Source organism: Talpa occidentalis, unplaced genomic scaffold, assembly GCF_014898055.3.
Source record: "Talpa occidentalis isolate TD23 unplaced genomic scaffold, MPIMG_talOcc4v2.1 talOcc4.3, whole genome shotgun sequence".
Taxonomy (NCBI): domain Eukaryota; kingdom Metazoa; phylum Chordata; class Mammalia; order Eulipotyphla; family Talpidae; genus Talpa; species Talpa occidentalis.
Window position 1 is genome coordinate 2,790,703 of NW_023603184.1, and position 113,505 is coordinate 2,904,207.

General features: G+C 34.7%; 14 protein-coding genes, 1 long non-coding RNA gene and 1 pseudogene across 16 annotated transcripts; 13 read left to right on the forward strand and 3 right to left on the reverse strand.

The window, feature by feature from the left end:
- Positions 1 to 3,963: 3,963 nt before the first annotated feature.
- On the reverse strand, positions 3,964 to 5,314 carry LOC119254429 (olfactory receptor 10AG1-like). The gene is made up of 2 exons (XM_037521527.2): positions 5,284 to 5,314; positions 3,964 to 4,898 (listed from the first exon to the last, which is right to left on the reverse strand). Exons 1-2 carry the CDS (start codon positions 5,300 to 5,302, stop codon positions 3,964 to 3,966), a joined length of 954 nt encoding a protein of 317 aa, XP_037377424.2. The 5' UTR covers positions 5,303 to 5,314.
- A 5,372-nt stretch (positions 5,315 to 10,686) lies between these two features.
- On the reverse strand, positions 10,687 to 11,637 carry LOC119254430 (olfactory receptor 10AG1-like). Its single transcript, XM_037521528.1, has one exon. It carries the CDS (start codon positions 11,626 to 11,628, stop codon positions 10,687 to 10,689), a length of 942 nt encoding a protein of 313 aa, XP_037377425.1. The 5' UTR covers positions 11,629 to 11,637.
- A 7,306-nt stretch (positions 11,638 to 18,943) lies between these two features.
- Positions 18,944 to 19,889, forward strand: LOC119254431 (olfactory receptor 10AG1-like). The gene is given in 2 exon segments (XM_037521530.1): positions 18,944 to 19,116; positions 19,118 to 19,889. Coding segments are annotated over 2 exon segments (945 nt in total).
- A 7,025-nt stretch (positions 19,890 to 26,914) lies between these two features.
- LOC119254432 (olfactory receptor 10AG1-like) lies at positions 26,915 to 27,877 on the forward strand. Its single transcript, XM_037521531.1, has one exon. It carries the CDS (start codon positions 26,918 to 26,920, stop codon positions 27,875 to 27,877), a length of 960 nt encoding a protein of 319 aa, XP_037377428.1. The 5' UTR covers positions 26,915 to 26,917.
- Positions 27,878 to 33,813: 5,936 nt separating this feature from the next.
- Positions 33,814 to 34,776, forward strand: LOC119254433 (olfactory receptor 10AG1-like). Its single transcript, XM_037521532.1, has one exon. The coding sequence runs from the start codon at positions 33,817 to 33,819 to the stop codon at positions 34,774 to 34,776; it is 960 nt and encodes a 319-aa protein (XP_037377429.1). The 5' UTR covers positions 33,814 to 33,816.
- Positions 34,777 to 40,278: 5,502 nt separating this feature from the next.
- Positions 40,279 to 41,217, forward strand: LOC119254434 (olfactory receptor 10AG1-like). Its single transcript, XM_037521533.1, has one exon. It carries the CDS (start codon positions 40,279 to 40,281, stop codon positions 41,215 to 41,217), a length of 939 nt encoding a protein of 312 aa, XP_037377430.1.
- A 13,104-nt stretch (positions 41,218 to 54,321) lies between these two features.
- Positions 54,322 to 55,257, forward strand: LOC119254435 (olfactory receptor 5W2-like). Its single transcript, XM_037521534.1, has one exon. The coding sequence runs from the start codon at positions 54,325 to 54,327 to the stop codon at positions 55,255 to 55,257; it is 933 nt and encodes a 310-aa protein (XP_037377431.1). The 5' UTR covers positions 54,322 to 54,324.
- A 5,364-nt stretch (positions 55,258 to 60,621) lies between these two features.
- Positions 60,622 to 61,466, forward strand: LOC119254269 (olfactory receptor 10AG1-like; the record flags this gene model as incomplete). The annotated part of the gene is given in 2 exon segments (XM_037521385.1): positions 60,622 to 61,255; positions 61,258 to 61,466. Coding segments are annotated over 2 exon segments (843 nt in total), but the record flags the coding sequence as incomplete, so codon positions are not given.
- Positions 61,467 to 62,447: 981 nt separating this feature from the next.
- LOC129146573 (uncharacterized) lies at positions 62,448 to 91,909 on the reverse strand. 2 transcript variants are annotated; one of them, XR_008553448.1, is made up of 3 exons: positions 91,706 to 91,909; positions 64,289 to 64,491; positions 62,448 to 62,527 (listed from the first exon to the last, which is right to left on the reverse strand). It is a non-coding gene; the product is annotated as an uncharacterized LOC129146573 (long non-coding RNA). The 2 variants fall into 2 exon arrangements; XR_008553447.1 differs by lacking the exon at positions 62,448 to 62,527 and adding an exon at positions 63,327 to 63,503.
- Positions 67,681 to 68,643, forward strand: LOC119254436 (olfactory receptor 10AG1-like). Its single transcript, XM_037521535.1, has one exon. The coding sequence runs from the start codon at positions 67,684 to 67,686 to the stop codon at positions 68,641 to 68,643; it is 960 nt and encodes a 319-aa protein (XP_037377432.1). The 5' UTR covers positions 67,681 to 67,683.
- Positions 74,351 to 75,289, forward strand: LOC119254437 (olfactory receptor 10AG1-like). Its single transcript, XM_037521536.1, has one exon. The coding sequence runs from the start codon at positions 74,351 to 74,353 to the stop codon at positions 75,287 to 75,289; it is 939 nt and encodes a 312-aa protein (XP_037377433.1).
- Positions 86,384 to 88,305, forward strand: LOC119254439 (olfactory receptor 5W2-like). The gene is made up of 2 exons (XM_037521537.2): positions 86,384 to 86,414; positions 87,347 to 88,305. Exon 2 carries the CDS (start codon positions 87,363 to 87,365, stop codon positions 88,293 to 88,295), a length of 933 nt encoding a protein of 310 aa, XP_037377434.1. The 5' UTR covers positions 86,384 to 86,414; positions 87,347 to 87,362; the 3' UTR covers positions 88,296 to 88,305.
- A 3,936-nt stretch (positions 91,910 to 95,845) lies between the features above and the next one.
- LOC119254440 (olfactory receptor 5W2-like) lies at positions 95,846 to 96,775 on the forward strand. Its single transcript, XM_037521538.2, has one exon. The coding sequence runs from the start codon at positions 95,846 to 95,848 to the stop codon at positions 96,773 to 96,775; it is 930 nt and encodes a 309-aa protein (XP_037377435.1).
- Positions 96,776 to 102,331: 5,556 nt separating this feature from the next.
- Positions 102,332 to 103,261, forward strand: LOC119254441 (olfactory receptor 5W2-like). Its single transcript, XM_037521539.1, has one exon. It carries the CDS (start codon positions 102,332 to 102,334, stop codon positions 103,259 to 103,261), a length of 930 nt encoding a protein of 309 aa, XP_037377436.1.
- A 5,535-nt stretch (positions 103,262 to 108,796) lies between these two features.
- Positions 108,797 to 109,726, forward strand: LOC119254442 (olfactory receptor 5W2-like). Its single transcript, XM_037521541.1, has one exon. The coding sequence runs from the start codon at positions 108,797 to 108,799 to the stop codon at positions 109,724 to 109,726; it is 930 nt and encodes a 309-aa protein (XP_037377438.1).
- A 2,175-nt stretch (positions 109,727 to 111,901) lies between these two features.
- On the forward strand, positions 111,902 to 112,773 carry LOC119254270 (olfactory receptor 5W2-like; annotated as a pseudogene).
- Positions 112,774 to 113,505: the final 732 nt, after the last annotated feature.

Sequence of the window (113,505 nt, forward strand, 5' to 3'; positions counted from 1 at the left end):
AGGAGGGAACGCCCTCAGGATTTGCCTTTTTAAAAGATATAGAGGGTGACAAGAGAAAGAAATAAGAAATAAGAACAAAGAAAACACTAAAGTTCTGCTGCTTCTAAATCCTGGATGCTGCTATATTTTGTCATAGGAATGCTGTCTTTTTTTTTTTTAAGATTTATTTATTTATTTATTTATACAAGCACTGGGTCAGAAGCACGGGAGGGTGAGAGCATTCACCAGAGCCAGAGTGGGGAACAGAACAGACAGACTGACGAAATACACTGCTGAGGGGAGCAGCAGGCGCAGCAGAAGAGGTCTGCGCGCCATGTGGGATCCTTGCCGTTGGCCGGGATCTAACCTGCTGCAGAGGCTGCGGGCAGCCTTGCAGCCCAGCACTCAACTGTTGTGCCACCAGGGGAAGCCCAGGAATGTAGTCTTATAAATCATTTTGGCACACCAATAACAGTAATTATTAAGTATGATTTATACTTCTATCAGAATCAATGTTTATATATAATGCAATCATTGGATTTAATTTAAAAAAACAAAAGAGAAAGTTCTGGGAATATTTTTAAATGTATTTTCTCAGTGATTATGGTAGTGAGGGGAAATTAGGGAAAACTGTAAAGTTTTTATTTTATGTTATTTATAGCAAAAATATGTTATAAAAACAGATATAATACACATAGCCTGCATACCACATAAACACAAAATATTGATAAAGTTCAATAAAAAATGATAATTTTCATTTTAGATTTTTTGGAATAAAATATTCTATTATTTTCTCTTTATTGCAATAAAACTGTATTGTTTAATCAATAAAATGCAACAAGTCTGCATTTAATATGTATAGGAAAATAAGTAAGATTCTTTGCTTGTGGTATTGCTCTAACTGTATTTGTATTATTAGCCTTATTATTTTTCAATATTCATGCTTGTGTAATAACATCTATGTATATGCAGGCAACAAAACTCTCAGGAACCATGTGTAACTGATAATTAAGGTTTAAAAAATGTGCAAAGGTTTTTTCTGTTCTTATGCTTTAGTGCAGAGGTAAAAAAGTTCTACTCATGTATGTGGACTAGAATAGGAAAAACTGCAAAAATTAATGACAAAAAAAAAAATCCCAGGAAAATTTCCAAGCAGTAATTGGATACCTTCTGAAGCTATTATGTGTGGAATGCAGTAAGACAGACGTTAAGAAGATTTTCATTTTCACAGTGCCTCTGTCATAATATAGAAAAATTGCTTAGAAAAAATAACTAATAAGGGAACATTTTGAATATTAATAATTATTATAGGTGAACTAATCTACTTCTGTTTCTAGAAGGGCAGATAAGTGTTATGTTCTTAGAGAATGTTAATGATATTTTTGTCCAGAAAATGTAATTTCTATACTCCTAAAATTCTGTGAACATTACCAGAAATTATGCAATAAAACTGACAATTGAAAAACAAAAATATAGTAGCAAATTTCAGTGATAACACCAAAAAATTTATTTGTACCTCTAAATTTTTTGTAGCTTTAATTTTTAAATATAATGAAAATGTACCGTTAATATTTAACATATGTGCTTTTTTAATTCTGTGTGTTTTCTAATGAAAATAATCCTGATAAATTATATTATTATATTGCATTATTCTTAGAGCAATTCATTAACACAGTTAAGAAATGATTTTTCTTCTTTAAACACACATAGGTACTGGGTGTGGGTGTGTGTGTGTGTGTGTGTGTGTGTGTGTGTGTGTGTGTGTGTGTGTGTGTGTGTCTGTGCGCATGCGCAGCGCAATTCAGGGAAAGAAGATTGCTTTCCTTTACTGAAGTCAGCTGTTAAGAGATGGGAGAGATAAGTAGTGTATATGGAATTTTTACACAGCTTGAGTTGGGGAAGGAAAAATGAATATATCTACGGTTTTAACCTTAATTTGCAGTTTTGAATATTTGGCTGTACAAAAATTATAGAGCACATAATTCATCTTTTGTGTTTAAAGCAGATAAACAGAAGCTAGATAGAAAACATGATAGATAGGTAGGTACAAAGGTATATGATGACAGATGGTAAATAGTGTGCGTGTGCCAACATACTCATTGATTCTAACTTCTATCTAAATGGTTTTATGCAGCTATTGTATTTATCATCATAAAGGCTGTGATATATGTATACATATATATGTGATATTTCTTTGGGGTTCATTATTTTATGACAACCAAGCCTTTGATCTAACAGTGGGTAACTATATAACGAATAGGTTGCACCATCCATTTGTTTCCCATATTAAAAGTACATAGAAACAATAGAAATCTGGTACATATCCTAATTCTAAAATAAGGACAAGGGATCTTTGTACTTTTCTTTTTTAACTCGAATCACATTTAGACTTGTAAGTAAACTAAGATTACTAATTTGACAAACATATTTCTTTCAGTGTGATAAAAAAATATATATTAGATGATGATGGAGAAAACTGAAATTATGTGATTAACTAAAATATTTCTAGACTGAATCTCTGAAAGTCAATTCAGTAGAAACAAGATAAACTAAAAAATGGAAGTGGGCCTCCCTGGTGGCGCAAGTGGTTGAGTGCCGCACTGTGAAGCTGACCACAGCTTCTGCAGTGCAGGTTTGATCCCGGCCGGCTGGCGAGAATACCACATGGCGGGGCAGACCTCTGCTGTCATGCCTGCTGCTCCCCTCAGCAGTGTATTTCGTCAGTCTGCCTGTTCTGTTCCCCGCTCTGTCTCTGGTGAATACTCTCACCCTTCCACACATCTGGTCTGTACCCTGGATCTTGCATAAATAAATAAATAAATCTTAAAAAAAGAAGAAATTAACATGATATGGAGATATAAATAATTATGTTCCATGTCTATAGACAATAATAAGCCCCAGAAGTCTAAGAACACAAATCCTATGTTTTCATGAGTATCTTGAGACACCAACACGTTTTAACTCTACTCAGAATTTTCAGGAGCGACAGAAAGCTGGAACCTGCTGTAGAAGGATTTGGGTAGACATTGTTTAAATGAAAATAATTTTTGTGAGTTAAAATGTAGCCTTCATTCTTTGGAAAAGTAAATTCATCAAATGTCTTCTCCAGCATTCTTGAATTTTCCAACAAAGCTCCTTGCATCCAAGATTATGATTATATGTTCATAAAATTGCTGTGAGTGACATAGTTACATTAAATGTTATTATTATTTTATAGACAGAATCAATCAACAAAGAACTATTGAGTTATCAAGAATGATTAAGTTAGAGTAAATTAGAAACTTAAAGTAAATAAGAAATGAAAATCATTAATCCAGATTTCTGAATTAATGATGTTTTCATTTTACCATGATATGCTTATCAAAGAAGAGAAATAAATCACTCAATAAATATTGTAATTATGTTCAACACCATCATCATCACTGTGATACAAGTAAGACACATAGCAACTGATTCAAATAAATAATGCAACATTAAATTTTTAGTCTAGAAGACCAAATTAGCAGTTAACAGAGGGGAGAGGAAAGTGGAAGAGTTAGTATATAAGGTCAAAGGGAGCAATTGTGGTGTGGTGAAGGGTAGAATTGTATCTTGAGTGGTGAACTTAGTGTAGCACATAAAGATGTAGATTTATAATGATGCACATCTCAAACTTACATAATCCTATAATGTGTTGCTCCACCAATAAAAATTATATTTTAAAGAAAAATAGAAAAGAAATGAGGCAGATGTCATTTATAAGCATACAAGCATACAAAAGAAAGATGATATAAGACATCATGTTATCTGCTGGAAGATTAAAATGTAAGCCCTTAAAAATTGACTTTCACACTTATGAACCAAATGTTAATATAAAAATGAAAGCGTTTTTGGAGAGAAATAATTAATGTGAATGATCATACTAACAGTAACTTCAGTAGAGTGAAATGGAGATATTTCTGTGATAGAGGCAAATAAATGTGCAAAATCTGATCTTTACAATCATCACACTGTTTTCTTGAGCAGTAATTTTTTCACAGCTGCAATCACATCCTTGTTTCTCAGACTATATATCATGGGGTTGAATATTGGAGTCACAACAGTGTATAAAAGAGAGAGCATTTTGTCACTTCCTGCAGAATGATTGGATTTGGGCTTTAAGTATGTGATAGTAACAGAGCCAAAGAACAAAACCACAACTATGACATGGGAAGAACAGGTAGAGAAAGCCTTGGACCGACCTGTAGCTGAGGGCAACTTGAAGATGGTGGAAATGATTTTGACATAAGAGCCAAGTATCAGCAGAAAAGGAATCATGACAAATAATACAGCAGCTATAAAGACACACAGCTCATTAATTGATGTGTCCCCACAGGCCACATTGAACATTGGGGGTATGTCACAGAAGAAGTGGTTGATTTGGTTAGAATTACAGAAAGGCAGAGAGAACACCTGACTTATTTGTCCTATCTGGACTGGAATGCCAATGAGCCAGGCACCAAGGGACAACCGGATGCATTTCTTGTGGTTCATGACCAGAGGGTAGTGCAGAGGGTTACAAATGGCCACATAGCGGTCATAAGCCATCACAACCAGCAGGAAGCACTCAGTGGCTCCCAGCATATGTAAGAAGTATATTTGGGTGGCACACTCCAGCTTAGAAATGCTTCTGTCCTGAGTCCAGAGGTTCTTCAGAATCCTTGGGACAGTGACTGACACAAAGCAGATTTCCAAAAAGGAAAAATTTGCCAGAAAAAAATACATGGGTTTTTGTAGTGCAGTGTCGAGCCTGCTTACTATGATGATGAGGCTATTTCCAATTAAGATAATCATGTAAATGAGGAAGAACAGGGCAAACAGTAACCCTTGGAGATTTGGAAAGTCAGAAAATCCCAGGAGTACAAACTGCATCACCAGCACGGTGGAGACATTGTCTTCTGCTTTCATCTCTTCCTATTTCATCTGTCAGAATGATTTAATCAGAAATACGGTTTAGTTCAGTTTTCTTAACTGTTTTTCTCTTGTGTATAAACTGAGGATGACATGCTGTCCAAGTTTCCCAATTCCCTATGAAAACAACTATAATCTCCAGATGCCCTAAAAGTGTGGTGATGTTTACTTTTCATTATTATTAAATGTGTCTATAAGAAAACAAAGTCTCATTAGTATTTTTTTTTCTGGTACGTGCTCTATTTCTTTGTTCTACTTATAAGTCACTGACTGAATTTTTGCTGTTTATCTGAACATTCAAAAATGCAAAATCTGAGTTTATATTCCATTGCAAAAATGACTTCATCCATTTAGCTGACAGTTTATTTGTTCAACTCTTTATTCTGTTTTCCATTATTATAATTAAAAAATAATTTCATTCCACAAGTAATTGTTTTGTATCACCTAAAATAGTTTCAGGAACAAACAGTTAATCTCCAAAAGTGATGATTTTTCCGTGATATTTCTAAAGTTTTGTTTCACTTTGACACACTTAATATGAAGGCTAGTTTAATAAAAAAAGAAAATTAATAAGTTGGGCATTAAATATTGATATTATGGGATGTTATTTAATCTGTAAAACTATGTGTCTCAATCAATGTAAGGTCTTTAAGATTTGCAGTCATGATTTTCATTCAGATTTTGCAATTGGGTGAAAAGATAGAGATCCTGCCCAAGAACACACAACAGGTAAGTGGCAAGTTCATGTAGCATTTACATCCCAGAAAGCAATTTACCTAGAATGTGCGGTATTCACATACCTATCATGTGAGAGATACATCATCAAAAACGGGTCTCTGAGATTTTCCAGAATTTCTGACATCCTTGGTAATTTTTACTCTTCTGCAGACCTCATTCATTCAGGCTTTTCCTTACACACACCTTTTTCATTCAGGCTTTTCCTTACACACACACACATGTGTTTGTTTTTAAACACATGAGTGTCTTGGTATTAAATTTCAAGTGAGTCAGATGGTGCTTCTCTGGATAGCTCACAAAACATAAGCATGGGTTCTTACCAAAATGATGAGAGCTCCTCTCCTTTCCTTCTGGTTTATATCACACATACCTTTTCTTCCTCTCTCTTTCTCATTTCCATCCCCCTCTCTCTCTCACACACACACACAAATTATACTATATCCACTTACTGTAACAGTGTTTCAGTGTGTCAGTATATGCTATGTTTCCCCAACATTATGTGTTAACTAATTTGAAGTCTGAGGAAGATGAATTATTGCAAAGAAGAGAAACGCCTATAATCCTCTTACAAAGGTGTTTAATGCAGACAGTGTTCAAGAATTCATCTACAAAAATGTAGACACAACTGGTACAAAATCAACAGTGCATGTATAACTTGGGTATCCCAAGGATATTTTGTGACAAGAAAAGGGAGAGTTAGAAATCACTTCTATTTTCCCTAACTATAATATTTCATACTATATATTGAAGCCCTAATGACATTTAAAACTTCTCCTACATAATTATATAATTCTCCCATTGAAAATTTGATTGTAGGGGATGTAAAAATGCTATATCTGAGTCTCCATGGTAGTTAGAATCTAGTGACTCATAGGAGACATTATTAAGAGAAGATTTCATGTGTGTGAGACTATATAAGCATGCCTTATACCGATACACCATCTGCAAATCTTTAATAATGCTTTTTCACCTTTTTAATTCAATGCAGAGTCAAATACTTGGTCAATGACTAAAATTATTTGTAGAATGAAATGGAATAACCTAAATCATGTACCCACATTTGAAGAACTAACCATTGTCCACAGACAATCCCAAGATCTTTTTTCTCTTTGTTGGATCCATGGTTTTGTAAGCTCTTCTCTCATTCTTCCAACCCCTCTCTACATCCTTCCCTACAGTTTAAGTGGAGTAGCACATTTGAAGAGCAAACTGAAACTAAGATGGCAAAAAGATTAACATGAAAAAGTAGCACACAACTTTCAATCAAGACCATAGTATTCTATAGCAACAGAAATACTTTTCTTTTGGCTTCACTTTTTGTCAAATGGAATACCAATTATCAATATTTAAATTATTTCTCAATACAAACCCAATTTGCAAAAGATATTTTATAAGTACTCAATTCTATCCAGATTGTACTTATCATATGAACACAATCTCACTAAGGAAAAAAAGTTCCCCAAAATCTTGTAACAGAGCAGTCAGTTTCTCTAATTTCTGGAAACACTTAGTTCCTCTATTTGTACAAACCACAAAGAAAATTTACTATGTGATTCAGTTCATTATAGAAACTTTTTATTTATTCTAAAAATTCTTGTTTTTGTTACTGATTTTGCTACTGAAATAATAATTTTATTTGAATGGAAATCAATTATACAATCTACCATTGCAATGTATTTCTTCAGAGCAAGTTTATAAAATAGAACTGAAAACTGGATATCAAATCCACACATTGGTGAATGCAATTCAGAAGACTTTTTCCTCTAAAAGGGTACAGAGACAAATTTGAAAACAAGTCAATAAATCTTTAGTATTTTCAGATAGATTTATCATAGCTCTTACATCTTGACAAAGAGGATTCTGTATGATAACAGTAAGATGCAACTATTTCAGCAAATTCTATCACTATCTTACTCCTTAGTTACATACAAATAGATTTTTATAGGATATAAAACCCTAGTTTAATTCATGTAATATGCTTAAATGCATACTTAATACATGGTTTCAGCATATAAATGCCAACACTTTAGGTCATGATGATGATATTATGATAGTAATCTCTGATATATTGAACCATTGTATTACAAGATACTTCTGTATTTTCTTCTTCCATGTTATAGTAACAAGAATTTGAAAAGCATAGAAACTACCTGAATTAGTGTTCTGAAATTAATACCCACAAAAAAATTGAGATCAAAGGATTCCTTTTCACATTTTCTGCAAATGAGTGTTCTTCACTGAAGCTACAAAATTCAGAAATTCAGATATATGTAATTTTGGTATTAGGGATAAATAACACATTCTTACCTATTAGGATTGAAGTTAATTATACAGTTTACCTTTACGATTGAATTAAAAGACAGAGAAAGATGAGAAGGCAGTCCCTTTTTTTGAAGGTCATGTAAATTAATGTGTAACAGGTTAAACACCTTCTAAAATAAGTTGATTATCACAATGAATAGAGCTCTTTAAATAGGATGTAGCCTGTACTCTGGGGATCAGCTCCTATCCCATGTTACCTTCTATTTGAATTAAACCTGCCACTCAAGGAGTTTGATACAATCAAAAAATAATTTGCCATATTACTCTTATGCTAAATTCTCAAGTTTTTTTGTTTTTGCAATATTTTAAGAAATCTAAGCATTGAGAAATCATAAATTTATAAATATATATTACTTACTAATAAATTAAGATGTTCCAAAAAATATGCTGAGATATAGTATCTTAAATAAGAGAAGCTCATCTCTCTGTTAAAAAATTCATAAGTAATTAGTCTAAATCTCTTGGGTAGTTATATCATTTTCAACATGAGTCTTCAATTTCTACATCCATATTAGCCAGGTAGACCTCATCATTCCAAGACTCCAGAAATGCGGGAAAGAGGGCAAAAGGGAAATACTATTTACTCATTTCGTTTTAGGTGGATAAACTGGAAACATTATGCAAAATTTCCAAGCACAATCTGTCATATCAAATTTAGTTACAAAAGCACTGAACTAGAAGAGTTTGATTGCATTCCTAGCTGTAATGCCATGTGACCTCCTGACACTTGCTAATTACCCTCAACTGTCAAAACCTAAAATTCTTGATAGTTACTGGTTGGAGTTCCTAGTCAAGGATGTTCTCAAGTTTATTATGACTCCTCTCAATACAATGATTACAAAATAGAGTCAGTTTTTGTAAAATAGACCTCAAACACACATACATATATACTCACAAAATACTATGGAGGAGAATATTACCTCTAAGAAAATCAGGAATAGATTTTTACCTGCATAAAAATGAATGAATAAAGAAATGGTAAAGCAGATCTTAGAAGCATGCACTGAAATATATCATCTTGTAGAGTTTTATATTTACTCATCAATTTTGAGCTTTTTATTTTGTTTTAATCCTAGTAAATCAAATATATGTGTGGCATAATCTCATTTTATTTTAATTTGATTTATGATAATGAACATCTTTCATATGATTATTTGGTATCTGTATATCCCCTTTAATTCCTTTCTTCAATCTCCTATACTTTTCAGTGTACAAGTCTTTCATGACCTTGGTTTGATTTATTCCCAAGTATTTTTTTTTCTTTTTACGTTGTCATAAATGGTATGGTTTTCATGATCTCTTTCTAGTTCATTGTTTGTATGTAGAAATGCAACAGATTTGTGCATTTTGATTTATAATTTAAAGCATTACTGTATTCACTTATTACTTCTAAATGTTCTTTTGTAGGATGTTAAGGATGTAAATGGTTTGATAAAGTAAAATATCAGTATAGAACAGGAGCCGACAGTGTCTTAAGCACATTGACAAAATTATAAATAAAACAACAGAGTGGCGGACTTGCCAAAAGAATCGCTAACAAAACTTTTCAGATGCACAAGTAAACTATTCATGTAAATTATTAATTTAAGAATCTGGAATTGCAAGGAAGATGGTTTTGTGGACAGATAGAAACTTTCCTTGGTAATGCCAGTTCAAAGGATTAATGATATAAAGCACTCTAGTAAGAACTAAAGACATGAAAGATTATGTACATCAGTGTAAATGAAAATGTATGCACTTTGGGTAATCCTGAAGATAGCTTCTAATATTTCCTTCTCTTCTAAGTTCACAGATATTTTCTTTTCTTTTCTTTTTCTTTAATTTTATACTTTACTATTTTTTTAAGTAACATTGCATTATAACATTACAATAAGTTTCAGGTGTTTCTTGTTGAGACTCAACATATCTGTGTGCTAAATCCACTCTCACCATAGATACTTTCTGTAAAAAATATGAGCTTCCACAAAAATATAGCTGTCTGAAGTACAGTTATTAAAAAATAAAATAATTGGAATAAAATTAATTTTGTACCATATTTTTTCAGTAGAATATAGAGATATTGGCAAATCATTCTGTTTGAATGGTTTCATTGAAATAGGTAGAAGTGTTCTATATATTAGAAAGAGAAATAAATTTATATAAGCTTTCATTTGGTATTATAACGTGTTATTTTATGTTGATATACAGCATATTGAATTCATGTTTTCAGTGTTTAAGGATGCTCTAAACCCTCTAAATTTTGGCAGGGTCTCTGATAGGTGATAGAAATAATCACTTCTTTACTTACTCATTTCATCATTTATTCAGCTAATATTCATAATCAAACTGCCATTGTGATGTCTCTGTGCTGTGGTAAATGCTACACATTTCTATTGCAAAGTTTTAAAAATTGTCCAGGAAAATAATCTCTTATACATTCACTATATTTGAGTTAAATGTCTTAACAGATTTACTTGTTTTCAGTTTCGGTGGGACTCTGCAGTACATTATTATTGTAGTTTTGTAGCAAGATTACTGTTTTGCAAAGAATATTGAAGTCAGATTAAATGATTGCAATGAATATCCAAGAAGGGTAAATATTAAGGTAACATACAAGTATCTGAAAGTACATTACAAAACAGAAGGGATTAACTTCTTAAAGGTGGAATGCAGAAATTTTAAATGATTATGGGATAAATGTCTGGCAAGCAGTTAAGCCTTACACTTAAACTTATCACACTATTTTTTAAGGAAAGCTTTTCTCAGTGCTGCAATCACATCCTTGTTCCGAAGGCTGTATATCAAGGGATTAAACATTGGTGTCACTACAGTGTAGAAAAGAGAGAGCAGTTTGTCAGTTCCTCCAGAATGACTGGATTTGGGCTTGAAGTAGGTGATGCAACCAGATCCAAAGAATAAAACCACAACTATGAGATGGGAAGAACAGGTGGAGAAGGCTTTGGCCCGTCCACCGGCTGTTGGCAACCTCAGGATGGTAGAAATGATTTTGCCATAAGAGATGAGGATCAGCGTGAAAGGGATGGCAACAAACACAGTTGATGCTGCAAAGAGGGCTTTCTCAGCCACTGAGGTGTCCCCACAGGCCAGCTTGATCAAGGGGGGGATGTCACAGAAGAAGTGGTTGATTTGGATATCACAGAAATGCAGAGAAAATATCAGGCTTGTTTGTCCTATCTGGAGTGGGATTCCCGTGACCCAGGCACCAATAGCCAACTGGACACACGTTTTGTGGTTCATGACCAGAGGGTAGTGCAGAGGGTTACAAATGGCCACGTAGCGGTCATACGACATCACGGCCAGCAGGAAACACTCAGAGGCTCCCAAAGTAATGAAGAAACAATTTTGGGTGGCACATCCCAGTCTAGAAATGGTTCTATCCTGAGTCCAAAGGTTCTTCAAAATCCTAGGGACAGTGACAGACACAAAGCAGATTTCCAATGAGGAAAAATTTGCCAAGAAAAAATACATGGGTTTCTGCAGTGCAGTGTCAAACCTGGTTACTATGATGATGAGGCTATTTCCAATTAAGATGATCATGTAAACAATGAAGAACAGGGCAAATAGTAACCCTTGGACATTTGGAAGGTCAGAAAATCCCAAGAGTACAAACTGAGTCACCATGGAAACATTGTCTTCTGCTTTGATCACGTTATATTTCATCTGTATGTATGATTTAATCAGAAGAACACATTAGTTCATTTTCTTGGATTTGTTTTCTTATTTTAAAACTATGAATGGAATCCCTTCCAAATTTCCAGTTCCTTATAATAAAATACCTATTTCTGGTGACTTGCATATGTCATTATCATTAAAAGTATCTTTAAAAGAAATATCCCTTCATCTATCTTTTCTGCTCCATGATTATATTTCTTTCTTTCTTAACATTATGTGGTTATAACTTTGCTATACATGTGGATACTCAAAAATGCAAAATATGAATTTTGCTCAATTGCACCAATGTTCCAGTCTTGTCATTGACATGTTTTCCTCAATTCTCAATCCATTTTCTTTTATTAGCGATTCAAAATTAAATTTATTACAAAGGCTATAATTTATAAATCATCTAAAATAATTTTAGAGATGCAAATAGTTGATTTTTTAATTGACCAACTTCAAGTGGCATTCTTTTTTTTAAAGATTTATTTTTATACAAGAACTGGGGTACAGGCCAGAGGCGCAGGAGGGTGAAAGGATTTGCCAGAGAATGAGCGGGGAGCAGAACAGACAGATGGACCAGAATATACTGCTGAGGGAGCAGCAGGTGAGAAAGGAGAGGTCTTCTGTGCTATTTGGGTATCTCCCTGACCCTCCAGGAATTGAACCCATACTGTGGAGGCTGCAGACAGCTTTACATCGTAACTGCTTTTATTCTGATTTTGCAGTAGAGAGTAAAAGAAAATTCTATAAATTGGACTTCCTGTGTAAGAATATGCAACACTGAGAAGCAGGTTCATTTCACATTTATGTTCAAGAAGTATTTCTAACTAGATTTTGTGTCCCTCACACATTTCTTATGTGACAGTAGTAAAAACTCATCTTTGAGATTTTCCTACATTATTCATGTCATCACTAATTGCTACTATTCTGCAAAATTCATAATTCCATTCAGTTCTCTCTCTCTCTCTCTCACTCTGTGTGTGTGTGTGTGTGTGTCTGTGCGTTTTCATGTATGGTTATATGTTGGTGTGTGACTATCCAACTTTCCTGCTAAGTTACAAATGATTCAAATTGATTGTTGATTTGGAATACTACCCATAAGGAAGCACATATTCCTACCCAAAATGCACATCTTCCCTCCACCTCCCTCCCTGTGTAGATCAAGGGGTCTTTGTGTGTATGTGTTCATGTGTGTTTGTATGTCTATATGTAGGAATTACACTACTTTCAATCTTGCAGAAATAGCCACTACCTCATCATGCACTAGACCACACCCATATTATCTGTTAAATAATGTGAAAACCAATAGAGATTAATTCACTGCAAAGAAGATACACGGGTACCTAAATTCTAAGGGTGTTAAATTTGGGCAGTGGTCAAGATTTCAGTTACCAAAATGTAGATACAAATGGAGCAGGATCAAAAATTCATAAACACTTGGGGGTCTTGAGGATTTTCTGTGACTAAGGAAAGAATTATAGAATAATTTCTTTTGCCATCTACAACATTCCAACTACATATCAAGTTACTAGCATTATTTCAAATTTGTCCCATAATTAAACAATTTTCCTAATAAAAATTTGACTCCAGGGAATATAAAAATGCCATAACAGATTCACTAAGCTGGTCTGGAAATGATGATGATAGCTTACATTATTAAGGTGATTGTGTATGTATAGGACTGTAAAAACAGGCCAGTTTTGCATTATACCATCCTAAACATCTTTAAATACACTTTATTTATTTAATTCAATGTAGTGTCTAATATTTAGATAGTGATTAAAATTGTTGAATGAGCTGCTGCATTTTTCTAGATCTTCCTAAACCTTCTGCCCACATTTGAGGCGTTAACCTTTGCCCTCAGAAACTGCCATCCTCTGTATTCTCTTTATAAGATTACCACTCCGCACATGGCATTCTCTCATTCTTCCTTCCTTCGGTAAATCATTCCCTTCTTTTCAAGTGGAGAAGTACATTTGATGGACAAATTGCTACAACAGTGCCAGAAAACAGTAGAAAAATAATCCCAGCGACATAATTTGCTAAGAATATGCCTACATCTACTGAAATCATTTTTAACCCCACATTTTATTTGTAAAATGGCACACCCTTTTCATAAATGTGAAAAAGGATGCTTAATTTTAACCATTTGGAAAATAAGAAGCTTATAATTACTAAACCATTTATCCACAAGGCAAAATATCACTCCAAGAAAAATCTTATTCAAATTTTTCAGTATAGCTAAAGGTTTTTCTGACTTATGGAAACTATAGATGCATCTATTCATAAAACTTTAAAACAATAAAACACTGCATAAAATTTAGCTAAATGTAGCCACAGATGTTGTTAGTCAAATATTTCTTGTTTATTTCTCTGGTCTTTGGGTAGAAATACTGACTTTCTCTGATATGGAGAGTGTGTACTAATTAAATCAACTTTATTTATTCAGTGTTATAATGTTCGTATTCAGAAAAATTCTATTAAATCAAGCTGAAGATAAAAATAAAAATTAAAAATTGATGATGCAATTCAGATGGCTTTTCCCACCAAACCACTAAAGACAAAATGAAAAAAAAAAAAAAAAGAAAACTGTAATCTCTTTAGCTTTTTCAGATTTATTTAACTTGTAATTTAACCCTGAACAAGGTATCCTTTTATTACTAGGGGTATAAACTAGTAGAATAAAACCATTTCAATAAGGCCTATTACTATCTGCCTGATTTGTTATATATGAAATTTTTATGAGATATTATGTCTAAATTGAATACAAACAAAATACTAAGTACATACAAAATACTAAATACATACTTAACAGGTAGTAATCACTTAATAGATGGTCATATCTAAGATGGAAATAGTGATTATTCTGATGATGATGATGATGATGATGATGGCAATCATCTTTCATTTATTTGTCCATTATATTACAAATAACTTTGCTTTTTCTCAAAATATGTTTTGTATTTATGATGAAAGGTATAAATGCTACCTGAATCAATGCATTTGACTTTAAATATCAACTATAGCTGCAAAACAATTCTTTTCAATATCATGTAAACAACTGTTCTTTGATCTAAAATATACTAATATACGCAAAAATAAATCTGGTTTGGATAAAATTTACCTTTAAATATGGAATGCTTACCTTTATAATTGTGTTAAAAGATACAGAATGATAAAGAAATGCTGTTTTTATCCAAAGGCAGGTACTTTACTTTCTTTAATACAGAGGTTAACCATCTAACATATGCTCTAATGTCATTAGAAATCGCACTCTTTGGTGCTGTTTAAGTTAGGAAATATTCTTTACCCTTGGGATCAGCTTTTTATCTATGCCACTTTCTAATTGAACAGAACCATCCTTCCTGCCTCTCAAGGAGTTTGGGAGAACAACCAGAAACATCTGTTCTTCAAATTGGAAATGTGTGAGGAATAACTAAAGAATCCCCAAAACTCCAGAGAGGAAAAATAAAGTAACCTAACTAGCAAATGCACTTAAGACTTGACTCTGTTTTACCAAAGGAGAGATACAGAAGCCAAATAGTCACTAAAAAATAATCACTATCGGACCTCCCTGGTGGTGTAGAAGTTGAGCGCTGGGTTGTGAAGCTGCCTGCAGCCTCTGCAGCACCGGTTAGATCCCCAGCCTCCAGGCGAGGGTCCCAGATGCGCGCAGACCTCTCCTGCCGCCCACTGCTCCCCTCAGCAATGTACATTGTCAGTCTGCCCGCTCTGCTCTCCGCTCTGGCTCTGGTGAATTCTCTCACCCTCCTGCACTTCTGACTATACCCAGTGCTTGTATAAATAAATAAATAAATCTGTAGAAACAACAACAACAAAAAATAACTGCAAAATAATAATAATAATAATCACCATCATTACTCAGTATTAGAATTAAAACCAATGAGAATATGCTATAATAATGGTGACTTCAATTAAAACAAAATCACAAAATGACACAAATTTAAATAGGTAAATAAATATGTAACCCTTAAGTAGTGACAGTTTGAATGCATGGAAATGCTGTTTCTTAAATCTCTTCATTAATCTATATATAAGTACAAGCCTCTTCTTATTTCTATTAGTTAGACCTAATATTAGGCTTCATAGTATTTTGTGAGTGTGTGTGTATTGTGTTTTTGCAGAGGTTTATACTAAAAAGACCTAAATAACCTGAAGTCACCCTTTGTTGTTAACTTGAAGCAGTAACTCCCTGAAACTATGTTTTTACAATTGAGGACAATTTCAGCGGTACATCCTCAGGCCATTGAGCAAATGCTTATGTTACTTAGCGAACAGGGTTTTTTTTTTTTTTTTTTTTTTTTTTTTTTTTTTAAGAGTGTAGCAGAGTCTTTTTTTTTTTTCTTTAAGATTTATTTATTTATACAAGAACTGGGTACAGTCAGGAGCGCAGGTGGGTGAGAGAATTCACCAGAGCCAGAGGGGGGGCAGAGCAGGCAGAAGGACCGAAGTACACTGCTGAGGGGAGCAGCAGGTGGCAGGAGAGGTCTGAGCACCATGTGGGCCCCTCCTCTGGTGGCTGGGGGGCAGCCGCTGGGGTGGGGGGGGTGGGATCGAACCGGTGCTGCGGAGGCTGCAGGCAGCTTCCCAACCCAGTGCTCAACTGCTGCGCCACGGGGGAGGCCCCAAGGGTTTGTTTTTACAGAACATCTGTTTGAAGGTGGTTAGCCTCTATTTTAATAAAATCAATTTACCTGCCTTTAAAAAAAAAAAAAAAAACACTTCTTTATCAGTGAGAAAACATTTCCAGTGGCTTGTGCAGCAGGGTGAAGTTGAGACTAAATTTGATATGCGGGATTGTGCCTGTAACTGCTGTGTGCTGTTCTCAGCACTTACAATTGAAAGGGAGTAAGTGAGTGCCCCTTTTGGTTCCTTTCCTCCTTGTCCATACAGGAGCTGGCACAGCCTACATTCTAATGTAGATGTAGAGATGGAAGACTCATGTTGAACATAGCATAACTGCCCCAATAGTCTGGAACTTCTGAATTTTTAAAAAAGGAAACAGAACTCACTAATTTAAGACATTATTAATTTACATCTCTTTCAGAACACCTTAGCTTCTATCAGAATTAATGACTATAAATTTCTGATTCTTAATGCTCACATTTCTTGTCGATGACAAAATAGTACTATTGGTTGACAATCTAAAGGATGGTAAGGTGAGACAATTTTCAGTTGTGTTAAAGTCCTTGAGTAGCAGGCAAAAGGTTTATTTAAAATAGAATGTGACATGGGAGAGGAGTTGATCCCCAGGGTAGAGGATATTTGTTATTTAAAGAGCAGGATTTGTTATGGTTATGACAATAGAACCTATGTTAGAAGATTTTTAACCTCTGTTTAAAAAAAATTAAATTATCCAGCATCTAATCAAAATGCTCTTTCTCATTCTGTGTCTTTAACTCAATGATAGAGGTAAGCATTATACTTAACCTCAATCCAGGCAAGTTAGCATGATTATTTTTATTAATAACAAATTACTTTTCACCTATCTGTTTTTGCTTAGCAAAAGCAAAGAACGGTCATTTTCAAAAATATCTGTATTTCTATTAAAAGTCCCCTTAAATTTGTTATCTTTTTCAATTTGAAAAACTTTAGTTATTGTATAATTATGGGACATAGTTTAAATATTTTTAACATGTAGAATGAAATGAAACATCATAGATAGTAAAAGAAATTATTATTTAATTTTCTTATTGTCAGTCACAGAAAATGCACAGAATGGCCATTAGTTACACAGATCACATAGGTCCTGCCCAAGTTGTGTCTACAGTCTAAAGCTAAAGTGAGTCATTTGTACTGTCTTTCAATTAGTTAAGCTAAGATGGAAGTTTCCTAGCACACACTGAAAAAAAAAAAATAAGTTATGTGCTACTTCACCTGGAATGATTGACGCTTTAAAAAATTGACCCTGAAAGTTGCCGTCACATCTGAGGCATCCAGAAGGGGAAGGTGAGACAGAACAATAAGGGAGGTGGGGGAGGAAACAAATTTGGTCAATCTATGGGTAGGCGAGCACAACGTATTTTGCTGGAGACTGGATGCTTTGGTTCTGGAAAAACCATGGTGACCTCACCCGGGTGGAGAAATGCTATCCTGAGAAAAACAAAAAAACAAAAAAACATTGATGTTAGCTAACGGTAAGTCATTAATAAAAATATGCATATAAAAATTAAAAAAGTAATATTTCTAGAAAGAGACACACACACACACACACAAAGACAGAGAAAGGCAGAGACAGATTCAAAGCAATTTTTAATCTTCAGGAAGAAGGAGGAGAGAGTTGGTTTACATTTTGGGGAGGAACCAGAACTTCCATATTGGGTATTACGGAAAAAAAGAAGCAAATAATTTGACTCACTTTCATTTATTTAAGAAAGACTGACCATCAAACAGCAACATACTCATGTACATGAACACACACGCGTGCAGCACACATGCAAAAATTAACTGGAATATATGAGGTCTACAGAATGGGGTCAACAGGTACCAGTGTAGTAGCTTCAGGAGATTTCAGAGCTGAGTGGTTGGGGATGTCTCACATTACAGGGAAAGTGTGTGAGACTGCATGTGTGAGAAATGCTTTCTTCAAGATACATGTTGATGAACTCGCCTTTTATCTTTTCAGTTTTCATTGCACAAGAATATGATTTAAGATTTTTTTTTCTCCCCACAGCAAAATCTGAATAAATATTATGGCTGCTGGCTTCATGGACCTTACATTGAAATGTACAGTTTTAAGAACTAATTAAAATATTTACTGTTTATGAGTGAATTTTTATAAAGAAAAAGTCTGTGGATATTCAAAGAAGCACAAGAAGTTCATCACTTTTAAAATGAAGTGCATTCTAAAAAAATATTTTATATGATTTGCAAATTTTATTACACATGTAATAAAATTTTATTTTTACATGTGTAATAAAATTAGATTTAAATTGATAATTATAAAAGCAGATTGAAAGGAGAACTTAAAAACATGTGAACTAGAGGAGTATTAGTATGATAAACTAATGGTTAATAAATTTGAAAGCAATGGAATATCATCCTGTGTCCATTAACATATCTTTCTTCAAAAACAAAGAAATAAGATGACCATAAGCAAGAAAATGAATGAGGGAATTTTTTCTTATATGTCTATTTAATAATAATGAAAAATTAATTTCACATCTTTTGGACACCTATCATGATTTTCTTTGTTAACAGGAAATTGTGTGCCATGCTATCCTTAACTTATTATACATTAGGACACAAATCAAAAGATTGACAATTAACTTGAAATCACTATTATGCCATTTTACAGATGCCCTTTGACAAGATGAAAGTGGAAGGCAATGTTTCCTCTGTGACACAATTTGTACTCCTGGGATTTTCTGACCTTCCAAAACTGCAAGGATTATTATTTGGGCTGTTTGCCATCACTTACATGATTATCTTACTTGGAAATAGTCTCATCATCACAGTAACCATGACTGACTGCACTGCAGAAACCCACGTATTTCTTCCTGGCAAACTTTTCCTCATTGGAAATCTGTTATGTGTCAGTCATCCTTCCTAGGATTCTGAAGAACCTGTGGACTCAGGATAGAACCATTTCTAGACTGGGATGTGCCACTCAATTGTTCTTCCTTATTTTTGGAGCCACTGAGTGCTTCCTGCTGGCCGTGATGGCCTATGACCGCTTCGTGGCCATTTGTAACCCTTTGCACTATCCTGTGGTCATGAACCACAAGATGTGTGTCCAGTTGGCGATTAGTACCTGGGTCATTGGAATCCCAGTCCAGATAGGACAAACATGGCAGATTTTCTCTTTGCATTTCTGTAATTCCAACCAAATCAACCACTTCTTTTGTGACCTCCCCCCATTGATCAAGGTAGCCTGTGGGGACACTTCACTTAATGAGCTGTGTGTCTACTTAGTTTCTCTGCTGTTTGCCACAATCCCCTTTCTACTGATAGTTGGTTCTTATGTCAAAATCATTTCTACCATTCTAAAATTACCCTCAGCTACTAGTCGATTCAAAGCCTTCTCCACCTGTTCTTCCCATATCTTAGTTGTGGTTTTATTCTTTGGATCTGCTTCCATCACCCATTTAAGGCCCAAATCCAGCCACTCTGCAGGAACTGACAAACTGCTCTCTCTTTTCTACACCGTAGTGACTCCAATGTTTAATCCCCTGATATACAGTCTTCGGAACAAGGATGTGATTGCAGCACTGAAAAAATTGTTTTTTAAAAAAGTGGTGTGATCAGTTTAAGAATAAATATTTTCTGGTTGCCACAGCTACCAAATAAATATAAATTTAGACATCCACACTTCAGTTGGTTAGTTGATATACTTACAGACACTTTTTGTATTACTCTAAAATATACTTTGTTTAGGTATACTATTTGAAAATACATCTCTCATCAGTGTTCAATACCTAAAGAATAAACTTCCAAATGAATAAATTAGTAATATGCATGGTCTATTCAATGTAACAACCAAAACCATAATTGAATCTATTAAGAATGTTCTTGATAAAATGAAATTATAGAAAATTATTTATGTAAGCAACTTCAGAAAACTTTATATTAGAGCTTCCTAATATTATTGTTTTAATTCTATTTCATAAGGGTTGGACAAAATTATTTCTTTGATTATTTTTATTGAGGTCACAATGGTTTACAATACCATATATGATTGAGAGGCAGGGGATCATACCTCCTCACATGTGTTTACCACCACATGACAAAGAGCAAAGCATCCATAGTTCTCCACCATCATTTATTGTGTCCCTCCCCTCCCCATATTATAATCTCATTCACAGTTAAAGTTCCATGGTTTGTTTTTGTCTAACCCTTTATTTTGTTTTGCTATATTCCTCAAATAGTGAATACCATGTGGTATTTCTTTCTTCTTCTGACTTAGCATAACACCCTGCAGTTCCATCCATTTTGTTGTAATATTTTCATAGTCTCTGTAGCCTGTATTTGCCAGGTGCATAAGAATGTCTACCACAAACAAAATCAACCTCTGGGGAAAAACAAACTCATTTACAATCTAACTGAAATTATTTTTAAGTAAGCAAGTTGATCTTGCAGTTCCCAGGGGAACTGCAATGACTTTCTTCTTTGACAGTTAGTTAAATATATATTCTTTAATTCATGTACACATTAAGTTTAAATTACAGACAAAGTAAAAATATACGTTTGGTGCAAGTCTGTGAAACTGACTAATTCATACAGTTGCATAATCACAGACATAATGAAGAGACAGGACCTTCCCAGCCTTCTCACCTGTTGAGTCTTTATCTGTTACCACTCCCATCAACCCCATCACCAGGCAACCAGGCTGTGCACATGCACGTTGCCCTTTTCCAGAATGTTATATACATGGAATAGGATTCTAAATGCTTTTGCCTCTGCTTGCATTTTCACTGAGCAGGAAGTATTTGGCATTGACCATGATGTGGTACGAACGTACCTTCTTTTCATTCCTGCTGCTGAGAAGTGAACAATCTTTGTGTCTGAGTGTTTGTTCATCCTCTGTCTGCCTGAACTCATTAGAGTTATTTCCAGTGTTTCACTACTATACACATAAACTCCTGAAAACGTGCATATAGATTTTTGTGTAAATACAAATTTTCATTTCTGTATGATAATTGCCAGGCACAGGACAGCTGGATAAATGTGGATGGCAAGTTATAATTTACTTCACAAAGAACTGCCAGCTCCTTCTCCAGAGTGATCTCCCATTTTGCATACCTACCACAAGTCTGTAAGTTTTAGAGTTTGAAGACTTATCAGTGGCTGGCTGCGGTTTTCATCTTTTGCGTTTGTTTTTTTTTTTTGCAGTCTACCAGTAGTTGTTGAGAGGTCGGTATGTATTTCTTTTTCTTTTTTTTAAAGATTCATTTATTTATGCATACAAGAGCTGAGGTACATGCCAGAAATATGGCGGTGGCGGAGAGAGGATTCACCAGAGACAGAGTGGGGAACAGAACACGCAGACTGACGAGATACACTGCTGAGGGGAGCAGCAAGTGAGACAGGAGAGGTCTGCTGCGCCACGTGGGTTGCTCCCTGGCCTGCTGGGGATCGAACTCGTGCTGCAGAGGCTGCGGATTGCTTCATAGTGTTGTGCTTAACCTCTTGCACCACCAGGGAGGCCCCAGATATGTATTTTTTTTTTCATTACTCATATCTTAAGCACTACTGATGGAGCAAATTTCCTGACTAATTTACCATATCTATATTTTCTTTGATGTAATGTCTGTTTCAATATTTCACCACATTTTTTTAAAGATTTATTTGTTTATTTATTTATACAAGAACCGGGGTACAGGCCAGATGCACAAGAGGGTGAGAACATTCAGCAGAGACAGAGCGGGGAACAGAACAGGCAGACTGATGAAATACACTGCTGAGGGGAGCAGTGGGCGAGACAGGAGAGGTCTACTGTGCCATGTGGGAACGTCGCCGGCCAGCCGGGATTGAACCGGCTCTGCAGAAGGCTGCTGACAGCTTCACAGCACTGTGCTCAACCACCTGAGCTACCAGGGGAGGCCCTATTTCACCACATTTTAATGGGTGTTCTTAATATTATACATTGGGCATATACACATGTATATATGTATATCTACCCACACACTTTGTTAATTGTGTGATGTGCATATTGTTTATTGTGTTCTATGTTTTATCATTTCAACATTTAATCATGTACTTTACACAGCAAAAAAATTGAGCAAGTTTGGGCATTTAATTTTTACAAAACTAATAAGCTTATATAGGGGAGATTGTCTATAACATATGACACTGGAGCAGTTGAACATCTATTGAAACACCTAAATCTAAAATGCATGCTATAGAAAAATGAATCAAAGTGGACCACAGATTTAAATAGTTATAATATATGATTGCAAGGAGAAAGCCTATGAGAAAATTGTGATCTGAAGTTAGGTATAATATTTAAGTATACTACCATAAGGACACTTCATAAAATTAATATTGAAAAGTTTGATGTCATCAAAATTAAAATACTTTTGCTAGTGATTAACATTGATCATTGAAATAAAATACAGACAATGGGGGAAATATTGGCAGTTCACACATCCCAAAAAATGAATATAATTAGAATAGATTCAGAACTCCATAAAATCTAAAGTCAGAAGTGATAACATAACTAACAAATGTAAAAAACTTGACTAGCTATTTTACCAAATGGGATGTAAGAAGCTAAATAATTATTGAAAAGTATTCAGCATATAACAATATAAAAATGCATGTAAATTTTAAATGAGATTATGCTTCACATGTATTTTAGTGATCAGTATTAAAGTAAAATAAAAGTCCAAACGTGTTAATAAGTACAAAGTCCTTGAATGGTGGTGGTAGGTCTCACTGCATTCATGATGCTATAAAATACATCTTTCCACATCTTTCAACATCAATCCTTATTTGATTGCCATTCAAGTCCTGATTCTTCCTGTGTGTTGTTTGTGTGTGTGTGGGTTATGTGTTCATGTACATTTTTTGTAGGAATTTGAGTGAAAAGTATTCTATTATTCACAAGGACTACACTTGGAGGAGTCAAAATTCACCTCAGGATATCCAGGTATGGGACCCAAATACAGAAACTACTTGGAATATTAATATTTCACTGGAGGCTCATTCAGAGTAGAAATATGGAATCCTGGCTGGGCAATTCAGTGGGAAAAAAATTTCCAGTGCCTTGTGCAGCAGGGTGCAGCTGAGACTAAATTTGATGTGAAAGATTGTGCCTGTAACTGCTGTATGCTGTTCTCAGCTCTTGCATTTGAGAGGGAATACGTGAGAATTCTATTTAGTCCCCCTTCCTCCCTGTCCATACAGGAGCTGGCACAGCCTACATTCTCATGTGGATGTAGAGATGGAAGACTCATAGAAGATGGCACAACTGGGCCTCCTTGGTGGCGCAGGTGATTGAGCGCAGCGCTGTGAAGCTTTCTGCAGCCTCTTCAGTGCCGGTTCAATCCCTGCCTGCCTCGGAGCAACCCACATGGCGAGCAGACCTCTCCTGTTTCTCCTGCTGCTCCCCTCAGCAGTGTGTTTCTTCAGTCTGCTTGTTCTGGTCCCCACTCTGTCTCTGGTGAATCCTCTCACCCTCCTGTGCATCTGGCTTCTACCCCAGCTCATGTATAAATTAAAAAAAAAACAACAAATAAATAAAAATAAAAAATGGCACAACTACTCCAATATTTCTAGTCTACTTCTGAATTATAAATGACAAATCAGATTTCACTAGTTTAAGACACTATTCATTTAGAACTCATTCAGAACCCCTTAGTTTCTATTAGAATTAATGTGACTATGAATTTTTGATTCTTCATGCTGACATTTCTTAATGATGACAAGAAAGTACTATTGTTCATAATTTAAGTGTGGTGAGATAGATTTAGGTTGTGTTAAAGTCCTTGAGTGGCAGGCAAAAAGGTTTAGTTCAATTAGAAAGTGACCTGGGATAGGAGCTGATCCCCAGGGTGGAGGATATTTGTTATTTAAAGAGCAGGGTTTTGCTATGACAATAGAACCTATGTTAGAAGTTTTTTAGCCTCTGTTTAAATAAAAGTAAATTGTCCAGACTTAGAACAAACCACTCTTTCTCATATTGTGTCTTTTAACTCAATAATACAGGTAAGCATTATACTAAACCTCAATCCAAGCAGGTAAGAATGTTTATTTTTGTCAATAACAAATTACTTTTCACATATCTGTCTTTGCTTAGCATCAACAAAGAATAGTCATTTTCATAAATAGCTGTTTTTAAAAGGATCTTAAATTTTGTGGTAGTTTTTCAATTTCAAAAACTTTTTTCTTTGTAATTTTCTTACTTCCCTTACTTTCAAAGATATAAATGTTAAGTACCTTACAATAATGAATGAATCGATAAAGTTTTAGTCATTTTTTCACCTTTTTTGGATAATGAGTGTACTTTATTGAAATGGCTTTGCTTCCTGCTAGCGTGAAAGGGATTCCTTGTTAAGAATTAAGTTCCATATATATGAATCTAAAAATTCTTATGTGATCATGGCATGATTCTATTTTTATATTTACAGATTTATCATATAGGAGGTAAGTCCTCTGAACTACATCTACCAATTTTTGGTATCTTTAATTTAATTTAATAATGTTACTCTGTATAAAACACTATATTGCAAACACTGGGATAATAGTATAATTGATATCACAGTCTTCACACTAGATGTGATTACTACTTTAGAGGGAAGACCAGAGCAATAAACAGGAAATATCTGAATCAAAACACAAGCCACTACCTTTACCTGAATCATATAGTAGTTTTCTTTCAGAGTTCTATAAATATAATTTATATAATATATACATTTAATAAATCAAAAACATCATAAATAAAAAGCAATGGTGGTCTTGCAGGATTTGAGGAAGCTTACATGGTGAGATTTTGTTTAGAAGATTAACATACTTTGAATAGGCTTTAAAAATAATATTTCTCACCTTCCAAATGGCTTTGCTTTTTTCATTCCTTTGAATGTTCAGAAAAATATTTGTCCATTTTACAAATACATTGTTGAGTCAGAAAAAAAATTCATTAGAACACTACATATTTGACATCACTAAGCCTGCTATTGCTGCTTTCCTTTGTAATTTCTGTTTTGTTTTAGCTTCAAGGTGGTTTTCAAAAGTATAGCCTACTTAAAAAGTAGGGAAAATGGAGAAAGGGGATGGAAAAATAAGTGGAGACCTTTCATAAAGAGCATGAAAGGGGCCCTGCCTGCTGCCACTAGGGGTTAAGTCTCAGCACTATGAAGCTATCGGCAGCCACTGCAGCAAGTTTGATCCCTGGCCAGGGAGCAGCAGACTTGTGGTGCAGTAGACCTCTCCTGCCTTGCCTAATGCTCCCCACAGCAGTGTATTTCAGTAGGTCTGCCTATTCTGCTCCCCACTCTGTCCCTGGTGTATTCTTTCACTCTCCACCCCTTTGGCCTACACCCCAGCTCTTATATGCATAAATAAATAAAATAAACCTTTAAAAGACAGAGCTTAAGAGGATAAAGAAATTGACAGTTTCTGAGGACAATGGAAGAATGAGTGGAGACCTTATATAGGAGCATGAAAAGAAAAAAAAAAAAAAGAACAAAGAAATTGACAGTTTCTGAGGACAGGCTAGTTTATAAACAATGGGTACATGTGGAGGTCACTCTAGCAGGTGCAGTGACTCATTCAGAAAAAAAAAAAGTTGTCTAAATATCAGTCTCTACGTTGAATTAAGTAAGAGAGGAGGGATGGTTTACATTTTGGGTAGAATTGAGCTTCCACAGTGGGGAATATTGCAAAGAAAGAAATAATATGACTCACTTTCATTGTTTCAAGAAAGATTGGCCATCACACAGGACATACTGTGTGAATGAACACACAGAGCACATGTTCAAACAATGACTGGAATAAATGAGGTCTGCAGAATGGGGTCAACAGGTGCAGATGTGGGTAACTCCAGACATTATCAGAGCTCAGTAGTCATGAATGTCTCTTTTCATAGTGCGTGAGGCTGCACATGCTAGTTTGAAATGCTCTCCTGAACATAATTGCTGATGAATCTGCCTCTTTGCCTTGAGATTTGGTTGAACAGGAAGATTATTTTAGGCCTTTCTTCCACACAGCAAACTGAAAAAAAAATATGATTTCTGATTTCATGAGCCATACAGCTTTAAGTATGAAAAAAAAAATCCATAATATATAGCGTTCATTAATCAATCTTTAGTATAGTCTATGCAGAATTTGAAGATAATCAAGACTGTAAAAACCAGTTATCACTTTTAAAATTAATTATATGAATTTCTAAAAATAATTTTAGATGATTATATAATGACATGTAATAAAATTGGGATTGAATTCATAATAATCAAAACAGATTGGGAGATGAGGAAAAATTATGCCAACCCAAAGAATGGAAATGATCTTTAGTATTATAAAGCAATGATATATAAATGTTGAAAGTTTGGAATGTTACCACTGAACTTAAATTCATTAAAAATTTTGAGGTTTCAGATTAATAACAAAATTACATTAACATATTTCATCTTCATAAAGAGCAATATGATGACCCATAGCAAAAAAAAATAAGATGATATACTCTCCTTGTATTAACATTTAACAATAATTAAAAATACACCTCACCTCTTTGTACAGGTGTTTTTTATAGGAAATACATGCTATGCTATCCTTACTGGTTATATAAGAGAACAAATCCACATAAAGTAACCTATGTGTACTTCTTATTATTATGCCATTCCTACAGATGTCCTATGACAAGATGAAATCAGAAGACAATGTTTCCTCTGTGACACAATTTGTACTCGTGGGATTTTATGACCTTCCAAAACTGCAAGGGTTACTATTTGGGGTATTTGCCATGATTTACATAATTATTTTAATTGGAAATAGCCTCATCATAATAGTAACCAGGATTGATTCTGCACTGCAGACACCCATGTATTTTTTCCTGGCAAACTTTTCCTCATTGGAAATCTGTTATGTGTCAGTCACCCTTCCTAGGATTCTGAAGAACCTGTGGACTCAGGACAGAAGCCTGTCTAAGGTGGAGTGTGCCACCCAAATGTGCTTCTTCCTTATGCTGGGGACCACTGAGTGCTTCCTGCTGGCCGTGATGTCTTATGACCGCTACGTGGCCATTTGTAACCCTCTGCACTACCCTCTGGTGATGAACCACAAGATGTGTGTCCAGTTGGCTGTTGGTGCCTGGGTCACTGGAATCCCAATCCAGATAGGACAAACAAGCCTGATATTCTCTCTGCATTTCTGTAGTTCCAACCAAATCAACCACTTCTTCTGTGACATCCCCCCAGTCATCAAAGTGGCCTGTGGGGACACTTCTCTGCATGAGATCTATGTTTATGTAGCAACTTTGGTGATTGTTGCCATGCCCTTCACGTTGATACTTTTCTCTTATGGCAAAATCATCTCCACGATTCTGAAGCTGCCAACAGCCAGTGGACGGGCCAAAGCCTTCTCCACCTGTTCTTCCCATCTCATAGTTGTAGTTTTATTCTTTGGGTCTGCTTCCATCACATACTTCAGGCCCAAATCCAATCATTCTGCATTAACTGACAAGCTGCTCTCTCTTTTCTACACAATAGTGACTCCCATGTTTAATCCCTTGATATACAGCCTTCGGAACAAGGATGTGATTGCAGCACTGAAAAAATTGTTCCTTAAAAAGTAGTGTGGTGTTTTTTCTACTTGCCAAACAGTTATAGAAACATCACACTCTGCACACTACCCTTTATGAAGTTAATCACTTCAGTTTATGATGTACTTTCAGACACTTTTAAATGTTAGTCTATTTACTATGCTTTGACACCAGATAAATTAATCTATTTTCAATGACTCAATCTACAGAATATCCTCCTTTATGAATAAAATAGTATACATCACATAGTTCATATAAAAAGTAAACACAATAAAAATAGAATTCAATCTGGTAAAATTTTTGAAAAATATAAAGAAGAATGAAAGATTATTTACCTATATATTTGGAATATCTTCATGATTTTTTTAACAAGTTTGGATTCTTTCACACAGGTTCTAACCAAGAGCAGTTTAATAGGAATGTTCGTTGAGTGAGTAATTGACTGTATGAATGCATAAATGAATGTTGCTATGACCTATGACAAATTTCTAGCAAAACCTAGAGATTTCTGAAAAATCTAGACTTTAGAGCATCAATAAACAATAGAACATATTTATTTAACATACTATGTATCATATGGACTATCTCTAATCAGTTTACCCAGTTTTCACCCTAGTAACATTCTGACAAAGCACATGATATACAGAGAGCAACTACCCAAGTCAGCCAGTTCACTCTGCGTGTATTTCTATGTTCTATGTAGAAATTCCAGCTCCAACGTAATTTTCATGGAATCGTTTCATCTTTTCTCAATGATACTCTAAATGGTTGATCATGTACTGATTCATGGTTTAAAAAATTCATCACCTGTGAGTTTTAAACAAAAGAAAATATTGAAAATTATTTTCAGAATTACCTTCAATACACATAATCTTAAAAAAGTGTAATTAAACTAGTCGTTCATGCATTTAGCCCTTTCTAAAGGGTTTAGCATTATTAAACTGATAAATATCAGTTCAAATATAACTATCAGTTCAAATATAACTATCATAGAACCACTGCCTCCCTCCCAACTTCAGATTCTTGAATCAGCAACTCATATAAGAGATTGTTTCATCTATTTCTGAAATCTGCTGTTAGCAGTTGTTTTGAAATACTAATATCCTTGGTGTTAGTTAAAATTATACCAATGCAGGTTATCTTATTGCTGTCCTATACATAGCTATGTTTTACTTCACAAACACAATAAACCCTCCAAACCCTCCACCATCTAACATTACATATTATGTGATAATTACTTATACATTTTATTCATGGGAGTATATGTGTGTATATGCCCCTCTTTTCAACTTTTATGTTCTATGAACTTAATACATGCTCTCTGATGAAGAACTTGATGACCATGATGATGATGGTGGTGGGCACTATGATAGGAAGAGTTATACAAGGCAAGAGATTTGATTTGTAAGAGCAGGAACAAGGAAGTAATACTAGACAAAAATCAAATTGGTTTTACATGTTGCTTTCTTTGTGGAGGATGGCAGGCATTTGTCAGCCACATTACTTAATATCTGATTGAATGATTTACGACTAACTTTCTGAGAGAGCCAAATATGAGATTCAGCTTGATAACATTGAGCTTAATAGAAGCAACTCCATTTTGTACCTTTTTTGGAATCTTATTCCTTATGTTTTGCAATTAGTGAATGGTAAAAATACACCATTTCCTCTGAGGCCCCAGGATTCTTGTAAGATTCAGATATCACTCCAGCATGAAAAAGCATTGGAAAAGTTTAAAGCAACAAAACCTGAAGCTTTGTCCATTTTAGACTTTGTTGCATTTGATATCTAAATTCATAGAGAAAATATAGTACTGTTATTCAGAGGTGGGACTTTCTACAGTATTCACTATCTAAGCAAGAGAACTGACTTCCTTGCATAAAAGTATTATTTTCTTTTCACTATTGCAATATGTTTAGATTTTTAAAACTGTGCTCCTCAAATCTTTCCTCTTCTAAACAGGAAATATGTAGTCTTAAATCTTTGCAATATCCAGAGAAAATATTAACTAAAATTTATGTCATTATGAACTTATGCTAATTAAATGTCAAATTATGTCTACATTTATACCTTTACCAGAAGTCTAAGATCTTTGTATTTTCTTGATTTATTTCTCTCTCTACCCTTTGTCTTTCGAATGTGTTCATTCATGAGGCAGCCTCTGCATTTACCCTCTGGACCTATCTATCATGATAAGTATTTTATCTATCATGGTAAGTATTTCTCATGTATTTTACATGAGAAAATACAAGCAACTATGCAAATCTACATTACTTCAAAAAAAAAAAATGCAGGATGAACTTTGAAGTAGAGTTCCCAGTGGACAAAATATGTTTTTTAAATTGGATGAAAGGAAGGAACACATACAGACTTATAGTAATGACTTTGTTCATTGACAGTATTTTAAAATGTATACTTGAATTCATACACTAAAAGTTTAAAATTGCAGAGAAAGTAAAATACACTCTTCTGGTGCAAGTCTCTGGAATTTGACCTATCAATACAGTCATATAACTACAAATACAGTGAAGAAACAGTAGGTTCCCAGCCTTCTCCAGAATTCTCATCTGTTGTGTCTTTATTGTTGACAACTCCCATAAACCCATCAGCAGATAACCAGGCTTTGCACATGCACTTTGCCCTTTTCCAGAATGTTATCTCTTTGGGGTATGATTCCAAAGACTTTGGCTCTGGTTGGCTTTTCACTGGGCAGGAAGTATTGGGAATTGTCCAAGTTGTGAGGTGCCAATACTTTCTCTCACTCTTGTTCCTGAGAAGTGAACAATCACCATGTCTGAGAGTTTGTGCACCCACTCCCTGCATGAAGGGCATTAGAGTTGTTTCCAGTGTTTCTCTACTATACACATAAACTTCCTGAATTTTCGTTTATAGGTATTTTTGTAAATACAAGTTTTCATTTCTGTAAAATGGAAAAACACCAGGCTCAGGACAGCTGGATAAATGTGAATGGCAAGTTTATAATGTACTTCACAAAGAACTGCCAGCTCCTTCTCCAGAGTGGTATCCCATTTAGTGTTCCATCCCCATGCCTGTGTGTTCTAAGTTACTTCAAGACTTCCCACTTGAGGATTATCAGTGGCTGGCAATGGTTTTATCTTTTTATGTTTGTTTTTGTTTTTATTTTATTAGTCTAATAGTTAGTTGTTGATACTTAGCTACATATATGGTTTTACTATTCATTCCCTAAACACAATTGGTGGAGCAACTTTCCTGACATAATTTACCATTAATTTATCACTGCTTTTGCTATGTTTGAAGCAGCCTGGGGAGGACTGACCCAAGGCAGTGTTTGGCTAGCAGGGACAGGGAAGCTGTGGTCCAAGTGAATGCCCCTGGAGCCCTGGGGGTTCAGGTACTCAAACCCAACAAGCACAAGCGGGGGGGGGATGCCCAAAGGTGGTGGCTTTTTATATTGACATTTCTAATGTTAAAAAAAAGTACTATTAGTTCATAATTTCATGGTAAGATCATACTGCTTTGGGTTGTGTTCAAGACCTTGAGTGGCAGGAAAGAAGGTTTTGTTCAATTAGAAAGTGACCTGGGAAAGGAGCTGATCCCCAGAGTAATGTATAATTGTTATTTAAAGAGCAGGATTTTCTATGACAATTGGACCTATATACAAGTTTGTCATCTCTGTTTAAATAAAAGTAAACTGTCCAGCCTCAAAGCAAACCTCTTTTTCTCATTTTCTATCTTTAACTCAGTAACAAAGGTAAGCATTATACTTAACCTCTATCTAATTAGGTAATTGTCAGGTAATAATTGAATTATTTTTGTCAATATGAAATTTATTTCATACAAATACTTAATTCTATGTTTATAGAACCAGCAACAAGTGTCATTTACAGAAATATCTGTAATGGGCAAGTGTATGTTTCTTTTATAAGACTCCTTAACATTGTTGCTTTTTTTAATCTCAAAAACACTTAAGTCTTTGTAATTTTCTGACTCTCATTACCATTTCAAAGACGAAAATGCATAGTACCTTGTAGTAAAATCAATCAGTCAATCAATAAAGATTATAGTCCTTCTTGGTGAGATTTCCTTCAGAAGAAAACCACATACTTTGGATAGGATTTGAAAAGAATAACATTTTTCACTTTTCAAATGAATTTGCATTGAGAATTCTATTGACTTCATAAAACAGTTGTTCCATTTTACAAATAAATAGTTGAGTCATGAAAAATGTCTTTGGATTAGAACACTACATATTCTTGATGTTAGTTCTATATATTGTTGCTCCCTCATACTTTCATTTGGACCTCAGTTTCACTTTGTATTTCAAATGTATATCCTACTTCAAGAGTAGGGGAAATGGAGAAAGGGGATGGGAGAAGAGTAAAAACTTTTCACAAAGATCATAAAGAGAATAAAGAAATATAGGTTTTGGGGGACAGTAATTAGCATATTAAAGGCAGATGTATGGAGCACTTAAGTCTGAATGATGTAGTGATACATTCAGCAAAAAACTTTAATCATTATCCAAAATCAATCTCTAGATTGAATTAAGCAGGTGAATAAAACATGATTAAACATGTGTAAAATGGTGCAGTTAAAAATAAAAAAAGTCATGGCTATATTGTCTTTTATACTTAAAATCATATTTTAGTAATCTTGACTTAATCACTAGTTTCTGATAGTTCTGGAGACTCAGAGCATTTTTATAGTTCCTACAATCAAGTTTCTATTACAAGAATTCTGTAATTATGAGGCATCTTTTAAGTATCTGTAGTATTTTAATATGTAGACTGAAATGTTATAGATGTTAAAATTAATTATTATTTAATCGTCCTATTGTCATTCACAGAAAATGTTCAGGAAGAAAATAATAAATTTCTTAGAAATGAGAGTGGGAAAGAGAGAGAGAAGAGAGAGAGTGAGAGAGTTGAGAGAGAGTTGTAATTTTTTAATTGACACCAGGCTGGAAGAGGATGGATAGTCTAACTTTTGGGTAGGAGCCAGAGCTTCCATATAGCAAAGAAAGAAATAAAGTGACTCACTTTTCATTGTTTCAAGAAAGATTGGCCATCATACAGGACATACTGTGTGGATGAGCACACACAGCACATGTGCAAACAATGACTGGAATAAATGAGGTCTGCAGAATGGGGTCAACAGGTGCGGATGTGTGTAACTCCAGACATTATCAAAGCTGAGTGGTTGTGGATGTCTCTTTTCATGGTGCATGAGAATGCATGTATTAGAAATGCTTTCCTGAACATAAATATTGATGAACTTGCCTCTTTGCTTTTGAGTTTTGATGAAACAGAAAGATTGTTTTATAGTTTCGTTTATCTCCAAAGCAAACTCTGAATAAATGCTATGACTGCTGGTTTCATGGAACTTTTATTGAAAAGTACAGTTTTAAGGGTTATATAAACCACCATAATATTTAATGATCATTAAATATTTTTATAATAAAACAGCCTATGCAGAATGTCAAAGATAAACAAGACTTTGGAAATGTCACAGGAAAAGCGACACTTTCAAAATTAACTATGTATTTCTAAATATCATTTGAGATGATATACAAATTAATGGAATGTTTAATAAAATTTGTTTTGAATTGATATTAATAGACCAATTGAGAGGTTAAGAAAACTATGTCAACTAGAAGGATGCAAATATTTTAGTATTTTAAACCACTGGTAAATAATTTTAAAAGATGGAATATTACAGTTGGACTTAAATTCACTAAAAATGTTTTGAGTGTTTAGATGAATAGCAAAACAAAGAAATATGATGACCCATAGCGGGGAAAAAAAAAACACTAAGGGGACTTATTTCCTAATTTTGCATTTAATAATAATTAAAAATACACTTCACCATACTTTTTAGGTACCTGTCTGCTATAGGTTTAGTGTTTATATGAAATTGATGTTATGTTATCCTTAGCTGTTACATAAAAGAACAAATCTACAGAAAGTAACCTATTTGTACTTATTATTACTATGCCATTTCTACAGATGTCCTACGACAAGATGAAATCAGAGGACAATGTTTCCTCTGTGACACAATTTGTACTCATGGGATTTTCTGACCTTCCAAACCTCCAAGGGTTACTATTTGGGGTGTTTGCCATCATTTATATGATTATCTTAATAGGAAATAGCCTCATCATTATAGTAACCAGGATTGATTCTGCATTGCAGAAACCCATGTATTTTTTCCTAGCAAACTTTTCCTCATTGGAAATCTGTTATGTGTCAGTCACCCTTCCTAGGATTCTGAAGAACCTGTGGACTCAGGAAAGAAGCATTTCTAGGCTGGAATGTGCCACTCAAATGTATTTTTTCCTTACACTGGGTACTACTGAGTGTTTCCTGCTGGCCGTGATGTCCTATGACCGCTATGTGGCCATTTGTAACCCTCTGCACTACCCTCTGGTCATGAACCACAAGATGTGTGTTCAGTTGGCTATTGGCACCTGGCTCACTGGAATCCCGATCCAGATAGGACAAACAAGCCTGATATTCTCTCTGCATTTCTGTAATTCTAACCAAATTAACCACTTCTTCTGTGACATTCCCCCCATTCTCAAGCTGGCCTGCGGGGACACTTTTGTAAATGAGATATCCATCTATGTAGCAACTTTGGTGATTATTGCAGTCCCATTTATGCTGATACTTGCCTCTTACAGCAAAATCATTTCCACGATTCTGAAGCTGCCAACAGCCAGCGGAAGGGCCAAAGCATTTTCCACCTGCTCTTCGCATCTCATAGTTGTGGTTTTATTCTTTGGATCTGCTACTATAACTTACTTAAGGCCAAAGTCCAATCACTCTGCTGGGACTGACAAACTGCTCTCACTTTTCTATACCATTGTGACTCCCATGTTTAATCCCTTGATATACAGCCTTCGGAACAAGGATGTAATCGCAGCACTGAGAAAATTATTCTCTAAAAAATAATGCAATGAGTTTAATTGTAAATGTAGTGTCTGTTTTGCCAGTTTTCAGCAAAACATCACACTCCCCACATTTCCTTTTAAGTTCATCATGTCAACTTGTGTTGTTCTTTCAGACACTTCTAAATAGCAACCTACATTTACTGTTCAAGGATCTATACAAGGCAAATTGATCTATCTTCAATGTTCCATATCCATAGAATAGATTGTTTCTGTAAAAAAAATATGCATGAGAGAGTCCATATAAAAACTAAAAACCAAATGAATTCAATCTGCTAAAAATTTTGACTAAAATGTATAAATGGATATAAGATATTTACATAAATGTTTTAAAAATATTTGCTGTATTATTTGGTAGCATTTTGGGATTCTGCCACAAACAATAACCAAGAGCAGTTTAACATGAATGTTTGTTGAGTGAGTAATTCACTGTGTGAATGAATAAATAAATGTTGCTATGACCTATAACAGATCGCTGCCCTGGCAAAATCTAGGGATTTTGAGGATAAATAAACAATGTGGCATATTTGTTTAACATGCAATGCATCTGTGTGAATTTCACTCATCATAACAGCAGCTTACCTTCACCCAGTTTTCTTCTTGATAAGTTTCTAGTTAAGCACATGTTATATAGAGAGCATGCACTGAAAATTTACTATGCATGCATTTCTCTGCTCTCTGTAGAAATCTGGGTCCAAAGTAATGTGCTTTAAATTATTTCTTCTTATTTATCATTTATATTTCATTTTAGGTAATAATTTATATTCATATTATTGAATAAGTTTTTATTAAATACTTTGATAATTTAAATTAAATTATAAGTATAATTGAATTTTAATTTATTGCATTTATAAATCTTTCTTCTCATTTACAAACAGTTACTCCCATACCAATTCATAGCTAAAAATATCCCAACACCTGTGAGTTTTCAAGAGAAGGAAATATTGGAACTTATTTTCAGAATTACACTAAAATCCACGTTACTAAAAAAAGAGCAATATAACAAATCTTAATGCCTTTAACGCTCTCTAAAGTGTTTGGCATCATTAAATGTTTGAACTGATATTATCATTAATGACTGCCCCCTCCCAACTCCAGATTCTTGAATCAGCAGGTCATATTAAGAGATTGTTTACGATATCTAACTGGGACTTTCTACAGTATTAACTATCTGAGCAAGAAAACCTACTTGCTTCCACATTAGTATTATTTTCTTTGCACTGTTGTTATATGCTTAGATATTTTAAAATGTGCTACATAAATCTTTCCTCACCTAAACAGGGAGTATGTAGACTTAATTTTTGGTAATATTCAAAGAAAATATCAATTAATGATTATGTCATTATGAACTTGTGGTCAATTAAAAATCAAGTTATGTCTTTGTACTTTTACAAAAAGCTTGAGGTCTTTGTATTTTCTCCTTTTATTTCTTTCTCTCCCCTTTGTCTTCCTGATGTGCTCATCCACTTGTGGCAGCCTTTTGAAATTATCCTCTGGATTTATCATTTATTTGACACACATAACCATGATTGGAGAGTAACTTATGATATAGTTATTCTGAATGGAGAGTAACTTATGATATAGTTTATAAAAAGTCATCTGATCCTCTATAAAATTCTTTGACTATCCATGATTTGACTCTGCTAAGTTCTGAGTAATGACCAAGACATTATTCTCATGTAGTTTCCCTTTTTTCAAATGAAATTTAAAGTATGCCTCTGTTCTTAGGAGAGCTTTTCTACAGAGTATAAGGATGTATCTATTTAAAGAGCACCATTTGTTATCATAGTGTCACATATTCTAGTAATTAAAACAAAATAAATCACAAAATTTTATGACTAAAACTCATTGAATGAATGTGTACCCTTAAATAGTCTAGGTTTTCAGTCATGGGCATAACCCTTTTAAACTCTACATTTCTATCTCTGTAATCATTACTCTTTATGTAGTTATCAATCTTTCCCCTCTGCCCTTAGTAAGACCTAATAATAGCCTCATTAGTATTTCATGAATGTGTGGTTTTTTTTTGTTTGTTTATAGGGGGTTTCAAGGAAATGATTCTAGTATTTCATAATCATGATATACATAGAACTGCTAAGATAATAAATAACAAATATGTGGTTTTTCAGCCACATGATATGTGGGAATTTATTTAAATTGTGCAAAGAAAGGATACATAGAGGCGATAATTTGATACTGGGTATACAATAGACCAGCACAGATTTACCAACCTTAACTTCTATCCCACATTTATCTATTCCCTAACTGTAGTTTGGGGATTTGAAATAGTCCATATATCACCATAACCTTCCTGCTAAGTGTGAGCAGATGACTCAATTCTTGCTAGTGAGGTGACCGCACAGCCAACTAAGGCCGTGCCTTTTATTTTCACCTCCTTTCATTCCTGGAAGTTTGCAGAAGTCATAGCTATGAAATCAAAGAGGAGGGAGGGGGAGAGATGGGAGGGGAGGTCAGGGGAGGGGAGGAGAGGCTAGGAACCCTCTGCTGCCATCATTTCAAAAGTCCCAGACTATCAACACTGTAACTTCAGAAATACTCCTGTGTGAACTATATACATGCATAGTTTGCTGTATGTGCTTGAATAGAGTTCTAAGGGAGAAAATATCACCATGTCTTGCTGACAATATTTGGTGCTGATTGATTTCTTGTTAGTATCTTTCAATTGGTGCAGAAATCTTTTTGAGCTAGGAAATGATTCACAAGGCCTTGGAAAGACCCACAACAGTTTATTAGAAATAAGCTTCATGTTCTGTAGATGTGATTATTAGTGGTAAGATTTTCCACAGCAGTTATTTCATCATTTAAAAGCTATGTGTGCACACACTTTTACATTTAAAAAATATTTATCTTTCCATCCACTTTGTTGATGTTTCTATGTAAGTTTGATATTAGAAAGCAGTATTCATTCTTCAGTTTGAAGAGTTCCCTTGTAAAATGGCTAACAGATAATATGACCCCACAGATAATATGACCCCCCCTTGCCATTATTTGAAATAGTTTCCCAAAAAACAAATGTTCAAATATTTATGATTATGAACACTTATATCAGTACGGATGTGTGACTCTACTTCAATATTTTTTTCAAATACTCAAAAAAATCATGATAATGTTACCATATTTCATAAGTGAAAGAAAGTCTACTAAATATTTAAACACCTAAGCCTAAAAAGTCATGGCTTATAAAAAGGAATAACATTGGGTAATAAATTTATGTGCAGAATATCAAATGACAGAATTATCAGGAAAAAAAGAGGAAAATATTTGTGACCTGAAATTAAGCAACACATTTTATATGTGTTACCAAGTTTGCAATACATAGTAATATCTATAAATGGGACTGCATCAAAATTAATTTTTTTTTCTTTTAGATTAACATTATTTATAGATTTTAAATAAAAGCCAAAGTGGAAAATACTTTCAAATTGTATATCCAATAAAGTGAATATATAGAGAATTTGCTAAGCACACGCAAAACTTAAATACACAAAACTCAATCATAAGAAAAGAAACGATCTAACAAATATACATATAACCTAAATAAATATTTTAACAGTGGAGATACAGACCTGACTGAAAGATGCTTACCATCATTAGTCATTATCAAAATACAAATTAAAATTAAAATAAGATTGTCTATTACTTTTATACATGCTTCTGTTCATTCCTGAAACTAATTCAGAAAAATAAATTGCCCTTCACTTCAAAAATTAATAATCAACAACAAAATATGATTCAAACTGCTAATACTATTGAATTGTTTGAGAGATAAATCAAAGTTTCTATGAAAAAAGGACATAGTAAAAGCCAAGTGACATATAATTTTCATTATTTAAAACACATTTAAAATAAATAGGAAATCCTTCCATTTCTGGTTAAGAAAAAAACACTGGGTAATAACAAGCCAGTCTTCACTACAACATTATAATATTTGGATAAATTATAAAAACATATTTTTGAAGTGTCATAAAGTTTAACAGAAATAAGAATAGATGGCAATATCAAAATTAAGTTTCACTAAGTGAGAGAGATAACAATGAGAGCTTTCTAGGAAAAATAAAATATAACAAGTCAGAGAGTGCCACAGAGATGATTTTAGAAATGTCATGAGAAATTTACACGTGTCAGGTAGAAAAGATCCCTGGGGCCTTGGTAACTATTATATTTAAAGAGCACTTTATGTTCAGAGAGGTCACTTGATATCCTTGATAAAACAAGTGGTTTCACCTACAGTAATTTAAATATTTAAGTTCTTATACTGAGAAAAAAATTAACATCATATCAAATAAGAAAGGTAAATATGAAATATTTTATATTAATACTAAACTTTAACTTATATGACTTCTAAATTAAAATTATTGTTTAATATATAGTTGCAAATGTGTGATTTTTATACATTTTCTGGTTCCATTAAATATAATTTACAGTGAATTAATGTTAATGATGCTATTAAATTGCCTTGAAATACTGCAAACTACAATAATTGAAGCACTTCTCAAGGTATAGATAATAAGTCATAGGAAATCTTCATTCTGAGACAGGGAATTGTAATAAATTAGAGTTATATTTGTGTGTTTAGCTTGACATTGTAATAGAGTTCTGAAGTAAAGCAATCCATGAAATAAATTTATCCTTTGAGATTCTAATTAACATTAATGTTAAGGAAAATATTGTAAGTGAAAGTGAATGACTTTGTAAAATAATAAAAGAAAGTTTTAAGTTGAATATTCTTTTCTGAATTTCAAGGGCTAGTTTACTAATTTATATCAAATGTACAAATATAGCTGAAGCTTAGGTAACTTCCCATATCAGCTAAATTAGAATATTGTTATACATTCCCTTCATCATTTGGGCTTATTGAGGGAATATAGGCTTGGATTTAAAATAAAGCTACTAGAACATTATTTTGCATTATTAAAAAGAACTGAAGCATTTACAGAAAAGAAAATTGCATAAATAATTTTTTTAGAGTAGACAGAATAAATCTCTGCCTTTCTTCTTTGTTATCCTCTTGAGGAAAACCCCAATCTTACATTTTACATATTTTATGTTATACACTTATGATTCGTCACTAAAATATGGGGTGCATAACTAGAAATATATATAATTTTATATATGAATATATATATTATATAATTCATGAATGTGTCATCCATAAAACTGATACAAAAAGATTGGAATTTTATTATTTTGTATATTTATTCTTTTCTTCCTTTTAAAAGTGGGATTTCATTCCAAAAGTGTGTACTGCTTCACTTATTTCCAAATCAAATGTTCAACCTTGTATTAGGTGTACAAGCACAGTGTACAGTGATAGTTGAATCTAAACTGAAAACAAAATGAAAATGATATAAATAGTAGCAATCTTAAAGTGAAAGAAATTGCAATGATGCTAAAAGCCAATCACATGTCCTGAATCAATATAGGGAAGAGACGCTGATCCATGAAGGCAAAGTGAAAATCACACACTAAATTTCTCCTTCTGCAGATGAAAGAAGAAAAACCTCCTGAAGAAAATCTAACTAGATTGATGGAATTTGTTCTCTTGGACTTTGTGGAGGTTCCCCATCTCCAGTGGTTTTTATTTACATTGTTCTTAGCCATATATATTATTATCTTGTTGGGCAATAGTACCATATTTCTGATAACAAAAGTGGACCCTACTCTCCAGACCCCCATGTATATTTTCCTTGGTAATTTTTCTTTCTTGGAAATCTGCTATGTATCAGCTACACTCCCCAGAATGCTTACAAATCTCTGGAGCCAGAGGAGAACGATTTCTTTTGTTGCCTGTGCTACACAAATGTGTTGTGTTCTTGTACTGGGGGCCACCGAATGCTTCCTGCTGGCCGTGATGGCCTATGACCGCTACGTGGCCATCTGTAATCCTCTGCACTACCCTCTGGTCATGAACCACAAGTTCTGTGTCCAGCTGGTGGCCGGCTCCTGGGTCAGTGGGATTCCAGTCCAAATAGGACAGACTTACCAGATTTTCTCTCTACCTTTTTGTAATTCTAACCGCGTCAACCACTTCTTCTGTGACATCCCCCCAATACTCAAACTGGCCTGTGGGGACACCCTTGTGAATCAGATGATGGTTTACATAGTTGCTGTATTGTTTGTCACAGTTCCATTTCTGCTGATCCTTGTCTCTTATGGCAAAATTGTCTCCACCATCCTGAAATTGCCATCAGCCACAAGTCGGGCCAAAGCCTTCTCCACCTGTTCTTCACATCTCATAGTTGTGGTTTTATTCTTTGGATCTGCTACTATAACTTACTTAAGGCCAAAGTCCAATCACTCTGCTGGAACTGACAAACTGCTCTCACTTTTCTACACCATACTGACTCCCATGTTCAATCCCTTGATATACAGTCTCAGGAATAAGGATGTCATAATGGCACTGAGAAAACTGCTATATAAATAATTTATTTCAATAAAATATTATAGGAATTGAATTCATATATATTTGCAAAAAAAAATTTAAACAAAATTATCTCAAACTCAACACATTGGTCTAAACAGTGGTAATTATTTGCAATTAAAAATCAGTTGTAACCTCGAAAGACATTTTTATATCCAGTTACACAAGTTGTGAGTGTGTCAACATATAGCAAATTGTTCTATCTAAAATTGTATACTATCTTAGTGAAATGTCTCCACTTAATAAATTTTGATAAATATTGATGCAATGCACTTAATCATAATGTAAACTCTATTTTATCACTTATTTGAAAGTATAGTATTCCTTTCTATAGAACTGTATAGTCATTTTTAAATCAGGTTGTAATAAATATTAACTAAAACTTTATATATGTTCTAGTAATGATTCTCCCTAAAAAATTATTTCTTAGAATATTAGCATCTTTGGGGACTGTTGTTTTTTAAGTAATGTTGGAACAATACTACCTGTGAATATTAAATATTATTTATGAGTATATCAGATTAAATATTTCTATAAATTTCAACTCATTAACTTGATAAATAATAATTATAATGCATGCATAATTAAGAAAGGAGTAGTAAAATTCATGGGAATATTCACAAGTATTTTTTTAAATACATTTTCAAGAATGATAGAATGGATAGGAAAGGAGATAAATTTTATAAAAATAAGCATCACCTACTAAAACAAGGATTTCACACATATACCTAGTACACCATATTAACACATATATTAGAACTGATTGATACATATATTATCATCAATATTATTTGTAGAAATCTCCAAGGAAGTCATTCTATTAATTTGTTTTACTGAAATCTTACATGTTAGTACATACTTATTATGTTATGGAATATTATATATAATATGGAAAGAAGACAGTTTATCTCTGTATTCATTGTAGATAAAGGAATTCAGAACACTTGCATGTGCTATTTCTATATTCTGTAATTTAAAAAATGTCATGTTTATCTAATGAATCCATCATAAGCAGCAACCAGTCTCTGTAAGCCATGTCCTTTCTCCAAGATCATGGTTTAACCTTGAATTAAAATTTTGTGCTTGGAAGTAAAGAGCCAGGTTAAGTGTTAAAAACCTTGTAAATAATAAACCTACAAAAAAGATTCAGCCTGACTGAGAACAAAGTAAAGAGGGAATCAATCGGATTCTAAGATAAGACAGCTATAGGCAGCTATAAAAATGCAATGGAAATGATTTTAGATGTGGAAAGAATAAAACAAAGAAAAACATGTTAACAGCAAATTCCAGGAAAATTCTGAATGAATTGGAGAAATCCTCTCCCTTTCACTGTCCATTGTGCTTAAATAGAAAAAAAAAAGGGAAAGAGAAAAGATAGATAAAATAGACATATTAGTTATTTTAAACTAATTGTCTTTACAGAAAAGGGCAAAGAAAAACTGGTTTTGGGACACTGTGATTTTTTGGTTCTTGTTTCCATATACACTAAATGAAGTTCCTTCTACACACTAAAAAGGGTGAATGGAAACATTATTTTCTTACTAAATTAGACATCTTAGAAATGAAATCTAAATAGTCAAAACACTTGGTGGTCACCAGGCGAAAAAAAGTTGTTGCCATCACCTGTGTGAAAACATACTGAACGTGTGCAACTAGTACAAAAAGTTTGGAAAATGTGAACATCTTTTAAACAACATAAACTTGGTTTCTGTTATGATTTAAACTGCTTTTTTACAGGGGTAAGAATTATTTTTTCCTTTAGAAATAGAAAAAGGACACATATACATAGATACCCTACTTGTGTGTGTGTGTGCATCTTTGTGTGTGTGAGTGTGCACTTGTGAACTTCAGAGGGGAATATTGCTTTCCATTTCTGAAGTCAATTGATAGGGAGGGAGTGATCACCTGCTTGATTTAGGAATAGTGAGAACCGAATATATTTTCAATATGAATATACAATCATAGCTATAGATTCCTTGTTGGAAAAGTATGTATAGGGTTAATGATAGATAATATTGTCTCCTCTTTCTTTTTTAAAAGTATATACATGAACACTCTTATATACATATGATATAATAAATGATATGCAGGTAATATATAAACACATATGTAATATATAAACATAAATAATTTAGTATATGTTATATAAACATGATTATAGACATATGTGTGTAAAGACATAATGTTCAATAAATGTACATAAGCAGATATGTGCTAATCACACACACAAATATGTATGTGCATATATGCACATATATAGCTGTTACTTGGAGGAGTAGTGTGTTAATGTGTATCTTATGCTGATAAAGTGGCCCTTTAATTGTAACAGTAAAACATTCAATAAATGAGATAATCAGTAAGAGAATATATATGAAAATAGAATAACTGATTTGGAAGGTAGAGGGAGGGTGATGATGTGGACTACAGGTAGAGTTGGGGAAGTGTAGATTCTGTAAACCATGAACAAAGTTTGTAGCAATATGTTGTTAAATGTTCAAAGAGGAGGATTGTTGATGTGCTGTGATAAGATATTTTCTTTTTTGGAATTTATATTTTTCCCCCACTCTCCTCTCAATGCCCCCATAGACTCTTTTTCATCTTTGCCAATCATTTACAAAACTATATAATTTGGGGAGTATAGTTTCACAGGTTTTTCAGAGTCTAAGAGTCATTTTTGTTGTGTTTTGCCAGTTTGTTTCCTTTAGATTTTTATATTCCACAAGTGAAACCATCTTTAACTTTTTGACTTATTTCACTTAACGTAATCATCTCAAGTTCCATCCACATTGTCAAAAAAGACAGGAGTTTTATCTTTTTTTATTTTTAATTTTTTTCCCTTATTTATGCATACAAAATCTGAGGTGTAGGCCAGAGGTGCAGAGGGTGAGAGGATTCACCAGAGACAGAGTGGGGAGCAGAACAGGTGTATCTACTGAAATACACTGCTGAGGGGAGTAGCAGGTGAGACAGGAGAGGTCACTGCTCCATGTGTTCAAAAATTATGAAGAACCCCTACAACCCAACAACAGATAAAATCAAATAACCCATTCTAAAATGGCAGGAAAGCTAGATAGACACTTGCCCAAAGAAAACATGTTGATGTCCAGCAGGCAGTGAAAAATGTTCATTGTAACTTATCAGGAAAATATAATTGAAAACCACAATAACACCTTAACTCAGACCTGTGAGAATGGCTTGTATCAAAAAGATCAGATAAAACAGGTTTTGGTAAGGGATTTGAAAAGAATGAATCCTTATACATTGTTGGTGAGTGTAGACTGGTCCTGTCTCTATGGAAAATAGTACAGAGGTTTCTTAAACAGCAATTCTACTGCTAGATGTCTATCTAAACAAACAGTTTTTTTTTTTTTAAGATTTTATTAATTTATATTTGTGTAGAATAACTGAAGTGTAGGCCAGAGATGCAGGGAGTGAGAGGATTCACCAGAGGCAGAGTGGGGGAGTACATTTTACTGAAATACACTACTGAGGGGAGCAGCAGGGAAGCCCCGAGAGGTCTGTTGTACCATATGTGGGTCAGCTCCCTGGCCCGGGTTCAAATTCAGGCTGCTGGGGTAGCCACTGCAGTGATAGCACTGAGACTTAAACCCTGGGTCACTAGGGAGTCCCCACCAAAGAGTTAAAAAGAAAACAATAAATGAAAAAAACTATATGCACTCCAATTTTCATTATAGCACTATTTATGTGGCCAAGATAAGGAAACAATCAAAGTGGCACCACTGGATGACTGTAAAGAAGGTGTGGTACATATCCATGTGGAATACTACTCAGGTATGAAAAACATGAAGTCTTGCCAATCACAGCCACACAGACAGAACTGGAGGGGATTGTTCCATCTGAAATAAGTCAGAAAGACAAAGATAAATACCAGATAATTTCAATTACATGTGTAATACAGAGGCACAAAACAAAGGAATAGATAAAACCAAACTAAAACAAGCCCTTGGAATCTGCAGAACTGAGGTTACCAGAGGGAAAGCAGTGGGGCCAATGCCTCCAAGAACACTACAAATTAGGGGAGTCTTCAGACGCAGACTCTCACTCATTGGACAATTATAGAATTGTCTCTGCTGCCCTCTAGTGTTTGAGAGGTGTAAGAACTCTGTAGGTTCTGAGGCTGTAAGAAAACAGTTTGACTTTTCTTCATTACCAAACAGTCTCAATATCAAAGAGTGCTAGCTGGGAAAACATAACTTCTTAAGGCTGGTTCAAAATATCACCTATCATTTGTTGGAAGTGCCACACATTTCCAGTTTTGACCTCTTCTGGGCAGTTCATAGGAGATAGCCAATCAGTTGCCTACAAAACCCTGTGTGATTTTCTGATGTCAAATGATATAAAATCAGGTGAAGCAAAGCAATATAACCTGCAGTGTCTTCTTGATAAACTCAGATCTGAAACAAATAGCCACTCTCATACTGGCTATATACCTGCTGATCTGATGCCAAAGATTTAAATTTCAATTTATCAATATATGTCTAGCAATGGTGTTTTTCTAGAACAATGAATACAATGAACTTACTCTTTTAACAGTTCTCTTCATCCCACCTTGACCTCTCTCTCTGCTCAATACCATGCCAAGGGCATTTAGAATCATCACAAAGAATGGTGCAAAGGCCCAGGATTTAGGCAGAGATTGCAAATGCTTTTCTACAAAGTTACGCCATGATTACATGAGAAAATGGTTACTTTTTGCAGTAATCATAGGGGCTTGGACCTCTGCTCACAGGTACTAATGGCTCACTCAGTTACCATTAGGTTTTCACTCTCCACTCTCAAGATGGAAGAAAAGATAACCAACATGTTCATCCTTTAGTGGGTGAATTCTAAATAATTGGATTTTTAAATATAATTTGCTTTGAAAACATATTTGGAAAATCACTTTTATGTAGCAAATTTTAAAATAGTTCTCAAATTATTTCCTTATTATCACAGTAAATTGCTTTAAATATTAAATTTCTGGTCTAGTCATAATATGATAAAATGCCTAACCTCTACATTTGCTTAGAGTTAACTTGCATTTCACTGACCTTTTCATTAAACTGTACCAAATCACAAACTAATTTAAATATTATGACATGGAAGAAACATCAATTTTCAGTATTTGTAATAATAGGTAACTTTTTTGATCTTCCAAGATTATTATTTTGAAATAATTTAAATATCAATAGTTACATATTTATATATACATATATATGTATTTATGTGTGTGTGTGTGTATATAGTATAAAAAGGGTCCTTTGTAGGAGTCCAAGTGGCATTACAAGCAACTCAAATATTAGTCATAGTAAAAACTGCTTTTCTAGTAACACAAATAGAATTTCTATTATAAGTACCATTGTGTTGATTTGCATTTCCCTGATTATAAGGGATGCTGAACATTTTTTCATATGCCTTCTGGCCATTTACATTTCCTCTTTGGAGAAATGTCTTTTAAGTTCTTCTGCCCATTTCTTGACTGATTATTTATTTTGTTTTTGTTGAGCCTCCTAAGTTCTTTGTGTATCTTTGTGATCAGTCCCTTATCAGTTGAATGGAGTGCAAAGATTTTCCCCCAATCAGTGGGGTGTCTCTCTGTTTGGTTAATGTCTCTTTAGCTGTACAGAAGCTTACCACCTTACACCAGTAAGAATGGCACATATAAAAAAAAAAAAAAAAAAAAAAAACAAGCAACAACAAATGTTGGTGAGGATACAGTGAAAAAGGAACTCTCCTACATTGCTGGTGGGAGTGCAAACTGGTCCAACCACTATGGAAGCTGTCTGGAGGTTCCTCAGTCTACTGAAAATGGAGCTACCATATGATCCAGCAATTCCACTACTAGGGATCTACCCAAAGGACAGAAAAACAGTGATTCAAAAGAACACCTGTACACCTATGTTTATTGCAGCACTATTTACAATAGGTAAAACCTGGAAACAACCCAAATTCCCAAAAATAGATGACTGGATCTAGAATATGTGGTATATATACACAATGGAATATTATTCTGCAATCTAAAAAGATAAACTCATGCCATTCATAGCAACATAGATGGAGCTAGAAGGAATTAACCTTGGTGAAATAAGCCCAAAAGACAAAGAAAAATATCATATGGTTTCACTTATAACAGGGATATAGGGGAACCAAATGAGACATCAATGTAAAAAATAATAATAACAGTACAAAACACAACAAAGCAAAAACAGACAATTATAAATCAGATACATACTGCAGGCTAGGAGGAGGGAGAGGGATCAGAGGGAGGGAGGGAGGAGCACAAGGGAATATAGTGATGGTGTAAAGTGCCTTGGGGAAGGAAATTCTTTTTTTGGTGAGGGGGAAGGAAATTCTATGGGGACTCAACCTGAGGGGGTAGGGGGAAGCAAATATTGTTTAAAAATTAAATATATATATATATGTATTGTGAAAGGTTAATGTAAAATTTAAAAAAATAAAATAAATAAATACCAATGTGTTTTGAGGGAAAAAAAGATCCATAATGGCAATAATCTGCTAATTATTCCCAAAGTGTCCTTTGGAAATGATCATGCCTGGAATCCCTCAATTATTAGGTCCCTAATGACATGAAATTACATGTAAACTCTAAGATTCTACTAGAAATTATTCATCCAGTTAATTGTTATGCAGGAACTGTCTTTAATGGTGAAAAGATAGCTTTTTTTGTGTGTGTATTTGAGAGCAAGAACTACTAATTTGTATCTAAATAGAGGAGAAACCACTTTTATTCGCTAGCATTGAACTCCTAGAACAATCTTTTTTGCCACTCTTTCCTATATATTATAGTTTCTACAGGAATCTAAAATTCTTTTTTGCTTAAATAAGAGTATTCTGTTGCCATAGAGATGTGAACTCAAGCCACAGCTAGCTACCCAATAATTTGGATGAATTTATTTTCTATCCTAAAATTGTTTTGCTATATATATTTGGGAAGAATTTTAGTAAATGATAACATTTTGGTTGGATCATTTTGTTCATTCCCCTATAAAGTAAGAACCCAAGATTCAGTGTCTCCTACTTTTACCCTAGATAGGTTCAGTGTTTCCAGGTTGCCACAAATCACGTCGCCATCTCATATTGATTATTTTGACCGAAAGATACATAAAAAGCAGCCAGTACAAAAGGACACTGTAACCCTCTTTTGTCCTAGAAGGCAGAGATGAACCACCATGTGACATCAAGTGCCCTCTCAGTAACAGAGGGTAGGAGGTATCCTTATTACCAGAGATAAGAAATTTAAAGTCCCCCAAACTATGGAAATAGACATATTTATTTCTTGATGAATCTGCAACCCCAAACTGTTTTCTTTTCTATTCTTCTTTGTCTAAGAAGGATAGAAAATCGAAAAGTCTGGTCATTTCTCTAGGTCCCCTATCTAGGGACCCTTTCTGTGTGTGAAATTAATTTTTTGTCTCTTGTTGATCTCTCAATGTTATTAATAGGTCGGCCAAAGCAGCTAGATGGGTGAAAAGAGAAAGGTGCCCTCCTATCTCTCTGTTTTTGAATGGAAACATGTTCAATGGGAAGTTCTCAGGAACATATGTCCTGTTTTCCCTTCAGCATTTCTTTGTCCCACACTGTCTCTCCTATCATCACTCTTTTGTATTCTAACCACCCTCAGGGTCACTCTTAAGAACTTTGGCTTCACCCACACCTGAATTTGAACTATGCCCGTTACCTACTAGCTGACTAACTTGGGATATTAGTCTAAGTCTCAGTGTCCTTATCCACATTATGGAATTAAGCTGAACAAAGATTAATTGAATCATATTGGGCTAGTATCTTGACAGAAGTCATGGCATTAATGTAAACTTTCCTGCCAAAAATATACTCACAGCTAATGTTTACTGACCTTTGTTTTCAGTTTATTATCATTTTTATTTTATATTTTAAAAATAGCTATCATATGTTTGATCACACTACATCATCTATATTGTCAAGAATACAGCTTACTACCCTGTTAAATCCTATACAAAGAGGACAAATTGTTCTGTAATTATCATTTTAAGGCATACCCGTATAAGAAGTATATATTTTGAATTGTATATATATAAATTATATATAATATATATAATATAAATACATATAATATATAATATATAATATATATATCATCAGTCTATTCATAATTCATCTTTTCCTTTAACTGGACCAACTATTTTCCTGTATTTGAAGAACAAAACTGAAAGCAAAATCAGATATGATCCCTGCACGCAATTATTGATGGAAGAAACAGTCATTAATCAAACAAATAAAATAAGCTAACAACTATGAAATCTGAAGTGGCTAAATTCTGAAATATGTTTCTCAGCATTTACGTTTGAAAAGGTGTTTGGTTTTGTTTTTTTAATCCAATCATATGTTTGTTGAAACAATAAAACAAACTTGTTATTTTATCTAATTGTTTTTCTCTTTCCATTAATATATCATTGTAGGAGGTTAGAAATCTCATGGAAAGAAGACAACACAGAACACAGAATACATATAAGAAAACTGCACTTTGTTGGAAGAAGTCACATTCCCTCAGTGTATGTATATACAGGCTCTGTTTCCAAATAGTGAGTGGCAGTTTAAGCAAGTTCTTTAATTTTTCTATGCCAGTGCTACCTTGCCTATAAAATGGAATGACTATAGTACATATAACATCAATTGTTAGATATTAACTGAGATGCTGAGAATAGTGCCTGCACTATTTAAGTACCTGGTAGTTATCCCAATGGTTGTGTATTGTACAATAAGTTGGTGAAAGACAGGAATGTTGAAAAAGCAATGCACAATCAAATATATTTTAAGTACAGTTTAATAATGTGTTGGTATCTTTCTATATCCAACCTATTCCAAGATGATTTGGAAACTGTTTCTTAGTAGCAGCTTGTGGAAAAAAAAATTTTTCTCTGTCTGTGTCTATATTTTATCTTTATTAACCAAAGTACTACTGAAAGTCATTCTCTGCATCATCAAATTGGCTGCCTAATATATAGCAGAGCACCTGTGTTTCAATGGGGAGATCAAACACATGACTTGGCAAAACACCACACATAAAACCTGCATTTGAAGATGAAATTGGAGGACATATATTATTTCAAAATATATTTCAGTCATTAATATTTTTTGCTCTACATTATTTATTGTATTGTTTATTTTCATCCAATGATAATAAATATTTACAACCTTTGACTTGGAAATTTCAAAATTTCAAAATTTGGTTAGATCCATGCACTCCTTGTTGTCAATATCCACAAGACACAAACCAAGTCACTGTCAGTTTTAAATTCCCCTAAGAAACTTGACTTTAGCTTTCTTACTAGTGATGTTTCTCTTGAGAACTTCCATTATGTCATGTGGTAAGAAGACATCTCAGTCACTTGTGGCTACATGAGCACACCAACATACTGCAATATTAACTTCAGTTTCCAGTTTACTTAGCCAACTTTTCCTTGGCTAAGGATAAAGACAAGCAGACAGAGAAATATCAGATGCACCATTTCTCAGCATAGCTTTTCATATCCCAGCCCTTAACATGAATCTACTGTCTTTTGATAACACAAAAAACCGTATCACCAAAATTATATCACACATGAGATATAATGAGCAAAGAATATAATGAGCAAAGAGCATATTTACAAATAAATGCACATCAAAACAATAGGAAAAGACACTCAGAACTTGTGCAGTCTTCCTTTCCATTGCTGGTCACATGATCACAGGTGATCTACTAAATATATGATTTCCTTTTCCCACAGTATATTCCATATTCCCTTTAATTTCAACAAACATTTCATCTGTTTTGTTTGCTTTTCTTTTAAATGACTCAAACCTTTATTCCTGAATTATATGTTATGTAGTTTTTCTGTATGATTAGTAGAGGCATCATTAGTAGTTCTTTGTATTTGGGACTGTTATAATTTCCTATTTATTTTTTAATAATGGATATGAGAGCTTTAAATGGTACCTCAGCTGCTCTCCTGCATTCCAGAATATTCCCTACTACTTTCACTGCATAGGAGCAATGAAAACTTCCCTTTACACTCAAGAAAAATCATTCCAGCCAGTAAGAGCCCTTAGAACTCTAAGTTTCATATTCCAAATTCTTTTATGAGAAGGTTTTAACACTTTAAGTCAATCGATAAGTTTGTTTGTATATGATATATATTTTTTTAAAACTTTTGCTGTGCATATACTTAGCAAAGCTAATGCATAAGGCAATTCTTGAACAGCACACCTACAGAGAATTACAGACAATCAAGCATTCAGGTCACTGGGAAAGCAGGATTACCAGGAACTTTGGAGGCAGTCAAATTATACTGGATACCACAATTGTAGATCGAGGCTCAAGAAGTCTGAAAATACCATTGTGATTGCTTAGGAAATAGTTCAGGAAATATAAAAATGAAACTTTCCTCAACTTACATAACACCTATAGCATAATCATATCCTGAGTTTATTTTTAGAAAGCCAGTATACTTCTACCTTGTAAATATGTAATATCCATTCAAACATGTGTTAATGAGTCATATTTACACATATATAAGCATATGTGAAAAAATGTTCAAACATAGTGTAGTTCGATTCTTTGTTCATCACCATCCAATTTTCATCATCCGAGCTATGCAGCAATAAGTATTTAGAGGGCCTCCCCGGTGGTGCAGCGGTTGAGCGCTGGGTTGCGAAGCTGCCCGCAGCCTCTGCAGCGCTGGTTTGATACCCGGCTGCTCCCCGGCCACCGGAGGAGGGTTCCACACCAGCTGCTCCCCTCAGCAGTGTATTTTGTCAGTCTGCCTGCTCTGTTCCCTGCTCTGGCTCTGGTGAATTCTCTCACCCTCCCACGCTTCTGACTGTACCCAGTGCTTGTATAAATAAATAAATAAATAAATATTTAGAAAGCAATTACTTTGCAATTCCTTGTGTAATGATTTCAGAAAATGTAAATATTGATCATATTCTTGAAGGCTTAAATCTAATAGCAAAATTCCTATATGAATAAATACAATTCAATAGAGAGGGTGTACTAAGGGTAGAGATTGTGATAGAGTCACAAAGTCAATTAAATGTATGTGAATTACATGTGTTGAGGATGGGAGGAAGAAAATGTTTGGTAGCGTTAATAGCAGATGGCATTAACAGAATATGTATATTCTGTTATTATTATTTATAGAACTGATAGTAGCCAAAATGTACAGAAAAATCAAATGCTCATCAACTGATGAATACATTAACATAAGATATATCTGAAATGAAATACTATTCAGTCATAAAGTGATATGAACTTCTGACACTTGCAACAAATGGATGAACCTTGAAAATGTTATGCTGAGCAAAGGAAGCTTGATCAAAATAAAAACAGATAAAAGAGGATTCTGTTCATATGAGAAGCCTAGAATAGGCCAACACATAATATCATACATGTATATGAATTATATTACAAAAAATGATAATATACTATAGAAAATTAGTTAGCAATATTCATAAATATGGCCATGAAGGAGAATATTTTACATTGGGAGAAACAAAATGAACAATAGAAAGGATCTGGAAAGGATTAAGTGGGGTTCTGTTTGAATTTCACCATCTAATTAGCAGTTTTCTTCATAACATATAAGAGTTAGCTGGTATATTGAAGCATTAAAACTCAGTCCTTTCTAAAATTGCTGCAGTATTCACTGGGGAATACCTGAACCAGAAATGTAATTAATGCATGTTTGTATAACACCAAAGCCCAAGGCCAGTAGCTTCAGAGATTTAAGTCCCAAATGCCACTTGATAAAATAAAATGCTACCTGCCTGTTGTGCTTCTACTCAGGACCTGCTCATCTCAGGTAAGTTCTGATGTTTCCAAATTTAAAAAATAAATGGGGAAGGGGAACTTACCTTTTGAACAAAATGATATATTAGTAAATGAATAATTTTGTGCTTGCTTACACAATTGAATGCATCCTGAAATTTGACAGTCACGTTATTTTTTTCTTAGTACTAAAAGAATGTAATGGAAATGATTAGTATCCACAAAATAACATTTTAATTATTTGATATTAATATTTATTTACTGAAAGGCCTTTATTCCTTCTATCAGGAGGCAGTACATGCATGAATGTAAGGTGTTGCTTGCTTTGTTTAATTTCACGAGTAACTGAAGCATCACATGTCAAGTAACAACATGTGGAAGTAATCTCATCTGAACCATATGCCATGTAACTTGTAGAAGCGAATAGATCATCCACATTCCAACTAGAATATGTCATGTACACACACATGCCTACAAACAAGTGACACACACGTACCTATAGATAAATTGAAGCATATATATTCAGAAACATTTATTGTTCCAAATACTATTTCCATTTTTAAGAAAAAAGTCTATTCAAAATCCAAGTGATGCAAATGTATATATGTTGTCTACTATTTCCACTTATTTTTTGCATTTTTCTTGGGTCAAGAGACCCCCCATTTTTATATAGGTATACACTTGCAATAGGTAATAGGAAAAAACTGGAGAAACACACTTTTTTTTTTTTAATACAGGCATGTTTCATTTATTTATTTGTTTGTTTTTGTTTATACATGCACTGGGTACAGTCAGAAGTGCGGGAGGGTGAGAGAATTCACCAGAGCCAGAGCGGGGAGCAGAGCAGGCAGAAGGACCGAAGTACACTGCTGAGGGGAGCAGCGGGCGGCAGGAGAGGTCTGCGCGCCATGTGGGACCCTCCTCTGGTGGCAGGGGAGGAGCCAGGGATCGAACCAGCACCGCAGACGCTGCGGGCAGCTTCTCAACCCAGTGCTCAACCGCTGTGCCACCGGGGAGGCCCGAGAAACACAATTTTTAATGAATGACTTCAAGATTTAAAAGAAAGTTCCTCAACTTAATTCACCCTGTCCCAGATATATATTATTGTAATATAGCTTGAAGCATGGACTCTTTTAAAAAGGTACAACTGGGTTATTTTCTGCGTACAAAAAAGGCATCTGAAAAAGAATATAGCGTTCATCTTAAAGTTTTTTTTCTGGTGAATGTGAATGTCCACAAAAGTTAAACATGCATTTATTATCTTTTCTTAATGATTTTCTCAAAAATTTAGACAAGAACAAAGAAGAATGGAGAAAGAAAATTGCTCTACCAACATGGAATTCATTTTCTTGGGAATTACTAATAATCCTGAAAAAAAAGTGACATTTTTCACCATATTTCTAGTCATTTATCTCATTACTCTTGTGGCAAATCTTGGAATGATCTTTCTAATTAAAATGGATGACCAACTGCACACACCAATGTACTTTTTCCTCAGCCACCTTGCTTTCTGTGACCTCTGCTATTCCACAGCTGTTGGACCCAAGATGCTGGTGGACATCTTTGCCAAGAACAAGTCAATCCCGTTTTTTGGCTGTGCTCTGCAATTCTTTGTTTTCTGTATCTTTGCAGATGCTGAGTGTCTACTGCTGGCAGTGATGGCCTTTGATCGGTACCAGGCCATCAGCAACCCCTTGCTCTACACAGTCAACATGTCCAGCAGGGTGTGTTACCTGCTGGTTGCTGGGGTATACACAGTGGGAGTGGCAGACGCTCTGACACACACGACCTTAACCTTCCGCTTATGTTTCTGTGGGTCACATGAGGTTAACCACTTCTTCTGTGATGTCCCTCCTCTCCTATTGCTATCTTGTTCAGATACACAGGTCAATGAGTTAGTAATATTCACCGTTTTTGGCTTCATTGAACTGAGTACGATTTCAGGAGTTCTTGTCTCTTATTGTTATATTTTCCTATCGGTCTTGAAAATCCGCTCTGCTGAGGGCAGGTTCAAAGCTTTCTCCACCTGCACCTCCCACCTGACGGCCGTGGCCATCTTCCAGGGCACCATGCTCTTCATGTACTTCCGGCCGAGTTCTGCCTATTCCCTGGACCAGGACAAAATGGCCTCGTTGTTTTACACCCTTGTGATCCCCATGCTGAACCCCCTGATTTACAGTCTACGGAACAAGGACGTGAAAGATGCCCTGGTAAAACTGAAAACTAAAACATGTTTGTAAAAATTTAATTATCCACTCATAAACGCATATTGCGACTGTAATTTTAAAGTTACATCGCACGATGTAAGGGAAACAAAGTTGTCTGAAACACCGTAATTTTATGATGTAAGTGTTTGTTTTAAAATCCAATACAATCATTTTGCAGTATCCAAAGATCTGATAACAATCTGAAAACATTACGTGTTTATAAATTGTGCCACTCTGAGCTAACCTTTCTAAATTAGATAAATGGTTATTGTCCATTTTCTCCATTCAACCATTAACTTCTCGCACAAAATTTATTGTGCTTTTACTGGATGAACTGTGTGCTTTTAAGTTCTTTTTATTCAATAGCATATCTAGTTTTTGTTATTAATTGATTTTATAATCTAATGGAAGTAGCCAGCATTAATTTGTAAGCAACTCATTCATGTAAAGCCTCAAAATCACTAAGAAATATATATCCAAATATTTTATCCAAAAAAAATGTTAAGTCTAGTATAAAAGAGAGATTTTGTTGGATGGAGATATTGCTTTTCAGATCTAAAAAGGATGCAAGTTGGAAGAAAAAAAGATGGAATGTAGAAAATGGTACAGTTAGAGAGTTAGAGAGTCTTGAGGCAAATGAGAAATCCACACCCTTTACAAGAAAAGAGTAACGATTGTCAGGATGGACCTTGAGGTCATTATACTAAAAGAAAGAAGACAAACAGTTAAAGACAGATACTTTGGATCTTATTTACATGTGGAAACTAAAAAAGTTGAACTCATGGAAGCAGAAAGTAGAGTGGTCTTACCACAGGATGCAATGGGAGAAGTGGGGTGATGTTTGTCAAAGCTTACAAACATCCTGCCATGAGATGACCATGGGATCAAACATATACATGGAGACTACAATTATCAATAACGTACTGTACACTTCAAATTAGCTGACATTAGATCTGAAGAGTTCTCAACATAACAAATAGTAACTGTGTGAAATGATTTTTATTATTAACTTTACGGTGGTCATTATTTTATAAATTATACATTTATCAAAGCATGCATTACATACCATAAGCATACCTAATGCTATTTATATTTTTAATCTCAATACCTACAAAAGAATAACATTTTAAAAATTAATAAGGATAAAAACTAAGCTCCTACTCCTTGCCCAGAAGGCAAAATTGGGAGGCTTGGATAGATAAGGGGAACCCTAACGTTGCCATGGAACCAGATCATAAGACTGGCCACCTTGACCAGAAAAAAACCAGCCCAGCCTAAGGAATGCAGATATACTACTGCCAGGACACATTCTGTGTCAAAGTCAACACCCAAGACCAGATAGCCCAGCACTAACTGATGAAAACTGGTGTCCCCCATGAGAAAGCCCACAAAAAAAGTGAAGAGAACCTCAAAATCTTCTTTTTTGCTTTGCAGATATCGCCTGTCTTAGCCCTAATGGCTTTGCAAGGTATTTAAATAAATCCACCTTTACTTTTCTCCACTCTGTCTCTACTGAATTCTTTTACCCCTTTGCCACTGGCCAGTTTCCCAATTTTCCCCACAACAATAACTCATTTGATTGTGCTCTAAAGGGCAATGGTAAGAACCTTGGCAAAGTACATCATTTTGCTGTAATTACTGATGATCAGCTACTCAATCAACTTTCCAAGGACATTTCCTAAATTATTTTCTTTCCTCAGCTTTGCTTAAAAATCCCTTTTAATAGTTCACAATCATTTCAGCATTATTTTGTAAATTACTTTGTCCAGCAGGATATTGTGAGCATTCTTAGCTCAGGAATGCTCACAATCCTATTGTGTGGGCTTCAGCCCACATGTCTGTTATCTCAGCACTGAATGGTGTCAGGGACACTAAATGTGAAACAGTCATGTGCATAATAAAATTAAAATGCTAGTTAATATTCTTGTATGTCAACAGGGCTTCTGACATGGAAGCTGATGATTTTCAGGTTGTCTTTAAAAGGCAAAGAAGTGACACGCAGAATTTCTTCTAATTTGTATTGGTTAAATCAGTTAAAAGACAACAACAGTCAAAGGGAAGAAATATAGACATCATGTCTTTAAGGAAAATGTTACAACTGGGCCTCCATGGTGGTGTAAGTTGGTTGAGCACAGCATTGTGAAACTGTCTGCAGCCTCTGCAGAGCAGGTTCTATCCCAGCCAGCAGGGAAGATACCCACATGGCATGGCAGACGCTTCTGTCTCGCCCACTGCTCCCCTCAGCAGTGTATTTCTGTCAGTCTGCTGTTCTGCTCCTCACTCTGTCTCTAGTGAATACTCTCACCCTCCCCCACTACTGGCCTGTTCCCTGGTTCTTGTATGCATGAATAAATACATCTTTAAAAAAAAAAAAGAAAGTATACAATCAATACATGGTGGGGGAGAGCCTATATTTCAAATACACAAACAACAATGTAAAGTTACCACAAAGAAAAAAAATCTGTCCAAGGCATCATCAGTCAACATAGGTCAAATTCGATCTCTGAAATTACTCAATCATTACAAAATTTTAAACACAGTTAAGCAGATTCATGAGGCTGTGTGTAATCTATTTTTTTTTGTATGCACATAGTTAGAAAGCCACTGAGAAAGTAGAATACTTGAGCAATACACATATAGAAAAGAAAGCGAGAGCATTTCAATTGATGAGATGAGAGAGACTATCTCTGGTAGCTTGATAGTGTCCCTGTCACATTAGAGTTCAGGGTGGAAGCTCAAGGCTCAAGTTGTATGGAAAACTCCATTGTTCTCTCTTGTGGAGTGGTTGCATAGGATATGAAATTCAAAATTTCCAACAATTCTCAAATTATTAAACAACTAATGATAGTATCACACTATATTTATTCTTAGAAAAATAGTAGAATTGTTTTCATACTCTTAAAAGATTGTATTCAAACTCATCATGATACTTATCAGCATTTTGTAGTTCAGTAGGTCTTTGTGTATGTAAAATTGTATAAACTTACCTCTTACAACGCACTTGTTTAATTGGACATAATGTTATTTCTTGCTTGAACGTAATCATAAATCACATCTATGTTAGAAAGAGTTAAGTGTATCTATATTGTGCAGGATTATTAATTTACTAAGAACATTGACTTTACCTTGATAGTGCATTTTATTTATATTGTATTATAATCTTTAAAATCTGTTTCATTGTTTATCCTTTGAAAATCCTTGTGAAAAATTTCAAGAAATGTAAGACACATGATTTATTTCTAAGTTAAAATGTAGTAGAGAGATTTCATTATGAATAAAATAATCATAATTCATGAAATGTTGCATTTGTATAAACAATGTTAGAGAAAGATATAATCAATGGACAGTAAATGATGTTGGGCAAAGGAATAAAACAATGGTTGTTAAATAAAATTACCTTTGTAGTTTCCATTGACATGAATGCTCGATCATCATTACTCATAATAACCAAATGTGGAAAAAATCCAAATATTGGTTAACTGCTGAATGGATAACAAAATGTGTTAATTCAAAATATGGAAAATTATTCCAGCATAAAAAAGGGAAATTCTGCGAATATTAAAAAGTAGACGAACTTTGAAAACTTTGTGTTAAGTGAAATAGCCAGCAAAATTCCCTCTCATATATTTAATTCCTTTTAGGTGAATTATACTATGGGCAATAAAGTATAATCCCAATATGGACCTCTGGCTGCCAAGGAAAGGAATGGCTAACACATATGAGTTATTTATTAGGGCAATGAAAAGTTTTGTGGATTGGAATAGTGGTGTTTGCACAACCTTGTGAACATAAAAAAAATGCAAAGAAGTACACATTTTGAAAGGATGAGTTTTAAAGTTTATAAAAATCATAGCTCAATGAAAATGGTACCAATGAAGAACAGTGATATTCATAATAAGCTGGGAAAGGAAATGTTTTAAAAAATAGAGGAAACATAATGAACATTAAAGAGGAGATTGGATGACTAAGTACAGGGTATTTTTTTTTTTTTGGATTTCATGGGATTTCAGTTTGACTGGACATTGAGCATGTCCAATTATTTGTAAATATGAAGTTTAGCATAAAAAAAAATCTAGTTTTCTTCCTGTCAGGTCAATGTGCTGCCAATAGTGAAGACATAAGGCTCAGTTTTGCTAAGGTGTTACTTTATTCACAGGGGAGAATATACAACAGGAAATATGATTAATACATGTTGACATACCCTGAAGCCTGAGGGTAGAATTGTCAGAGATTTAATTCCCAGATGCTCCCTGGTAAAATAAAATACCTCCCACTTATTTTCAGCTACCACAACAGAACAGAAAGCCCTGCTTGCTTCAGGTAGGTCTATGAGTCTCTAAACTTAAGGAATATTGGGGAAAATTTTTACATTTCAGAAAAAAAATAAGGAATTATTCAATGAATGAGTGTATGTTTTCATGCTCAATTTAATATCTTCAGCAACCTGATAATCAAAAATGTATACTTTTTCTCAGAATTGGGAGAGTCTAAAATTATTAGTATCCATAAAATGACAGTTTAAATTAGTTTAAATGAGTTTTATAGGGTAACTTTAACTGTCTTTATCAGAGAGGCATTACACACACACAGACACACACACACAAAATCAAGTTTATCTTAAATTTCAAAAATGATTTAGGTTACTACAGTTTGAAAAGCAAAATAGAAAAGTCAAATCTAAATGATCACATGTCATTTTGTATTAATAAAAAAAAATCCATCACTGATATTCTCATATTTCTACAGAGACACAGACACTGACAACCATGTGCATGCACTGATCCATAGGATGGTTTGCTTGACCCTAATGCAATTTTGATTTTTTAATGTGAAAGCTCATTTGCATTCTAAAAAGATAAAAAGGGTAATGCTAAATTCTGTTTTCTGTGTATCTTTTTAACACTTTTCTTTGAGTTGTCAAGTGATCACCCATTGGCCCCATACTGTTCCGGTCTGATTAAAACAATAATGTATTTGTAGAAAAATCATCAATAAAATTTACTTTTTGTCTCAACAAATAATAAAGATATATATTAGGAAAAAATCAATAATGTAAAAATTTTCATTATTATTAGACAATGGTATGCTTCTGTCTCTATAACTAATTCATAGTTTTTAATTCAAGCAGTTTTTGATGAATATAGCAATTAACATTTTTGGTCCAGGTGAGTATTTCCAAGCATAGAAATGTTTTGTCCTATTCCATAAACCTGGTCTTTCTATCATCAGTGTTTCATTTATGTTATTTAAAACATAGAATGAAATCAATTCTTTATGGGCACATCAATAGATAAAGAAGTAAAGGAGAAAATTATTTTAAACCATATGTGCAATCGCATATATCATCAATTACATGTACATAGAGAGAGAAGTTTCCACTGCCTGCAAGGGTAACTATTTGGGGTATTTGCCATGATTTACATAATTATCTTAATTGGAAATAGCCTCATCATAATATTAACCAGGATTGATTCTGCACTGCAGACACCCATGTATTTTTTCCTGGGAAACTTTTCCTTATTGGATATCTGTTATGTGTCAGTCACCCTTCCTAGGATTCTGAAGAACCTGTGGACTCAGGACAGAAGCCTGTCTAAGGTGGAGTGTGCCTCCCAAATGTGCTTCTTCCTTATGTTGGGGACCACTGAGTGCTTCCTGCTGGCTGTGATGTCCTACGACCGCTACGTGGCCATTTGTAACCCTCTGCACTACCCTCTAGTGATGAACCACAAGATGTGTGTCCAGTTGGCTGTTGGTGCCTGGGTCACTGGAATCCCAATCCAGATAGGACAAACAAGCCTGATATTCTCTCCGCATTTCTGTTGTTCCAACCAACTCAAACACTTCTTCTGTGACATCCTCCCAGTCAACAAGGTGGCCTGCGGGGACACTTCTCTGCATGAGATCTATGTTTATATAGCAACTTTGGTGATATTTGCCATGCCCTTCACTTTGATACTTTTCTCTTATGGCAAAATCATCTCCACGATTCTGAAGCTGCCAACAGCCAGTGGACGGGCCAAAGCCTTCTTCAGTGTTCTTCCCATCTCATAGTTGTGGTTTTATTCTTTGGGTCTGCTTCCATCACCTACTTCAGGCCCAAATCTAATCATTCTGCATTAACTGACAAACTACTCTCTCTTTTCTACCCAATAGTGATGCCCATGATTAATCCCTTGATATACAGCCTTCGGAACAAGGATGTGATTGCAGCACTGAAAAAATTGTTCCTTAAAAAGTAGTGTGGTGTTTTTTCTACTTGCCAAACAGTTATCATAGAAACATCACACTCTGCATACTACCCTTTATGAAGTTAATCACTTCAGCTTATGATGTACTTTCAGACACTTTTAAATGTTAGTCTATATACTATGCTTTGACACCAGATAAATGAGTCTATTTTCAATGACTCAACCTACAGAATATCCTCCTTTATGAATAAAATAGTATACATCACATAGTTCATATAAAAAGCAAACATAATAAAAACTGAATTCAATCTGGTAAAAATTTTGAAAAATATACAGAAGAATGAAAGATTATTTACCTATATATTTGGAATATCTTCATGATTTTTTTAACACATTTGGATTCTTTCACACAGGTTCTGACCAAGAACTGTTTAATAGGAATGTTAGTTGAGTGAGTAATTGACTGTATGACTGCATAAATGAATGTTGCTATGACCTATGACAGATTCCTAGCAAAACCTAGAGATTTCTGAAAAATCTAGAGACTTTAGAGCATCAATAAACAATAGAACACATTTATTTAACATGCTATGTATCATATGGACTATCTCTAATCAGTTTACCCAGTTTTCACCCTAGTAACATTCTGACAAAGCACATGATATACAGAGAGCAACTACCCAAGTCAGCCAGTTCACTCTGCGTGTATTTCTATGTTCTATGTAGAAATTCCAGCTCCAATGTAATTTTCATGGAATAATTTCATCTTTTCTCAATGACACTCTAAATGGTTGATCATGTACTAATTCATGGTTAAAAAAATCCATCGCCTGTGAGTTTTTTTTTTTTTTAAAGATTTTTAAATTTATTTATACAAGCACTGGGTACAGTCAGAAGCACGGGAGGGTGAGAGAATTCACCAGAGCCAGAGCGGGGAACAGAACATGCAGACTGACGAAAGACACTGCTGAGGGGAGCAGCAGGCGCAGCAGGAGAGGTCTGCGCGCCATGTGGGACCCTCCCGGAGGCCGGGGATAGAACTGGCACTGCAGAAGCTACAGGCAGCTTCGTAGCTCAGCGCTCAACCACTGTGCCACCAGGGGAGGCCCCGCCTGTGAGTTTTAAACGAAAGAAAATATTGAAAATTATTTTCAGAATTACCTTCAATCCACATAATCTTAAAAAAGTGTAATTAAACTAGTCTTTCATGCATTTAGCCCTTTCTAAAGGGTTTAGCATTATTAAACATTTGAACTGATAAATATTGCTCAAATATAACTGTAACTATCACAGAAACACTGCCTCCCGCCCAACTACAGATTCTTGAATCAGCAACTCATATAAGAGATTGCTTCATCTAATTCTAAAATCTGCTGTTAGCAGTTGTTTTGAAATTCTAATATCCTGGGTGTCAGTTATAATTATACCAATGCAGGTTATCTTATTACTGTCCTATACATAGCTATGTTTTACTTCACAAACACAATAAACCCTCCAAACCCTCCACCATCTAACATTACATATTATGTGATAATTACTTATAAATTTTATTCATGGGAGTATATATGTGTATATGCCCCTCTTTTCAACTTTTATGTTCTATGAACTTAATACATGCTCTCTGATGAAGATCTTGATGACCATGATGATGATGGTGGTGGTCACTATGATTTGAAGGGTTATACAAGGCAAGAGATTTGATTTGTAAGAGCAGGAACAAGGAAGTAATACTAGACAAAAATCAAATTGGTTTTACATGTTGCTTTCTTTGTGGAGGATGGAAGGCATTTGTCAGCCACATTACTTAATATCTGATTGAATGATTTATGACTGACTTTCTGAGAGAGCCAAATATGAGATTCAGCTTGATAACATTGGGCTTAATAGAAGCAACTCCATTTCGTACCTGTTTTGGAATCTTATTCTTTATGTTTTGCAATTAGTGAATGGTAAAAATACACCATTTCCTCTGAGGCCCCAGGATTCTTGTAAGATTCAGATATCACTCCAGCATGAAAAAGCATTGGAAAAGTTTAAAGCAACAAAACCTGAAGCTTTGTCCATTTTAGACTTTGTTGCATTTGATATCTAAAATGCATAGAGAAAATATAGTACTGTTATTCAGAGACGGGACTTTCTACAGTTTTCACTATCTAAGCAAGAGAACTGACTTCCTTGCATGAAAGTATTATTTTCTTTTCACTATTGCAATATGTTTAGATTTTTAAAACTGTGCTCCTCAAAACTTTCCTCATCTAAACAGGGAATTATGTAGTCTTAAATCTTTGCAATATCCAGAGAAAATATTAACTAAAATTTATGTCATTATGAACTTATGCCAATTAAATGTCAAATTATGTCTACATTTATACCTTTACCAGAAGTCTAAGATCTTTGTAGTTTCTTGATTTATTTCTCTCTCTACCCTTTGTCTTTCTAATATGTTCATTCATCATGAGGCAGCCTCTGAATTTACCCTCTGGACCTATCTATCATGATAAGTATTTTATCTATCATGGTAAGTATTTCTCATGTATTTTACATAAGAAAATACAAGCAACTATGCAAATCTACACTACCACAAAGAAAAAAAAAATGCAGGATGAACTTTGAAGTAGAGTTCCCATTGGACAAAATATGTTTTTTAAATTGGATGAAAGGAAGGAACACATACAGACTTATAGTAATGACTTTGTTCATTGACAGTATTTTAAAATGTATTCTTAAATTCACACACTAAAAGTTTAAAATTGCAGAGAAAGTAAAATGCACTCTTCTGGTGCAAGTCTCTGGAATTTGACCTATCAATACAGTCATATAACTACAAACACAGTGAAGAAACAGTAGCTTCCAGCCTTCTCCAGAATTCTCACCTGTTGAGTCTTTATTGTTGACAACTCCCATAAACCCATCAGCAGATAACCAGGCTTTGCACATGCACTTCACCCTTTTCCAGAATGTTGTCTCCTTGGAGTAGGATTCCAAAGACTTTGGCTCTGGTTGGCTTTTCACTGGGAGGGAAGTATTGGGAGTTGTCCAAGTTGTGAGGTGCCAGTACTTTCTCTCACTCTTGTTCCTGAGAAGTGAACAACCACCATGCATATCTGAGAAGTTTGTGCACCCACTCCCTGCATGAAGGGCATTAGAGTTGTTTCCAATGTTTCTCTTCTATACACATAAACTTCCTGAATTTTTGTTTATAGGTATTTTTGTAAATACAAGTTTTCATTTCTGTAAAATGGAAAAACACCAGGCTCAGGACAGCTGGATAAATGTGAATGGCAAGTTTATAATGTACTTCACAAAGAACTGCCAGCTCCTTCTCCAGAGTGGTCTCCCATTTAGTGTTCCTTCCCCATGCGTGTGTGTTCTAGTTGCTTCAAGAATTCCCACTTGCGGATTATCAGTGGCTGGCAATGGTTTTATCTTTTTATGATTTTTTTTTAATCAGTCTAATAGTTAGTTGTTGATATTTAGCTACATATATGGTTTTACTATTCATTCCCTAAACACAATTGGTGGAGCAACTTTCCTGACATAATTTACCATTAATTTATCACTGCTTTTGCTATGTTTGAAGCAGCCTGGGGAGGACTGACCCAAGGCAGTGTTTGGGTAGCAGGGACAGGGAAGCTGTGGACCAAGTGAATGCCCCTGGAGCCCTGGGAGTTCAGGTACTCAAACCCAACAAGCACAAGGGGAGGGGAAATGCCCAAAGGTGGTGGCTTTTTATATTGACATTTCTAATGATAAAAAAAAGTACTATTGGTTCATCATTTCATGGTAAGATCAGACAGCTTTGGGTTGTGTTCAAGTCCTTGAGTGGCAGGCAAGAAGGTTTTGTTCAATTAGAAAGTGACCTGGGAAAGGAGCTGATCCCCAGAGTAATGTATAATTGTTATTTAAAGAGCAGGATTTTCTATGACAATAGGACCTATATATAAGTTTGTAATCTCTGTTAAATAAAAGTAAATTGTCCAGCCTCAAAGTAAACCTCTTTTTCTCATTTTGTATCTTTAACTCAGTAACAAAAGTAAGCATTATACTTAACCTCTATCCAAATAGGTAACTGTCAGGTAATAATTTAATTATTTTTGTCAATATGAAATTTATTTCATACAAATACTTAAGTCTATGATTATAGAACCAGCAACAACTGTCATTTACAGAAATATCTGTATTGGGCAAGTGTATGTTTCTTTTATAAGACTCCTTTACATTGTTGCTTTTTTTAATCTTTAAAACACTTAGTCTTTGTAATTTTCTGACTCTCATTCCCATTTCAAAGACGAAAATGCATAGTACCTTGTAGTAAAATCAATCAGTCAATCAATAAAGATTATAGTCATTCTTGGTGAGATTTCGTTCAGAAGAAAACCACATACTTTGGATAGGATTTGGAAAGAATAACATTTTTCACTTTTCAAATGAATTTGCATTGAGAATTCTATTAACTTCATAAAACGGTTGTTCCATTTTTACAAATAAATAGTTGAGTCATGAAAAATGTCTTTAGATTAGAACACTACATATTCTTGATGTTAGTTCTATATATTGTTGCTCTCTTATACTTTCTTTTGGACCTCAGTTTCAGTTTGTATTTCAAATGTATATCCCACTAAAAGAGTAGGGAAAATGGAGAAAGGGGATGGGAGAAGAGTAGAGACTTTTCACAAAGATCATAAAGAGAATAAAGAAATATAAGTTTTGGGGGACAGTAGTTAGCATATTAAAGGCAGATGTATGGGACACTTAAGTCTGAATGATGTAGTGATACATTCAGCAAAAAACTTTAATCATTATCCAAAATCAATCTCTAGATTGAATTAAGCAGGTGAATAAAACATGATTAAACATGTGTAAAATGGTGCAGTTAAAAATAAAAAAAAGTCATGGCTATATTGTCTTTTATACTTAAAATCATATTTTAGTAATCTCGACTTAGTCACTAGTTTCTGATAGTTCTGGAGACTCAGAGCATTTTTACAGTTCCTACAATCAAGTTTCTATTATAAGAATTCTGTAATTATGAGGCATCATTTAAGTATCTGTAGTATTTTAATATGTAGACTGAAATGTTGTAGATGTTAAAATTAATTATCATTTAATCGTCCTATTGTCATTCACAGAAAATGTTCAGGAAGAAAAGAATAAATTTCTTAGAAACGAGACTGGGAAAGAGAGAGAAGAGAGAGAGTGAGAGAGAGAGTTGAGAAAGAGTTGTAATTTTTTAATTGACACCAGGCTGGAAGAAGATGGATGGTCCAACTTTTGGGTAGGAACCATAGCTTCCATAGTGGGACTATTGCAAAGAAAGAAATAAAGTGACTCACTTTTCGTTGTTTCAAGAAAGATTGGCCATCATACAGGACATACTGTGTGGATGAGCACACACAGCACATGTGCAAACAATGACTGGAATAAATGAGGTCTGCAGAATGGGGTCAACAGGTGCGGATGTGTGTAACTCCAGACATTATCAAAGCTGAGTGGTTGTGGATGTCTCTTTTCATGGTGCATGAGAATGCATGTATTAGAAATGCTTTCCTGAACATAAATATTGATGAACTTGCCTCTTTGCTTTTGAGTTTTGATGAAACAGAAAGATTGTTTTATAGTTTCGTTTATCTCCAAAGCAAACTCTAAATAAATGCTATGACTGCTGGTTTCATGGACCTTTTATTGAAAAGTAGAGTTTTAAGGGTTATATAAACCACCATAATATTTAATGATCATTAAATATTTTTTATAATAAAACAGTCTATGCAGAATGTCAAAAATAAACAAGACTGGAAATGTCACAGGAAAAGCAAGACTTTCAAAATAAACTATGTCTTTCTAAATATCATTTGAGATGATATACAAATTAATGGAATGTTTAATAAAATTTGTTTTGAATTGATATTAATAGACCGAATAAAACTATGTCAACTAGAAGGATGCAAATATTTTAGTATTTTAAACCACTGGTAAATAATTTTAAACGATGGAATATTACAGTTGGACCTAAGCTCACTAAAAATGTTTTGAGTGTTTAGATGAATAGCAAAACAAAGAAATATTATGACCCATAGCAGGGGAAAAAAAAAAATAAGGGGATTTTTTTCCTAATTTTGTATTTAATAATTAAAAATACACTTCACCTTACTTTTCAGGTACCTGTCTGCTATAGGTTTAGTGTTTATAAGAAATTGATGTTATATTATCCTTAGCTGATACGTAAAAGAACAAATCTACAGAAAGTAACCTATTTGTCCGTATTATTACTATGCCATTTCTACAGATGTCCTACGAAAAGATGAAATCAGAGGACAATGTTTCCTCTGTGACACAATTTGTACTCATGGGATTTTCTGAACTTCCAAACCTCCAAGGGTTACTATTTGGGGTGTTTGCCATCATTTATATGATTATCTTAATAGGAAATAGCCTCATCATTATAGTAACCAGGATTGATTCTGCGTTGCAGAAACCCATGTATTTTTTCCTAGCAAACATTTCCTCATTGGAAATCTGTTATGTGTCAGTCACCCTTCCTAGGATTCTGAAGAACCTGTGGACTCAGGAAAGAAGCATTTCTAGGCTGGAATGTGCCACTCAAATGTACTTTTTCCTTACACTGGGAACTACTAAGTGTTTCCTGCTGGCCGTGATGTCCTATGACCGCTATGTGGCCATTTGTAACCCTCTGCACTACCCTCTGGTCATGAACCACAAGATGTGTGTCCAGTTGGCTATTGGCGCCTGGCTCACCGTAATCCCAATCCAGATAGGACAAACAAGCCTGATATTCTCTCTGCATTTCTGTAATTCTAACCAAATTAACCACTTCTTCTGTGACATTCCCCCCATTCTCAAGCTGGCCTGCGGGGACACTTTTGTAAATGAGATATCCATCTATGTAGCAACTTTGGTGATTATTGCAGTCCCATTTATGCTGATACTTGCCTCTTACAGCAAAATAATTTCCACGATTCTGAAGCTGCCAACAGCCAGCGGAAGGGCCAAAGCCTTTTCCACCTGCTCTTCGCATCTCATAGTTGTGGTTTTATTCTTTGGATCTGCTACTATAACTTACTTAAGGCCAAAGTCCAATCACTCTGCTGGAACTGACAAACTGCTCTCACTTTACTACACCATTGTGACTCCCATGTTTAATCCCTTGATATACAGCCTTCGGAACAAGGATGTAATCGCAGCACTGAGAAAATTATTCTCTAAAAAATAATGCAATGAGTTTAATTGTAAATGTAGTGTCTGTTTTGCCAGTTTTCAGCAAAACATCACACTCCCCACATTTCCTTTTAAGTTCATCATGTCAATTTGTGTTGTTCTTTCAGACACTTCTAAATAGTAGCCTACACTTACTGTGCAAGGATCTATACAAGGCAAATTGATCTATCTTCAATGTTCCATACCCATAGAATAGATTGTTTCTGTAAAAAAAAATAATATGCATGAGAGAGTCCATATAAAAACTAAAAACCAAATGAATTCAATCTGCTAAAAATTTTGACTAAAATGTATAAATGGTTATAAGATATTTACATAAATGTTTTAAAAATATTTGCTGTATTATTTGGTAGCATTTTGGAATTCTGCCACAAACAATGACCAAGAACAGTTTAACATGAATGTTTGTTGAGTGAGTAATTGACTGTGTGAATGAATAAATAAATATTGCTATGACCTATAACAGATCGCTGCCCTGGCAAAATCCAGGGATTTTGAGGATCAGTAAACAATGTGGCGTATTTGTTTAACATGCAATGAATCTATGTGAATTTCACTCATCATAACAGCAGCTTACCTTCACCCAGTTTTCTTCTTGATAAGTTTCTAATGAAGCACATGATATACAGAGAGCATGCACCCACACTTTACTATGCATGTATTTCTCTGCTCTCTGTAGAAATCTGGTTCCAAAGTAATGTGCTTTGAATTATTTCTTCTTATTTATCATTTATATTTCATTTTAGGTAATAATTTATTTTCATATTATTGAATAAGTTTTTATTAAATACTTTGATATTTTAAATTAAATTATAAGTATAATTGAATTTTAATTTATTACATTTATAAATATTTCTTATTTACAAACAGTTACTCCCATACCAATTCATAGCTAAAAATATTCCAACACCTGTGATTTTTCAGGAGAAGGAAATATTGGAACTTATTTTCAGAATTACACTAAAATCCACATCACTACTAAAAAAAAGAGCAATATAACAAATCTTTCATGCCTTTAACCCTCTCTAAAGTGTTTGGCATCATTAAATGTTTGAACTGATATTATCATTAATGACTGCCCCCTCCCAACTCCAGATTCTTGAATCAGCAGCTCATATTAAGAGATTGTTTACGATATCTAACTGGGACTTTCTACAGTATTAACTATCTGAGCAAGAAAACCTACTTGCTTCCACATTAGTATTATTTTCTTTGCACTGTTGTTATATGATTAGATTTTTTAAAATGTGCTACGCTACACAATCTTTCCTCACCTAAGTATGTAGACTTGATTTATTGTAATATTCAAAGAAAATATCAATTAATGATTATGTCATTATGAACTTGTGGTCAATTAAAAATCAAATTACATCTTTGTACTTTTACAAAACCTTGAGTTCTTCGTATTTTCTCCTTTTATTTCTTTCTCTCCCCTTTGTCTTCCTGATGTGTTCATCTACCATGTGGCAGCCTTTTGAAATGATCCCCTGGATTTATCATTTATATGACACACATAACCATGATTGGAGAGAGTAACTTATGATATAGTTACTCTGAATGGAGAGTAACGTAGGATATAGTTTATAAAAAGTCATCTGATCCTCAATAAATTTCTTTGACTATCCATGATTTGACTCTGCTAAGTTCTAAATAATGACCAAGACATTATTCTCATGTAGTTTCCCTTTTTTCAAATGAAATTTAAAGTATGCCTCTGTTCTTAGGAGAGGTTTTCTACAGAGTAAAAGGATGTATCTATTTAAAGAGCACCATTTATTATCATAGTGTCACATATTCTAGTAATTAAAACAAAATAAATCACAAAATTGTATGACTAAAACTCATTGAATGAATATGTACCCTTAAATAGTCTAGGTTTTCAGTCATGGGCATAACCCTTTTAAACTCTATGTTTCTATCTCTGTAATCATTACTCTTTATGTAGTTATCAATCTTTCCCCTCTGCCCTTAATAAGACTTAATAATAGCCTCATTAGTATCTCACGAATGTGTGGTTTTTTTGTTTGTTTATATTTTAGGGGGTTTCAAGGAAATGATTCTAGTATTTCATAATCATGATATACATAGAACTGCTGAGATAATAAATAACAAATATGTGGTTTTTCAGCCACACGATATGTGGGAATTTATTTAAACTGTGCAAAGAAAGGATACATAGAGGCGATAATTTGATACTGGATATACTATAGACCAGCACAAATTTACCAACCTTAACTTCTATCCCACATTTATCTATTCCCTAACTGTGGTTTGGGGATTTGAAATAGTCCATATATCACCATAAACTTCCTGCTAAGTGTGAGCAGATGACTCAATTCTTGCTAGTGAGGAGACTGCACAGTCAACAAAGGCCGTGTCTTATTTTCACCTCCTTTCATTCCTGGAAGTTTGCAGAAGTCATAGCTATGAAATCAAAGAGGAGGGAGAGGAAGAGAGGAGAGGGGTGGGGAGGGGAGGGGAGGAGAGGAGAGAAACCCTGTGTTGCCATCATTTCAAAAGTCCCAGACTATCAACACCAAGACTTCAGAAATACTCCTGTGTGAACGATATACATGCATAGTTTGCTGTATGTGCTTGAATACAGTTCTAAGGGAGAAAATATCACCATGTCTTGCTGACAGTATTTGGTGCTGATTGATTTCTTGTTAGTATCTTTCTACTGGTACAGAAATCTTTTTGAGTTAGGAAATGATTTACAAAGTTGCTGGTCTGGTACTTTTAAGAAAACTGGTGTGACTGAGCACTTTGAGTGTCAAGAGTGCTTTGCTTTGCTTTGCATGTGTTTAACACCCCATAGCTGTGGAGGCAGCCATGGATGTAAAATAATTCATTAGTAGTCAATTTCATGTAGTTCTCATAGCAATGGGGGCATAGTAGAAAGGCCTTGGAAAGACCCACGACGATTTCCTAGAAAAAAGCTTCATGTTCTCTAGATGTGATTGTTAGTGGTAAGATTTTCCACAGCAGTTATTTGATCATTTAAAAGCTATGTGTGCACACACTTTTACATTTAAAAATATCTTTCCATCCACTTTGTTGATGTTTCTATGTAATTTTGATATTAGAAAGCAGTATTCATTCTTCAGTTTGAAGAGTTCACTTGTAAAATGGCTTACAGATAATATGACCCCCCCTTGCCATTATTTGAAATAGTTTCCCAAAAAACAAATGTTCAAAAATTTATGATTATGAACACTTATATCAGTACTGATGTGTGACTCTACTTCAATCTTTTTTTCAAATACTCAAAAAAATCATGATAATGTTGCCATATTTCATAAGTGAAAGAAAGTCTACTAAATATTTAAACACCAAAGCCTAAAATCCATGGCTTATAAAAATGAATAAAATTGGGTAATAAATTTGTGTGTAGAATATCAAATGATAGAACTATCAGGAAAAAAAGAGGAAAATATTTGTGACCTGAAATTAGGCAACACATTTTATATGTGTTACCAAGTGTGCAATACATAATAATATCTATAAATGGGACTGCATCAAAATTAAAATATTTTTCTTTTAGATTAACATTATTTATAGATTTAAAATAAAAGCCAAAGTGGGAAATACTTTCAAATTGTATATCCAATAAAGTAAATATATAATTTTCTAAGCACACCCAAAACTTAAATACACAAAACTCAATCATAAGAAAAGAAACGATCCAACAAATACACATATAACCTGAAAAATGTTTCAACAGAGGAGATACAGACCTCACTGAAAGATGCTCACCATCAGTCATTATCAAAAAACAAATTAAAATTTAAATAAGATTAAAATTTTAAAATTTTAATTTTAAAAACAAATTAAAATTTAAATAAAATTTATACATGCTTCTGTTCTTTCCTGAAACTAATTCAGAAAAATAAATTGTCCTTCACTTCAAAAATTAATAATCAACAACAAAAATATGATTCAAACGGGTAATACTACTGAACTGTTTGAGAAATAAATCAAAATTTCTATGAAAAAAGGACATAGTAAAAGCCAACTGACATATAATTTTCATTATTTAAAACACATTTAAAACACATAAAACAATAGGAAATCTTTCCATTTCTGGTTAAAAAAAAAGGCACTGGGTAATAACAAGCCAGTCTTCACTACAATATTATAATATTTGGATAAATTATAAAAACCATATTTTTGAAGTGTCATAAAGTTTAACAGAAAGAAGAATAGATGGCAATATCAAAATTAAGTTTCACTAAGTGAGAGAGATAACAATGAGAGCTTTCTCAGAAAAATAAAATATAACAAGTCAGAGAGTGCCAAGGAGACGATTTTAGAAATGTCATGAGAAATTTACATGTGTCAGGTGGAAAAAGATCCCTGGGGCCTTGGTAACTGTTTATATTTAAAGAGCACTTTATGTTCAGAGAGGTCACTTGATATCCTTGATAAAACAAGTGGTTTCACCTACAGTAATTTAAATATTTAAGTTCTTATACTGAGAAAAAAATTAACATCATATCAAATAAGAAAGGTAAATATGAAATATTTTATATTAACACTAAACTTTAACTTATATGACTTCTAAATTAAAATTATTGTTTAATATAGTAGCAAATGTGTGATTTTTAATACATTTTCTGGTTCCATTAAATATAATTTACAGTGAATGAATGTTAATGATGCTATTAAATTGCCTTGAAATACTGCAAACTACAATAATTGAAGCACTTCTCAAGGTGTAGATAATAAATCATAGGAAATCTTCATTCTGAGCCAGGGAATTGTAATAAATTAGTGTTATATTTGTGTGTTTAGCTTGACATTGTAATAAGAGTTCTGAAGTAAAGTAATCCATGAAATAAAGTTCATCCTTTGAGACTCTAAATAACATTAATGTTAAGGAAAACATTGTAAGTGAAAGTGAATGACTTTGGAAAATAATAAAAGAAAGTTTTAAGTTGAATATTCTTTTCTGAATTTCAAGGGCTAGTTTACTAATTTATATCAAATGTAAAAATATAGCTGAAGCTTAGGGAACTTCCCATATCAGCTAAATTAGAATATTGTTATACATTCCCTTCATCATTTGGGCTTATTGAGGGAATATAGGCTTGGATTTAAAATAAAGCTACTAGAATATTATTTTGCATTATTAAAAAGAAATGAAACATTTACAGAAAAGAAAATTGCATAAATGATTTTTTTAGAGTACACAGAATAAATCTCTGCCTTTCTTCTTTGTTATCCTCTTGAGGAAAACCCCAATCTTACATATTGCATATCTTATGTTATACACTTATGATTTGTCACTAAAATATGGGGTGCATAACTAGAAATATATATAATTTTATATATGAATATATATTATATAATTCATGAATGTGTCATCCATAAAAATGATACAAAAAGATTGGAATTTTATTATTTTGTATATTTATTCTTTTCTTCCTTTTAAAAGTGGGATTTCATTCCAAAAGTGTGTACTGCTTCACTTATTTCCGAATCAAATATTCAACCTTGTATTAGGTGTACAACCACAGTGTACAGTGATAGTTGAATCTAAACTAAAACAAAATGAGAATAATATAAATAGTAGCAATCTTAAAGTGAAAGAAATTGCAATGATGCTAAAAGCCAATCACATGTCCTGAATCAATATAGGGAAGAGATGCTGATCCATGAAGGCAAAGTGAAAATCACACACTAAATTTCTCCTTCTGCAGATGAAAGAAGAAAAACCTCCTGAAGAAAATCTAACTAGATTGATGGAATTTGTTCTCTTGGACTTTGTGGAGGTTCCCCATCTCCAGTGGTTTTTATTTACATTGTTCTTAGCCATATATATTATTATCTTGTTGGGCAATAGTACCATATTTCTGATAACAAAAGTGGACCCTACTCTCCAGACCCCCATGTATATTTTCCTTGGTAATTTTTCTTTCTTGGAAATCTGCTATGTATCAGCTACACTCCCCAGAATGCTTACAAATCTCTGGAGCCAGAGGAGAACGATTTCTTTTGTTGCCTGTGCTACACAAATGTGTTGTGTTCTTGTACTGGGGGCCACTGAATGCTTCCTGCTGGCCGTGATGGCCTATGACCGCTACGTGGCCATCTGTAAACCACTGCACTACCCTCTGGTCATGAACCACAAGTTCTGTGTCCAGCTGGTGGCCGGCTCCTGGGTCAGTGGGATTCCAGTCCAAATAGGACAGACTTACCAGATTTTCTCTCTACCCTTTTGTAATTCTAACCGCATCAACCACTTCTTCTGTGACATCCCCCCAATACTCAAACTGGCCTGTGGGGACACCCGTGTGAATCAGATGATGGTTTACATAGTTGCTGTATTGTTTGTCACAGTTCCATTTCTGCTGATCCTTGTCTCTTATGGCAAAATTGTCTCCACCATCCTGAAATTGCCATCAGCCACAAGTCGGGCCAAAGCCTTCTCCACCTGTTCTTCACATCTCATAGTTGTGGTTTTATTCTTTGGATCTGCTACTATAACTTACTTAAGGCCAAAGTCCAATCACTCTGCTGGAACTGACAAACTGCTCTCACTTTTCTACACCATACTGACTCCCATGTTCAATCCCTTGATATACAGTCTCAGGAATAAGGATGTCATAATGGCACTGAGAAAACTGCTATGTAAATAATTTATTTCAATAAAATGTTATAGGAATTGAATTCATATATATTTGCAAAAAAAATTTAAACAAAATTATCTCAAACTCAACACATTGGTCTAAACAGTGGTAATTATTTGCTATTAAAAATCAGTTGTAACCTCGAAAGACATTTTTATATCCAGTTACACAAGTTGTGAGTGTGTCAACATATAGCAAATTATTCTATTGAAAATTGTACACTATCTTAGTGAAATGTCTCCACTTAATAACTTTTGATAAGGATTGATGCAATGCACTCAATCATAATGTAAACTCTATTTTATCACTTATTTGAAAGTGTAGTATTCCTTTCTATAGAGCTGTATAGTCATTTTTAAATCAGGTTGGTAATAAATATTAACTAAAACTTTATATAAATATTGTTCTAGTAATGATTCTCCCAAAAAAATTATTTCTTGGAATATTAGCGTCTTTGGGACTGTTGATTTTTAAGTAATGTTGGAACAATACTACCTGTGAATATTAAATATTATTTAAGAGTATAACAGATTAAATATTTCTATAAATTTCAACTCATTGACTTGATAAATAATAATTAAAATGCATGCATAATTAAGAAAGGATTAGTAAAATTCATGGGAATATTCACAAGTATTTTTTTAAATACATTTTCAAGAATGATAGAATGGATAGGAAAGGAGATAAATTTTATAAAAGTAAGCATCACCTACTAAAACAAGGATTTCACACTTATACCTAGTAAAACATATTAACACATATATTATAACTGATTGATACATATATTATCATCAATATTATTTGTAGAAATCTCCAAGGAAGTCATTCTATTAATTTGTTTTACTGAAATCTTACATTTTAGTACATACTTATTATGTTATGGAATATTATATATAATATGGAAAGAAGACAATTTATCTCTGTATTCATTGTAGATAAATAAATTCAGAACAGTTGCATGTGCTATTTCTATATTATATAATTTAAAAAATGTCATGTTTATCTAATGAATCCATCATAAGCAGCAACCAGTCTCTGTAAGCCATGTCCTTTCTCCAAGATCATGGTTTAACCTTGAATTAAAATTTTGTGCTTGGAAGTAAAGAGCCAGGTTAAGTGTTAAAAACCTTGCTAATAATAAAACTACAAAAAAGAATCAGCCTGACTGAGAACAAAGCAAAGAGTGAATCAATAGGATTCTAAGATAAGACAGCTATAGGCAGCTATAAAAATGCAATGGAAATGATTTTAGATGTGGAATTTAAAAAACAAAGAAAAACATGTTAACAACAAATTCCAGGGAAATTCTACAGGAATTGGAGAAATCCTCTCCCTTTCACTGTCCATTGTGCTTAAATAGAAAAAAAGGGAAAGAGAAAAGATAGATAAAATAGACATATTAGTAATTCTAAACTAATTTTCTTTACAGAAAAGGGCAAAGAAAAACTGGTTTTGGGACACTGTGATTTTTTGGTTCTTGTTTCTTTATACACTAAATGAAGTTCCTTCTACACACTAAAAAGGGTGAATGGAAACATTATTTTCTTACTAAATTAGACATCTTAGAAATGAAATCTAAATAGTCAAAACACTTGGTGGTCACCAGGCAAAAAAAAGTTATTGCCATCACCTGTGTGAAAACATACTGAAGGTGTGCAACTAGTACAAAAAGTTTGGAAAATGTGAACATCTTTCAAACAAAATAAACTTGGTTTCTGTTATGATTTATATTTCTCTTTTACAGAGGTAAGAATTATTTTTTCCTTTGGGAATAGAAAAAAAAAAGACACATATACATTGACACCCTACTTGTGTGTGTGTGTGTGCATCTTTGTGTGTGTGAGTGTGAACTTGTGAACTTCTGAGGGGAATATTGCTTTCCATTTCTGAAGTCAATTGATAGGGAGCGAGTAATCACCTGCTTGATTTAGGAATAGTGAGAATCGAATATATTTTCAATATGAATGTACAATCATAGCTATAGATTCCTTGTTGGAAGAGTATGTATAGGGTTAATGATAGATAATATTGTCTCCTCTTTCTTTTTTAAAAGTATATACATGCACACACTTATATACATATGATATAATAAATGATATGCAGGTAATGTATAAACACATATGTAATATATAAACATAAATAATTTAGTATATGTTATATAAACATGATTATAGAAATATGTGTGTAATGATATAATGTTCAATAAATGTACATAAGCAGATATGTGCTATATCACACACACAAATATGTATGTGCATAGATGCACATATATAGCTGTTACTTGGAGTAGTAGTGTGTTAATGTGTATCTTATGCTGATAAAGTGGCCCTTTAATTGTAATATTAAAACGTTCAATAAATGAGATAATCAGTAAGAGAATATATATGGAAATAGAATAACTGATTTGGAAGGTAGAGGGAGGGTGATGATGTGGACTACAGGTAGAGTTGGGGAAGTGTAGATTCTGTAAACCATGAACAAAGTTTGTAGCAATATGTTGTTAAATGTTCAAAGAAGGGGATTGCTGATGTGCTATAATAAGATATTTTCTTTTTTGGAATTTATATTTTTTCCCCACTCTCCTCTCAATGCCCAAATAGACTCTTTGTCATCTTTGCCAATCATTTACAAAACTATATAATTTGGGGAGTATAGTTTCACACCCCCACTCAACTCTCACCAGTCTCCCCTTCCCTCTAAGAGTCACAAGTTTTTCAAAGTGTAAATCATTTTTGTTGTGTTTTGCCAGTTTGTTTCCTTTAGATTTCTATATTCTACAAGTGAAACCATCTTTCACTTTCTGACTTATTTCACTTAACGTAATTATCTCAAGTTCCATCCACACTGTCAAAAAAGACAGGAGTTTTATCTTTATTTTTTATTTTTAATTTTTTTCCTTATTTATGCATACAAGATCTGAGGTGTAGGCCAGAGGTGCAGAGGGTAGAGGATTCACCAGAGACAGAGTGGGGAGCAAAACAGGTGTATCTACTGAAATACACTGCTGAGGGGAGTAGCAGGTGAGACAGGAGAGGTCACTGCTCCATGTGTTCAAAAATTATGAAGAACCCCTACAACTCAACAACAGATAAAATCAAATAACCCATTCTAAAATGGCAGGAAAGCTAGATAGACACTAGCCCAAAGAAAACATGTAGATGTCCAGCAGGCAGTGAAAAATGTTCATTGTAACTTCTCAGGAAAATATAATTGAAAACCACAATAACACCTTAACTCAGACCTGTGGTCCTGTCTCTATGGAAAACAGTACAGAGGTTTCTTAAAATATTAAAAAATATATACCATATGAAACAGCAATTCTACTTCTAGATATCTATCTAAACAAACAGGGTTTTTTTTAAGATTTTATTAATTTATATTTGTGTAGAAGAACTGAGGTGTAGGCCAGAGATGCAGGGAGTGAGAGGATTCACCAGAGGCAGAGTGGGGGAGTATATTTTACTGAAATGCACTACTGAGGGGAGCAGCAGGGAAGACCAGAGAGGTCTGTTGTACCATATGTGGGTCAGCTCCCTGGCCCGGGTTCAAATTCAGGCTGCTGGGGTAGCCACTGCAGTGATAGCACTGAGACTTAAACCCTAGGTCACTAGGGAGTCCCCACCAAAGAGTTAAAAAGAAAACAATAAATAAAAAAACTATATGCACGCCAATTTTCATTATAGCACTGTTTTTGTGGCCAAGAAACAACCAAAGTGGCACCACTGGATGACTGTAAAGAAGGTGTGGTGCATATCCATGTGGAATACTACTCAGGTATGAAAAACATGAAGTCTTGCCATTCACAGCCACATGGACAGAACTGGAGGGGATTGTTCCATCTGAAATAAGTCAGAAAGACAAAGACAAATACCAGATAATTTCAATTACATGTGTAATACAGAGGCACAAAACAAAGGAATAGACAAAACCAAACTAAAACAAGCCCTTGGAATCTGCAGAACTGAGGTTACCAGAGGGAAAGCGGTGGGGCAAAGGCCTCCAAGAACACTACAAATTAGAGGAGTCTTCAGATGCAGACGCTCACTCATTGGATGATTATAGAATTGTCTCTGCTGCCCTCTCCTGTGTGACAGGTGTAAGTAGGTTCTGAGGCTATAAGGAAACAGTTTGACCGTTCTTCATTACCAAACAAGTTTCAGCATCAAAGAGTGCTAGCTGGGAAAATATAACTTCTTAAGGCTGGTTCAAAATATCACCTATCATTTGTTGGAAGAGCCACACATTTCCAGTTTTGACCTCTTCTGGGCAGTTCATAGGAGATAGCCAATCAGTTACCTACAAAACCCTGTGTGATTTTCTGATGTCAAATGATATAAAATCAGGTGAAGCAAAGCAATATAACCTGCAGTGTCTTCTTGATAAACTCAGATCTAAAACAAATAGACACTCTCATACTTGCTATATACCAGCTGATCTGATGTCAAAGATTGAAATTTCAATTTATCAATATATGCCTAACAATGGTGCTTTTCTAGAACAATGAATACAGTGAACTTACTCTTAACAGTTTCTCTTCATCCCACCTTGTCCTCTCTCTCTGCTCAATACCATGCCAAGGGCATTTAGAATCATCACAAAAAATGGCGCAAAGGCCCAGGATTTAGGCAGAGATTGCAAATGTTGTTCTACAAAGTTATGCCATGATTACATGAGAAAATGGTTACTTTTTGCAATAATCATAGGGGCTTGGACCTCTGCTCACAGGTACTAATGGCTCACTCACTTACCATTAGGTTTTCACTCTCCACTCTCAAGATGGAAGAAAAGATAACAAGATGTTCATCCTTTAGTGGGTGAATTCTAAATAATTGGATTTTTAAATATAATTTGCTTTGAAAACATATTTGGAAAATCACTTTTATGTAGCAAATTTTAAAATAGTTTTCAAATTGTTTCCTTATTATCATAGTAAATTGCTTTAAATATTAAATTTCTGGTCTGGTCATAACATGATAAAATGCCTAACCTCTACTTTTGCTTAGAGTTAACTTGCATTTCACTGACCTTGTCATTAAACTGTACCAAATCACAAACTAATTTAAATATTATGACATGGAAGAAACATCAATTTTCAGTATTTGTAATAATAGGTAACTTTTTTGATCTTCCAAGATTATTATTTTGAAATAATTTAAATGTCAATAGTTATATATTTATATATACATATATATGTATTTATGTGTGTGTGTGTATATATATATTATATATATATATATATATAGTTTAAAAAGGGTCCTTTGTAGGAGTCCAAGTGGCATTACAAGCAACTCAAATATTAGTCATAGTAAAAACTGCTTTTCAAGTAACACAAATAGAATTTCTATTATAAGTACCATTGTGTTGATTTGCATTTCCCTGATTATAAGGGATGTTGAACATTTTTTCATATGCCTTCTGGCCATTTACATTTCCTCTTTGGAGAAATGTCTTTTAAGTTCTACTGCCCATTTCTTGACTGATTATTTATTTTGTTTTTGTTGAGCCTCATAAGTTCTTTGTGTATTTTTGTGATCAGTCCCTTATCAGTTGAATGGAGTGCAAAGATTTTCCCCCAATCAGTGGGCTGTCTCTCTGTTTGGTTAATGTCTCTTTTGCTGTACAGAAGCTTACCACCTTACACCAGTAAGAATGGCACATATCAAAAAAAAAAAAAAAAAACAAGCAACAACAAATGTTGGTGAGGATACAGTGAAAAAGGAACTCTCCTACATTGCTGGTGGGAGTGCAAACTGGTCCAACCACTATGGAAGCTGTCTGGAGGTTCCTCAGTCTACTAAAAATGGAGCTACCATATGATCCAGCAATTCCACTACTAGGGATCTACCCAAAGGACACAAAAACAGTGATTCAAAAGAACACCTGTACACCTATGTTTATTGCAGCACTATTTACAATAGGTAAAACCTGGAAACAACCCAAATTCCCAAAAATAGATGACTGGATCTAGAATATGTGGTATATATACACAATGGAATATTATTCAGCAATCTAAAAAGATAAACTCATGCCATTCATAGCAACATAGATTGAGCTAGAAGGAATTATGCTCGGTGAAATAAGCCCAAAGGACAAAGAAAAATATCATATGGTTTCACTTATAGCAGGAATATAGGGGAACCAAATAAGACGTCAGTGTAAAAAATAATAATAACAGTACAAAACACAACAAAGCAAAAAAAGACAATTATAAATCAGATACATATTGCAGGGGAGGAGGAGGGAGAGGGAGGGAGGGAGGTGCACAAGCGAATATAGTGATGGTGTAAGTGCCTTGGGGAAGGAAATTCTTTTTTTGGTGAGGGGGAAGGAAATTCTATGGGGACTCAAGGTGAGGGGGTAGGGGGAAGCAACTATTGTTTAAAAAAATATGTATTGTAAAAGGTTAATGTAAAATTAAAAAAAATAAAATAAATAAATACCAATGTGTTTTGAGGGAAATAAAAGAATCCATAATGGCAATAATCTGCTAATTATTCCCAAGGTGTCCTCTGGAAATGATCATGACTGGAATCCCTCAATTATTAGGTCCCTAATGACATGAGAATACATGTAAACTTTAAGATTCTACTACAAATTTTTCATCCAGTTATTTGTCATGCAGGAACTGGCTTTAATGATGCAAAAATAGCTTTTTTGTGTGTGTATTTGAGAGCAAGAACTACTAATTTGTATCTAAATAGAGGAGAAACCACTTTTATTTGCTAGCATTGAACCCCTAGAACAATCTCTTTTGCTACTCTTTCCTATATATTATAGTTTCTACAGGAAACTAAAATAGATTTTTGCTTAAACAAGAATTTTCTGTTGTCATAACCATGTGAACTCAAGCCATAGCTAGCTACCCAATAATTTGGATGAATTTATTTTCTATCCTAAAATTGTTTTGCTATATATATTTGGGAAGAATTTTAGTAAATGATAACATTTTGGTTGGATCATTTTGTTCATTCCCCTATAAAGTAAGAACCTAAGATTCAGTGTCTCCTACTTTTACCCTAGATGGGTTCAGTGTTTCCAGGTTGCCACAAATCACGTCGCCATCTCATATTGACTATTTTGACCTAAAGTTACATAAAAAGCAGCCAGTACCAAAAGGACACTGTAACCCTCTTTTGTCCTTGAAGGCAGAGATGAAACACCATGTGACATCAAGAGCCCTCTCAGTAACAGAGGGTAGGAGGTATCCTTATTACCAGAGATAAGAAATTTAAAGTCCCCCAAACTATGGAAACAGACATATTTATTTCTTTGTGAATCTGCAACCCCTAACTGTTTTCTTTTCTATTCTTCTTTGTCTAAGAAGGATAGAAAATCGAAAAGTCTGGTCATTTTTCTAGGTCCCCTACCTAGGGACCCTTCCTATATGTGAAATTAATTTTTTTTGCCTCTTGTTGATCTCTCAATGTTATTAATAGGTCAGCCAAAGCAGCTAGATGGGTGAAAAGAGAAAGGTGCCCTCCTATCTCTCTGTTTTTGAATGGAAACATGTTCAATGGGAAGTTGTCAGGAATGTATGTCCTGTTTTCCCTTCAGCATTTCTTTGTCCCACACTGTCTCTCCTATCATCACTCTTTTGTATTCTAACCACCCTCATGGTCACTCTTAAGAACTTTGGCTTCACCCACACCTGAATTTGAATTATGTCCATTACCTACTAGCTGACTAACTTGGGATATTAGTCTAAGCCTCAGTGTCCTTATCCACATTATGGAATTAAGCTGAACAAAGATTAATTGAATCATATTGGGCTAGTATCTTGACAGAAGTCATGGCATTAATGTAAACATTCCTGTCAAAAATATACTCACAGCTAATGTTTACTGACCTTTGTTTTCAGTTTATTATCATTTTTATTTTATATTTTAAAAATAGCTATCATATGTTTGATCACACTACATCATCTATATTGTCAAGAATACAGCTTACTGCCCTGTTAAATCCTGTACAAAGAGGACAAATTGGTGGCACAGCGGTTGAGCGCTGGGTTGTGAAGCTGCCTCTGCAGTGCCGGTTCGATCCCCGGCCACCGGAGGAGGGTCCCACATGGCGCGCAGACCTCTCCTGCCGCCCGCTGCTCCCCTCAGCAGTGTGCTTTGGTCCTTCTGCCTGCTCTGCTCCCCTCTCTGGCTCTGGTGAATTCTCTCACCCTCCTGCACTTCTGACTGTACCCAGTGCTTGTATAAACAAAAAAACAAACAAACAAATAAATAAATAAATAAACATCAAATTGGCTGCCTAATATATAGTATAGCACCTGTGTTTCAATGGGGAGTTCAAGCACAGACTTGGCAAAATACCACACATACAACCTGCATTTGAAGATGAAATTGGAGGACATATATTATTTCAAAATATATTTCAGTCATTAATATTTTTTGCTCTACATTATTTATTGTATTGTTTATTTTCATCCCATGATAATAAATATTTACAAGCTTTGACTTGGAAATTTCAAAATTTCAAAATTTGGTTAGATCCATGCACTCCTTGTTGTCAATATTCACAAGACACAAACCAAATCACTGTCAGTTTTAAATTCCCCTAAGAAACTTGACTTTAGCTTTCTTACTAGTGATGTCTCTCTTGAGAACTTCCATTATGTCATGTGGTAAGAAGACATCTCAGTCACTTGTGGCTACATGAGCACACCAACATACTGCAATATTAACTTCAGTTTGCAGTTTACTTAGCCAACTTTTCTTTGGCCAAGGATAACGACAAGCAGACAGAGAAATATCAGATGCACCATTTCTCAGCATAGCTTTTCATACCCCAGCCCTTAACATGACTCTACTGTCTTTTGATAACACAAAAACTGTATCACCAAAATTATATCACAAATGATATATAATGAGCAAAGAATATTGGTTCACATATTTACAAATAAATGCACATCGAAACAATAGGAAAAGACACTCAGAACTTGTACAGTCTTCCTTTCCATTGCTGGTCACATGATCACAGGTGATCTACTCAATATATGATTTCCTTTTTCCACAGTCTATTCCATATTCCCTTTAATTTCAACAAACATTTCAGTTGTTTTGTTTGCTTTTCTTGTGAAATGACTCAAGCCTTTATTCCTGAATTATATGTTATGTAGTTTTTTTGTATGATTAGTAGAGGCATCATTAGTAGTTCTTTGTATTTGGGACTGCTATAATTTCCTATTTAATTTTTAATAATGGATATGAGAGTTTTAAATGGTACCTCAGCTGCTCTCCTGCATAACAGAATATTCCCTACTAATTTCACTGCATAGCAGCAATGAAAATTTTCCTTTATACTCAAGAAAAATCATTCCAGCCAGTAAGAACCCTTAGAACTCTAAGTTTCATATTCCAAATTCTTTTATGAGAAGGTTTTAACACTTTAAGTCAATCGATAAGTTTGTTTGTATAAGATATGTATTTTTTAAACTTTTGCTGTGCATATACTTAGCAGAGCTAATACATAAGGCAATTCTTGAACAGCATACCTATAGAGAATTACAGACAATCAAGCATTCAGGTCACTGGGAAAGCAGGGTTACCAGGAACTTTGGAGGCAGTCAAATTATACTGGATACCAAAATTGTAGATCGAGGCTCAAGAAGTCTGAAAATACCATTGTTATTGCTTAGGAAATAGTTTGGGAAATATAAAAATGAAACTTTCCTCAACTTACAAAGCACCTATAACATAATCATATCCTGAGATTATTTTTAGAAAGCCAGTATACTTCTACCTTGTAAATATGTAATATCCATTCAAACATGTATAAATGAGTCATAGTTACACATATATAGCATATGTAAAAAAATGTTCAAACCTAGTGTAGTTCGATTCTTTGTTCATCACCATCCACTTTCATCATCTGAACTATGAAGCAATAAATATTTAGAGGGCCTCCCCTGGTGGCGCATGGGTTGAGCACTGGGTTGTGAAGCAGCCCACTCCCTCTGCAGCGCTGGTGTGATCCCCAGCTGCTCCCCGGCCACCGGAGGAGGGCCCTACATGGCGCACAGTCCTCTCCTGCTGCCCGCTGCTCCCCTCAGCAGTGTATTTCGTCAGTCTGCCTTCTCTGTTCCCTGCTCTGGCTCTGGTGATTTCTCTCACCCTCCCACGCTTCTGACTGTAACCAGTGCTTGTATAAATAAATAAATAAATCTTTAATAAATAAATAAATAAATATTTAGAAAGCAATTACTTTGCAATTCCTTGTGTAATGATTTCAGAAAATGTAAATATTAATCATACTCTTGAAGGCTTAAATCTAATAGCAAAATTCCTATATGAATAAATACAATTCAATAGAGAGTGTATACTAAGTGTAGAGATTGTGATAGAGTCACAAAGTCAATTAAATGTATTTGAATTACACGTGTTGAGGATGGGAGGAAGAAAATGTTTGGTAGCATTAATAGCAGATGGCATTAACAGAATATGTATATTCTGTTATTATTATTTATAGCACTGATAGTAGCCAAAATGTACAGAAAAATCAAATGCTCATCAACTGATTAATGAATAAACGTAAGGTATATCTGAAATGAAATACTATTTAGTCATAAAGTGATATGAACTTCTGATGCTTGCAACAAATGGATAAGCCTTGAAAATGTTATGCTGAGCAAAGGAAACTTGATAAAAATAAAAACAGATAAAAGAGGATTCTGTTCATATGGGAAGCCTAGAATAGGCCAACACATAATATCATACATGTACATGAATTATATTACAAAAAATGATAATATACTATAGAAAATTAGTTAGCAATATTCATAAATATGACCATGAAGGAGAATATTTTACATTGGGAGAAACAAAATGAACAATAGAAAGGATCTGGAAAGGATTAAGTGGGGTTCTGTTTGAATTTCACCATCTAATTAGCAGTTTTCTTCATAACATATAAGAGTTAGCTGGTATATTGAAGCATTAAAACTCAGTCCTTTCTAAAATTGCTGCAGTATTCACTGGGGAATACCTGAACCAGAAATGTAATTAATGCATGTTTGTATAACACCAAAGCCCAAGGCCAGTGGCTTCAGAGATTTAAGTCCCAAATGCCACCTGATAAGATAAAATGCTACCTGCCTGTTGTGCTTCTACTCAGGACCTGCTCATCTCAAGTAAGTTCTGATGTTTCCAAATTTAAAAAATAAATGGGGAAGGGGAACTTATCTTTTTGAACAAAATGATATATTAGTAAATGAATAATTTTGTGCTTGCTTACGCAATTGAATGCATCCTGAAATTTGACGGTCACGTTATTTTTTTCTTAGTACTAAAAGAATGTAACTGAAATGATTAGTATCCAAAAATAACATTTTAATTATCTGATATTAATATTTATTTACTGAAAGGGCTTTATTCCTTCTATCAGGAGGCACTATATGCATGAATGTAAGATATTGCTTACTTTGTTTAATTTCAAGAGTAACTGAGGCATCACATGTCAAGTAACAACATGTGGAAGTAATCTCATCTGAACCATATGCCATGCAACTTGTAGAAGCAAATAGATCATCCACATTCCAACTAGAATATGTCATCTACACACACATGCCTACAAAATAGTGACACACACATACCTACACAGAAAGAGAAGCCTATATACTCAAAAACATTTATTGTCCCAAATACTATTTCCATATTTAAGAAAAAAGTCTATTCAAAATCCAAAAGTGATGCAAATGTATATATGTTGTCTACTATTTCCACTTATTTTTGCATTTTTCTTGAGTCATGAGACCCACCCTTTTATATAGGTATACACTTGCAATAGATAATAGGAAAAAACTGGAGAACACAGTTTTTAATGAATGACTTCTAGATTTAAAAGAAAGATCCTCAACTTAATTCACCCTGTCCCAGATATATATTATTGTAATATAGCTTGCATGGACTCTTTGAAAAAGGTATGACTGAGTTATTTTCTGAGTACAAAAAAGGCATCTGAAAAAGAAAATAGCGTTCATCTTAAAGCTTTATTCTGGTGAATGTCCACAAAAGTTAAACATGTATTTATTATCTTTTCTTGATCACTTTCTCAAAAATTTAGACAAGAACAAAGAAGAATGGAGAAAGAAAATTGCTCTACCAACATGGAATTCATTTTCTTGGGAATTACTAATAATCCTGAAAAAAAAGTGACCCTTTTCACCGTATTTCTAGTCATTTATCTCATTACTCTTGTGGCAAATCTTGGCTTGATCTTTCTAATTAGAATGGATGCCCAACTGCACACACCAATGTACTTTTTCCTCAGCCACCTTGCTTTCTGTGACCTCTGCTATTCCACAGCTGTTGGACCCAAGATGCTGGTGGACATCTTTGCCAAGAACAAGTCAATCCCGTTTTTTGGCTGTGCTCTGCAATTCTTTGTTTTCTGTATCTTTGCAGATGCTGAGTGTCTACTGCTGGCAGTCATGGCCTTTGATCGATACCAGGCCATCAGCAACCCCTTGCTCTACACAGTCAACATGTCCAGCAGGGTGTGTTACCTGCTTGTTGCTGGGGTATACACAGTGGGAGTGGCAGATGCTCTGACACACACAACGTTAACCTTCCGCTTATGTTTCTGTGGGTCAAATGAGGTTAACCACTTCTTCTGTGATTTACCCCCGCTTTACGTCATCTCCTGCTCTAGTATAGAGGTCAATGAGTTAGCGTTATTCACCGTTTTTGGCTTCATTGAACTGAGTACGATTTCAGGAGTTCTTGTCTCTTATTGTTATATTTTCCTATCGGTCTTGAAAATCCGCTCTGCTGAGGGCAGGTTCAAAGCTTTCTCCACCTGCACCTCCCACATGACGGCCGTGGCCATCTTCCAGGGCACCATACTCTTCATGTACTTCCGACCGAGTTCTGCCTACTCCCTGGACCAGGACAAAATGGCCTCGTTGTTTTACACCCTTGTGATCCCCATGCTGAACCCCCTGATTTACAGTCTACGGAACAAGGACGTGAAAGACGCCCTGGTAAAACTGAAAACTAAAACATGTTTGTAAAAATTTAATTATCCACACATAAACGCATATTGCGGCTGTAATTATAAAGTTACATCGCAAGATGTAAGGGAAACAAAGTTGTCTGAAATGTTGTAATTTTGACAAAGGAGTGTTTGTTTTAAAGTCCAATTCAATCATTTTGCAGTATCCAAGGATCTGATAATATTGCGTGTTTATAAATTGTGCCACTCTGAGCTAACTTTTCTAAATTAGATAGATGGTTATTGTCCATTTTCTCCATTCAAACATTAACTTATCACTCAAAATTTATTGTGCTTTTACTGGGTGAACTGTGTGCTTTTAAGTTATTTTTATTCAAGAGCATATCTAGTTTTGTTATTAATTGATTTTATAATCTAATGGAAATAGCCAGCATTAATTTGTAAGCAAATCATTCATGCAAAATCTCAAAATCACCAAGAAGTATATATCCAAATACTTTATCCAAAAAAAAAGTTAAGTCTAGTATAAAAGAGAGATTTTGTTGGATGGAGATATTGATTTTCAGATCTAAAAAGGATGCAAAAGATGGAATGTAGAAAATGGTACAGTTAGAGAGTTAGAGAGGCTTGAGGCAAATGAGAAATCCACACCCTTTACAAGAAAAGAGTAACGATTGTCAGCGAGGACCTTGAGGTCATTATACTAAAAGAAATAAGACAAACAGTTAAATACAGATACTTTGGATCTTTTTTTTTTTTTTTTTTTTTTTATAGAGGCATGTTTTATTTTATTTATTTATTTGTTTGTTTGTACAAGCACTGGGTACAGTCAGAAGCGCGGGAGGGTGAGAGAATTCACCAGAGCCAGAGCGGAGAGCAGAGCAGGCAGAAGGACCGAAGTGCACTGCTGAGGGGAGCAGCGGGCGGCAGGAGAGGTCTGCACGCCATGTGGGACCCTCCTCTGGTGGCCGGGGAGCAGCCGGGGATCGAACCGGCGCCGCAGAAGCTTCGGGCAGCTTCGCAACCCAGCGCTCAACCGCTGCGCCACCTGGGAGGCCCCCGATACTTTGGATCTTATTTACATGTGGAAACAAAAAAAGTTGAACTCATGAAAGCAGAAAGTAGACTGGTCTTACCAGAGGATGCAATGGCAGAAGTGGGGTGATGTTTGTCAAAGCTTACAAACATTCTGCCATGAGATGACCATGGGATCAAACATATACATGGAGACTACAATTAGCAATAATGTACTGTACACTTCCAATTAGCTGACAGCAGATCTTCAGAGTTCTCAACATAACAAATAGTAACTGTGTGAAATGATTTTTATTATTAACTTTATGGTGGTCATTATTTTATAAATTATACATTTATCAAAGCATGCATTACATACCATAAGCAGACCCAATGCTATTTACATTTTGAATCTCAATACCTACAAAATAATAAAATTTTAAAAATTAAGAAGGATAAATACTAAGCTCCTACTCCTTGCCCAGAAGGCAAAATTGGGAGGCTTGGCTAGATAAGGGGAACCCAAAGGTTGCCATGGGAACGAGATCATAAGACTGGCCACCTTGACCAGAAAAAACCAGCCCAGCCCAAGAAATGCAGATATACTACTGCCAGGACACATTCTATGTCAAAGTCAACACTGAAGGCCAGATAGCCCAGCACTAACTGATGAAAACTGGTGTCTCCTATAAGAAAGCCCACAAAAAAAGTGAAGAGAACCTCAAAATCTTCTTTTTGCTCTGAAAATATTGCCTGTCTTCGTCCTAATGGCTTTGCAAGGTATTTAAATAAATCCACCTTTACTTTTCTCCATTCTGTCTCTACTGGATTCTTTTACCCCTTGGCCACTGGCCAATGTCCCAATTTTCCCCACAACAATAACTCATTTGATTGTGCTCTAAAGCGCAATGATAAGAACCTTGGCAAAGTACATCATTTTGCTGTAATTACTGATGATCAGCTACTCAATCAACTTTCCAAGGATATTTCCTAAATTCTTTTCCCTTCTCAGCTCTGCTTAAAAGTCCCTTTTAATAGTTCACAATCATTTCAGCATTATTTTGTAAATTACTTTGTCCAGTAGGAATTTGTGTGCATTTTTAGCTCAGGAATGCTCACAATCCTATTGTGTGGGCTTCAGCCCACCTGTCTGTTATCTCAGCACTGAATGGTGTCAGGGACACTAAATGTGAAACAGTCATGTGCATAATAAAATAAAAAATACTAGTTAATATTCTTGTATGTCTACTGGGCTTCTTCCATGGAAGCTCATGATTTTCAGATTGTCTTTAAAAGGCAAAGAAGTGACATGCAGAATTTCTTCTAATTTGTATTGGTTAAATCAGTTAAAAGACAACAACAGTCAAAGGGAAGGAATATAGACACTATGTCTTTAAGGAAAATGTTACAACTGGGCCTCCATGGTGGCATAAGTTGGTTGAGCACAGCATTGTGAAACTGTCCGCAGCCTCTGCAGAGAGGGTTCTATCCCAGCCAGCAGGGAAGATACCCACATGGCAAGGCAGACGCATCTGTCTCGCCCTCTGCTCCCCTTAGCAGTGTATTTCTGTCAGTCTGCTGTTCTGCTCCTCACTCTGTCTCTGGTAAATCCTCTCACCCTCCCCCACTTCTGGCCTCTTCCCTGGTTCTTGTATGCATGAATAAATACATCTTTAAAAAAAATAAAGAAAGAAAGTAAAGAACGTATACAATCAATACATGGTGGGGGAGTTCATATATTTCAAAAACACAAACAACAATGTAAAGTGAAGTCACCACAAAAAAAAAAAAATCTGTCCAAGGCATCATCAGTCAACATAGGTCAAATTAGATCTCTGAAATTACTCAATCATTACAAAATTTTAAACATAGTTAAGCAGATTCATGAGGCTGTGTGTAATCTATTTTTTTTTTTGTATGCACATAGTTAGAAAGCCACTGAGAAAGTAGAATACGTGTACACATATAGAAAAGAAAGTGAGAGCATTTCAATTGTGATGAAATGAAAGAGACTATTTCTGGAAGCTTGATAGTGTCCCAGTCACACCAGAGTTCAGGGTGGAAGCTCAAGGCTCAAGTTGTATGGAAAACTCCATTGTTCTCCCTTGTGGAGTGGTTGCACAGGATATAAATTCAAACTTCCAACAATTCTCAAATTATTAATCAACTAATGATAGTATCACACTATATTTATTCTTAGAAAAATAGTAGAATTTTTTTCATAGACTTAAAAGATTGTATTCAAACTCCTCATGATAATTATTAGCATTTTGTAGTTCAGTAGGTCTTTGTGTATGTAAAATTGTATCAACTTACCTCTTACAACACACTTGTTTAATTGGACAGAATGTTATTTCTTGCTTGAACATAATCATAAATCACATCTATGTTAGAAAGAGTTAGGAACATATATATTGTGCAGGATTATTATTTTACTAAGAACATTGACTTTACCTTGATAGTTGCCGGGGACCAGCCTCCAGCAAAATGTCGTGTCAGGGGTTCCTGAAAGGATGAGACGGCCTAGGCGACCTGTAAGGGGCTAAAACTTAAAGGCTGAAGGGAAGGGGATGAGGTAGTGAGGAGACACTGACACTTGGTGAGGTGCTAGTATCTTCTGCCGAGAGACTCAGCAGGTCTTTATTTATTCATTTTTAGTAAGCAGAAAAAAAAATACATTGACATGTGTAAAGCAGAAACAATTAGTGTATTTTATTCCCATGGACTACTGGCTCCTACGGGTCCCAGCTAGACGGTAGCCTTCAAGGTTAATAGATAAAAAACCAGACCTAACTCTAAAACTTATTTTTTCAGCTAGACAATTATCTAAGACAGTGGATAGCCGCCAGTGCATCCCTATCAGCTAAAACCTAAGCATCAAAAGACTATTTTATTCACATGGCCTTTAGTCAGAGACCAGCTGCTACACAGCTATCAGAATTTTTTCCACCTACAAACTTCTTTTTTTTTTTTTTTTAAATATTAAATTTTATTTTTATATTCCCCCATACAATTGCAAACGCCCCATTCTGACCCCAATCCTTCCCCTCCCGCCCCCCAAAAAGTGTCTCTGGTTCATAGTTTTTTGTTGATTTTGATTTTCACTTTCTTATATTCATTTTCCTGGTCCCTTATTTAAGTTTTCTAGATTCCTGCTATGAGTGAGACCATCCGGTATTTTTCTTTTTCTTTTTGGCTTATTTCGCTGAGCATGATCCCTTCCAGTGCCATCCATGTTGCTGCAAATTGCATGTGTTTATCTTTTTTGAATGCTGAGTAATATTCCATGGTATATATGTACCACATCTTCTTGATCCAGTCATCTATTTTTGGGCATTTGGGTTGTTTCCAAAGCTTAGCTATTGTAAACAGTGCTGCTATAAACATAGGAGTGCAGGTGCTCTTTGGAATTGATGTTTCTGTGTCCTTTGGGTAAATACCTAGGAGTGGAATTAACTTCATTTAAAAACTTTCCTAAGAAACTTCTAAATAGAAGGAACTTCTAAAAAAGCAAAAGAAGGACTTAGTATAATAGTTGTGCTGGTTTGCTTGTCAGATATGTACAATAAATCATCTCCCATTGTCAAGTGGGCCAAATTGTTTAATAACTAATATCTAAACAGGTAATTTTCCATGCCAATTGCTTGCAGTCTACTGATACATATAATTTATTGCCTAATGTACTTTTCTGATCAATTTTTCTCTTTTTATGACCAAGAACAAAAAATGAAGGAATTTTAGATCTTCAGCCCCACGGTGCGAGGCACAAGGAACCTTCAGCCCCACGGTGTGAGGCCCTTTACCTTGCAGTGTCTTATCTCGCTGGGGCATCAAGGCCTCCTGCAGAAGCAGAAGCATTTTATTTATATTGTATTATAATCTTTAAAAACTGTTTTACTGTTTATCCTTTGAAAATCCTTCTGCAGGGCCTCTCCTGGTGGTGCAGCGTTTGAGCGCTGGGCGGCGAGGCTGTCGCAGCCTCTGCAGCATTGGTTCAATCCCCGACCACCGGGCGAGGGTCCCACATGGCGCCCAGACCTCTTCTGATGTGCCTGCTGCTCCCCTCAGCAGTGTACTTGGTCCTTCTGCCTGCTCTGCTCCCCGCTCTGGCTCTGGTGAATTCTCTCTCCCTCCCGCGCTTCTGACTGTACCCACTGCTTGTATAAATAAAAAAAATAAATCTTAAAAAAAAAAAAAAAGAAATCCTTGTGCAAAATTTCAAGAAATGTAAGACACATGATTTATTTTTAAGTTAAAATGTAATAGAGAGATTTCATTATGAATAAAATAATCATAATTCATGAAAGGTTGCATTTGTATAAATAATGTTAGAGAAAGATAAAATCAATGGACAGTGAATTATGTTGGGCAAAGGAATAAAACAATGGTTGTTAAATAAAATTACCTTAGTGGTTTCCATTGACATGAATGCTCGATCATCATTACTCATAATAACCAAATGTGGAAAAAATCCAAATATTGGTTAACTGCTGAATGGATAATAAAATGTGTTAATTCAAAATATGGAAAATTATTCCAGCATAGAAAAGGGAAACTCTGCGAATACTAAATGGTAGATGAACTTTGAAAACTTTGTGTCAAATGAAATAGCCAGCAAAATTCCCTCTCATATATTTAATGCCATTTAGGTGAATTCTACTATGGGAGATAAAGTATAATCCCAATGTGGACCACTGGCTGCCAAGGAAAGGAAAGGAATGGCTAACAAATATGAGTTATTTATTAGGGCAATGAAAAGTTTTGTGGATTGGAATAGTGGTGTTTGCACAACCTTGTGAACATAAAAAAATGCAAAGAAGTACACATTTTGAAAGGATCAGTTTTATAGTTTATGAAAATCATAGCTCAATGAAAATGGTACCAATGAAGAACAGTGATATTCGTAATTAAGCTGGGAAAGGAAATGTTTTAAAAGATAGAAGAAACATAATGAAATTAAAGAGAAGATTGGATGACTAAGTGCAGAGTATTTTTTTGGATTTCATGGGATTTCAGTTTGACTGGACATTGAGCATGTCCATTTATTGTAAATGTGAAGTCTAGCATAAAAAAAACAAAATTCTAGTTTTCTCCCTGTCAGGTCAATGTGCTGCCAATAGTGAAGACATACAGCTCAGTTTTGCTAAGATGTTACTTTATTCATCGGGGAGAATATAGAACGGGAAATATAATTAATACATGTTGACATACCCTGAAGCCTGAGGGTAGAAGCATCAGAGATTTAAGTCCCAGATGCTGCCTGGTAAAATAAAATGCCTCCCACTTATTTTCAGCTACCACAACAGAACAGAAAGCCCTGCTTGCTTCAGGTAGGTCTATGAGTCTGTAAACTTAAGGAATATTGGGGAAAATTTTTATATTTCAGAAAAAAAAATAAGGAATTAGTCAATGAATGAGTGTATGTTTTCATGCTCAGTTTAATATCTTAAGCAAACCAATAATCAAAAATTTATACTTTTTCTCAGAATTGGGAGAGTCTAAAATTATTAGTATCCATAAAATGACAGTTTAAATTAGTTTAAACCAGTTTTATAGGGTAACTTTAACTGTCGTTATCAGTGAGGCATTACACACACACAGACACACACACACACAATCAAGTTTATCTTAAATTTCAAAAATGATTTAATTACTACAGTATGAAGAGCAACATGGAAAAGTCAAATCTAAATGATCACAGGTCATTTTGTATTAATAAAAGAAAACCCATCACTGATTCTCATATTTCGACAGAGACACAGACACTGATAACCATGTGCATGCACTCATCCATAGGATGGTTTTCTTGACCCTAATCCAATTTTGATTTTTTAATGTGAAAGCTCATTTGCATTCTAAAAAGATAAAAAGGGTTATGTTAAATTCTGTTTTCTGTGTATCTTTTTACCACTTTTCTTTGAGTTGTCAAGACATCACCCATTGGCCCCAGACTGTTCCGGTCTGACTAAAACAATAATGTATTTGTAGAAAAATCATCAATAAAATTTACTTTTTGTCTCAACAAATAATAAAGATATATTAGGAAAAAATCAATAATGTAAAATTTTTCATTATTAATAGACAATGGTATGCTTCTTGTCTTTATCACTAATTCATAGCTTTTAATTCAAGCAGGTTTTGATGAATATAGCAATTAACATTTTTGGTCCAGGTGAATATTTCCAAGCATAGAAATGTTTTGTCCTATTCCTTAAACCTGGTCTTTCTATCATGAGTGTTTCTTTTATGTTATTTAAAGCATAGAATGAAATCAATTCTTTATGAGCACAGACATAGATAAAGAAGTTAAAGAGAAAATTATTTTAAACCATATGTACAATTGCATATATCATCAATTACATGTACATAGAGAGAAAAGTTTCAACTGTCTGCCCCAGGTTCGCACACTGCTATCAGGTTGATAACAACGCTTCTTTCCAGAATGACTATATGACTGGTAAATTTTCACATTATGGAAAGACAATTACAAGAAATCTCATCTTGCCTTACAGATATCTGTGGATGTCAAGAAGAGTTAAGCATGTACCTGTTGTTTTCTTGATTATTATTTCAAAGATTTAGAGTGTAAGAAGAATGGAGAGAGAAAACTGCTCCTTGAATGGATTTGTTCTCTTGGGATTTACTAACAATCCTGAGAAAAACATGACCCTATTCATCACCTTGCTAGTCATTTATCTCATTAATGTTCTGGCAAATCTTGGCTTGATCTTTCTAATTAGAATGGATTCACAGCTGCACACACCCATGTACTTTTTCCTTAGCCAGCTCTCTTTCTACGACCTCTGCTATTCCACAGCTGTTGCACCAAAGACACTTGTGAACCTTATTTCCACGAACAAGTCAATTCCATTCTTCGGTTGTGCTCTGCAATTCTTTGTTTCCTGTTTCTTTATAGATTCAGAGTGTGTTCTGCTGGCAGTCATGGCCTTTGATCGGTACCAGGCCATCAGCAACCCCTTGCTCTACACAGTCAACATGTCCAGCAAAGTGTGCTGCTTGCTCCTGGCTGTGGTTTATACTGTGGCCTTGGGAGACTCTCTGACACATACCATCTTAACTTTCCGCTTATGTTTCTGTGGGTCAAATGAGGTTAACCACTTCTTCTGTGATTTACCCCCGCTTTACGTCATCTCCTGCTCTAGTATAGAGGTCAATGAGTTAGCGTTATTCACCGTTTTTGGCTTCATTGAACTGAGTACGATTTCAGGAGTTCTTGTCTCTTATTGTTATATTTTTCTATCGGTCTTGAAAATCCGCTCTGCTGAGGGCAGGTTCAAAGCTTTCTCCACCTGCACCTCCCACCTGACGGCCGTGGCCATCTTCCAGGGCACCATGCTCTTCATGTACTTCCGGCCGAGTTCTGCCTACTCCCTGGACCAGGACAAAATGGCCTCGTTGTTTTACACCCTTGTGATCCCCATGCTGAACCCCCTGATTTACAGTCTACGAAACAAGGACGTGAAAGATGCTCTGGTAAAACTGAAAACTAAAACATGTTTGTAAAAATTTAATATCCACACATAAACGCATATTGCGGCTATGATTTTAAAGTTACATCGCACGATGTAAGGGAAACAAAGTTGTCTGAAATGTTGTAATTTTGACAAATGAGTGTTTGTTTTAAAGTCCAATGCAATCATTTTGCAGTATCCAAAGATCTGATAACATTACGTGTTTATAAATTGTGCCACTCTGAGCTAACCTTTCTAAATTAGATAAATGGTTATTGTTCCTTTTCTCCATTCAAACATTAGCTTATCACACAAAATTTATTTTGTTTTTACTGGGTGAACTATGTGCTTTTAAGTTCTTTTCATTCAAGAGCATCTCTAGTTTTTGTTATTAATTGATTTTATAATCTAAAGGAAATTAGCCAGCATTAATTGTGTAAGCAACTCATTCATGTAAAGCCACAAAATCACCAACAAGTATATATCCAAATATTTTATCCAAAAAAAAAAAGTTAAGTCTAGTATAAGGAGAGATTTTGTTGGATGGAGATATTGATTTTCAGATCTAAAAAGGATGCAAGTTGGAAGACAAAAAGATGGAAGGTAGACAATGGTACAGTTAGAGAGTTAGAGAGGCTTGAGGCAAAGGAGAAATCCACACCCTTTACAAGAAAAGAGTAAAGATTGTCAGCGTGGACTTTGAGGTCATTATACTAAAAGAAATAAGACAAACAGTTAAAGACAGATACTTTGGATCTTATTTACATGTGGAAACAAAAAAAGTTGATCTCATGAAAGCAGAAAGTAGAGAGGTCTTACCAGAGGATAAAATGGGAGAAGTGGGGTGATGTTTGTCAAAGCTTACAAACATTCTGCCATGAGATGACCATGGGATCAAACGTATACATGGAGACTACAATTAGCAATAATGTACTGTACACTTCCAATTAGCTGACAGTGGATCTTAAGAGTTCTCAACATAACAAATAGTAACTGTATGAAATGATTTTTATTATTAACTTTATGGTGGTCATTATTTTATAAATTATACATTTATCAAAGCAGCATTACATACCATAAGCATACCCAATGCTATTTACATTTTGAATCTCAATACCTACAAAAGAATAAAATTTTAAAAATTAATAAGGATAAAAACTAAGCTCCTACTCCTTGCCAGAAGGAAAATTTGGGAGGCTTGGATAGATAAGGGGAACCCATAAGGTTGCCATGGGAACCAGACATTAAGACTGGCCACCTTGAACAGAAAAAAACAGCCCAGCCCAAGGAATGCAGATATACTGCCAGGACACATTCTATGTCAAAATCAACACTCAAGACCAGAGATCCCAGCATTAACTGATGAAAACTGGTGTCCCACATAAGAAAGCCCACAAAAAAGTGAAGAGAACCTCAAAAATCTTCTTTTTTGCTCTGAAGATATCGCCTGTCTTAGCCCTAATGGCTCTGCAAGGTATTTAAATAAAACACCTTTACTTATCTCCATTCTGTCTCTACTGAATTCTTTTAGCCCTTTGCCACTGGCCAGTTTCCCAATTTTCCCCACAACAATAAATCATTTGATTATGCTATAAAGCGCAATGGTAAGAACCTTGGCAAAGTACATCATTTTGCTGTAATTAGTGATGATCAGCTACTCAATCAGCTTTCCAAGGACATTTCCTAAATTCTTTTCCCTTCTCAGCTCTGCTTAAAAGTCCCTTTAAATAGTTCACCATCACTTCAGCATTATTTTGTAAATTACTTTGTCCAGTAGGAATTTGTGAGCATTCTTAGCTCAGGAATGCTCACAATCCTATTGTGTGGGCTTCAGCCCACATGTCTCTTATCTCAGCACTGAATGGTGTCAGGGACACTAAATGTGAAACAGTCATGTACATAATAAAATAAAAATGCTAGTTAATATTCTTGTATGTCTACTGGGCTTCTTCCATGGAAGCTCATGATTTTCAGATTGTCTTTAAAAGGCAAAGAAGTGACACACAGAATTTCTTCTAATTTATATTGGTTAAATCAGTTAAAAGACAGCAACAGTCAAAGGGAAGGAATATAGACATTATGTCTTTAAGGGAAATGTTACAACTGGGCCTCCATGGTGGCGCAGGTGGTTGAGAACAGCATTGTGAAATTGTCCGCAGCCTCTGCAGAGTTGGTTCAATCCCAGCCAGCAGGGAAGATACCCACATGACGTGGCAGATGCTTCTGTCTCACCCACTGCTCCCCTCAGCACTATTTTTCTGTCAGTCTGCTGTTCTGCTCTTCACTCTGTCTCTAGTGAATCCTCTCACCCTCCCCCACATCTGGCCTGTCCCCTGGTTCTTGTATGCATGAATAAATACATCTTTAAAAAAAAAAGACAGAAAGTAAAGAATGTATACAATCAATACATGGTGGGGAAGAGCCTATATTTCAAATACACAAACAACAATGTAAAGTTACCACAAAGAAAATAAAATCTGTCCATGGCATCATCAATCAACATAGGTCAAATTAGAACTCTGAAATTACTCAATCATTACAAAATTTTAAACACAGTTAGGCAGATTCATGAGGCTGTGTGTAATCTATTTTTTTTTTTGTATGCACATAGTTAGAAAGCCACTGAGAAAGTAGAATACTTGAGCAATACACATATAAAAAAGAAAGTGAGAGCATTTCAATTGTGATGAGATGAAAGAGACTATCTCCGGAAGCTTGATAGTGTCCCAGTCAAGCCAGAGTTCAGAGTGGAAGCTCAAGGCTCAAGTTGTATGGAAAACTCCATTGTTCTCTCTTGTGGAGTGGTTGCATAGGATATAAATTCAAACTTCCAACAATTCTCAAATTATTAAACAACTAATGATAGTATCACACTATATTTATTCTTAGAAAAATAGTAGAATTGTTTTCATAGATTTAAAAGATTGTAATCAAACTCCTCATGATAATTATCAGCATTTTGTAGTTCAGTAGGTCTTTGTGTATGTAAAATTGTATAAACTTACCTCTTATAACAAACTTGTTTAATTGGACAGAATGTTATTTCTTGCTTGAATGTAATAATAAATCACATAAATGTTAGAAAGAATTAGGTATATCTATATTGTACAGGATTATTAATTTACTAAGGACGTTGATTTTACCTTGATAGTGCATTTTATTTATATTGTATTATAATCTTTAAAATCGGTTTTACTGTTTATCCTTTGAAAATCCTTGTGCTCAGTTTCAAGAAATTTAAGACGCGTGATTTATTTCTAAGTTAAAATGTAATAGAGAGATTTCATTATGAATAAAATAATCATAATTCATGAAAGGTTGCATTTGTATAAACAATGTTAGAGAAAGATAAAAATCAATGGACAGTGAATGATGTTGGGCAAAGGAATAAAACAATAGTGTTAAATAAATTTACGTTGTAGTTTCCATTGACATGAATGCTCGATCATCATTACTCATAATAACCAAATGTGGAAAAAATCCAAATATTGGTTAACTGCTGAATGGATAACAAAATGTGTTAATTCAAAATACGAAAAATTATTCCAGCATAAAAAAGGGAAATTCTGTGAATACTAAAAGGTAGATGAACTTTGAAAACCTTGTGTTAAGTGGAATAGCCAGCAAAATTCCCTCTCATATATTTAATGCCATTTAGTTGAATTCTACTATGGGCAATAAAGTATAATCCCAGAGTGGACCACTGGCTGCCAAGGAAAGGAATGGCTAACAAATATGAGTTATTTATTAGGGCAATGAAAAGTTTTGTGGATTGGAATAGTGGTGTTTGCACAACCTTGTGAACATAAAAAAATGCAAAGAAGTACACATTTTGAAAGGATCAGTTTTATAGATTATGAAAATCATAGCTCAATGAAAATGGTACCAATGAAGAACAGTGATATTCGTAATTAAGCTGAGAAGGGAAATGTTTTAAAAGACAGAAGAAACATAATGAAATTAAAGAGGAGATTGGATGACTAAGTGCAGAGTATTTTTTTGGATTTCATGGGATTTCAGTTTGACTGGACATTGAGCATGTCCATTTATTGTAAATGTGAAGTCTAGCATAAAAAAAAAAAAATTCCAGTTTTCTTCCTGTCAGGTCAATGTGCTGCCAATAGTGAAGACATACAGCTCAGTTTTGCTAAGATGTTACTTTATTCACTGGGGAGAATATAGAACGGGAAATATAATTAATACATGTTGACATACCCTGAAGCCTGAGAGTAGAAGCATCTGAGATTTAAGTCCCAGATGCTGCCTGGTAAAATAAAATGCCTCCCACTTATTTTCAGCTACCACATCAGAACAGAAAGCCCTGCTTGCTTCAGGTAGGTCTATGAGTCTGTAAACTTAAGGAATATTGGGGAAAATTTTTACATTTCAGAAAAAAAAATAAGGAGTTATTCAATGAATGAGTGTATGTTTTCATGCTCAGTTTAATATCTTCAGCAACCCAATAATCAAAAAATTATACTTTTTCTCAGAATTGGGAGAGTCTAAAATTATTAGTATCCATAAAATAACAGTTTAAATTAGTTTAAGCTAGTTTTATAGGGTAACTTTAACTGTCTTTATCAGTGAGTCATTATACACACACAGACACACACACACAAAATCAAGTTTATCTTAAATTTCAAAAATGATTTAGGTTATTACACTATGAAGAACAACATAGAAAAGTCAAATCTAAATAAGCACGTCATTTTGTATTAATAAAAAAAAATCCATCACTGATATTCTCATATTTCGACAGAGACACAGACACAGACACTGACAACCATGTGCATGCACTCATCCATAGGATGGATTTCTTGACCCTAATCCAATTTTGATTTTTTAATGTGAAAGCTCATTTGCATTCTAAGAAGATAAAAAGGGTTATGCTAAATTCTGTTTTCTGTGTATCTTTTTACCACTTTTCTCTTTGAGTTGTCAAGAGATCACCCATTGGTCCCATACTGTTCCGGTTTGATTAAAACAATAATATATTTGTAGAAAAATCATCAATAAAATTTACTTTTTGTCTCAACAAATAATAAAGATATATATTAGGAAAAAATCAGTAATGTAAAAATTTGCATTATTATTAGACAATGGTAAGCTTCTTGTATCTATAACTAATTCATAGCTTTTAATTCAAGCAGTTTTTGATGAATATAGCAATTAACATTTTTTGTCCAGGTGAATATTTCCAAGCATAGAAATGTTTTGTCCTAGTCCTTAAACCTGGTCTTTCTATCATGAGTGTTTCTTTTATGTTACTTAAAGCATAGAATTAAATCAATTCTTTATTTGTACATCCATAGATAAAGAAGTTAAAGAGAAAATTATTTTAAACCATATGCACAAAGGCATAGATCATCAATTACATGTACATAGAGAGAGAAGTTTCAACTGCCTGCCCCAGGTTCGCACACTGCTATCAGGTTGATAACAACGCTTCTTCCAGAATGACTACATGACTGGTAAATTTTCACATTATGGAAAGACAATTACAAGAAATCTCATCTTGCCTTACAGATATCTGTGGATGTCAAGAAGAGTTAAGCATGTATCTGTCGTTTTCTTGATTATTATTTCAAAGATTTAGAGAGTAAGAAGAATGGAGAGAGAAAACTGCTCCTTGAATGGATTTGTTCTCTTGGGATTTACTAACAATCCTGAGAAAAACATGACCCTATTCATCACCTTGCTAGTCATTTATCTCATTAATGTTCTGGCAAATCTTGGCTTGATCTTTCTAATTAGAATGGATTCACAGCTGCACACGCCCATGTACTTTTTCCTTAGCCAGCTCTCTTTCTACGACCTCTGCTATTCCACAGCTGTTGGACCAAAGACACTTGTGAACCTTATTTCCACGAACAAGTCAATTCCATTCTTCGGTTGTGCTCTGCAATTCTTTGTTTTCTGTTTCTTTATAGATTCAGAGTGTGTTCTGCTGGCAGTCATGGCCTTTGATCGGTACCAGGCCATCAGCAACCCCTTGCTCTACACAGTCAACATGTCAGGCAAAGTGTGCTCCCTGCTACTGGCTGTGGTTTATACTGTGGCCTTGGGAGACGCTCTGACACACACGACCTTAACCTTCCGCTTATGTTACTGTGGGTCAAATGAGGTTAACCACTTCTTCTGTGATATCCCTCCTCTCCTATTGCTATCTTGTTCAGATACACAGGTCAATGAGTTAGCAATATTCACCGTTTTTGGTGTCATTGAACTGAGTACGATTTCAGGAGTTCTTGTCTCTTATTGTTATATTTTTCTATCGGTCTTGAAAATCCGCTCTGCTGAGGGCAGGTTCAAAGCTTTCTCCACCTGCACCTCCCACCTGACGGCCGTGGCCATCTTCCAGGGCACCATGCTCTTCATGTACTTCCGGCCGAGTTCTGCCTACTCCCTGGACCAGGACAAAATGGCCTCGTTGTTTTACACCCTTGTGATCCCCATGCTGAACCCCCTGATTTACAGTCTACGAAACAAGGACGTGAAAGATGCCCTGGTAAAACTGAAAACTAAAACATGTTTGTAAAAATTTAATTATCCACACATAAACGCTATTGCGGCTGTAATTTTAAAGTTACATCGCACGACGTAAGGGAAACAAAGTTGTCTGAAATGTTGTCATTTTGACAAATGAGTGTTTGTTTTAAAGTCCAGTGCAATCATTTTGCAGTATCCAAAGATCTGATAACATTATGTGTTTATAAATTGTGCCACTCTGAGAAAACCTTTCTAAATTAGATAAATGGTTATTATCCATTTTCTCCATTCAAACATTAACTTATCACACAAAATTTATTGTGCTTTCACTGGCTGAACAGTGTGCTTTCAAGTTCTTTTCATTCAAGAGCATATCTAGTTTTTGTTATTAATTGATTTTATAATCTAATGGAAATAGCCAGCATTAATTTGTAAGTACTAATTCATGTAAAGCCTCAAAAACACCAAGAAGTATATATCCAAATACTTTATCCAAAAAAAAATGTTAAGTCTAGTATAAAAGAGAGATTTTGTTGGATGGAGATATTGATTTTCAGATCTAAAAAGGATGCAAGTTGGAAGACAAAAAGATGGAAGGTAGACAATGGTACAGTTAGAGAGTTAGAGAGGCTTGAGGCAAATGAGAAATCCACACCCTTTACAAGAAAAGAGTAAAGATTGTCAGCGTGGAGTTTGAGGTCATTGTACTAAAAGAAATAAGACAAACAGTTAAAGACAGATACTTTGGATCTTATTTACATGTGACATCAAAAGAAGTTGAACTCTGAAAGCAGAAAGTAGAGTGGTCTTACCAGAGGATGCAATGGGAGTAGTGGGGTGATGTTTGTCAAAGCTTACAAACATTCTGCCATGAGATGACCATGGGATCAAACATATACATGGAGACTACAATTAGCAATAATGTACTGTACACTTCCAATTAGCTGACAGTGGATCTTAAGAGTTCTCAACATAACAAATAGTAACTGTATGAAATGATTTTTATTATTAACTTTACGGTGGTCATTATTTTATAAATTATACATTTATCAAAGCATGCATTACATACCATAAGCATACCCAATGCTATTTACATTTTGAATCTCAATACCACAAAAGAATAAAATTTTAGAAATTAATAAGGATAAAAACTAAGCTCCTACTCCTTGCCCAGAAGGCAAATTTGGGAGGCTTGGATAGATAAGGGGAACCCATAAGGTTGCCATGGGAACCAGACATTAAGACTGGCCACCTTGAACAGAAAAAAACAGCCCAGCCCAAGGAATGCAGATATACTGCCAGGACACATTCTATGTCAAAGTCAACACCCAAGACCAGAGATCCCAGCATTAACTGATGAAAACTGGTGTCCCCCATAGGAAAGCCCACAAAAAAGTGAAGAGAACCTCAAAAATCTTCTTTTTTGCTCTGAAGATATCGCCTGTCTTAGCCCTAATGGCTCTGCAAGGTATTTAAATAAAACACCTTTACTTATCTCCATTCTGTCTCTACTGAATTCTTTTAGCCCTTTGCCACTGGCCAGTTTCCCAATTTTCCCCACAACAATAAATCATTTGATTATGCTATAAAGCGCAATGGTAAGAACCTTGGCAAAGTACATCATTTTGCTGTAATTAGTGATGATCAGCTACTCAATCAGCTTTCCAAGGACATTTCCTAAATTCTTTTCCCTTCTCAGCTCTGCTTAAAAGTCCATTTTAATAGTTCACCATCATTTCAGCATTATTTTGTAAATTATTTTGTCCAGTAGGAATTTGTGAGCATTCTTAGCTCAGGAATGCTCACAATCCTATTGTGTGGGCTTCAGCCCACATGTCTGTTATCTCAGCACTGAATGGTGTCAGGGACACTAAATGTGAAACAGTCATGTACATAATAAAATAAAAATGCTAGTTAATATTCTTGTATGTCTACTGGGCTTCTTCCATGGAAGCTCATGATTTTCAGATTGTCTTTAAAAGGCAAAGAGTGGCACACAGAATTTCTTCTAATTTGTATTGGTTAAATCACTTAAAAGACAGCAACAGTCAAAGGGAAGGAATATAGACATTATGTCTTTAAGGAAAATGTTACAACTGGGCCTCCATGGTGGCACAGGTGTTTGAGCACAGCATTTGAAACTGTCCACAGCCTCTGCAGAGTGGGTTCGATCCCAGCCAGCAGGGAAGATACCCACATGACGTGGCAGACGCTTCTGTCTCACCCACTGCGGCCCTCAGCAGTGTATTTCTGTCAGTCTGCTGTTCTGCTCCTCGCTCTGTCTCTAGTGAATCCTCTGACCCTCCCCCACATCTGGCCTGTCCCTTGGTTCTTGTATGCATGAATAAATACATCTTTAAAAAAAAAAAGAAAGTAAAGAAAATATACAATCAATACATGGTGGGGAGGAGCCTATATTTCAAAAACACAAACAACTATGTAAAGTTACCACAAAGAAAAAATATCTGTCTAAGGCATCATCAATCAACATAGGTCAAATTAGAACTATGAAATTACTCAATCATTACAAAATTTTAAACACAGTTAGGCAGATTCATGAGGCTGTGTGTAATCTATTTTTTTTTTTTTGTATGCACATAGTTAGAAAGTCACTGAGAAAGTAGAATACTTGAGCAATACACATATAGAAAAGAAAGTGAGAGCATTTCAATTGTGATGAGATGAAAGAGACTATCTCTGGAAGCTTGATAGTGTCCCAGTCAAGCCAGAGTTCAGGGTGGAAGCTCAAGACTTAAGTTGTATGGAAAACTCCATTGTTCTCTCTTGTGGAGTGGTTGCATAGGATATAAATTCAAACTTCCAACAATTCTCAAATTATTAAACAACTAATGATAGTATCACACTATATTTATTCTTAGAAAAATAGTAGAATTGTTTTCATAGATTTAAAAGGTTGTATTCAAACTCCTCATGATAATTATCAGCATTTTGTAGTTCAGAAGGTCTTTGCGTATGTAAAATTGTATAAACTTACCTTTTACAACACACTTGTTTAATTGGACAGAATGTTATTTCTTGCTTGAATGTAATCATAAATCACATATATGTTAGAAAGAATTAGGTATATCTATATTGTACAGGATTATTAATCTACTAAGGACATTGACTTTACCTTGATAGTGCATTTTATTTATATTGTATTATAATCTTTAAAATCTGTTTCACTGTTTATCCTTTGAAAATCCTTGTGCTAAATTTCAAGAAATGTAAGACACATGATTTATTTTTAAGTTAAAATGTAATAGAGAAATTTCATTATGAATAAAATAATCATAATTCATGAAAGGTTGCATTTGTATAAACAATGTTAGAGAAAGATAAAATCAATGGACAGTGTATGATTTTGGGCAAAGGAATAAAACAATGGTGTTAAATAAAATTACCGTTGTAGTTTCCATTGACATGAATGCTCGATCATCATTACTCATAATAACCAAATGTGGAAAAAATCCAAATATTGGTTAACTGCTGAATGGATAACAAAATGAGTTAATTCAAAATACGAAAAATTATTCCAGCATAAAAAAGGGAAATTCTGCGAATACTAAAAGGTAGATGAACTTTGAAAACCTTGTGTTAAGTGAAATAACCAGCAAAATTCCCTCTCATATATTTAATGCCATTTAGGTGAATTCTACTATGGGCAATAAAGTATAATCCCAGTGTGGACCACTGGCTGCCAAGGAATGGAATGGCTAACAAATATGAGTTATTTATTAGGGCAATGAAAAGTTTTGTGGAATGGAATATTTGTGTTTGCACAACCTTGTGAACATAAAAAAATGCAAAGAAGTACACATTTTGAAAGGATCAGTTTTATAGTTTATGAAAATCATAGCTCAATGAAAATGGTACCAATGAAGAACAGTGATATTCATAATTCAGCTGGGAAGGGACTTGTTTTAAAAGATAGAAGAAACATAATGAAATTAAAGAGGAGATTGGATGACTAAGTGCAGAGTATTTTTTTGGATTTCATGGGATTTCAGTTTGACTGGACATTGAGCATGTCCATTTATTGTAAATGTCAAGTTTAGCATTAAAAAAAAAAATCTAGTTTTCTTCCTGTCAGGTCAATGTGCTGCCAATAGTGAAGACATACAGCTCAGTTTGCTAAGATGTTACTTTATTCACAGGGGAGAATTAGAATGGGAAATATAATTAATACATGTTGACATACCCTGAAGCCTGAGAGTAGAAGCATCAGAGATTTAAGTCCCAGATGCTGCCTGGTAAAATAAAATGCCTCCCACTTATTTTCAGCTACCACAACAGAACAGAAAGCCCTGCTTGCTTCAGGTAGGTCTATGAGTCTCTAAACTTAAGGAATATTGGGGAAAATTTTTACATTTCAGAAAAAAAAATAAGGAGTTATTCAATGAATGAATATGTTTTCATGCTCAGTTTAATATCTTCAGCAACCCAATAATCAAAAAATTATACTTTTTCTCAGAATTGGGAGAGTCTGAAATTATTAGTATCCATAAAATGACAGTTTAAATTAGTTTAAACTAGTTTTATAGGGTAACTTTAACTGTCTTTATCAGTGAGTCATTACACACACACAGACACACACACACAAAATCAAGTTTATCTTAAATTTCAGAAATGATTTAGGTTACTACAGTATGAAGAGCAACATAGAAATGTCAAATCTAAATGATCACATGTCATTTTGTATTAATAAAAAAAATCCATCACTGATATTCTCATTTTCTACAGAGACACAGAGACTGACACCCATGTGCATGTATTCATCCATAGGATGGTTTTCTTGACCCTAATCCAATTTTGATTTTTTAATGTGAAAGCTCATTTGCATTCTAAAAAGGTAAAAAGGGTAATGCTAAATTCTGTTTTCTGTGTATCTTTTTACCACTTTTCTTTGAGTTTTCAAGAGATCACCCATTGGCCCCAGACTGTTCTGGTCTGACTAAAACAATAATGTATTTGTAGAAAAATCATCAATAAAATTTACTTTTTGTCTCAATAAATAATAAGGATATATATTAGGAAAAAATCAGTAATGTAAAAATTTGCATTATTATTAGACAATGGTAAGCTTCTTGTCTCTATAACTAATTCATAGCTTTTAATTCAAGCAGTTTTTGATGAATATAGCATTTAACATTTTTGGTCCAGGTGAATATTTCCAAGCATAGAAATGTTTTGTCCTATACCTTAAATTGGTCTTTCTATCATCAGTGTTTCTTTTATGTTATTTAAAGCATAGAATGAAATCAATTATTTATGAGCACATCCATAGATAAAGAAGTTAAAAAGAAAATTATTTTCAACCATATGTACAAAGGCATAGATCATCAATTACATGTACATAGAGAGAGAAGTTTCAACTGTCTGCCCCAGGTTCGCACACTGCTATCAGGTTGATAACAACGCTTCTTTCCAGAATGACTACATGACTGGTAAATTTTCACATTATGGAAAGACAATTACAAGAAATCTCATCTTGCCTTACAGATATCTGTGGATGTCAAGAAGAGTTAAGCATGTACCTGTTGTTTTCTTGATTATTATTTCAAAGATTTAGAGAGTAAGAAGAATGGAGAGAGAAAACTGCTCCTTGAATGGATTTGTTCTCTTGGGATTCACTAACAATCCTGAGAAAAACATGACCCTATTCATCACCTTGCTAGTCATTTATCTCATTAATGTTCTGGCAAATCTTGGCTTGATCTTTCTAATTAGAATGGATTCACAGCTGCACACGCCCATGTACTTTTTCCTTAGCCAGCTCTCTTTCTACGACCTCTGCTATTCCACAGCTGTTGGACCAAAGACACTTGTGAACCTTATTTCCACGAACAAGTCAATTCCATTCTTCGGTTGTGCTCTGCAATTCTTTGTTTTCTGTTTCTTTATAGATTCAGAGTGTGTTCTGCTGGCAGTCATGGCCTTTGATCGGTACCAGGCCATCAGCAACCCCTTGCTCTACACAGTCAACATGTCCAGCAAAGTGTGCTCCCTGCTCCTGGCTGTGGTTTATACAGTGGCCTTGGGAGACGCTCTGACACACACGACCTTAACCTTCCGCTTATGTTACTGTGGGTCAAAAGAGGTTAACCACTTTTTCTGTGATGTCCCTCCTCTCCTATTGCTATCTTGTTCAGATACACAGGTCAATGAGATAGCAATATTCACCGTCTTTGGCGTCATTGAACTGAGTACGATTTCAGGAGTTCTTGTCTCTTATTGCTATATTTTCCTATCGGTCTTGAAAATCCGCTCTGCTGAGGGCAGGTTCAAAGCTTTTTCCACCTGCACCTCCCACCTGACGGCCGTGGCCATCTTCCAGGGCACCATGCTCTTCATGTACTTCCGGCCGAGTTCTGCCTACTCCCTGGACCAGGACAAAATGGCCTCGTTGTTTTATACCCTTGTGATCCCCATGCTGAACCCCCTGATTTACAGTCTACGGAACAAGGACGTGAAAGATGCCCTGGTAAAACTGAAAACTAAAACATGGTTTTAAAGATTTATGTTATGCATATATACCTATAGGCACATACAAGTGTTTGTTGCTCTGTTCATAAGATTATATGATATACAAGAATGGTAATAATGTTCCAAAATACTTAAATACACAACTATTTGTCCTAAAATGCAGTTCTGAAAATATTCCCCACGACTGTCATTCTTCATTTTGGTCTTCAATTTATTGATGCATGCTTTATTTTTAGAATGTTTTTCTCATCCTTCTAACAATACCATATTTACATTTGTTTAGTGTCTCATTTGAACATTATTCCAAGTACACTAAGATTTATTTTGTGTTCACCAAGCGATTCTTGTACATTTACTAGTTTTGAATTTCTTGATGAATCTAGCACTCTCTCATTTAATGTATCCTTTAATATAAAGGGATACCCAATTAACTGAGCACTAAAAAAATCATAATAACTATAATCTTTCATGAAGTAAAACACGGGGTAGTCAAAGACATAGAACGATGCTGAAATCTTGTATGCAAATGAATGTCTTCTCTCATTGGAAATTTCTTATTTTCAGATATTAAATAATGCTACTCAGGGAAAGGAAAGGATGTTGGGCAATGATCTGATAGTCACATAGGTCTGTGAGTAGACAGTTGTATTTTTTTTCAGAATTAAGTTTGACATCGTTAAGTTACAAAGATCAATGGAAAGTGCCTTAATAAATAACATCACTGTGTTTCAATTATAAAGTCCCCCAAAATTTCTTTCAGGAGGCTTTCCTTCCTTTCTTTCCTATTCAAGTGAGGTTGAATGATTCTTTGTAGAGTTAGCAACAACTCTCTTCTTTAGTCACTGCTGTAATATCAACTAGTATATTGAATTATTGCCTACAATATGAAATTGTGGACAATCTTGCTGAACTAAGCATTTCATTCTCGTTATCTAAAGCACCTTCACAGTCTCTGAGGGCACTAATAGCAAAATATCTGCTTTATAATTGTTAAGAAAGTTTATAAAATGGTTGTAGGTACTAAATAATGGATCTATAAAAGCTCACATATTTATTATATGAGAAAGAGAATTCATCTGTGTATGTTCTTAGTATTTGTGTATTTATTTCCTCTCTGTTCTAGTTTCTTTTTTTTTAAAGATTTATTTATTTATGCATACAAGAGCTGGGGTACAGGCCAGAGGTGTGGGGGTGTAGGGTGGGAGGATTCACCAGAGACAGAGTGGGGAAAAGAACAGGCAGATTGACTGAAGTACACTGCTGAGGGGAGCAGTGGGCGAGCCAGGAGAGGTCTGCTGCACCATGTGGGTTGCTCTCTGGCCGGCCGAGGATCAAACTCATGCTGCAGAGACTGCAGATTGCTTCATAGTGCGGTGCTTAACCCCTTGCGCCACCAGGGAGGCCCGTCTCTGTTCTAGTTTCTAATGGTTAAACTCTGAATCATCCTGTTGAGATAATACGGACATAGTCATATATTTAAGGGCCATGTAAGGCTCAAAGTTATTCAGTTATTTATTATAACTATAGAAACTAAAAATCTTGAATGTGTTATATTTTATAATAGCCATTTTTAAAAGCCTTTAAGTGAAAGCATTTTTTTTGTTTTTTTTTGTTTTTTTTTAATTTATTTTTATATTCCCCATACAATTGCACCCCCCTTATTTTGAACCCAATCCCTCCTCTTCCCGCCCCCTACCCCCTTGTGTGTCTCTGGTTAATAGTTGTTTGTTGATTTTGATATTTCCTTTTTTTTTTTTTTTAAAGATTTATTTATTTATTTATTCATGCACTGGGTACAGTCAGAAGCGCAGGAGGGTGAGAGGATTCACCAGAGACAGAGCGGGGAACAGAACGGCAGAAATACACTGCTGAGGGGAGCAGCAGGCGCGGCAGGAGAGGTCTGTGCACCTTGTGGGGCCCTCGCCTTGGATCAAACCGGTGCTGCAGAGGCTGCGGGCAGCTTCACAAACCAGCATTCAATCGCTGTGCCACCAAGGGAGGCCCAGATTTTTTTCTTTCTTATAGTTATTCTTTTTCCTGGTCCCTTATTTAGGTTTTCTAGATTCCTTTTATGAATGAGACTATCTAGTATTTTTCTTTTTCTTTCTGGCTTATTTCACTGAGCATGATCCCTTCTGGATCTATCCATGTTGCTGCAAATTGCATGAGTTTATCTTTTTTGATTGCTGAGTAATATTCCATTATGTATATGTATCACATCATTTTAGAATGGAATTACATTCCAAGAAGTTTCTCTGGGTTTCGAAGAAACATTCTGCTGATCAAGGTGGACCCCAGACTCTACACATCCATGTATTATTTCCTGAGCAATCTGTCTTTCTGTGATGCCTGCTACTCCTCCTCTGTCTCTCCCAAGATGCTGGCTGATTTCTTATATGAGCAAAACAAGATCCCATATAATTTATGTGCTGTGCAAATTTATTTTTGGGTAACCTTTGCAGATGAGGAGTGCCTCATGCCGGCTGCATGGCTTATGACTGGTATGTTGCCATTTGAAACTCACTCCTGTACACAGTTGCCATGTCCAGAAGATTCTGCACCCAGTTAGTGGCTATCACTTACATGGTGGGCTTCGAGGATTCTGCAGTCTATACCACTTTAATTTTTTAATTAACATTCTGTACTTCCAATATCATCAATCACTTATTCTATGACATCCCACCCCTGCTGGCCCTCACCACCTCAGATACATCCTTTCATGAGATGCTGTTGTTCACTGTTAGTAGCTTTATTCTGGGGTGCAGCATCATCACCATCTTCCTCTCCTACAACTACATCATTGTTACCGTCATGAGAATGAGCTCAGCGAAGGGAAGACACAAAACCTTCTCTACGTGTGCCTCACATTTGATGGCTATGTCTGTATTTCATGGCACACTGCTGTACTTGTACTTTTGACCCAGCTCGAGTTATTCCATGGACACAGACAAAATAACCTCTGTTCCCTACACAGTTGTCATCCCTATGTTAAGCCCACTCATCTACAGCTTAAGGAATAAGGATGTGAAGGGTGCCCTGAAAAAAGCAATCAGCATTAAACTACATCTCTGGTAAACCTGGTTATTTTGCCCAAAGTACTTACTTAAATATTCTTTGTGCTAAGATTTATTTACTTTAGTATATCTTCCTTCATTCTCACCAGTACAACATTCTAGATATTTTCCGTACTTATGTCTACATTGAGTCTGGGGAACCCTCATTATTGATCTTAATCTTCTTTCAATATAAAGAAGAATGTTAGTAGATTTGCTTTGGTAATGCAGATAGAATATTTTTTTCATCCCCTTCTCTTTCATGTTTGTGTACTAACAAGATATGGTGGGCAAGTATCTCTTACTCCCTTGTCAAATCAGCTTTGCCACCTTAGGATTCCAAAATTGTTTTTAAAATTATATATTTAATAAACTTGCTCATATAGCGGTGTAGTGCTTAAATTGGTTTGTTTATATACTTCTTATGTATTAGTATCACCTTGTAAATGGTCTAGTACCCTCTTAGAAATATATAGTAATAGATAAAGGAGTAAATAAGAAGTCTTCTGTCTGAACATAATGGTTGATAAACTCAGGGCTAGTTACAGAGTTCAGCTCTACAATGCCAGAACATTTATTGGATAAAAGAATGCATGCATCCTGAAAAATTAATCCCTTTATTTATGTTATTTTATTCTAGTATTTTCATCTTAGATGAAATTCATCTAGGCTTCTTGTTTCTGGCCCAGGCTGAATAAAGGTCAAAGATGGGGATCATCTGATGTTGAGAACTTCTCAGATGTATTATTCCTTA

Excerpts from the sequence above, each read along its gene's own strand:
- LOC119254441 (XM_037521539.1), top strand. The coding sequence starts at position 102,332 with ATGGAGAGAGAAAACTGCTCCTTGAATGGATTTGTTCTCTTGGGATTT.
- LOC119254440 (XM_037521538.2), top strand. The coding sequence starts at position 95,846 with ATGGAGAGAGAAAACTGCTCCTTGAATGGATTTGTTCTCTTGGGATTT.
- LOC119254434 (XM_037521533.1), top strand. The coding sequence starts at position 40,279 with ATGAAAGAAGAAAAACCTCCTGAAGAAAATCTAACTAGATTGATGGAA.
- LOC119254437 (XM_037521536.1), top strand. The coding sequence starts at position 74,351 with ATGAAAGAAGAAAAACCTCCTGAAGAAAATCTAACTAGATTGATGGAA.
- LOC119254436 (XM_037521535.1), top strand. The coding sequence starts at position 67,684 with ATGCCATTTCTACAGATGTCCTACGAAAAGATGAAATCAGAGGACAAT.
- LOC119254433 (XM_037521532.1), top strand. The coding sequence starts at position 33,817 with ATGCCATTTCTACAGATGTCCTACGACAAGATGAAATCAGAGGACAAT.
- LOC119254439 (XM_037521537.2), top strand. The coding sequence starts at position 87,363 with ATGGAGAAAGAAAATTGCTCTACCAACATGGAATTCATTTTCTTGGGA.
- LOC119254430 (XM_037521528.1), bottom strand. The coding sequence starts at position 11,628 with ATGAAATATAACGTGATCAAAGCAGAAGACAATGTTTCCATGGTGACT.
- LOC119254442 (XM_037521541.1), top strand. The coding sequence starts at position 108,797 with ATGGAGAGAGAAAACTGCTCCTTGAATGGATTTGTTCTCTTGGGATTC.
- LOC119254432 (XM_037521531.1), top strand. The coding sequence starts at position 26,918 with ATGCCATTCCTACAGATGTCCTATGACAAGATGAAATCAGAAGACAAT.
- LOC119254435 (XM_037521534.1), top strand. The coding sequence starts at position 54,325 with ATGGAGAAAGAAAATTGCTCTACCAACATGGAATTCATTTTCTTGGGA.